The 116,236-nt window shown below is 50.6% G+C and overlaps 3 protein-coding genes and 2 long non-coding RNA genes across 5 annotated transcripts; 2 read left to right on the top strand and 3 right to left on the bottom strand.

Moving 5' to 3' along the window:
* Positions 1 to 3,153: 3,153 nt before the first annotated feature.
* On the top strand, positions 3,154 to 7,244 carry LOC309341193 (uncharacterized protein C11orf42). The gene is made up of 3 exons (XM_081860718.1): positions 3,154 to 3,381; positions 5,169 to 5,883; positions 7,073 to 7,244. The coding sequence occupies exons 1-3, from the start codon at positions 3,313 to 3,315 to the stop codon at positions 7,201 to 7,203; spliced, it is 915 nt and encodes a 304-aa protein (XP_081716844.1). The 5' UTR covers positions 3,154 to 3,312; the 3' UTR covers positions 7,204 to 7,244.
* A 2,007-nt stretch (positions 7,245 to 9,251) lies between these two features.
* Positions 9,252 to 42,478, bottom strand: FHIP1B (FHF complex subunit HOOK interacting protein 1B). The gene is made up of 13 exons (XM_081860166.1): positions 42,381 to 42,478; positions 41,612 to 41,656; positions 25,881 to 26,215; positions 24,687 to 25,316; positions 22,819 to 22,977; positions 20,597 to 20,683; positions 20,050 to 20,217; positions 19,606 to 19,685; positions 18,542 to 18,711; positions 17,095 to 17,994; positions 14,647 to 14,825; positions 12,346 to 12,508; positions 9,252 to 9,883 (listed from the first exon to the last, which is right to left on the bottom strand). Exons 3-13 carry the CDS (start codon positions 26,022 to 26,024, stop codon positions 9,564 to 9,566), a joined length of 3,000 nt encoding a protein of 999 aa, XP_081716292.1. The 5' UTR covers positions 26,025 to 26,215; positions 41,612 to 41,656; positions 42,381 to 42,478; the 3' UTR covers positions 9,252 to 9,563.
* A 3,688-nt stretch (positions 42,479 to 46,166) lies between these two features.
* Positions 46,167 to 63,261, top strand: CNGA4 (cyclic nucleotide gated channel subunit alpha 4). Its single transcript, XM_081860476.1, has 5 exons — positions 46,167 to 46,315; positions 54,032 to 54,136; positions 55,326 to 55,432; positions 58,066 to 59,061; positions 62,664 to 63,261. Exons 1-5 carry the CDS (start codon positions 46,215 to 46,217, stop codon positions 63,053 to 63,055), a joined length of 1,701 nt encoding a protein of 566 aa, XP_081716602.1. The 5' UTR covers positions 46,167 to 46,214; the 3' UTR covers positions 63,056 to 63,261.
* Positions 63,262 to 68,393: 5,132 nt separating this feature from the next.
* Positions 68,394 to 69,619, bottom strand: LOC309340667. Its single transcript, XR_014156064.1, has 2 exons — positions 69,459 to 69,619; positions 68,394 to 68,722 (listed from the first exon to the last, which is right to left on the bottom strand). It is a non-coding gene; the product is annotated as an uncharacterized lncRNA (long non-coding RNA).
* Positions 69,620 to 107,945: 38,326 nt separating this feature from the next.
* LOC309341303 lies at positions 107,946 to 110,530 on the bottom strand. The gene is made up of 2 exons (XR_014156186.1): positions 110,334 to 110,530; positions 107,946 to 110,089 (listed from the first exon to the last, which is right to left on the bottom strand). It is a non-coding gene; the product is annotated as an uncharacterized lncRNA (long non-coding RNA).
* Positions 110,531 to 116,236: the final 5,706 nt, after the last annotated feature.

Raw genomic sequence — 116,236 nt, 5'->3', positions numbered from 1 at the left:
CTTTAAATCGGAAGGTTCATTATTGTTCCACAAGATATGTATTTCTTTAAGGGCCAGAGCAAATAACATGACCTGGTTTTACAGCTGTGAAGCAGTATAGCAGCTGCTGTTAAGTTATGTTAATTAAGCTGTTGGGTATGGTATATAAAGAGCATCATGTCGCTCTCTCAGTACCCTGGTGGATGGGTCATGCTTATTGATTTATGGTAAAAGGAGTTTTTGTTATTAGCAAAAGTTATTTTTGCATTCCTTGTAATGTGTGGTCTCCCCAGCACGCCTTCTGCAGCACAACTAATCTGCAAATAGCCAACAAGTTCAGGTCCCAGTGGACATCGCAGAAGGATCCCCTCTGCCAACTGGAAGCCAGAGCTGCGCTTCAAGGCTCTTCAGACAGGCCCTGATAACAGAAAGCGGCAGTTCTTGCTCTCATGAAGAAAACAGACGTTTAGCAAAAATTTAAAAATCCGCCCGGAAGACATGTCCACGGGAAACAGGACATCTGGCAGAGGTTTTCAACCTTCTTGGGTCCACAGCTCCCTTGACCAACTCCCTTCTTTCTGCGGCCCCCCTGTGGGGCTCAGGAGCCCAGTTGTGCCACCCCTTGCCTGCAGAGCTGGCAGCCTCTCACCCTTTTGGAACCCCCTCCCTTGTGGAGTGTTCCCTCAGCCCCCACCGCCCCTGGTCTCTGAGCCACCCCCCACAATCCAAGTCCCCCACCGCCCCTGGTCTCTGAGCCACCCCCCACAATCCAAGCTTCCTCACACTGCCCCACAAGGGCCTTAGTGGCCCATTGGAGACAGGCCAAAGCTGAACGGGAGGCAGCAGTGGCAGCGGCAAACACAAGAAAGGCCAGCGCAGCGCATGTGAAATATACTCGGAGTCGAGAGTGGATTTCATGCTCTTTATTCAGCTCATAGTGGTGAGGCGGAATGCAAGTTCCCCTAAAATATCTGCTTTATATTCATTATTTACTCAATGGGCTGCATGTGATTGGCTAATTCCGGGATTCTCCTGTAGGCCAATCAGGTTGTGGATTCACTTCCACCTGGAGCTGGATTGGGTGGCCCCTGCAGACCAATCATACTGCTGCATTGTTCCTAGGACCAATCAGACTGCTGCATTTTGGATCCTATTCAACTCAGCATATAGCAGCCTGCCTGGCTGGCCTCCCCCTTGTCTGTCCATTCCCAGCAACATGGGCTGGCGGGGTGGGCTCCTTCACCCACTTCAGCTCCTGGCAACCAGCACCCCCTGACCAACCCCAGGAACACCATTCACCTGTAGCCATGCAAGCCTTTGGGAGGCAGAGATGTGAGGGGCCATCAGAAGAGGAAGGGAAGGAAAGAGAGGCAGAGGCCAGGGTTGCCCACGGCACCCCAACCATCATTCAGGGCACCCAAGGTGCCATGGCACATGGGTTGAAAACCACTGCCATAAAGCATTTTGTCTTCTTTTTTTGGGATGAAGTACCAACTGCTAGAGGGGCAGCTCTGTTACTTGGCAGAGTGAAGAGACCTTGGATAGGTGGGGAGGAGAGACTCACGACCCCCTGGCAGTTCCTTCCTCCTGCCCCTGAAACAAAAAAGAAATATACCGTACTTTTCGCTCCATAAGATGCACTTTTTCTTCCTAAAAAGTAAGGGGAAATGTCTGTGCGTCTTATGGAGCGAATGTGTGGTCCCTGGAGCCGAATTGCCCAGGGGCAGAAAGCAGATCATGTTTTTGTTTTTGTTTTGAAAGAGGCAAGTGGGTGTTGAAACAAAGCCGCTGATCGTTTGCCGATCAGGGAGAGAGATAAGGGACACTAGAGATAAAGGAGGCTGCCTGGGAGCGGGGAGGTAAAGACAGCAAACTTGCAAAAGGGGGAAATAGGAAGACTAAAGCAATAAGGAGAGAAATTAGAAGAAAAGGAGGAGCAAAAAACTGCTCCAGCTGAGGAAAAGACATTAAGGCAAACAAGAGGGTAGGGAGTGTTGAAAGGAAACAGCTGATCAGTGGGATCGGGAGAGAGATAAGGGACTCTAGTGGAGGCTGTCTGGGAGGGGGGAGGTAAAAGCCCATGGATCCTCAGGATTTTTGCACTGGGTCACCCCAAATTCACCATCAGATCACATGTCTGTGGCCACAGCAGGAACCACAAAAATCATACACCCACTGTTTCAATCAGAATATTTTTTTTTCTTGTTTTCCTCCTCTAAAAAACTAGATGCGTCTTATGGTCAGGTGCATCTTATGGAGTGAAAAATACGGTATATTATTCTCTGTTGGAGGCCGAAGCTGAGAGTGGCAGGCCTCCTGGCCCTGTGGCAGAGGATGGGGGGGGCGCAAGGTCCAGCTGCCAGGCCCATTGGCTCCCGGGTGTGTGGGGGGGGGGATGGTGGGCAAAATCTTATCCCATGTCCTGGGACAGCTCTGCCTCCTTAGCGTCTGAATCTTCTGCCCATCCATTTCTTGGGCTATTCTGAATTGAGATCGCACAAGGAAATTGCAAGGTAAGTGGGGGGGGGCTGATGCCCTCTGCTCCCCCCTCACTCACCTCAGGCCTCCTCAGCTGCTCCACTTCCTGATGGGAGCAAGGGGGGGGTGTCTTCGTCTTGGGCCTCCCAGTACGATGCTTTTCTAGATGCTTCTCAAATATATGTTGCCCAAGAAACCGCTTTTGCAGCCAGGCTTGCCATAAGAGCACTGGAAAGAGCTGCTGGATCCTGTCCAGCCCCCTGATCTCACAGCGGCCAACCAGAGGCCCACGTGGAACCCACCCCCCAGCAGGATTCCAGCACAAGAGCTGCCCCCCATCTCCTGCGGCTTCCAGCAATGGGTCTCCGAAAGCCTTGCTGCCATCAACAGATCTCTTCTCCTGCATGAATTTGCCTAATCCTCTTTTCGAGCCATCCAAGCTGTCTCCTGTGGCAGGGAGTTCCAGAGGTTAACGATGCGCTGCATGAAGCAGGACTTGCTCTTCTCGGTCCTGAACCTTCCAGCATTCAGTTTAAATCTTTCCTCTGCCCACCCTCCTTTCTCATCTGCAAAGGTGGCACCAAACGTCCCCCCCCCCGCCTTGCCGAGGGCTGTCTCCCCCTCCCTCTGGGCTGCTCAGATGCAGCCCCCTAGGGTGATGGCGGCAGAGGGCCCTTTGTGACCTCACAGGCCAGCCCTGCCTTCTGCTGCTCCAGCTCCAAGCCTGCCCACCTTCCCAGCCGCTGAACAGCCCCTCCATGCCCGGCCCCATGCCCTTGGCCTTACCCATGCCCATGCCCACGCTCTCTTGCCACCCTCCCGGACCCCTCTAGGCCTTGTCCAGTTGCTTGCAAGATGGACGGCGGGGTCCAAACCCTGCAGATTGGGGAGGCGGATGCCAATTGGGAGCTGATCCGGGACAAGGTGAGGAGGAGGAGGAGGGGAGCTGGCCTGGCGAGGGGCACCCTGGGAAGGAGGGGCGAGTCTGCAGCATGGGCTTCCTGGCTGCCCCTCACACCAAGACCCCCAGCGTGGTATCGGGGGGCCCTACCCCACCTCCTCAGGTGGAGAGAGGGATGCCTCTGAATGCCAGGGGTCGGAGACCCCAGGAGGGGAGAGATGCTCTGGGACTCAGATCCTGCGTGCAAGTTTCTCATTGGGGCATATGTCTGGCCCCTGTGAGAGCAGGGCCTGATCCTGCAGGCACTTCCCTGGAGTGGGGCAGCAGAGCTAACCTGACCTGGGGGCTCTCATGTGACGCCTTGTGGGGTCCTCAGTTTAAGGAGGAATATGGCTCATCCTGGTCCCCCTCCTCTGCCCACCTTCCAGCTTGTCAAACATCCTCCTTAAATTGTGGTGCCCAGAAGTGGACGCAGGACTCCAGGTGTGGTCTGACCAAAACAGAATACAGTGGTACCTCTGGTTATATACTTAATTCATTCTGGAGGTCCGTTCTTAACCTGAAACTGTTCTTAATCTGAGGTACCACTTTAGCTAACGGGGCCTCCTGCTGCTGCCACACGATTTCTGTTCTCACCCTGAAGCAAAGTTCTTAACTCAAGGTACTATTTCTGGGTTAGCGGAGTCTGTAACCTGAAGCGTATGTAACCCGAGGTACCACTGTAATAGAGTGGGACGATGACTCCCCTGGATGCAGCCTAGAAAAGCATTCGCTTCTTTTGCTGCAGCATCACGCTGTGGACTCATGTTCAGCTGTTCAGCTTGTGGTCCCCCAAGACCCCGAGATCCTTTTCACATGCACTGCTAGTAAGCCAGGTCTCCCCCATCTTATATTTGTGCATCTGGTTCTTCCTGCCTAAATGCACAACTTTACTTTTGAAACAATTTTTTTAAAAAATAAAATAAAAGAATTCCTCCCAGTAGTACATTAGAGACCAACTAAGTTAGTTCTTGGTATGAGCTTTTGTGTGCATGCACACTTTTTCAGATACACTGAAAGAGAAGTCACCAGACTAACTAACTTAGATGGTCTCTAAGGTGCTACTGGAAGCAGTGGCGTAGCATGGGGGGTGCAGGGGGGGCCGGCCGCACCGGGCGCAACATCTGGGGGGGGGCCGCGCTCGCCGCCTCCGGAGTCGCCGAAGAGTCTTGGCACAGGCTGTAGCAGAACACCATGTCTCGCGGAACCGACGAGCTGTGCGCGCGTCCGGGCTGAAGGCTGGGCCATGTTGCATTTTCCTCGCCTCTCTGCCCTCCTCCTCCTCCTCCGGGCAAGCGGCGTCGTTTGGGCGGCAGCGCCAGCGGCAACTTGCCTCAGATCACCTGACACGGACCCGCCGCCGCCGCCGTGGCTACCTTACCGTAAATACCCCAGCCCAGGCAGCAGCAAGAAGAAGCTGGCAGCGGCGGCAGGTTAGGGGTTAGGGGCGCAAATTACTTGCCTTGCCCCGGGTGCTGACAACCCACGCTACGCCGCTGACTGGAAGGAATATTTTAATTTAATTCAATTTGTTTTGTTTTGTTTCGACTACGGCAGAGCAACAGGGCTACCTACCTGTAGCTAGAACCTTACTTTTGTCCCCAGTGAAATTCATTTTGTTAGCTAGCACCGGCTTCTCCAATCTGACAAGGTCATTTTGAATTCAGATTCCGTCCTCAGTCTCTCTCCAGCTGTGATCCCGGGAGGGTTGCCCTAGATGCCCCTCGGGTGCTGCCCATCCTGACCCCCCCCCCCCCGTCTCTCTGGGCAGGTGGTGGAGGAGCGCTTCGGCCCCACGGTGGTCCCGGTGCCCTTCCTGGAAGACGCCGCCTCCTACGACCTGCTGACGGTGCTGATCAAGAAGGCCCCCCTGGGCCATGGTCTCCTCTCCCGCCAGCGCTGCCTGGTGCCCGTGGGGCCCCTGGAGAACCTGCTGCAGGAGGGCACCCCCGCCCGGGAGCTGACCCACTGCACGCGCGAGTACAACGCCCGGGTGCGCGGCGAGTCGCGCTACGAGGAGACGCGGCTGGTGGCGGGCGCACTGCGCCACCTGCGCCTGACCATGTCGGGGGTCCACAAGAAGGTGGCCTTCCTGGTCCTGCGCCCCGGGACCGTGGCCCTGCGCCCGGACCTGCCCTGGCTGCGCTCGCAGAGCAGCGTCTACGTGGTCTACGAGGTCTTCTACTGCGCCAGCCTGGCCCTGGCCGTCACGCAGGGTGCCGAGCGCAGCATCTTCCACCGCGAGCAGCCGCTGCCCGTCGCCTTCTCCTGCCTCAAGTTCGCCCTCGGACCCAAAGGGGTGCTGGGCTCCCAGAAGCCCACCGGACACAGCTTGCCTGCCAGGGCCGCCTGGGTCCGCATGGCGGTGCTCGAGCCCCCCACGACCCCGGCGCCCCCCCTGGAGAGCCCCCTGCCCAAGGAGGAGGGCAAGGCTGCCCGCAAGCGCTGGACACCCCTCAGCAGCAAGTCCACGAGGACCCTGGCAGGTGAGGCAGACGGGGGCGCGCCGCGGGGGGAGGGCTCCCTACGAGGAAGCCCCCCGTTTCGCTGCCGACTTGGCTGGTCATCGGTCAGGGATGCTTGAGCCGAGATTCCTGCATTGCAGGGGGTGGGAATGGATGACCTCGGGGGTCCCCTCCGACTCTGAGAGAGGGCTCTCCGCAGCCACTAGGCAGGGCGGCTGCGCTCTGCCTCTACAGCTGGAGGAAGTTTTTTTCAATGCCCTGGGTGGCCCCCTCTGACCCAGAGGAAAACCTCTTCTTCTCTTCGTAGGTTTGCAGCTGTGCCTTCAAGTGGGGGTAAAAATAAGGTCCATATTTTTGGCATCTGGTAACCTACGAGCCCCTCTGGTTTCAGACAGCACATGGGAAGAAGAGTCTAAAGAAGCCCAGGACACAAATTTCTGGTGGCCTTCTAGTGGCTAAATGCCTCTTTCTCAATTTGCTGGCATCTAGATCCCGCCCCCCGGTCATTTCTCAAGGGCAACCCCCCCCCCCCACTGCCGCCTGGCACCCCCTTCCAGCGACTTGGCTCCCTGCATTGCAGGGAATTGGACTAGAATTCGGGGTTCCCCACCTGTGAGTCCCCAGAAGTTGTTGGACTACAACTCCCATAATCCCTGAGCTCTGGGCCTTGCTAGAAAGGGGTGATGGGAGTTGTAGTCCAACAACATCTGGGGACCCACAGATTGAGAAAGGCTGGCTAGATGATTCCAAATTGTGTGGGTGGGTGGGGGGTGCCATTGCTTGGCCTGCTCAGAATTGCCCCCCCCCCCAATGATACAAGGTCCACCTGCCTTAGCTGCGATTCCTGCAACGCAGCGGGTTGGACTAGATGATCCTTGGAGGGCCCTCCCAACTCTACGATTCTCTGCTTTTCCCATGAGGGGAGAAGCACTTTGGGGAGAGGGCTGCTCTTGCCCCCAGCCAGGCCCCCACTGGCAAGAGCCCCACATTAGCCCCTACAGAGGCCTCTGCCGGGCTTCTCCCCCTAGGCCCCAGCTAGTGGGGCTGAAATGTGGGGGGAGGTGGTGGTTTGGGAATGCCCAGCGGACATCAGGGCACCTTCTGGGAGGGTCTAGGAAGCCGGGGTTCCTGCGCCACAGGGGGCTGGACTAGATGCCCTTGGGGAGCACCACCCAACTCTTTTATGCTGCGATTCTTCTGGTCCCCGCAGGAAAATGGCCCTTCCGGCGCCACCGCCCCAAGTCCGGCCCGTCCACTGCCAGCCTGGCCGACGCTGAGAGGCACTCCATGTCACTGCCCCTCCTGCAGAGCGCCACGGCCGAGAGCGACACCGAAGAGTGAGCCCAGAGACGCCGCCAATAAAGAGCCCTTTGCACCCAGAACCATTCGTGTGGCCCCGATTGGAAGGGGAGGGCAGGCGCAGGAAGCCGGGGGGGGGGGGAGCAAGCCAAGAGAGAGAACCTGCAGTGGGGGGGGGGCAAGTCCCAGAGGAGGAGCTACCTCATGCTCTGGGGGGCACCCAGAGGCCATCTAGTAGTTTAGAAGTCCCGAGCCCTAAGGAAGTCAAGACTATCCTCCCCCAGGGCCAGGGCCTTCTCAGTGGTGGCTCCAACCTGGTGGAATGCTCTGTCCCAGGAGACCAAGACCCTTCAGGATTTCACTTCCTTCCGCAGGGCCTGTAAGACAGAGCTATTCCGCCTGGCTTTCCATTTGAACTCAGCCTGATCTTTTATTTCCCTCCTCTTCCCTCCCCCTCCCCTTTTATGAAGATTCCCCGCTCTGAGACCCCACAGCTAATTCTCCCCTGGTCTCCTCGCTGGCCCAAATGGGACTAACTTAGCCAGCTAGCCCTGGGGATCATCTCATGTTTATTGGATGGATTTCCCCCCAAATCAATTTTTGAATTCTGAATTCATTGCTATTCACATTTAATACTGTATTTTATGCTGTTTTTTGTTGCATCAATTAAGTGTTTTAGATTTGTTGCTAGCCACCCTGAGCCCGGTTTTCTGAACTGGGAAGGGCGGGGTATAAATAAAAATTTTATTATTATTTATTATTAGTAGGAACACACTTGGCTGAGGCTCCTTCCACCACCACCCATTGGTCGGAGCAGCTGAGAGCCGGGGGGGGGGGGGCTGTGTGTGCGAAGTCCCACACTGAGCAAAAAGCTGAACTTTAGAAGATTCAGGGCAGACAAAAGCCCTTTGCGCAGCACAGAGGCGGACACTGGAACTCCCTTCCACAAGAGGCAGTGCTGGTCACCAACTTGGAAGGCTTTAAAAGGGGATTAGACAAATTCAAAGAGGGCTGTCAAAGGCAACTTGGCAGTTTGGGGCAGTGTAGGAGTGCAAATATCCAGAGTGTGGGGATCAGCTGGGATTACTATGAGAAATTATACAAGATACATCAAGCCATTTTGCCCGCTATGAAAGCATGGCGTTGACTGGGTTCCATTCATTGACAATCATTTCTGATTAAATCCCACAAGCCTCTGCATTTCTGGCTATTTTCTCTACTGTTCATTTTCTACGACTGACAGGCACCTATAAGCATTCTAAAACACAGGCCAGTTGCTTCACTGGGCATACATAAAGTACATAAAGATAATAGGCAGTTTCTTTGATGTAGCCTTCCTTGGTTTTCTTCATCTTAGGGCCTGGAAATAGTTTCACATAAAGGTGAGAAAGATACCTATCTCCTTGCCATCCTTCCTCTCGCGTTTATTGCTGTTTATGACCTCCGGAGTTTCCTAAAAGCTTTCCTCTACCCTGTTTTATTTATGCATACTCAGAGTTGTCTCTGTAGTTACTTTGTCCCCACGTGGGGTTTTTTGAAATGCTCAGAGGAAATCTGATTGGTTCTTACGAACACTGTGTAAAAAGTTCCTTTGTGAATAAAACGACCTGGGCCGGAGGGTGGACAGGAATTATTATTATACGCACCCCTCCCAGAGTCCTGCTGGTCAAGCCTCTGTGTGCATTTTATCAGAGTCCAATCCTTCCTTTGCTTTGGGAACGCCACAGGGCAGCCCTGCGTCCAAATACCAGCCACTGGAAAGGGCAGGAGGCGAGAGCAGCTCTCGCACTCGGGTCCTGCTTGTGAGAAGAGGCTGGACCAGATGAGCCCCCTTGATCCAGCTGGGCTCCTCTCAGCTCCCCCAATTCTCTGCCCTTGGTTGGGGGCAGAAGACCGAGAAGGGAGTTTGGGGGCTGGGTGCCCGACTGCCAGCGATGCTTCAGCGGCGGTTCCTGCATCGCAAAGGACTGGGCTAGAGGACCTCTGGAGGGCCCTTGCAACCCTGCAATTCCACAGCGGGCACAAAGGGCAAGTGATGGGCCCCCCTGCCCTCTCCCCCCCAATGCAAAATCACCCAGGCCACATCCAGCACTGAGAGAGAGCTTCTTTTATACATATTGCAACGAATTCTCCAGAAAAAACACATTCATTCCCAATAAATTAAAAAGGTCCTTGTCCTGGTACGGAGTTTTTTTAAAAAGGTGCCCCCCACCCGCCCCACGGGGTGCCCCCCACAGGCTCCCCGATTAGTGCAGACCCAGCCAGGGCTGAGCCGGGGGGTGAGGGAGAGTCGGCAGGAGATTCCAGTTAAGAGTCCCGGACGAGGGTGGGGGGGCATGGAGTGGAGTGTTCGGGAGGGGGAGCAGGCGGGCAGTGGAGGGAGGGGGGTGTCCCGGCCGCGCTCACTCCGGCCCCCCCGCCTCGGCCTTCTCCTCGGGGGGCTCCAGCAGGAAGGGCGAGGTGACGGCGTGTGCCTGGGCGATGGCGGCCAGCTCCTTCAGGAACTCGGCGAAGATGACGGCACAGTAGACGGCGTTCTTGACCCTCAGCGCCTCGCTCTGCTTCTCGGCCGAGGTGCGGAAGAGGGAGCCCCCCGCCAGCGCGTGCATCATCGGCCCCTCGCGCATGTGCTGCAGAGCCAGCTGGGCTGCCTGCCGCGCCCGCGTGGGGCTGTTGGTGTGGCGCATTATCAGCTCCCCGATGGACGGCTTGCGGCTCTTCACTGCGGGGGGGGGGGAGAGAAAAGGGGAGGGGGTCAGCGCCAGGCAGAGTTTGGAGAGGGAGAAGAGCCCCCTGGCAAAATCCCCCCCCCAAAAAAAAACACCGTGGGGAAAATCTGATTTTCCCAGTTCGCACATTTCAAGAAAGAAAAGCCCTGGAACGGCAGCTGCAAAACTCCTCAAAAACAGAACAGGCAACGTTAAACTGCGGAATTGCCTGCCACAGGAATCAGTGGGGGCCTGGCTGGCTCTCAAAGGAGACCAGGCCAATTCATGGAGGGGGAGAGAAGGTTCTGCTCCACCCTCCGCAGTCGGAGGCAGAGATGCTTCTGGGTACCGGGGGCTGGGGGGATCTCGTGTTCAAATCCTGCTTGGGGGTTTTCCCTTGGGGCATCTGGTGTGGGAAGTGGTCCCCCTTTGGCCTGACCCAGCAGCCTCTGTGGATTTCCTTGTGGCACCTCCAGGCCCAGAAGCAGTCTACCTGCACTGCCAGGTTCAGGGGAGTATTTGGCCTCTGTGAGAAGAACAGGGCTCTGGACATAGCTGGTTAAGCGTCGCAATTCGCATCTCCAAAGAAGTGGCTTTGTGCTCTCAGATGAGCCTGTGGTCGGGAGCGAGGGCGGCAGGCCAGGAGACCCCCCCCCAACCCCTCCCGCAAGACAGCTCCCCTATAGCCACACACCGTAAATACTCCATAGGTCAGCAGCTGGGGGGGGGTGATCCAGCCCTATCGCCCCACAGCTGGGCCTGATCCAGCAGGGTCTCTTTGCATGGTCTGGTGGAGCCTCCAGGCCCAGAGGCAGCCTACCTGGAGTCTTAGGCTGCTGGGGCCCTTTGGCCACTGCGAGGAGAGCAGGATGCTGGGCCGGATGGGGCCCCCTGGGCTTGATCCTGCGGTCTCCTTTCCCAATCAGAACCACGATAATCAGCCGCCCAGAGTGGCTGGGGCAACCCAGTCAGATGGGCGGCATATTATTATTATTATTATTATTATTATTATTATTATTATTATTACTTCTTCAGTGGTGCCTTGGTTCTCAAATGCTGAAAACCCGCAAGTGCGTGTTCCAGTTTCCGAACGTTTTTCGGAAGCCGAACATCTGACGCGGATGTCGGCTATCGTTTCTGCGGCGCCTGCACCAATCAGAAGCTTGGTTTTCAAACATTTTGGAAGTCAAACAGACTTCCGGAATGGATTAAGTTTGGCGCTTTTGTTTTTGCTATTTATTTCACGTTTTTGCTTCTGAGGCTTTTTTGGTTCATTTCTTTTCCTGACTGCGTGGAACCCAGTTCAGCTACTGATTGAGTGATTGACTGACTGTCTGACTGTGGAAATGGATCCAAGCCCCCCATCCAAACAATGACTATCATCAGTGCGGGTAAGAAAAAATAATAATTTTAATTTTCATCAGCTGCAGTACTGTATTATTTATTTGATAGTATGGTACATTGATGATTGATTTCATTTTATGGACCAATGGTCTCGGATAGTAAAATTCATGTTGAATTGCTGTTTAAGGGGTTGTTTTTAAAAGTCTGGAACGGATTAATCCGCTTTGCATTCCTTTCTATGGGAAAGCGTGCCTGGGTTTTGGGACGCTTTGGTTTTGGAATGGACTTCCAGAACGGATTAGTTTTGAGAACCAAGGTAACACTGTATTATTACAGTCATACCTCATGTTACGGCTGTTTCATGTTATGTTCTTTCAGGTTATGTCCTGTGGCGACCCGGAAGTACCAGAAAGGGTTACTTCCAGGTTTTGCTGCTCATGCATGCGCAGAAGCACAAAATGACGTCATGCGCATGTGCAGAAGCGGCGAATCGCAACCCGTGCACACGCAGACATGTGGTTGGGAATGGGTTGCATTCTTTTCAGGTTGCAAACGGGCCTCCAAAACAGATCCCGTTCACAACCAGAGGTAAAGGTAAAGGAACCCCTGACCATTAGGTCCAGTCGTGGACGATTCTGGGGTTGCGCCGCTCATCTTGCTCTATAGGCCAAGGGAGCCAGCATTTGTCTGCAGACAGTTTTTCCAGGTCATGTGGTCATGTGGCGAACCAGAGCAGCGCACGGAAACGCCGTTTATCTTCCCACCGGAGCGGTATCTATTTATCTACTTGCACTTTGACGTGCTTACGAACTGCTAGGTTGGCAGGAGCAGGGACCGAGCAACAGGAGCTCACCCCGTTGCGGGGATTCGAACCGCCAACCTTCTGATTGGCAAGCCCTAGGCTCTGTGGTTTAACCCACAGCGCCACCCGCTTTTAACCAGAGGTAGCACTGTATAATTATTATTATTCAATAGCAGGCTTCCACGGACTCTTGTTAGAGAGTCATCTCTAACAAGAGATGGGGACCTCTGGGGCATGAGGACCTCTCTCTGACCCCTAGCCGTCCTCCGAGCCCCCACAGCACCCAGACAGCCACCTCCCGGGCCCCCCGCTCCGCGCCCTCCTCCTCACCCAGAGTCTCCGAGCGGCGCAGGGCGGGTGCGGCGTTCTGGGTGTCTGACCAGTCCAGCTTCCCTCTGGCCACCAGGTACTTCTTGGCTTTGGAGAGGAGGGAGGGAAAGTCTTCCTGGGAGGCGGCAAAGCTCTCAATCTTGTTTTTGACTGAGCCCAGGACCTGCCGGGGGGAAGAGGGAGGGAGGGTGAGGGGCGCTGCCAGGAAAGGGGTCTGCCCCCCAGGAGGGTCTCCCCCCCCCGGGCTCCTGCGAGTGTCCATTGCATCTGCTAGCTCTCGCCCAGCACAACTTTTTAGAATAATTAGGTCAATAACGTCCTTAGGACAACCAAATTTAAGCACAAATTTGACCCACAGCTGTGAGGCATTCATGAGCTTTTTTGCAGAGAAAGTCCTGTTGCTCCGCCGTGACCTCCCTGCCAATTTAGATACAGCGACTGAACTAGAGGCCCCTCGACTGACTTTGGGTCCAGTGTTGGACCATTTCGAACGAATACTCCCTGCTGATGTGGATAGATTCCTCCAAGTTGGTAGGCCCACCACCTGCCTCCTTGATCCGTGCCCGTCTTGGCTGATTAGGGAGTGTCCAGATGTTGCGCGGACCCCCCTGGTTGAAATTATCAATTTGTCCCTTGACACGGGGACATTCCCAGGGGAACTGAAGGAAGCAGTGGTGTGTCCACTCTTAAAAAAAACTTCATTAGATCCCTTAGACCTATCCAATTACCGCCCAGTTTCAAATCTTCCGTATCTGGGTAAGGTAATTGAGAGAGCGGTTGCTGAACAGCTTGGTAGGTTTCTGGAGGAAACATCGGCTTTAGATCCATTTCAGTCTGGCTTCCGTCCTGGTTTTGGGACGGAGATGGCTCTGGTTGCCCTAACAGATGATCTCCGTAGACAACTGGATCGAGGCGGGTCAGGACTGCTGATCCTTTTAGATTTGTCAGCAGCCTTTGACATGGTCGATCATGATCTTCTGGACCACCGCCTCGCAGACGTGGGGATACAGGGCATAGCCCGTAACTGGCTGTGCTCTTTTATCTCTGGTCGGGGACAGAGGGTGGCACTAGGGAGGGAAATGTCGTCGCGCCACTCCTTGGTGTGTGGAGTGCCGCAGGGCGCAATTCTCTCCCCGATGCTTTTTAACATCTTTATGCGCCCCCTTGCCCAGATTATCCAGAGCTTTGGGCTGGGCTGTCACCAATATGCTGATGACACTCAGCTCTATCTGCTGATGGATGGCCACACCGACTCGGCCCCGAACACACTGACCAGATGCTTGGAAGCTGTGGCTGGATGGTTTCGTGGGAGCCGATTGAAACTAAATCCTTGGAAGACAGAGGTCCTCTGGCTAGGTCGGGATGGCATGGGGATGAGGGACCAACTCCCTTCTCTTGCGGGGGCCCAATTAGTGCCATTGCCTTCTGTTAAGAGTTTGGGTGTAATCCTTGAAGCCTCTCTTTCCATTGAGGCGCAGGTTACAGCAACAGCCAAGGCGACATTTTTCCACCTTCGCCGCATCAAGTAGCTGGTCCCTTACCTTTCCCGCCCCGACCTGGCCACAGTGATCCATGCGACGGTCATCTCCAGGCTTGACTACTGTAATTCGCTCTACGCGGGGCTGCCCTTGAAGTTGTCCCAGAAACTCCAGCGGGTGCAGAATGCTGCAGCGAGGCTCCTCACGGGGTCTCTGCCATGGGAGCATATTCACCCAGTGCTTTTCCAGCTGCACTGGCTCCCGGTGGAGTACAGGGTCAGATTTAAGGTGCTGCTTTTGACCTTTAAAGCCCTTCACGGCCTAGGACCCTCGTACCTACAGGACCGCCTCTCCCAGTATGCCCCACGGAGAGCCTCAAGGTCCATAAATAGCAACACCCTAGTGGTCCCGGGCCCTAAGGAAGTCAGATTGGCCTCAACCAGAGCCAGGGCCTTTTCAACACTGGCCCCGGCCTGGTGGAACGCTCTGTCTCATGAGACCAGGGCCCTGCAGGATCTGATTTCTTTCCGCAGGGCCTGTAAGACAGAGTTGTTCTGCCTGGCCTTTGGCTTGGAGCCAATTTGATTCCCTCCCTCTCTTTCTTTTTTCTTTTCCTTCTCCTTCTGCGATGAGGCTACATTTTAATATTTTAATGTTTCAATATTTTAATGTTGTATTTTTTAATTTTGTTTGTAAGTTGTAATCATTTAACTTGTTTTTATTATTGCTTGTAAGCCGCTCTGAGCCCGGCCTTGGCTGGGTAGGGCGGGGCATAAATAAAAATTATTATTATTATTATTATTATTATTATTATTATTATTACCTGGATGAGGGACTTGACGCTGGGCTGGAAGACCATGTTGGTGTTGAGGAGGAAGGAGCGCAGGAGCGGCTGAGGGTGGGCGGCCAGCTGGGCGATGAGCCCCGTCAGGAGGAAGTTGACATAGAGGGAGTTCTGCAGCATATTCTCCAGCTTGGCCAGCAGCACCGCCACAAAGGGCCCTGCGAGGGAGGACAGCAGGGGGTCAGCCCAGGGGAGTCCCCCCCCGCCCCCGCAGAGCCACTTCCAAGGGAACCCGGTTACCTTCTTCTCGAAAATAATTTCTGCTAAATTTTCTGCTTCGCAATTTCGACAAAATATCAACGGCTTCCCTCCTCCTCCTCTTTCCATGGTTCCTTTTGCATATCACAAATCCCTGCATATTTTACAAAAGCTTTACCATTCAGCCAGTCTGATGCGGCCCTTGGCTCCTGGAGGGAATGGGGCCCTTTATGTGTCCAGCTCTCCTTTGTCAACAACAAATTGCCGCTGCTTTTAGTGTTGAATACCGTATTTTTTTGCTGTATAAGACTCACTTTTTCCCTCCTAAAAAGTAAGGGGAAATGTGTGTGTGTCTTATGGAGTGAATGCAGGCTGCGCAGCTATCCCAGAAGCCAGAACAGCAAGAGGGATCGCTGTGCAGCGAAAATGTTTTATGTCTTGTTTTCCTCCTCCAGAAACTAGGTGCGTCCTATGGTCTGGTGCGTCTTATAGAGCGAAAAATACGGCATATGCTAGATGGTAATTGATGGAGCTAAGAGGTATCTCAAGCCATTTGCACATCACAGAAGATGTATTTTATCAAAGTAATTGCTGAACTGGAATACAATTAAGAAGTAGTTTATCTTATAGTTTGGAAATGTACATCCAGTTTTTCCCCCTAACCCTAACCCTAACCCTAAGAGAGTGGGGCCCTAAGCTATAGCTTGTTTAGCTTATATGTAAATCGGGCAATATTCCCTTATTGCATCCATCAAAACTGTTGAATTGATCTTAATGCTGCCCACCTTTTCAGCTGTACACAATTCCCCCCCCCCATATATACAATAAACGTTTTCCACTCTTCTCTAAACATGTGTCCTTCTTGTTCTCTTATTCTGTATGTCTGCAAGCTGCACATATTCCGTCAGCTTAAGTTGCCGTTCTTCTTTGGATGGGACCTCGCTCGTTTTCCGTTTTTGGGCTAACAAAACACGGGCCGAAGTATTGGCATATATAAATAACCTTTTTTGACACCTGGGTATTTCAGTCTGAATTATCCCCAGCAGAAAGGACTCTGGGATTTTTTTTGGGGCGGGGGGTTAATTTTTAAACATTTTTTCCTTCCTTGCAGCCTTTAAAGCAGGTTTTGTGATTCTGTGAGCCCACTGAGCCACTTGGTGCAAACAGGGCCAAAGACCCGACAGGGGATTGCAGAGATGTAGACGCTCCCGCCAAGGATCATTTAGGTTCCTCCCACCCACCCGCAATGCATATGCCCAAGTGGCCGAGGTCTCCTTGGCATGCAAAAAGGCACCTGCAGCTTCAAGAAAAGGGCCAGAGCTCTCTCTCTGCCCAAGAGCCTCCGGGGACACTGGGGGCTGGATGTCCCAATGGGCGGAGACGGGATGGGGCATGTTGCTCTGCAGGGGAAAGGGCCCCCCCCTCCCAGATGGGGTCATGCCAAGGGAGATGAGGCCCCCGGGTGACACCAGCGCTGCCCCTTGGCAGCCTCTGGCTCCTGGGGGTGGGAGCCCCATCGGACCCAGACCAGCCTTGCCTGCACTGGAGAGATGCTGGGGGGCGAGGGCGGGGGGAGGGCAGGCGGAGAAAAGGCAGGAGGAGGAAAGGAGCAGCAGCAGCAACAACAACGCACACAGACCCGGTGGGGGGGGGGTCTGAAGGAAGGAAGGAAAGGAAAGATGGAAGGAAAGGAAAGGAAAGGAAAGGAAGGAAGGAGATGAAGAAAGGAAGGAAAAGAAAGATGGAAGGAACGAGAAGAAAGAAGGAGAGGAACGATAGATGGATGGATGGGGAAAAAGAAAAGCAGACAGGAAAAGGAAGAAACAATAGGAGGAAAAAGGACAAAGAAAGGGGGAGCAGAGGAGAAGACGGACGAAACTGGAAGCAGAGAAAGAGAAGGGAGTCACTTGCCTTTGTGAATGGAGCCCAAGGCTGGGCGGGCGAGGTGGGCAGCGGGCAGAGTGCCCATGCACCCCGACTCCTTCTGAAGGGAACTAGGACCCCCCTCCCACCCACTGGGCCCCAACCATCTGCTGCCCCGGTCTGACCCCTCTGATCCCCTCCAGAGGTTCCTCTGGGGAAGCCCCGCTCCGGCTAAACTCCCACCCTTGCACAGCAGACTTAGCCTTGGGAGGCAAGGGGGGCCCCTGGAGAGTGGGGGGCCTCCAGGAGCAGGAGGGGCCAGAGACACCTCCAAGGAAGAGGGTGGGGGTGCCCCCAATGACTCACCTGTGAACGGCTGGCTGGGGAGGGCCCCCGGGGTGGGTGGGGGGCTGCCGACAATCTGCGCCAGGGGGTCGGCCAAGCGGGTGGGCCCCAGGCTGCCCTCGGGGGGAGCGGCGAAGCTGCGATAGGCCTCCTCTTCCTCGGGGCTGAGGGGGTCCGCCTGGGGGGGCTCCTCCTCCTCCCCCCGGCCCCCGTTCGCCATCTCATCCTCCAGGCGCCGCAGCTCTGCCGCAAACCTCTCCACGGGGTGGGCGCCCCCGTTCTCGGCCGGCGCCAGCGACTCGTCCGGGCCGGGGGTCTCAGGGAGGCCCCCGTTCTCCACCACGGCTCCCTCCTGCGGGCACCGGCGGACCTTCTTGATCAGCGCGGGCTCCGAGTGCGCCCCATTCAGCAGGGGCCCCGGGTCCTCACTGCCGGGGGAGGCGGCAGGGGGCGAGGTGCCAGCGTCCGGGGTTCCCTTGGGGGCGGCCCCCTCCTCAGGTGGAGCGCCCCGCTTCTTAGTCCGAGGGGAGGCAGGCCCCGGGTGCCCGCCAGGCTGGAAGGAGGTGTAGGCGAGGGGGTCGCCCTGGCGGGGCAGGGAGGGGTCCAGGCTGGCGGGAGGGGGCCGCTCTCCATCGTAGGGGGCCGACCAGACGCGACAGGCCCAGACGCAGCGGTCGACGTTCAGGCGGGCGTCACGCAGGTATTCCAAGTAGTTGCCCTCCAACTCGCAGGCCTCCTCCCAGCGAGGGGGGGTCCGGTGGGAGGGGCTGCTGACGGGGGTCCCCGGGGAGCGGGGGGAGGCGGGGCCGGCGGGATCGGGACCAAAGCTGGGCTGGCGCATGAAGAAGGAGAGGCGCGAGGGCGTGGAGGGCTTGGGCACCGTCACCACCGAGGAGGAGTCCACACTGGGGCTGCCGTGACCTGGGGGGGGGGAGAGAGGAGGGGGGGTCACCAAATCGTGGAGTTGGAAGGGATCCCGAGGGTCATCTAGTCCAATGTGGGACCCACAACCCTGAGATTATTCCTGGCGGACCCACAACCCTGAGATTATTCCTGGCGCCCCCCACTGGGGCTCCTGGAAGACCTGCCCTTTGTGCCTGGCCAGCAAGGGAGACCCACCCCATCTGTTTAGCTGTGGGGGTGGACTAGATGAGTTTTGGGGATCCCGTCATAATCTGCAGTTCTGCGGTTCAGTTAACTCCTGCTCAACACAAACAGGGAGTAGAGGAGGCTTTGCGACCCCCCAGCGGGAGAATCCTGCCCTCTCCCCCCACCCAAGGAGGCGTGGGTCCAGCACCCACTGCGAAAGCCCTCCAGGCTCCACTGCCCCAGACCCCCAGCCAGGATATCACTCCCGCCCCCCCAGCATGCATACTGGGAGGAGGCAGAGAGGAGCCCCACCAATGTCATCATTGCCAAGGCCCCCCTTGCCCATTCCACCCCCTGCCCCTCCCACCCGGCCGCTCACCCTTGGACCAGGTGGCATGCTCCTCCTCTCGCTCGGGGGGCGGGGGGCTCTCTGGGCGGCAGCACTGGGGGACGAGCGAGAGGAACTTGCTGGCCGCCTTGCCGTAGAGGTCCAGCTCCTTCACCGCCCGCCTCTGGCTCAGCATGACGTGGCTGCAGGGGATCAGGTACCTGCCGCGGAAAAGCAGAGCTGCGGAGGGGAACCCAAAGGCCATCCAGCCCACCCTGGCGGGGCAGGAAGCGCAGGCGGAGAACCACGGCAGCCACAGAATCGTAGCGTTGGAAGGAACCCCTGAAAACAGCGGGGAGGACACCCTATGGTTCCCAGACATCCCTGTTTCCTGGGGACAGTCCCTGGATTCACACATTTGTCCCCGGATTTCATTTAATGTCCCCAGATTTATATTTTAAGTGCTGTAGATTTATTAGTAGGGAATGAATGTTGTGTGTTTGGTTCAATGGCATAAGACACATCCAGCGAGGCAAAATAGCGGGCTCCACTGCCAAGGGGGAACCGGGGGCGCCTGGCGGGTCAACTGGGGGAACTGCTGACCCCCCTCCCTGCAACCCAAATGGAGCTGCGAGCGAGAGAAACCAGCCGCCAGTCTGACTGCCCAGCGGCACTCCAGGGCCATGAAAACCCCGGAGCCAACGCAGGGAGAAGGAGGAGAGGAGGAGGAGGAAGAGAGAGAAAGCGGAAGGAGAAAAAAAGAGGGGAGCTCTCTTTTTTAAAATAACCTTTTTCTCTTTTCAAAAAAGAAGTGTCTCTGGATTCAATGAAAAAAATCTGGTAACCTTAGGTTACCTGGAAGAGGAGGCTGATGGGTGAAGAGGGCCAATGGTGCCACCAGGGGGAGCCCCCGCACTAGGGAAGTCTCTGGGAGCAGGTACAGGGAGCCCAGGGCTCTGTTGGCGAGAACGGGAGGATGCTAAGGTTGCGGGTTCGATCCCCGACGGCGGCATGTTCCTGCCTCGCAGGGGGCTGGACTAGATGACCCTTGGGGGTCCCTTCCGACGATCACATGAGCCAGAGAGCCAAGGGTTCGGGAGAGGGGGGGGGGCTACCTGAGCACCAGCTGCAGCAAGACGTCTTCACAGTGCAGGTTGAGCAGAGTCCGGAAGAGGCTGAGCGAGACCATGCAGAGCTGGGGGGGGGGGAGAAAGAGAGGAATGAAGGGGGCAGTGGGGCAGAAGGCTCCCCCCACTCCAGCCCCCACCAGCAACACCTCCCCAAGCCAACACCTGGGCAACGAGAAGAATCAAATTCTCTTTTTGTGGGAGGGAGGATGTCTTCCTGCCCACCCCCCCCCACCCCCCGGGATAGGGATGAGCCCACACTTGCCCACCCTGATCCCAGGACCCCTTTGTGTGGGACAGGGCAGGAGCAAAGAGCGGCCACACCAGCCCTGCAAGGTAGGACACTGTGCTTCTGGCACACGGCTGACTCCAACCCCACTGCCCCGTCCCCTTGGCGTCTTCCCCACGTGTGCAGCCCCCCCCAAGACACACCCGGGAGTTGCTGGCGATGCGGGAGACCAGCGTGTCGAGGATGGTGCTGTTGTCGTAGCGATGGAGGAGGAGGAAACGCAGGAAGGTCTTCAGGAGGGCAGCCTCGCTGATGCTGCGCAGGAAAAGGTCCAGGTAGGCTGTGCTGGCAATCATCTCTTCAATGGAGGTCTGGGGGGGCAGGGAGGGGGGAATCAGGGGGGCTGTCACACCCCAGAATTGACCAGCCAGATGGTACCCTGAAGGTCATCCAGGGGGGCAGAAGTCGGACCGGTCCTGGTGGGGCTCATGCCTCCCCCCTGCTTCAGTCCCACACATCTTCTCGGCCCCTCTTTGCCCTCGCTCCCCACTGGCTTGGCAGTGAGAAGCAAAGCCAGTTCCGAGCCAGGCGTGCTGCAGCAACAGGACTGATCTGGCGGGAGAAGGCTTGCTATTCAGCTGCCCCAAAGGCAGCTCCGGGAAGCTTGGGGGGTGGAGGGAGCGGACGGTAGGGGGGGTCCTCCCTGGCCAGGCCACACAATCCCCCACCCCAGCCCAAGCGTGAACTGACCTTGTGCAAGGCAGGGCCCAGGACCGGCACCAGGAACCCGTTGTGGATGTAATCCACCAGCTGCTTCTGGACCAGCGGATGAGCCACCTGGGGGGTGGGGGTGGGGGAGGAGAGAAGAAGGTGAGTAGCGCCCCCAGGATCAGGCCAGGGGCCCAGCCAAGCTAGCGGCCTGCTCTCACAGGGGCTATCAGACGCCCCACGGGGAAACTCGCAAGCGGGACCCGAGTGCGAGAGCTCCCCTCCCCTCTGCTGGCTTCCAGCAACCGGAAGGCAAAACAGTGTCTAAATAAAGTGTGTCACCAACACGAAAAGGTTAGAAAGCTCTGGGTGCGAGTGTTGGACCTGGACCTCACAGACCAGGGTTCAAACCAAGCGTTGACGGAAGGCAACCCTGAGCCTGCCTTCTCCCAGCCTATCCTACCTGGCAGGGTCGTCGTTGCTAAACTGCAACCTCTGACTGCCAACAAGTAGCCGTGGGCAGCCCTCTCCTCCTTCAGGGATCTGCCCAATTCTCTTTTAAGGAAAAGACAAAACATTAAACAAAGCCACAAAGACTTGCGAACTACCCAGCCTAAAATGAACTAATAACGTCTGGTTTCAATAGATTCAGCAAATCAGTCTCTTAAGCTTAAGCCAAGAAAGAGTATTCTCTATAAGACTGAATATCAATATATTCATCAAGACTTTGAGATTAGACCACTGAAGAAGCCCAGAAAACCACCTTGGGAGTGTGTCACCTGCAAGCCCCAGTTAAAGGGCCCCATTGGGGCGAACCCCCTTCATGGATCACTGCCTTGCCGTGGTGAAGGGGCTTGAATAACTCAGAGAAGCTATGAGCTATGCCATGCAGGGCCACCCAAGATGGACAGGTCATAGTGGAGAGTTTTGACCAAACGTGATCCACCTGGAGGAGGAACCGGCAAGCAGAGACATCACCTTGCCAACAAAGGTCCGTATATTTCAAGCTCTGGTTTTTCCAGTAGTGATGTATGGAAGTGAAAGCTGGACCATAAAGAAGGCTAATAGCCAAAGAATTGATGCTTTTGAATTATGGTGCTGGAGGAGACTCTTGAGAGTCCCATGGACTGCAAGAAGATCAAACCTCTCCATTCTGAAGGAAATCAGCCCTGAGTGCTCACTGGAAGGACAGATCCTGAGGCTGAGGCTCCAAGACTTTGGCCACCTCATGAGAAGAGAAGACTCCCAGGAAAAGACCCTGATGCTGGGAAAGGTGGAGGGCACAAGGAGAAGGGGACGACAGAGGACGAGATGGTGGGACAGTGTTCTCGAAGCTACCAGCATGAGTCTGACCAAACTTCGGAGGCAGTGGAAGACAGGAGTGCCTGGCGTGCTCTGGTTCAGGGGGTCACGAAGAGGCGGACATGACTAAACAACAACAAATCGGGGCGAACAGCGGCCTTTTAATTACTTGGACTGCCAGGGCGAAACAGGTGCAAAACGCCAGCACCCTGACGTCTACAACTTCATTGTCTACAACTTCATTAACATCTATCCACAACTCCACTAGCATCTTTCAGTATTGTGAATATCACTGAACTTACTTTTTGTTGGTATGTTCATGAACTTATCTAAAAGACTGAGTTAAGCATTTGGAAAATCTATTGAAACCAGACATTATAAGTTCATTTTAGGCTGGGTAGTTCACAGGTCTTTGTGGCTTTGTTTAATGTGTTGTATTTTTCTCAGAAGGCTGATAAAGTATGTACAATTATTGTTCTGTGCATATTAATTGCCAACATGTTGCATGAGTTGCACTGAGGCTGCATTGTTCTAGCAATTCTCTTTTAAGCCATCCAGGAGGGCGGCTGGCCCTGCGTCCTGCAGCAGGGAGTTCCACAGTTTAACTCTGTGCAGCCTCCTCAAGTGCTGCCAAGAGAGCCCAAAAATCACCCAACCTTGGATTTTCCTGGTCTCTGCACCTGGCGAAACCTGCGGTGCAACTCCATACAACCCGGCAGCCTGGGTCTGCCCGCTAGTCAACGGACTGTAGCACTACAGAGTTGGCAGGGACCCCCAGGGGTCATCCAGGCCAACCCCCTGCCATGCAGGATATGCAACCAAACCCCTCTGCGCGTGGCTTTCTGTCCCAGAAAGGGCCCAGCTGCTGCCAGAGCTGTGGTTGGGGGTGTGAGGAGGCCGGCCAGCCAGCCAGCCAGCCAGCCCGCCCGCCCCTGCCCCTCCCCCCCCCAAGGCGGACTCACCTGGATGACGGCATTGCAGAACTCCAGCGAGTTCATGAAGAGGACCAGCGAGGGAACACCCACCCAGTCCTCCCGCCGCAAGAAGTGCCAGTCGTCCCCCCGGACCTCCAGCTTGCGGGGCAGCGAGGAGTACAGGGCACTCAGGCCAGTAGCCAGCACCTGGGGGAGGGGGCGAGGAGAGAGAAGGCGTTGGGGAAAAGAGGGGGGTTCAGGATTTATCAGGTGCAAAACTGCCTGGCTCTTCTGAAAGAGCCTGGGCTTTCCAAACCAGAAAATAAACTCTGGCTTCCTGGAAGAAGGAGAAGACTCCCCAGGAAGCCTGGACACCCACACCCACACCCACACCCACCCACGGGATGAGGGGCTGTGCAAAGAGCATGGGACACCCATGAAGGCAGCCCTGTTGAGGGAGGTTTGTTAATGTTTAATGCTGTATTGTGTTTTTAATATTCTATTGGGAGCTGCCTAGAGTTGCTGGGGGGGCCTGGCCAGATGGGAAAAGTATAAATAATAATACTAATAGTTATTATTATAAAGAACAGGGGGTGGGGTGGGGGTCTCCTTCCCTGGAGGCTTTTAAGCAGAGGCTGGATGGTCGTCTGACACGGATGATGCAGCTGAGATTCCTGCCTTGCAAGGGGCTGGACTAGATGTCCCTTGGGGGTCCCCTTCCAGCTCTACAATCCTAGGATCTTTTTAAGTGGCCTGGGGGTCGGGGACTCTGCAGATTGAGGTTGAATCGTGACAAGACAGAAGTACTGTTTTGGGGGGACAGGGGGTGGGCAGGGGTGGGGGACTCCCTGGTCCTGAATGGGGTAACTATGCCCCCCGAAGGACAGGTGTGCAGCCTGGGAGTCATTCTGGACTCACAGCTGTCCATGGAGCGTCTCCACCACCATCGTTCTGCCTGGACATTGAGGTCCAGCTCCGAGGGCCTTCTGGCGGTTCCCTCAGTGCAAGAAGCCAAGTTACAGGGAACCAGGCAGAGGCGCCCTCCCATCAGATGTCAGGGAAATAAACTGAGTTGTAGAAGACATGTGAAGGCAGCCCTGTTTAGGAAAGCTTTTACTCTTTGTTCTTTTATTGTGCTTTAATATTCTGTTGGAAGCCGCCCAGAGTGGCTGGGGAGGGCCGGCCAGATGGGCAGTGTACAGTGGTGCCCCGCAAGACGAACGCCTCGCAAGACGGAAAACCCGCTAGACGAAAGGGTTTTCCGTTTTGGAGGCGCTTCGCAAGACGAATTTCCCTATAGGCTTGCTTCGCAAGACGAAAACGTCTTGCGATTTTTTTTTCCGATTCCCCCCCCTTTGTCTTAGCCGCTAAGCCGCTAACAGCCTTTTAGCCGCTAAGCCACTAATAGCCGCTAATAGCCGTTAAGGCGCTAATAGGGTTGCTTCGCAAGACGAAAAAACCGCTAGACGAAGAGACTTGTGGAACGGATTCTTTTCGTCTTGCGAGGCACCACTGTATAAGTAATAAATTTTATTATCATCATCATCATTACTTTTACTATTATTACTTCTTCAATCTACACAGGATTGTATCTGGGGCAGGACCAAATCTGGGGAGGCTGGAACAGAAGCCTTGGCATGTAGGATTCCAATTGAAAGGTTGTACAAATCTTTTGCTGCTTGCATATTGTCGCTCCATGTGCCTAGTCCTCATGGGGGGACCCTGGAACCTCTCAGGCCGGGGCACCCGTGCTCTGCGGTGCCCAGAGCGCCCTCCGCGCTCCTGCTGCCCCAGGCACTCACAGGGGACTCCAGACGTCATCTAGTCCAACCCCCGCAACGCAGGAGCCGCAGCTGATTCGGGACAAGGCTTCTGCCCCCCGCCTCCCCCCCCCCCGCTGCTGCCCCCTTCCTTACCGGGCAGAAGAAGGAGTTGTCGGTGATGTAGCGGGCGACGGTGTGGCTCCCGGCGGAGAGGGCCATGAGGAGGAGGAGGGCGTCTCTGGCCTGCTGCCCCACCAGCCCCTCACGGTGGATGAAGGGCACCAGCAGGGAGAAGACCAGCAGGTTGGCGGGGCCCGGCTCGCCTGCCGCGGGGGGGCTGTGGAAGAAGAGCTCCAGCAGGGGGGGCTCCCGGGCGGCCGAGACGCAGAGCTGGTGCAGGAGGAGCACCAGGCTGCCCTCCAGGGCCGGAGAGGCCGGGCCGGCGCACAGGCCCAGCAGGCGCAGGAGGGGCCCCAGGACGGGCCGGTGGCGCAGGAGGGGCTGGTGCGCCTGGCCCAGGAGCACCTCGTAGAGCTTGAGCAGCTCGGCCTTGCGCTCCTCGGGGAGCTCCCCCCGCCGCAGGTGCCAGGCCAGCAGGCGGCCCAGGACGTTCTCGGCCAGCGCCAGCTCCAGGATGGGGCCCGGGGAGCCGTCCGCCCGGGGGTGCTCCTCCGCCAGCAGCGTCAGCATCTGCAGCGTGTGGTTGCGCACGGCACTCAGGTCGTCCGCCGCACCCCCCTGCGCCCCCCGCGAGGCCGGGCTCTTCTCCAGGATGCGCAGCACCTGCAGAGCGGGGGGGGGGGGGGGAGAGAGTCAGAGGGAAACCAAGGTAGACTGCCTCTGGGGCTGGAGGCTCCGCAAGAGGAGCCTCTACTCTCACAGATGCCCCCAAACTCTCCTGTAGTGTTCCCAAAGCAAGGAAGGATTGGACTCTGATTAACAGAATACACACGAAGCTTGACCAGCAAGACTCTGGGAGGAGTGCCAGAAAAAGGTGCGTCTTATGAAGCGAAAAATACAGTGATTTGTATAATTTTTGATATTATATTGAGAGAGAAAACACACACACTCACACACAAAAACATTTCTCTTCCTGTGGTTCCCAACACCCAGGATGCAGAACGTTGCTGCCCCTGTTTTGGGGGGCAGAGCAGATCCCCTGTGGCTGCTAGCCCTCGATAGCCCTCTCCTCCTCCTCCATGAATTCCTCTGATCCTCTTAAAGCGGCCATCAGTCTCCAGTGGTAGTGAGTTCCACAGCTGTCTATGCACGCCCCCCCCACCCCAAAGCCTCTCTTGGGGGGAACGTCCCCTCTCCCCCCCAACCCCCTCCCTGCCAGCCACTCACCTGGACCCAGTGATTCTTGAAGACCATGAGGCAGGTTTCGGGGTCGGCCGCCATGGGGCTCTGCAGGCTGGCGCCACGGGTTCCCCGGTGTCCCCCGGCCCCCGCCCGGGGGTTCAGCTTGCTCAGCCAGCTCATCCTCTCCATCGGGAAGGGCAGTGCTGCGGGGGGGGGTCACGGGGGGGAGAGGCTGTGGCGGGCGGTCAGGGGTCACAGGCGGCCGTGCACTGGACTGGCTCCTCCGAGGACGGCTGCTGGGCACGGGGCGGGCAAGGAGGGGGGGCGGGAGGCCCTTGTGGCCAGGGGGGGCGCCATTCTGCTTTGGAGGAAGCCCCGGCCTGCGGAAACAGAACGTGGGGAGGAAAGAGTGAGCGGGAGCCGTGACCTCAAACTGGGGTGTATTTTTTTAATAATCTTTATTAATTTTAATTACACACTTATACAAAGAATTTACAATTTCATACTACAAAAAGAAAATTAAAGAAAAAACAATTAAGAAAAAACAGAAGAAGAAACAGCAAATTTACGTACGTAAAGAAAACACTTATCCTTCCTAATTAATACTAAATTAAGCACTTAAATAAAAAAGACTTCTGACAAAACGAGACTTCCAATCATTCTCATTGTACTGCATATACTGTCGTTTCCCCCCGCACAGTTTTATATTCTTTCATATTGTTCCCGTCTACTCCACAAACGGTCTTTGTTGTGTTTACAAGTGTCACTCATGTTCTGCTAATATGGTGTGGTTGGTACAATATGATCTTATGTAATCCTTAAATATTCTCCATTCTCCAAATATTTTCTGGTTCAATACTCCTCTAACTCCTCCCATCAGTTTTTCTAGTTGTAAATATTCTAACATGAGTATCTGCCAATCTGCGATTGTCGGTACGGTTTCCTTCTTCCACTTCCTCGCCACAAGAATTCCTACTGCTGTGGTGGCATACATGGTCTTATGTCTTTTTCAATTTCGAATGGTAAAATGCCTAAAAGAAAGATCTCTGGGGTTTTTTTAAAGGTAAGTCTGAATAATTTCTTGAATTCATTATAGTTATTATCCCAGAATTCCCTAATGATTGCCTAATGGTTGGAGGATGGATGGCGGCTAACAGATTGAGGTTGAATCCTGACAAGACAGAAGTACTGTTTCTGGGGGACAGGAGGTGGGCAGGTATGGAAGACTCCCTGTCCTGAAGGGGGTAACTGTGCCCCTGAAGGACCAGGTGCGCAGCCTGGGAGTCATTTTGGACTCACAGCTGTCCCTGGAGGCACAGGTCAAATCTGTATCCAGGGCAGCTGTTTACCAGCTCCATCTGGTACGCAGGCTGAGACCCTATCTGCCTGCGGACTGTCTCGCCAGAGTGGTGCATGCTCTGGTTATCTCCCGCTTGGACTACTGCAATGCGCTCTACGTGGGGCTACCTTTGAAGGTGACTCGGAAACTACAACTAATCCAGAATGCGGCAGCTAGACTGGTGACTTGGAGCGGCCGCTGAGACCACATAACACCGGTCTTGAAAGACCTACATTGGCTCCCAGTATGTTTCCGAGCACAATTCAAAGTGTTGGTGCTGACCTTTAAAGCCCTAAACGGCCTCGGTCCAGTATACCTGAAGGAGCGTCTCCACCCCCATCGTTCTACCCGGACACTGAGGTCCAGCGCCGAGGGCCTTCTGGCGGTTCCCTCATTGCGAGAAGCAAAGCTACAGGGAACCAGGCATAGGGCCTTCTCGGTAGTGGCGCCCACCCTGTGGAACGCCCTTCCAGCAGATGTCAAAGCGATAAACAACTACCTGACATTCAGAAGACATCTTAAGGCAGCCCTGTTCAGGGAAGTTTTTAATCTGTGATATTTTACTGTATTTTTGGTTTTTATGGAAGCCGCCCAGAGTGGCTGGGGAGGCCCAGCCAGATGGGCGGGGTATAAATAATAAATTATTATTATTATTATTATTATTATTATTATTATTATTATTATTAAGTATATGACCCCACATCTATTTTACATCTCCAGCAAGTCGGTGACCCCCCCTTTATACATTTTCGCTAGTTTCAAGGGGGTACAATGCCATCTATATAACATCTTCATGATGTTCTCCCTAAGTATGCTGCAAATTTAATATCTACCTTCCACAATCTCTCCTATTGATCCGTGTGTGTGTGTGTGTGTGTGTGTGTGTTGTATTCCAAACTCTTTCAAAAGAATTGCAAAATTGTAGGGTCGGAAGGGACCCCGTAGGTCATCCAGCCGAACCCCAGCAATGCAGGAAGCCCCGCTAAGGAACCCCCAACAGACGGCCACCCAAACTCTGCTTGAAAACCTCCAAGGAATAATAGAATCATATAGCCAGAAGGCACACCAAGGGTCATCCAGTCCACCCCCTCCAATGTTGAGCAACTTTTTTTTCTTTTATTTAACATAATTATTACCAAACACAAGCAAAATACCTACAAATACATACATATATTTTTTCAGATAAGCAGATAGGAAGTGCAGTGTAAGCGATGGAAGTCAATCAATGAAGTTTTATTATTGAGATATTTGCAGAATAAATCTGGAAGAAATTCTTCCAATTTTTCTTCTTTTTTTTTCTTTTTCTTTTTTTCTTTTTTATATATGTGTGCTTATCTGAAAAGTATATGTTGAGCAACTTTTCAAACAAAAGAAACAGCATTCCCCCCCCCGCCGCCACCCCCCCCCGACATGATGGGCAAGGGCCACCTCCAGCTAGTTCTGAAACACTCCATAATCCAGCCTTTGCCACTGGTAGACTGCGCCTGAGAAGGAAGCTCTGCTTGGGGCAGAAAGTCAGGCAGATACTGCCGCTGTTTCAAGCCAGCTGAGTTGTAAGGCTGCCTGCCTGGGATTCTTCTGCTGTGATTCCTACAATTCCCTGACCTCCTGCTCAGCCCAGCGAGGGCTCCCTCCTTGCCCTGAAAGGCTCTGCAGAAGCAAAATAAAGGCAAAGAGCAACCGGCTCTTTGGAGGAGTGTTAAGCCAAGATACGACCCGCTACGAAAACCTCACTCCTTCCTTCTCTCCCCACCAACAGAGGTCTGAGGCGCCCGCCCCAGAGATGCCCCACAGATATGTCACCATCTCTCCCCCCCACTCATCCGGGGATCATTTTCAGAAGCCGTTTCTCAGACGTCCAGGACAAATCCCTCCTGGCAGCCAGCATTCAGAGATCCTAAACGCCAGGTATCTTAAATGAGACTGTGTGGCACAGTGGTTAGAGAGGCAGACTAGGGACCTGCGAGAGACCAGGGTTAAAATCCCCACTCGGCACCCATGAGATTCCTTTGGGGGACCTGGGCGGCCTCTCAGGAACTTGGCCCACTTCGCAGGGTCCAGAATGCTAATCCAAAATGCGGCAGCCGAATATCCAAAGACCGAATATCAGATCTAACAACATTAGAAACGTGTTACAGATCATCAATGATAAAAACATAAAACAAAGCATACCGACAGGCAGCCTAATAGTAAAATGATCGTCGTAAAAAAGTCCTCTCTGCCTCACTTTCACAGGCCATCGATTATTTAATGGCCAAAGGGCCATGTTTCTTCCTGGCGCCCAAAGGCATTCCAGGATGGCACCAGGCGAGCCTCTCCAGGGAGAGTGCCCCACAACCGGGGAGCCACCACAGAAAAGGCCTCTTCTCCGGACCTCTCTGGGAGGGGGGCACCCAGAGAAGGGCCTCGGGGAGAAGCGGAATGTCTGGGTCGGTGGGTCCTGAAGGTCTGGAGGCCCTGAGCCATGTAGGAGCCACAAATCTCCAGAAATGGATTTATCTCATCCTCTCTCTCAAGGCCATTTGAGTTCTTGGCCATCCCCGCCGCCTGCAGCAGGGAGTCCCCCAGTTTAACCCTGCGCTACATGTAAAAGGACTTTCTTTTATTCCCTCTGAATCCTCCAACATTTGGCTTCCCAGGAGTTCTCGTGTCGGGCCTCTTTTCCCGCTGGTCCTCTTGGGAACAGGGTGGGGGCCAAGCTGCAGATGAATGCTGAATTTTGCTAGCTCTGCTCTGAAGGCCCCTCGGCCAACGGCCATTGCGAAACATTGATGTCTTCCAGGGAAACGGCTGCATTATGCAAAGCCCTGCAAGAGCCACTTACTCTCATGTAGACCTGCCAGGGCTTTGGCAACAAGCAAGTGCAGGGGATCCAGCTCCTGAGCCCAAGGGGGAAGGGTCTTTTGGGGGGGCAGCCCTCCCCTTGGCCTTCTCTCTGAGCCCCTCTGACCTAGAGATCAAGGATTTATTGCAGGAGACACTTAATTCCCCCCACTTCTGAACACAGCCCCTCTGCCTGGCATCTCCTTCCCCCGCCAAGGGGAGGCTGAGCTGGGGGGGGGGGTGTGAGGCAGAATGCCAGGCGACCCACGGCTGCAGAGCCAACTTCTCACCTTACAAACAAGCAGGAGGAACGCAGTGCCAAGGAGGAGCCTGGGTCGTGCCCCCCCGGGGGGGTTCCTCTTGGCAACGGAGAAGCAGCCGCAGCAGCTGCCGCCCTTGGCAGCAGCAGCAGGATCAGGGCCTGCCCTCACCCACAAGCCCTCCCTCCCTCCCTCCCGCTGCTGGCAAGGGTGGGGCTCTTTGGCGCAAGTTAGAGGCCTGGGAAAGGCGTTTCCACGTATCCCAAACACGTCCTTCCTGGCCAGATGAAATAAACCGGGGGAAATTCCTTCCGCCTCAAGGCCAGGGAAAGTCTAAAGTCCGCCCAAGAGAAGCTGCCGCCTTCCGTGCTAGCAAGAGAGGGAGAGGTGGAGGTCTCTGGGTTGCAACAGGCTGGGCTCAGATCCTGGCTGCCACGAGGGCTCCTGCCTGGCGGGTCCGGCATAGGTAGCAGAGTCTCAGAAGAGCCGGCTGGATCAGGCCAGGGGGGGGGGCCCCCAAGCCCACCACCCTGTTCTCACAGGGGCCAGCCAATGTGCCCGTGGGGTGCCCCTAAAAGGACATGGGCAAAGCAACAGCCCCCTCCTGCCCACCCCAGCAACTGGGGGATTGCAGGTGCCCATTGCGGAGGCAGAGAAGAGCTGGGGGGAAGATCTCGTTTCCAATACAGTGGTACCTCTGGTTGCGAACGGGATCCGTTCTGGAGGCCCGTTCACAACATCAAAAGAGTGCAACCCGCAGCAGCGCGTCTGTGCATGCGCGGGTTGCAATTCGCTGCTTCTGCACATGCATGTGACGTTATTTTGCACTTCTGCGCATGGGCGAGTGGTGAAACCCGGAAGGAAGGAAGTCCTTTTTGGGACTTCCGGTTCGCTGCGGGACGTAACCTGAAAGGACGTAACATGAAGCAGATGTAACATGAGGTATGACTGTATTGTGATTGATCACCAGCTAAACATCGCGATATACCGGTATCTCATCACGATGTCTGAAATAAGGATGGAGCTACGAAGAGGCACCGGCTGGTTTCCCAGCTTCCCCTGCACGGTGATTTTTGCATAGCACACAAGCTTACACCATGATTCGTGATATATTGCCAGGTCCAAAATTATGAAATCGTTATCACAATATGGATCTCAAACCAGATTTGGACGATACATCAATGGATGGCCCAGCCCTGTTATTTGCCATGGATGGCCCTTTCCTCCTCCATGAACTGGCCTGCTCCTCCTTTAAAGCCCTCCAAGTGGGTGGCCCTCATGGCCTCCTGTGGCAGGGAGTTCCACAGTTCAACTCTGCATGAAGAAGGGTCTTCTTTTCTCTGCCCCGAATCTCCCAACTTCTGGCTTCACTGGATGCCCAGAAGTCTCAGCGTTGGAAGGAAAGGGGGGAATTTTCCCCCTCTAGCCCCTTTCTCCAGCCCAGGCATCATTTTATAAGCTTCTAGCTTGCCCCATTTCCCCCGGCCTTCCGCTGAGCTATAAGCCCTTGGGCAATCACTGCAACCCCTGATCAATTGGGGGGGGGCTCTTTTCTGAACCTTTTCCAATCCTACAACATCCTTCTTGAGGTGAGGCAACCAGAACTGAGCAGAGGATTTTAGGTTACCAGACGTCCCCATTTCCCGGGGACAGTCCCCAGATTTACAAATCTGTCCCCGGACAAAATCCGTCCCCGGATTTCATTTGAAGTCCCCGGATTTATATTTTAAGTGTTGTAGATTTATTAGTAGGGAATGAATGCTGCATGTTTGGTTCAACGGCACAAGACACATCGTATGGGGACTTAGAGTGAGGCAATGTGGCGGGCGCCACGGCAGCAAGCAGCTCCTGAAGCTACCAGGCTGGCTCTGGGCTGATGAGACTGCCGCTGTCGCTGCCACTACTGAAGGGGAACCAGGGACACCTGGTGCATCAACTGGGGGAGCCACTGACACTGACACACACACACACACACACACACCCCATGACCCAAATCGAGCTGGGAGCAAGAGCGCCCAGCCACCTGCCCAGCGGCGCTCCGGGGCCAGGAAAACCCCGGAACCAATGCAAAAGGAAAGGGGAGAGGAGAAGAACGAGGAGAAAGAAAGAAGGAGAAAAAAGAAAGAAGTTTCGATCTTTCTGTGCCGCCGCGGAGGAGAGGTAGGAGAGCACCGGGAGGGCAAGGACACACGGCCGGGGCCCAGAAGAAGGCCGTGCGACAGAGGAGACCACAGAAGAGAAGATTTTACTACTTCTTCTTTTTTTAATAACTTCTCTCTCTCTCTCTTTAAAGTGTCCCCAGGTTCATTGAAAAAAATCTGGTAACCTTAGAGTATTCCAAATGCGGTCGCAACATAGATTTGTACAACAGCACCACAAAGTTAGGAGCTTTATGTTGGGTTCCTTTCTGAATGATCCCTACATGGAATCTGGTCAAACGGAACGGCCTTTGCCATTTGGAGAGAGGTCCTTCTGGAACGCCTTGCAATCTCTTTTGGCCCTGGACAATTTGGTGCCCTTGACAAATGTGCCCCCCCCCAGGGTCATGTAGTCTACCCCCTGCAAAGCAGGAATCTCAACGAAAGCATTCATATAGTTCTTGACACTCTCAAAGAACTCCCAAAAGTTTTAGTTTCAGGTAGGTAGCCGTGTTGGTCTGCCGTAGTCGAAACAAAATAATAATAAAAATTCCTTCCAGTAGCACCTTAGAGACCAGCTGAATTTGTTCTTGGTATGAGCTTTCGTGTGCACGCACACTTCTTCAGATACCAGCTCCTACCAACAACAAACATAGTTGGTCTCTAAGGTGCTACTGGAAGGAATTATTTTATAATCTTTTATAAAAACTGGTGTTACGTGGGCTACTCTCCAGTCCTCAGGTATGGAGTCTGATCCGAGGGACAAGTTATTAATTTTTGTTTGACCAGCAATTTCCCGTTTCTTTGAGAACTTGCAGGAATGCCATCCGGACAATTTCTAGTCTTTCTCTACCAGCCAAGAATTCCTCCCTCCTCCCCACTGTCTGCCTCGGTTTCTCAGACAGATGCACAGAATTGCTTTGGCTTCTCTGCAATTTCCTTCTCCTCCTTTAGCCCTCCTTGGTCTCCCCGTCACCCAAGGGTCCAAGAGTCTCCCTGGACAGCCCCTGGCTTTCAGAAGGCCTTGTGAGCAAGTTACTCCAAGGCCCTTAAGATCAGCCTCTGAGCCCCTCCACACATCCCTCAAAGGGCAGCCCCATTAAACTGGCGGGGGCCAGAGGCAGGACCTTTTGGGGGGCAGCCCCACATCCTTGCCCCCTCTCTCTCCAGGCATGCCTTCCCACATGGGCTCCGGGGGCCAATCAGCTGTTCCTTAATACTTTGGCTGCTTTCGGGGTAAACTTCTGTTTAAAACTCAGTTTCTGCTCATCGCTTGTATTTTACAGCTGCTATTTTCAGAAGCATTGGTGTTTTCTAGAGTATGGTTTGCAATTCCACGCAAAACAGATTTTGCATTTCTAACTATGCCGCCTCGGGTGGGTCAGTCCCCAAAAAGGTGACCGGTAGCATCAACACGGATCAAATCCCAACACTTCCGGCGAGGAGGTGAGCCTTAATCTCAGAGTCCCAACCCAACTGCAGCTACCGGCCAGGGCTGGAGACGGGCCAAAATCCACAACCAGAACAGAGATTGGACCAGAGGAGCCGGGGTGGGGCGGGGTCCCTTCCCACCCCACAGCTTTGCAATTCCATGAACAGCCCCGGCTGCTGCTGCTGCTGCACTGCTTCACTGGGGGCCCCCAAAGTCGTGCTCTCTGGGTCAAGGGCAGACTTCCTGCCCCCTCCATCTTAACCAGGCCAAAGCTGGATCCTGCCGTGGGGGCAGGCGTGCCCCCTTTAAGGCCCAAGGTGAAGGGGAACCGGGCAGAGCAGCTACCTGTCCGCCCCGTCCTCCATCTCCTGGCTGGCTGAATTCCCAGGTAGGTCACAATCCCCGCTCAGCAGGTGAACCTCCGCCCTCCGTGCCGTCCGCCCAAAGCTCAGAGCCCCACGGCACACACCTGCCCCCCACCCCACCTGACACACAGAGAAGGAGCCCCAGCCCCAGTGTGGAGGAGCACCGCAGAGCTGCCCCTTCCCCAGAGACGCTACTCACCGGTAGCCCAAAGAGAGAGAGGGAGGGAGCAAAGGTGGAAGAGAAGCTCAGCCGCTGCCCCACACCCCGGCGTGGACTCTGCCCCTTATTAGGGCAGGGCAGGGCAAAGCCAGAAGGAGGCAGCCTCGTCCGGATGCCCCACAGCCGCGGGGACAGCCCAGGATCTATGGGGCGACTGCACTGGGTGGGAGCCCTGCGTTGGACAACTCAATGCAAAAAGGAGATTGCAGAGCAGAAGAAGTTCAGAAAATAGCAATCAAGATGATCGAAGCGACTCCTGCGAGGAAAGTGTGGGGCGTTTGGGAGTCCTTAGCTTGGAGAAAGGGAGAGCCAACGGGACAGACACTTGTCGCATTTGATTGACGTTGGAGTGAGACTGAGTTGAGAAATAAGACTAGGAGCACAGATTGATATGGGAATGTATTAGATAAAATATGCAATAATAAGAGTACATTCACTTGTAAAAGAGGAATATACAACGGGATAGACAGGAGGTTTAGTGTGTTGGTATGTGTATGATTTTTTTGGGGGGGTGGGAGAATTGTTTTTTTTCTTCTCTTTTTTTTGTTTATTTCATTTTCTTTCTAGGTATATAAAATTTGCATATAAGTTTTGTATACATGTTGTACATGTTATAGTAAGTCCTGTAACGTAATATGACAACATTTACTGATGTAATATGAGAATGCTAGCAAACAAATAAATAAAATGAAGGGGGGTAAAGGTTAGATACTTGTCAACTTAGGTACTTGTTGTACTTATTCACGGCAAGGAGAACTCGCAGACCTCCAGCTGAACGTGGGGAGGCTCAGGACAGACCAGAGGAAGTGGGACTGTGGAACTCCCTCCCACAGGAAGCCCCCAGCCCAGATGGCTTTAAAAGAGCTTCCAACCCACTGAGGGAGGAGGAGAGGACCATCGAGGGCGAGTAGCCAGGCTGGCTCTGTTTTTCTCCCTCTCTCCTAATTCCAGAAGTTGTGGAGATCCAAGAAAGCTGAAGGTTGGAGGGTGTGGGGCAGATGGAAGGAAGGCCTTCCTCCCGCCCCGTCCGCCAGCCGGGAGCCAGACCCAAGAGGATCGTGTTCCTGCCTTTCCTCCAGGAATAGAAGGAGCCCAGACGGCAGCGAAATCCCAGGCAGGCTGCCCAGGAGCAGAGGCAGCAGGTGGGGGGAGAAGGTGGCCCAGATTCACCTGTCTGCCGAGGATGGGAGTCCTTCCTTTTACCTGCCCCCAATCTCCCAGAAATCACCTTATTCATTTCCACCGTGTCGCCCCTTCCTGGCCTTTTCTCCAAACTAAAAAGCCCCCAGCGCTTCAGCCTCCCTTCTCAGTCGCTCCATCTCTGGCTCAGTTTCCGAACATTTTCAAACTCTGCCATCTCCTCTTTGGGGATTATTTATTAGGAGCAAGTCGGGTTTTAAGAGGCGCAAAGGGAGGCCTTGGGAGATCCGAATCTCTCCCCCCCCCCAACTCTGCCAGAAGCCAAGTGTGTTTTGCAAGGGGGGAGGGAATGACGGAAAGAGGTTGCTAAGATCCACTCCAGGCACCAGATCCCTCAGGATCAGCAGTCCCACAGGCTTTGCAGGTTGCTTTCTCTTTTGCAACAGCAGCAAGAGCTCTGGGGCTGGGAGGGTCCAGATCAGGAAGGGGAGGGGGAGGGGGAGACACCCACCCCATAGCGCTGCTCCTCGGGGTTCCGTTCCCCCATCCCCCCTCCTCCATAGGCCCCCCAGCTGCTCTGAACTCCAAAACCTCCTACAGATGATCCGGTGGCTTCTCCTCATTCAGGACCTGGTTCTAAAACCGGGCAGGGAGCCCACGGCCGCTGGCTCCCAGGGGGCAGCAGAAGGCCCCCCACGGGCAGGGCCAGGAGAGAGGGAAGGGACCCCCAGGGTCATCTCAGCCACCCCCCAGGCAGGTGGCCACCCCACCTCTGCTGAAACATCTCCCAGGAAGGAGTATTGGACATTGTGGGGCAGGAGCTGTGGCTGCCGAAGGGAGGAAGGAGGGAAGGAAGGAAGGAGGGAAGGAAGGAAGGAAGGAAGGAAGGGGAGGGAGGGAGGGAGGGAGGGAGGGAAGAAGGAAGGAAGGAAGGAAGGAAGGGAGGAAGGAAGGAAGGTGGCCTCCTGGTCCGAATGTCAGACAAGAAGACTCCCTTCAGGCACAGAAGCAGGGGGCTGGGGAGGACCCAACAGTGACCTTCTCCAAGCCACACAAACCCCCGGCCTCCACCAGACTCACGAGGACGTCAGAAGGGCCTGAGCCGCCTGTTCTCACAGCAGCCGAATGCCCCTATCAAGCCAGGAATCCAGAGAGACTGTCCCTGGGCCAGGAGGCTCCATAGAAGAGCCCGCTGGATCAGGCCAGGGGCCCACCTGGTCCAGTCTCCCGGGCATGTGCCCGAAGGGAACCTGCAAGCAGCATTTAAGCACAAGGGCAACACTATCCCCTCCTGGGGCTTCTGGCAGTGAAGTCAGAGCCCAGCTAGCCTGGCTAGGAGCCACGGAGAGCCCCCCCCCCGTGTGGTGTAGAGGTTCAGAGCAGTAGATTTGTAATCTGGGGAACCGGGTTCGCGTCTCCGCTCCTCCACCTGCAGCTGCTGGGTGACCTTGGGCCAGTCACACTTCTCTGAAGTCTCTCAGCCCCACTCACCTCGCAGAGTGTTTGTTGTGGGGGAGGAAGGGAAAGGAGATTGTTAGCCGCTTTGAGACTCCTTAGGGTAGCAAGAAATAATAATAATTTAAATATTAATATTAATAATAATAATAATAATAATAATAATAATAATAATAATAATAATAATTTATTTATACCCTGCCCTTCCCGGGCTCAGGGCGGCTAACAATAAATTTAAAACAATTGATGCAACAAAAAAAGAGCATAAAATACAGTATAAACATGAATTTTCAATAAATTCAGAATTCAAAAATCAATTTAGGGGGGAAATCCATCCAATAAACATTAGATGATCACCAGGGCTAGCTGGCTTAATTAGTCCTATTTGGGCCAGGGAGGAGACCAGGGGAGAATTTGCTGTGGGATCCCAGAGCGGGGAATCTTCATAAAGGGGGAAGGGGAATAAAAGATCAGGCTGAATTCAGATTGAAAGCCAGGCGGAATAGCTCTGTCTTACAGGCCTGACGGAAGGAGGTTAAATCCTGCAGGGCCCTGGTCTCCTGGGGCAGAGCATTCCACCACGTTGGAGCCAGCACTGAGAAGGCCCTGTCCCTGGGGGAGGATTGTCTGACTTCCTTAGGCCCCGGGACCTCTAAACTATGGCTATTCATGGACCTTAAGGTCCTCTGCGGGGCAGACCAGGAGAGGCAGACCCTTAAAGCGGGATATCAAACCCAATCTCTTCCCCTCCTCCTCCTCTGCGAATTGGTGTGGTCCTCTTTCGAAGCCCCCCAAGCCAAGCCAGGAGGCCAAGCAGGACCACCAGCCCCCTTGCATTGCAGCGGGTTGGGCTGGATGACCTTCAGGGGACCCTTCCCCCTCTGCACTGCTATGAAGGACTCCAGGCAGGGGCGCCTTAATCCTCATTTCACTTGGGAGAGCCGCACGTGTGACTTCAAGATGAAGGGGGGTGATGGAAACATGAGCATTGCAAGCCAGGACTCCTGGGTCCCAGCGGAGCAGCCCTCCCCCACCTCCTCCAAAGACACCCACACCCACACACACCCACACACACCCACCCCCTCGGAAGAAGAGGCGAGGGCGAACTCTGACACAGGATGAGCCTGCCCAGCCCACAGGAATTGCAGCACATTCCACAGGGCGCTGGCCTGGGCTGGGGGCCAAGGAGGCTGGGGGGGGGGAGGCTGGAGTCTTGAGAAGAGAGAGAGGGAGAGAGCCATGCCCTCTGGCCCAGACAGGCCGGGAGTGGCTCAGGGGAGAGCAGAGGGCACTCTGCGCGCGTGCAGAGGCACTCCCTCCTTGTGGGCATTCATGCCCGCTCTGGCCCGGCCCCCCTGCAGAATGAGGCCCCAGGAGTCTGGCTAAGGAAACTGGGAGGCGCCCCAGAACTAATAATAACTAATAATAATAAATTTTATTTATACCCCGCCCTCCCCAGGCTCAGGGTGGCTAACAGCAACAACACTTCCTCCCCTGCCCTCTGGCCCAGCAGGTGAGCTAAAGGCTGCCACCCACTGCTGGGGGGGGCACACACTAAATCTAGCCCACACTGGACCCTTCCTTGGGGTCAGAGGGGGGGGCGAAGGTGGCATTCTGAGAGCCCCACCCAACCCACATAACCTTCTGCCACAGAGGCAGAGCTAAGCAGAGGGCGGTGAGAAACAGCAGGAATCTTCCCCCCCCCCAAAAAGGGCATGCTGTATTTGGATCTCAGAGGCGCCAACCGACTCCCCCTGCCCCCCCCCCGCCCCGGAGCTGTGAGTCAGGCCAGCCAGAAATAACCCTTTGCAGCAGGAGGAGCATGCTGGGAAGGGAAGAGGGAGGGGGCTCAGCCTAGCCCAGGACCCCCTTTTTTTGCAATATTGACTTGCCAAATGGTGGGGTTTTGCCCGTTTTGAATTTCTGAGTGTGATCAATCAATCAATCCCACTCCCTCCCCAAAGGCATGGGGGGCAGCTGGCCCAGGAGGCAAGGAATTTGGGGGTCGCCTGCCCCCCGCGTTTGCCAGCCTGGTGTGGGCACAGCGCTTTGGGGGAGAGCCCAGTCCCAACCGGGGCCCAGAGGGGAGCAGGGCCAGGGGGTCTCTGCAAGGAGCTCCCCCCCCCACACCCCTCCCTGCCCCACATATTAACCCCCCTGCTGAAGACCCATTGGTGACCCTCTCCCTCTCTCCTGGCGCTCCTATGAAACTGCACCAGTTGCCTCCTGAAAACATCCCTGTTTACACAACCCAGTATAGATGCTTAGGAAGCGGAAGGAATTCTAATCCGTTTTGGTAGTTTTCTCTGCTCTGAAGCCCGGTCACAATTATTCCTGGGTTGTCTTATCTTTTTGTAAACCGCTCAATCCTAATCGATACTGTTTTTATACCCTGCCCATCCGGCCGGAGGGCCTTGAGGTTTGGTTTTGTTTATCAATCAAGCAGTGTATAAACCTCACGAAATAAACAAATGAACCTCAGGGCTGGAAGGATTCAGAGAAAAGACAGCGCAGAGTTGGGCTGGGGAACTCCCCGCCACAGGAGTCAGCGAGAGCCACACAATCCAGGCAGCCCTTTCAGAGAAGGCTGGGCAAATTCCCGGGGGAGAACAAGGCTCCTGAGTGCCAGCAGGACAAGTGGGGAAGGGGCCCTGGTGCCCAGCAGGAAGGAGCCCATGCCAGGCGGGCAAGGCGGTGGGTGGCTGGCAGGGCAAAGCGGGCCTCCCACGTGGGGTGACTTGGAGGGGCAGCCAAGAGGCCTCGGGATCAAAGCCCTGCTTAAACCTGCCCAGCGGGCGGCTGCCCCGGTGCCGGGCCCCATGCCCAGGGAGGGAGCTGCCAACGGGCGGTGCCAGGCCAGGACGCCTTCCAAGAGGCTGCCTCTCCTCCTCCCTGCCAGGCCAGGGTGACGAGGGCCGGCTCGCCACACCCTCGCGGCTAAATTTAGCCTGGAAGAGGCTCTTCAGGGGCCGGGATGTCCTTGAGAACAGCTCTGGAATCAGAGGGCTGGAGCGATGGAAGGGACCCCAAGGGTCATCCAGACCAACCCCCACAAGGCAGGAATCTCTCACAGTTGGCAGGGCTGCTGGAGTCCGAGGGGGTGACAGGGAGGGGGGCACAACAGCCTGGCAGGGCGGGCCAGGGCAGGAAAACGCTTTCAGCTGAGCCAGACCATTGGCTCCATCTAGCTCCATACTGCCCACACGGACTGGCAGCGGCCATCCAGGGTTTCAGGCAGGTGTGTCTCTCCCAACCTGGGGATTGAATCTTCTACATTCCAAGCACCTGCTCTGTCCCTGAGACTGAGGAAGGCAGAAAGCTGCCATGCCGGGGGAAGAAATGCACTCTGCACGTGGCCAGGTGCCCTTTCCACCCACGGATAAGGTGGCAGCTGGGAATGCAGAGGGCAGGGCTGGCACAGGTGTGCGTAAACACCCATTCAGGCAGGTGCCCCCTCCGAGGGCGGACCCCCCTCCCCAAGAACCCCCCTCTGTCTGGGCACGTTGTGCAGGCGGCTGTGTCCCAAGGTGACCCCGGCAGCTCGGCTCACTCGCCAGGGAACATCTGGAAAAATGACGGAGGAGGAGGAGGAGGAGGAGGAGAGGCAGAGCAGAATTGGCCCCTTCCACTGCCCACAACGCAGCTGGCAGGAGGCAGGGAAAAGGCAGGGACTCCCCCTTCCAGCACCCCAAAACCAAGGCGCAGGATCTGAGCCCCAGAGCCCCTCCCAGAATGCAACTGGTCTTTGTCTCCACCTAGGAGCCCCGTCCAGCCCTCTCCTCCTCCTCCACGAACCCGCCCAATCCTCTTTCAAGTCCACCTCTGCCTCCTGTGGCAGGGAGTTCCACAGATTAATCTTTTTAAAAAACTTTTTTTGAGAAAGATCGGCTGATCAGCTACTGATTGACTTCTTAGGGCAACCCAGAGCAGCCAGCCTCCCCCACCCCACGGGGCACCCACAAGAAAACGGGGCCCCCTCACCACACACACAACAGAAAAGAGGTTCCGTGGACCCTTTGATGCGCCTGGTGTCAGGCCCACAAGGATTATATCGCAGCCCCACACTTAGGGGCTCCATCAAGGGCTGCCCACCCCACACAAAAGAGGGAGAATGCAGGGGGTCTGCAGCCCCCCACCCACCAAGAAACGCCACAAGTCCTTTGCCAGGAAAAGCCTCTTTTTCAGGCGACAGCACCCCCCAAGTCACCAAGTGGGGATTTGAACCTTGCTCAACAAGAGGCTAGTCCTCATTTTATCGCCGCAACAACCACCACCAGTGCCTGGCTCCCAAGGTCACATCCAATGAGCTTGGAAGTGGGGGGGGGGTGGAGCCCTGGTCCCCCCCCCAGATCGTAGTCACGTGACACTCTAACCACTTTGCCACGCTGCCATGAGCTGCCCTCAATCCAGTTGGCACCACCCCACTCCGCACAAAACTCACCTTAGCTGGCTTCTGGGGGGTGGCCTCCTGGTCCTAACCCCCTTCTTTCTTTTCAGGGGGGCCGCCAAGCAGGGCCGCTCCCCCCCACAATCCAAGAGGCCTCGGCGCCGACCCCCCCCACCCACAAACACCCCCCCCCACCGGGAAGCCCTCTGACGCTCACCTTGCAGTGTAGGCTCCTAGGGTTCGGGTCCCATCCACACAGCAGCTATGGGGGGAAGCAGGTGGGGGGTCAGGGTGGAATCCCCTTTACTGGCGCCCCCCCCAGTCCTCTTCCAGGGATGCACCCAAAGCCCCCCCTTCCGCCCTAGAGGGGTCCCACGAAGCACCCCCCCACCAGGTAAGCCAGCACGGAGATGCCCCCCTATTGCAGGAGGGGGAGGCCCACGGGGGGGGGCAGCCAGGCCAGCCTGCTCTTTCCTTCCAGGGAGGCGGGGGGGAGGGCGACCCTTGGCCCTAAGGACCCCCCCCCACCGGGTGTCCGCCTGCAGGCCAGGGATGCCCCCCCCACCTGAGGGACGGAGCAGCCCCCCCCCCAGAAGCTTTGCCCCAGGACCCTCCTCGGGGGGGGGGGAAGGGAAGGCATCCCTCTCCCTCCGCTTACGCATCTGGGGGGGAGGGAGGGAGGGAGGGGGCTCCGCTCCACAAATAGACAGACCCCCCCCAGGACACGCGGGGGAGGGGAGGGGACTCTGCCCCCCAGGGTGGGGCCTCGTGGCAGGAGGGGGGGAGATGGGGAGGGGGCTCCGAGGCCCAGCAGCAGCCCCCCCCCACCCCACGGAGAGAGACTCTGCCCCCCTTGGAAGGAGGGGCTGGAGGGGGGGCGCGAGAGGGAGCCCCCCTCCCCTCCCCTCCCCTCCCCCCGGGGGCCCCGATCCTGCCCGCAGTGGGGCCCCCCTCCCCCCGGGTGATGCCCCCCCCCCGCCGGGCACCTGAGTGTCGCCGCCTCCGCTGCCGCCGCCGAGCCGCCATTTTCCTTCCTCCGCCGCCGCCGCCGCCCGGCCAGGCCACGCCCAGGGGGCGGGCCCCCTGGCGCCGCAGTCTCCGCCCCCACCTGCCAGCCCCGCCCCCGGCGCCTCCCAGGTGCGGCCAGGGGCCTCTCGGCGCATGCGCGGGGAGCAGGGCGCCTCTGGGCATGGGCAGAGGGCGCCGGGGAGCAGCTGGCGGGCCAGGACCCCCCCCCCAAAGGAGGAGCGCCTCCTGGGGGTCTCGGGGGCAGGACAGCTGCGCAGGAGTCCAGATCCGCTCCTTTCCCCAGGGACTTGGGGGGCTGCGAGGCTTTTCAGGCTCTCGGTTCTTAGCCTTCCTTACTGGGATGCTGTGAACCTTATGCAAATTTAATTAATAATAACAACAATTAATAATCATCACATCACATCGCCTTGCCAACAAAGGTCCGTCTAGTTCAAGCTATGGTTTTCCCAGTAGTGATGGATGGAAGTGAGAGCTGGACCATAAAGAAGGCTGATCGCCAAAGAATTGATGCTTTTGAATTCTGGTGCTGGAGGAGACTCTTGAGAGTCCCATGGACTGCAAGAAGATCAAACCTCTCCATACTGAAGGAAATCAGCCCTGAGTGCTCACTGGAAGGACAGATCCTGAAGCTGAGGCTCCAAGACTTTGGCCACCTCATGAGAAGAGAAGACTCCCTGGAAAAGACCCTGATGTTGGGAAAGATGGAGGGCACAAGGAGAAGGGGATGACAGAGGACGAGATGGTGGGACAGTGTTCTCGAAGCTACCAGCATGAGGGAGGCAGTGGAAGACAGGAGGGCCTGGCGTGCTCTGGTCCAGGGGGTCACGAAGAGTCGGACACGACTAAACGACGACGACAACAACAATAATCAGTGCTTTTTTTCTATATAAGAAAAGTATAGGGGCACTCTCATTTTGACTCAAGAAAATCACAATTTTGTAGTTCGAATCAGGGTAAAATAAATACAGTCATACCTCATGTTACGTTTGCTTCAGGTTACGTCCCGCGGTGACCCGGAAGTACCAGAAAGGGTTACTTCCAGGTTTCTCTGCTCGCGCATGCGCAGGCACACCAAATGACATCATGCGCATACACAGAAGCAGTGAATCGCAACTCATGCATGCACAGACGCAGGTTTCATTCTGCTCATGTTGCGAATGGGCTTCCAGAACGGATCCTGTTTGCAACCAGAGGTACCACTGTACAATAAATGGACAAAAGTGCAAAGATGCACAAAATGTTTGGGGGTATGCATACAATAATAACAAATTATTGGGGGGGGGGGGTGCGAGTTTGGCCCGGGTTCTCAAGCATTTTCCAGCACAGCATCTTGAGTCAAACTACATTCGGTTCCAAAGGTTTGCTTCACCTTGACATACCTGAGATGATAGTCTCTGCAGATTTCCAAAATATTTGAGCTTGGGGGCAATTCCAGAGAAACGCAGCCTGCTTCAAGGGAGCCGCCTGTCCACCTTGGTCAGATCCAGGGCCGGATTTCGGTTTGATGTGGCCCTTGGCTCCTGAAGGGAACGGCGCCCTTTCCGTGTCCAGCTGTCCTTTGTCAACAACAAATTGTTGCTGCTTTTTGTGTTGAATATATGCTATGTGGGAATTTATGGACCTAATGGGTATATAAAGCCATTTGCACATCACAAAATATGTATTTTATCAAATTAACTGATGAACTGAAATACAATTAAGAAGTATATTAATAGGGAAATACAATTAAGAAGTATATTAATAGTGAAATAATTATTAAGCTCTAACTTAAAATGATTGGGGGCCTATTCCTTACATCACAGGAGCCTACACAACACAAAACACTGTTGCTGTATGTAGCTTTTATTTTATTTGTTTTTTATCTTATATTCTGGGAATGTACATCCAGGTTTCTTCCCTTTATTTTCTGGGGGGGGGCCCAAGAGAGTGGGGCCCTAAGCTATAACTTGTTTAGCTTATACGTAAATCTGGCGCTGGTCAGATCCAAGACTATATATTCAGGTTAGTCTACAGAGTGATAAAGGCCAGTGACAGAGAGTCTGAAAAGAATTTCCTCTTGCGCTCGGGTCTCTCTTGCTGGTTCCGTTTGGGGGAGCAGGCTGACCCCGGGGGAAAGAGGGTGCTGGCCCGGGGGGGCCTCTTGGGGCCCCTGACTCTGCCTGTGATGCCTGTATGTTCCTGATGTGGAGGAGAATGTCCCTATTTTCACTGGAGAAATGTGGGAGGGGATGGGTCTGTGGGACCCCCCTGGGCTGCCCTATAATAATAATACAATAATTTATTATTTATACCCGCCCATCTGGCTGAGTTTCCCCAGCCACTCTGGACAGCTCCCAATTGAATGTTAAAAACAATCCAGCATTAACTATTAAAAACTTCCCTAAACAGGGCTGCCTTCAGGTGTCTTCTAAATGTCAGATAGTTTTTTATTTCCTTGACATCTGGTGGGATGTCACAGGGTGGGCACCACCTCCGAGAAGACCCTCTGCCTGGTTCCCTGTAACCTCACTTCTCGCAGGGAGGGAACCCCCAGAAGGCCCTCGGATCTGGACCCTGGTGTCCAGGCTGAACTATGGGGTGGAGACGCTCCTTCAGGTCTACTGGACCAAGGCCATTTAGGGCTTTCAAGGTCAGCACCAACACTTTGAATTGTGCTCGGAAACGTACTAGGAGCCAATGTAGGTCTTTCAAGACCGGTGTTATGTGGTCCTGGAGGCCGCTTCCAGTCACCAGTCTAACTGCCACATTCTGGATTAGTTGCAGTTTCTGTGTCACATTCAGGGGTAGCCCCACGGAGAGCGCATTGCAGTAGTTCAAGTGGGAGATAACCAGAGCATGCACCACTCTGGCGAGACAGTCCACAGGCAGATAGGGTCTCATCCTGCGTGCCAGATGGAGCTGGTAGACAGCTGCCCTGGACACAGAATTGACCTGTGCCTCCATGGACAGCTGTGGGCCAAAATGACTCCCAGGCTGCGCACCTGGTCCTTCGGGGGCACAGTTGCCCCATTCAGGACCAGGGAGTCCCCCACACCTGCCCGCCGTCTGTCCCCCAAAAGAGTACTGTATTTTTCGCTCTATAAGACGCACCAGACCTTAAGACGCACCTAGTTTTTGGAGGAGGAAAACAAGAAAAAAAATATTCTGAATTTCAGAAGTCAGAACAACAAGAGGGATCGCTGCGCAGCGAAAGCAGCAATCCCTCTTGCTGTTCTGGCTTCTGGGATAGCTGCGCAGCCTGCATTCGCTCCACAAGACGCACACACATTGCCCCTTACTTTTTAGGAGGGAAAAAGTGAGTCTTATAGAGCAAAAAATACGGTACTTCTGTCTTGTCAGGATTCAACCTCAATCCATTACCCGCCATCCATCCTCCAACCGCCTCCAGACACTCACACAGGACCTTCACCGCCTTCACTGGTTCTGATTTAAAGGAGAGGTAGAGCTGGAGGGGGGGGCAAGGCCTGCACAGCTTGGTCTGGTCCCCATCCCCCTGCCTGCTTGCCTCGCCCTGCCCTGGCAGCCGCCTGCCCCCCTGCTCTCCCCAGGGTCCTCATCAGCGCCGCTCCCTCCCTGATTGGGCCCTTTAGGGTTGCACCTGCCAGCTCAGGTGTGTGGCTGAGCCCCAGGGGGGGCAGACGGGAGGGGGGAGCCCTGCTGCGTTGCTAGGCACCTGTGCGCCTGGATGCAGAACGCCAGCTGGAGAAGGAGAGAGAGGCTCTGCTGTGGGGCAGAGAGGGGGCTTTGCCCTCGCTTGGACCAGGAGCCTGCAGCTGCCAGCCTGTGCCAAGATGAATAGGCTGACCAGGGTCTTCCGAGGCAAGGACAGGGAGGGGGAGGCGAAGCTCATCAAGACGGAGGAGAGCACCCCTGGAGCAGCCCCCAAACCGCGGTGAGTGGGGACCAGCCCAGGGCGGGGGGGGTGAGTAAAGGCAAGTATTGGGGGGCAGGCCCCATGGCAGCAGATATGGCAGGCACTCTGCAGGGCACAGGTTGGGCAAAGGGGTGGCGTGGGGAGAGGAGTCGGGGAAGAATAGGACTAAAAAACTGGCAGGGACCCCAAGAGTTTTCCATTAATTTTTGTCTTTGCTCCGATTTTTTTTGGCCTTTCCAGTTTGAGGCTGTTAAAATTACTGCGGCCACTCTAGCATGTAAAAATAATTCCCTTACATTCTTTGGTATGTCAGAGCCTAATATTCCAAGAAGGAAAGCCTGTGGGGGTTTTTTTTTATATAAACGAGATCTTTTAAACATTTTTTAAAAGTTCCATATAGATTTCATCTCAGAACTCCTTAATTTTTTTTATTTTTTATTTTTGCATATCCACCACATGTGCTTCTTCACATCTCCAACGCTTGTTTGATACATTTTGGGTAATTTTAATGGAGTCAAGTACCAACAACACTGCATTTTCAAAAAAAAATTTCTCTCGGTGTGTAACAAGCAGTGAATTTCATATTGATTTCCCAGAGGTTTCCCCAATCTTACATTAAGATATTATATCCAAAGTCCTGTGCCCATTTTAGCATAACAGATTTCTCCTCCTCCTCCTCCTCGACTTCCCAATCAAGGAGGAGTCAGTACATTTTAGAAAGAGTTTTCGCTTTTGAGTTAATCAGGTCATGCTCTATAATAATAATAATTTATTATTTGTACTCCGCCCATCTGGCTGAGTTTCCCCAGCCACTCTGGGCGGCTCCCAACAAAGATGAAAAATACATTAAAATGTCAAGCATTAAAAACTTCCCTGAACAGGGCTGCCTTCAGATGTCTTGTAAATGTCAGGTAGTTGTTTATTTCCTTGACATCTGATGGGAGGGCGTTCCACAGGGCGGGTACCACCACCGAGAAGGCCCTCTGCCTGGTTCCCTGTAGCTTTGCTTCTCGCAGTGAGGGAACTGCCAGAAGGCCCTCGGAGCTGGACCTCAGTGTCCAGGCAGAACGATGGGGGTGGAGACGCTCCTTCAGGTCTACTGGCCACCCATATTCACCCTAGATGGCCACCCATCTTAAAAACCTCTGGTGAAGGTCCACCACCTTCTGAGGGATCATTGGTCCTGCTATCTGGACCCGCAGAAAACAAACTTGTTCGCTCTCCCAGGTGGCAGCCCTGGAGAGATTTGAAGATGGCTCCCACATCTCCTATCTTCTATTTTTCCAGGCGAAACAAACCCAACTCCCTCAACCGTTCCTCACAAAGAAGGCTTGGTTTCCAGACCCTGGATCATCTTGGTCTCCCTCCTCTGCCCCTGTTCCAGCTTGTCCACATCCGTCTTCAATGGGGATGCCCTGAACCGCCACTGGGCAGAGGCCCCAACTGCTCTCTGTGTGATCTGCAGCCCCTCTCCCTGTGCCCCCCCTCCAGTCTTGGGCACACCTGGGCACACCAGGCCTTGCCCACCTGGTGCCTTCTCCCATCACCCACACTCTTCACCGCCTCCATTGCATCTGCAGAAAACAGCAGCAGGAGACTTTTTCAGGTGGTTCGCAATCTATCAGAACCACCTGTACCACCGGGGCCTGGTAGGGACCCCAAGATCTCCTGCAATGCTTTTGCAAAGTTTTTTGCAGATAAAATCGCTCAGATTCAGAAGGAGGTAGACTCCACCGTGGGAGCAGGGCCAGGGCGGGAGAGTGCTAGAGTTCTGTCTGGTCCTGTTACATGGGATCAATTCCAATCTGTTACCTCCGAGGATGTGGACAGGCTGCTTGGACGAGTGAAACCGACCACCTGTCTCTTTGATCCTTGCCCATCCTGGCTGATAAAAGCGAGCCGGGAAGGGCTGGGCGATGGGATCTGCGGGGTGGTGAATGCTTCCCTCTGTGAGGGAGCCTTCCCAGACCCGCTGAAAGAGGCGGTCATTAAACCGCTTCTTAAAAAAACATCTTCAGACCCGGCCAATTTGGCCAACTATCGCCCAGTCTCAAATCTGCCATTCTTGGGCAAGGTGATTGAGCGGGTGGTTGCTGAACAACTCCAAGCACGCCTGGAGGAAACGGACCATTTGGATCCCTTCCAATCGGGATTCAGGCCTCATCACGGGACTGAAACTGCCTTGGTCACACTGGTTGATGATCTCCGGTGGGCTAGGGACAAAGGTGAGAGCTGTTTCCTAGTTCTGCTGGATCTCTCAGCGGCCTTTGATACCATCGACCATGACATCCTTCTGGACCGTCTTGAGGGGCTGGGAGCTGGGGGCACTGTTATACAGTGGTTCCGCTCCTTCCTCCTGGGCCGTGTCCAGAAGGTGGTGGGGGGGTGAGTGTTCAGACCCCTGGGCTCTCACTTGTGGGGTGCCTCAGGGTTCTGTCCTCTCCCCCATGCTTTTTAATATCTATATGAAGCCGCTGGGAGAGATCATCAGGGGGTTTGGGCTGGGTGTTCATCAGTATGCGGATGATACCCAGCTCTACCTCTCCTTTAAATCAGAACCAGTGAAGGCGGTGAAGGTCCTGTGTGAGTGCCTGGAGGCGGTTGGAGGTTGGATGGCGGCTAACAGATTGAGGTTGAATCCTGACAAGACAGAAGTACTGTTTTGGGGGGACAGGAGGCAGGCAGGTGTGGAGGATTCCCTGGTCCTGAATGGGGTAACTGTGCCCCTGAAGGACCAGGTGCGCAGCCTGGGAATCATTTTGGACTCACAGCTGTCCATGGAGGCGCAGATTAACTCTGTGTCCAGGGCAGCTGTCTACCAGCTCCACCTGGTACGCAGGCTAAGACCCTACCTCCCCGCGGACTGTCTCGCCAGAGTGGTGCATGCTCTAGTTATCTCACGCTTGGACTACTGCAATGCGCTCTACGTGGGGCTACCTTTGAAGGTGACCCGGAAACTGCAATTAATCCAGAATGCGGCAGCTAGACTGGTGACTGGGAGTGGCCGCCGGGACCACATAACACCGGTTCTGAGAGATCTGCATTGGCTCCCAGTACGTTTCCGAGCACGATTCAAAGTGTTGGTGCTGACCTTTAAAGCCCTAAACGGCCTCGGTCCTGTATACCTGAAGGAGCGTCTCCACCCCCATCGTTCAGCCAGGACACTGAGATCCAGCGCCAAGGGCCTTCTGGCGGTTCCCTCATTGCGAGAAGTGAGGCTACAGGGAACCAGACAGAGGGCCTTCTCGGTAGTGGCGCCCGCCCTGTGGAACGCCCTCCCATCAGATGTCAAAGAGATAAAGAATTACCTGACGTTCAGAAGACATCTTAAGGCAGCCCTGTTCAGGGATGTTTTTAATATGTAATGCTGTATTGTTTTTAATACTGATTGGGAGCCGCCCAGAGTGGCTGGGGAAACTCAGCCAGATGGGCGGGGTATAAATAATAAATTATTATTATTATTATCCCAGACACAGCTGTGTTGCAGGCCCAAACCTAGGGAACTCCCTGCCACAGGGATAGCCCCTGATTCGGAAGGACTGGACAAATCCTGCAAAGCTGGAGAGGGCTCCTTCCAAGGGCTCCAGGCCCCAGCGGCCGTTCTCTGCCCTCCACCCCCAGAGGCAGCCATGCTGGAATATGCAGGAGCAGAGAGGGCTCTGGAACTCGGATCCTTCTCTGGCTGGCCCCCGTGAGAAGAGGATGCCGGAGTTGAGGGGCGCCCCATGGCCCGATCCGGCAGGCTCTTCTTAGGAGGTTCTTAGGGGATGGCGAAGAGGGAGAGGCTTCCTTCAATCCTGCAGCTTTTCAAACATTAAAGTACAAGGTTCTTTGGAACCTTCAGGCCTCCTTCTCTCCCTCCGTAGATTCTATGTTTACGTTTAGTTTGCCTCATCTTTTACCATTATCCACCTGTTGTGTATCCCTAATTGTCAGAGATAATTCCACATTGCAAGTGCCATTACATCCCTGCCAGTGATTTTAACTGTTTACAGTGGTCTTTTAAATAAGTTACAAATTTGCTCTGGTCTTTAGAAAATACTGTATTTTTTGCCCCATAAGACGCACCTAGTTTTTAGAGGAGGAAAACAAGGGGGGAAAGTATTCTGAACGAAACAGTGGATGTATCACTTTTGTGGTTCATGCTGTGGCCACAGACATGTGATTTGACGGGGAGTTTGGGGTAGCCCAATGCAAAAATCCTGAGGATCCATGTGGATCCATGCTTTGTAACCTTGTTTTTGCACCATTGCAGCCCCAAGAAACAGTGGATGCGTGATTTTTTTGGTGCAGGCTGTGGCCATGGACATGCTATGTGATCTGATGGTGAATTTGGGGTGACCCACTGCAAAAATCCTGAGGATCCATGGGCTTTTACCTCCCCACTCCCAGACAGCCTCCGCTAGTGTCCGTTATCTCTCTTCTGATCCCACCAATCAGCTGCTTCCTGTCAACACTCCCTTCCCTCTTGTTTGCCTTAATTTCTTTTCCTCAGCTGGAGCAGTTTTTTGCTCCTCCTTTTCTTCTAATTTCTCTCCTTATTGCTTTAGCCTTCCTGTTTCCCCCCTTTGCAAGTTTGCTGTCTTTACCTCCCCCCTCCCAGGCAGCCTCCTTTATCTCTAGCGTCCCTTATCTTGCTCCCGATCGCTTGCCAATCAGCGGCTTTGTTTCAACACCCACTTCCCTCTTTCAAAAAAAAAGCATGATCTGCTTTTCTCCCCTGGGCAACTCAGCTCCAGGGACCACGCATTTGCTCCATAAGACACACAGACATTTCCCCTTACTTTTTAGGAAGAAAAAAGTGCGTCTTATGGAGCGAAAATACGGTACTTGTTCTTCCTGGTTTCGGATCTTCCCCGTCAGTCTCACCATCTCCGCATACTCCATCAGATGCGTCGGCCATTCTTCTTTTGTTGCTACTTCTCCTTCCTTCCATCTCTGGGCTAGTAGCATTCTCACTTCCATCGCTGCGTAAATAAAAATTCTTTTATCTTCTCCTGGTAGCCACTCACCTATTATACCTGTTACGGTAAAAATCTGGGTGCGAGGCTGCCCTGCCACCCAGCTCGTCGGACTAAGTCCGCGGGTTCCTGCGGAGGAAAATGAGCTCAGCCGGAGACAGGAGCAAGCTGCAGAAGATCCACATTTATTGCGCAACAGGTTCAAGGCGAGATTGAACAGCTAGAAAGGGGTGACATAAACTTTTGAAACTTCCCTCCATGTCCCAGAATACAGTGCAAAATACATCCCAGTTACATCATGAATACATTAAAGAGAGGTTGGGTTACACAGATTACATCATGAATATATTAAGAAGAGGTTGGGTTACACAGGATTCACATATGGAGGAGGGAGGAGGGAATATGCAGAGCTGGAGATATGCGCAGATAAGCACATCCTGATGAGAAGACAATGGTCCATGTACTGGCATTTCCTGGAGGAAAGGCTTGGCAGAGTGATTTGACAGGATTAGGGTCTTGACACCTTGCTTGAGGGATTATGGAGGACAGGGGAGGTGTCATGGAGTCCTAGAGAAATTGAGCAAATTGACTTCCGGGTTGGCGCCATCGCCGAATGGCGGGCTCCCTCCGTGCTCCGGAGGGAGCCGGCTCGGCAGGGGCTGGGTTCTACCGCGCCGGCGACGCGGGGACCCGCAAAAACCATGGGCACGGAGCCCCATGGACATGGTGACTCGGCTGGCACCTTTGAGCCCCCCCCGGCCCGCAAAAGAGCCTTTTTAAAGGCTGGAGAGCGGGCGCCTGGGGGGGGGGTGCTTTGAGTCCGCCGCTTCCCCTGCCGAGCGAAGCCGCATGCCATTCGGTGGAGAGCGCTGGCTTCTTCCATTGAAAATTTGGATCCAAAAGAACAACCCGTGAGTAATTGGAATATGGATTAAAAAGAGGGATAAATTTTTAAAATCTGGAGCGAGCGGGGGGGGGGGGTATAAAAAGGAAGTCATCCCCCCCCAACTGTAGAAGAGCCAAAACAAAGGACTTAACAACTAAGATCGAGAGTGACCTTATCTTGATGAATTAGTGACTTCGCGAGGGAAAAATATAAGATTGAGCTGGAGGAGAAAAGTGGAATTTGAACTAAAAAGCAACCCCCCCCCCCGGAACCCCGGGAGCGACCGGTGAAAATGCCTGGGGAAGAGAAACGGAGGTTTTGACAGCTGTCAAAGAGCTGTCAAAACGGAAGAACAAAACAGAGACTTTGTTATGAGGACTTTGCCGGTTACATTGGTTATAAATTGGATATAAAATGTTTCAAATAAGGATCAACAAGCTACTTGGATTGGTGGATGTGATCTGGAAGGGAACTCAGTTATTGAAATCCATCTAGAGGAGCTGAGGGATATTGCAAGTGTTTTTGACTGGAAATTTGAACAGTTGAACAGAACTTTTTATCTCCTGGGAAACTGCAGAAATGGAACATTATTTTGTCTACAGAGGTCTACACACTACAGAAAACAATGGATGTAAATGAAAGGGACATGACGCAATGTTTTGCTCCTGAATAACAAGCCTCTGCAGAGAAACTAGAAACTTTTGGAAATAGAACATTTCGGCAGAAGAGCAGGGAAAAAGTAAAGAAGAAGAAGAAGAAGAGTTTGGATTTGATATCCCGCCTTTCACTCCCTTTAAGGAGTCTCAAAGCGGCTAACATTCTCCTTTCCCTTCCTCCCCCACAACAATCACTCTCTGAGGTGAGTGAGGCTGAGAGACTTCAGAGAAGTGTGACTGGCCCAAGGTCACCCAGCAGCTGCAGGTGGAGGAGCGGAGACGCGAACCCGGTTCCCCAGATTACGAGACTACCGCTCTTAACCACTACACCACACTGGCTCCCAAAAAATAAAAAGGAGGAGTGTGATTAATAAGAATAATGAAATAACAAGATCTGGACAGAACTGGAAGTGGGAACATTTGGGACATTCAGATTTGACAAGCTTACAGAAATAAAATTGGAGTTTTTGCTCCTGGATATAAAAATCTGGATAGAAGAAATGGGCCCCTTTTTGAGATAGACTCCTTCTATGATTGGACACTCGAATTTAAAAATGACTGGTAAAGGACTAGAGAGGTCTGGGTTTAGTGAGATGTGGGAACCCCAGGAAGATATTAGATGTCGAGGGATATTGGGAACGCAACCGGGAAAGGGGGGAGGGAAATCTGGACTCCAAAGGGTGCAAAACTATTTTTTATCTTGTTTATTTTTATCTGCATTATTTTTGAAGGGGGGGAACTCGTGGAAGGGAATTAGGTCGATCTTAGGGGATGGGAATTTTCGAAAAATTGGGTTATTGACGATAAGTGTAATTTGGGGATAAGAATTTGTTGAATTGATTTGTTAAATTGGAAGACAAGAGGGGGAGGGGAGGGGAAGTCCTGGTTATTGGAAAAAGATTATAAATTGGATTTAATTTGTTTTAAATTGGAAAACTTTAATAAAAATTATTTTTTTAAAAAATAGAGAAATTGAGCAAATTGGCACATTGATTTTCTATGAATTTTATAGATTTTAGTCCCTTTTGACATTGACAATTGGAAATAAATTAATATATTGTAGCGAAGAAGAAGGTGAAGAAGACATGCCCCCCCTTCCGTATCATACCTAAGAGAAAGGCTTCTGTGTTTTTTAACAAATGCATTTTTAAACATTTTCTTTAGTTCATTATATATCATTTCCCAGAAGGCCTTTACCAATGTCCTCCTCACTCCTCTGCTCTGCTCTCAGCCAGGAGAAGAAACGGATCCTGGACCCATCGGGGGACTATTATTACTGGTGGCTGGTCACCATGGTGTTCCCCATCATGTACAACTGGATCATCCTCATCTGCAGGTGGGTGGAGGTGGGCTGGGCTGGATCCGCCTGTGGGGAGGGGACCGGGGGCTCAGGGAAGCCACGGAGGGGTCCCAGCACTGGGCCCAAGGCTCTCCGGCCGGGAGCATCAGCAGAAGCACAACTGTTGCCCAAGGAGGGAGGAGAGAAGGAAAGCGACAGAGACCCCTTTTGGATTCCTTCCTTCCTTCCTTCCTTCCTTCCTTCCTTCCTTCCTTCCTTCCTCCCTCCCTCCCTCCCTCCCTCCCTCCCTTCCTTCCTTCCTTCCCTCTTCCTCCCTCCCTCCCTCCCTCCTTCCTTCCTTCCTTCCTTCCTTCCTCCCTCCCTCCCTCCCTCCCTCCCTCCCTCCCTCCCTCCCTCCTTCCTTCCTCCTTCCTTCCTTCCTTCCTTCTTCCCTCCCTCCTTCCTTCCCTCCTTCCTTCCTTCCTTCCTTCCTTCCTTCCTTCCTTCCTTCCCTCCTTCAAACAAGATGCCTGGGAAGCAGACTCCAACATTCCAGCCAGGGTGGGGGGCAAATATTCAGCGAAAAGAAATTTGGGTGAAGTCATGGAAACAGAGAAATGTAGGGCTGGAAGGGACCCCTGAGGGTCATCGGATAATAAAAATAATAATTTTATACCATGTCCATCTGCCTGGGTTTCCCCAGCCACTCAGAAAAATATCAAAAATAATAAAGTGCCAGACATTAAAAACTCCCATTAAAAACTTTCCAACCACTACACCTTCTGTACTCCAAGCCCCCTGATTCAGGAATCCCAGCTAAAGAATTATTGACAGGTGACCATCAAACCTCAATTGAAGGAGAGCTCACCATCTTTGAAGGTCTTCTGTGCCGCTGTCAAAGGGCTCTTGATGCCCGGAAGTTCCTCCTAAAGTTTCTTTGCAATTTCCTTCCTTTTCTTTTGAATCCAGGGGTTCGGGTCCTGGCAAAACAAGAATGCAGTTCTGGAGGGGGGTCCTTTTAGGAAGTGAGGGAGTTTCAGAGCAAACTGCCCCCCATTAACATTTTGGGGATATTCCTGGGGGGAAGGGGAGAGCTGAGTGGGGGTCTGCGTGGGGGGGGGTGGAGCAAGGAACAAGGAGAGAGCTTGGAGGGGCCTGCCTGGCTTTGGGGGCAGCTGCTGCTGCAGTGGGCAGGTTGTGGGTTCGGATGCTGCCACCTGTCTCTCTCTCCTTCCCTCCTGCGCAGGTCCTGCTTCCCTGAGCTGCAGCGCAAATACCTCTTCCTCTGGCTGGCCCTGGACTACCTCTGCGACCTGCTGTACCTGCTGGACATCGGGGTCCACTTCTACACGGGTCAGTGGCCTTTCAGCCTCGGGGCCTCACTCCTCGCCCCTCCCCTTACTCCCCCCCTGCACCCCACCTGGCGAATGCTTCTCCCCCTTCATCCAATGAAGCTGAACGTTGAGAGATTCAGGACAGAGAGAAGAAAGTCTTTCGTCCCGTAACGCGTCGTTGTAAGGGACTTCAAAATGCAGACCAGAAATGAAAAGACAGGCAGCAATATTTTTAAAGAAAAGTTTTTTATATTCAATTTGGTTTTTGTACAAAAAGCAAATGGGTGCATTCAGGAAGAAATGAGAGAATGCCCCCGAACACCAGGCACAGACAATTTTTATATCCTCAGGCAAAGCAACAGTTCAGCCCCTTAGCAATCCCTTTAGCCAATGATTGACAATTTCCTATGGTCTTTGATGCATATTCATTAAAAGCTCTACCAATGAAAAAATTGGTGGTGGCCTTTCGGTTCCAAGCTGCCTTATCCACTAGATGGTGCTGCTGGCTTATTATTGAAAGAGAAACTATTTGACACCTCATGGATTCCAGTAAACACCCTTCTGACCACCTGTTTCTGGGAATATGTACCGAGGCGAGTCTGTGGTTTAACAGCTTCTAAATAGCTCTTGCATCTGCAGTCTTGTGGTTGGCACACATCCTGTGTTTATCGGAATCTGGGGCAGCGTCAGGGACTCGTTTCTTAGAAATCACCTCTTTGATGCAAACTGCCCTAACCACAATCTTGCAACTTGTTGCATTTGCAAAATCCCCTAACCACAATTGCTTTTGCATTGCTTCTGCAAACAGGAGAAAGAGAAAACTAGTCTTTTAGCTTTTAGTTTGCTCTCTAAGATGGCTTTCAGCTTATAAAATGGCTTCAGCCTGGCTCTATAAAAATGACTTTTAGCCTGGCTCTCCCAGTATTCCAAGGTGGCCCCTTCATCGTTAGACCGTGGAACTCCCTCCCACAGTACGCAGGGATGTCCACCAGCCTAGATGGCTTTAGAAAAGATTGGACCAATTCCTGGAGAAGGAGAAAGATATCAAGGGCTCCTGGCCAGGATATCTTTGTTCTGCCTCCACAGTCAGGGGCAGCAATGCTTCTGGATCCCAGTCACTGGAAACATCCAGAAGGGAAGAGAGCAAACCTCTGACGGGGGCTTCTGATTGGAGCTTCCTGCAGCCAATCAGAATCCGTGCTTTGGTTTCTGAATGTTTTGGAAGTCTAACGGACATCTGGATTGGAATCTGTCTGACTTCCAAGGTACGACTGTACATATTTAAAAGCTGACTTCCCGCCCTTCTTCCATGATAATAATTGGAAATTATAAACAGAGAAATATATAATGTGGGAACAAAAACACTAGGAAACATAAGATCTTTTCAGGGCTGGATTTAGGTTTGATGTGGCCCTCAGCTACTGAAGGTAATGAGGCCCTTTATATGTCCAGCTGTCCTCTGTCAACAACAAATAGTCGCTGTTTTTGTGTTGAATATATGCTAGATGGTAATTGATGGACCTGATAGGTATCTCAGGCCATTTGCACATGTTGCCCTGCAACCAGTCCATGCAGAATGTCGGCACCCTAGATATAGAAAGGAGCAAACCAGGGGTATTTTAGGGGGCAGGCTAGCAGGCGGGGGCCATGACTTACATCATAGCAGCCTACACAACACAAAACACTGTTGCTGTATGTAGGTTTTATTTGTTTTTTATCTTATATTTTGGAAATGTACATCCAGGTTTTTTTCCCTTAATTTTTTGGGGGGGGGCCCAAGAGCGTGGGGCCCTAAGCTATAGCTTGTTTAGCTTATACATAAATCCGGCACTGGATCTGCTGAAATAGTTGGCCTCTTCCTTCGAAGAGCAGGTTCCAGCTGACCAGGCCCTGGTGCTGACAGAGAGAGAAGCAATTCTGGCAGCTTTCCTATCAAGAGGGTCTCTCTGACACCTACATTCCCCACCTTTGAAGGGTGAGGGGACCGGATGGGACCCTGTGGCTCAATCCAGTAGGCCCTTCTTAGGTTGTTCCGTTTGTTGGAGAGGAGTGGAGATAATAATAATAATAAATTTTTATTTTTACCCCGCCCTTCCCAGTTCAGGAAACCAGGCTCAGGGTGGCTAACAACAAATTTAAAACACTTAATTGATGCTACAAAAACACCAGCATAAAATACAGTATAAAGCGTAAATAACAATAAAATCAAGAATCAAATATTAATTTAGGGGGGAAATCCATCCAATAAACATGAGATGATCCCCAGGGCTAGCTGGCTAAGTTAGTCCTATTTGGGCCAGCGAGGAGACCAGGGGAGAATTAGCTGTGGGATCCCAGAGCGGGGAATCTTCACAAAAAGGGGAGGAAGGGGAATAAAAGATCAGGTGAAGTTCAAATGGAAAGCCAGGCGGAATAGCTCTGTCTTACAGGCCCTGAGGAAGGAAATGAAATCCTGCAGGGCCCTGGTCTCCTGGGACAGAGCATTCCACCAGGTCGGAGCCACCACTGAGAAGGCCCTGGCCCTGAGGGAGGATAGTCTGACTTCCTTAGGGCCCGGGACCTCTAAACTATGGTTATTCATGAACCTTAAGGTCCTCTGCCCGGGGCCGAGGGTCTCCTCTGACCCATCTCCTTCCCCCCTCCGTACCCCAGGCTTCCTGGAGCAAGGCATCCTCATTCAGGACCGCTCCAAGATCTCGCGCCACTACACCTGCTCCTCCACCTTCCTGCTGGACCTCCTCTCGGTGCTGCCCACCGACCTCCTCTACCTGCGCCTGGGCCTGGCCACCCCCGCCGTGCGGGCCAACCGCTTCCTGCGCAGCCCCCGCCTCTTCGAGGCCTTTGACCGCATCGAGACGCGCACGGCGCACCCCAACTCCTTCCGCATCTCCAAGCTGATGCTCTACGTCTTCGTCACCATCCACTGGAACGCCTGCGTCTACTTCGCCCTCTCGGGCTACGTGGGCTACGGGGCGGATGAGTGGGTCTACCCCAACGTCAGCATCCCCGGCTTCGAGCGCCTGCTCCGCCAGTACCTCTACAGCTTCTACTTCTCCACGCTCATCCTCACCACGGTGGGCGACACGCCCATGCCCCACCGCGAGGAGGAGTTCCTCTTCATGGCGGCCGACTTCCTGCTGGCCGTCATGGGCTTCGCCACCATCATGGGGAGCATGACCTCGGTCATCTCCAACATGAACCAGGCGGACGACGCCTTCGTCCCCAACTCGGACCTGGTCAAGGGCTACCTGCGCACCCACTGCCCCAACCGGCGCCTCCAGAACCGCGTGGTGGAGTGGTACCAGCACCTGCAGATGGAGAAGAAGATGACCAACGAGCTGCAGATCCTGCGGCACCTCCCCGAGCGCCTGCGGGCCGAGGTGGCCGTCAGCGTCCACCTGCCCACCCTCCGCAAGGTGCAGATCTTCCAGAGCTGCGAGCAGAGCCTCCTGGAGGAGCTGGTCCTCAAGCTCAAGCCCCAGGTCTACAGCCCCGGGGAGTACGTCTGCAAGAAGGGCGACGTGGGCCGGGAGATGTACTTCATCCGGGAGGGGAAGCTGGCCGTGGTGGCCGACGACGGGGTCACCCAGTACGCCGTGCTGGGAGAGGGGCTCTACTTTGGGGAGATCAGCATCATCAACATCAAAGGTGAGCTGGGGGGGGGGAAGAGGGAGGAGGCGGGGGTGTCGTGTGTGGAGGAAAAACTGAAGCACATTGCAGAGTCCCCCCCAAAATAGACCAGAGGCAATTTCATCCAGCAGAGCTTTACTGCCACTTAAGGCAAATGACCACAATGGTCAGAAATTCAAAATCCGCATTTGAAGAAGTGTGCATACATATGAAAGCTCATACCAATAAGTTGGTCTCTAAGGTGCTACTGGAAGGAGTTTTTTTATTTTGTTTCGACTATGGCAGACCAGCACAGCTACCTAAAGGGTAAAGGTAAAGGGACCCCTGACCATTAGGTCCAGTCGCAGACGACTCTGGGGTTGCGGCGCTCATCTCGCTTTACTGTCCGAGGGAGCCGGCGTACAGCTTCTGGGTCATGTGGCCAGCAGGACTAAGTCACTTCTGGTGAACTAGAGCAGCGCATGGAAATGCCGTTTACCTCCCCGCCAGAGCGGTACTATTTATCTACTTGTACTTGCTTTCGAACTGCTAGGTGGGCAGGAGCAGGGACCGAGCAAGGGGAGCTCACCATGTCATGGGGATTCAAACTGCTGACCTTCTGATCGGCAAGCCCAAGAGGCTCAGTGGTTTAACCCACAGCGCCACCCGTAAACAAATCCGAAACATTCAGGATTGGCCCTGTCCATCAGGAATCCAGTTGCAGCAGACTTAACTTAAACTTAACAATAACTTATAATCAGTGCTTTTTTTTCTATGAAAAAAATGTTTAGGGGTACTCACCTTTCCCTACTCATATTGAAATCCTGCCCCTCAGTGAGGCCAAACTTAGATTCACAAAATGTTTAGGAAAAAAATAAATAAAAAATCCTTCCAGTAGCACCTTAGGGACCAACTAAGTTTGTTACTGGTAGGAGGATTTTTTTTATTTTGTTTCGACTACGGCAGACCAACATGGCTACCTACCTGTAACTAAATTGTTTAGGGGTATGCATACCCCTGCGTCACCCCAGGAAAAAAAGCACTGCTTATAATAAGACTAAACCTTAAGGCTAAGCATACAGAACAGAACACCACAGCCAGAACAAAGGCTCCTCCTGGCCTGACTATTATAGTCAGCACGATCTTGACAAAAAGGATAACAGGAGCACTTTAACCCAGCTGTACTCAGCTTCCCAGAAGGAATAACCCAAACATCAGGAACCTTCCTTCTGCCTCTTTCTTTACATAGAAAGAAAGTTCCCAGAACCCTCCTGAACTACCGTATTTTTCACCCTATAGGATGCACTTTTCCCCCTCCAAAAATGAAGGGGGAATGTGTGTGCGTCCTATGGGGCGAATGCAGGCTTCAGGAAGCTATCCCACCAGCCCCACAAGCTCCCAGAGCGATGCCGAAGCTGCGCGCAGAACGGGACCCGTTCTGGGGGCTGGGGTCAGGGGAAGCCCGCGCCTGGGGGGGGGATAATTTTTTCCCTTTTATTCCCCCCCCCATCTAGGTGCGTCCTATGGGCTGGTGCGTCCTATAGGGCAAAAAATACAGTCATCAGGACAGGAAAGGTCTCTACACATCCAATCCATACTTCCCGTACTAAGAAATGCAAACTGACAGGGGGCTCCTCTCAACCACACGCCACCTTTGCAAGAACCTAAGAAGAGCCTCCTGAGTGAGGCAGGGGACCCACCTGGGCCAGCATCCTCTTCTTGCAGTGGCCGAAAATCAGCAAGCAGGACTCAAGGAACCAGAGCAGGACCCCTTTCCCGAGGTTTCCTGCACAGCTGCCTCCCACTGGGACGGCAGAATAGGGTCATTCTGGCTAGTAGCCTTTGATAGCCCTCTCCTCTTCCTCTTCCTCTTCCTCTTCCTCTTCCTCCTCTGTGCATTGGCCTAATCCTCTTTGCAAGCCACCCAAATCAGCAGCTCTCACCGCCTCTTTTGTGCCAGGAGCCAGCCAGCAGTAAATCACACCGTGCAAGTTGGAGTTAACTCCTTGTCAGCAAAAACAGGACCGACACAGGAGTGTCAGGCCCAGTGAGCACAGTGGTTATTTTATTTATACCCCACTCATCTGCCTTGGTCACTGAAAAGCCAATAAATGCCACAGACCAGGCACCCCCAAACTCGGCCTTCCAGATGTTTTGGGACTACAACTCCCATTATCCCTAGCTAACAGGACCAGTGGTCAGGGATGATGGGAGTTGTAGTCCCAAAACATCTGGAGGGCTGAGTTTGGGGATGCTGCCACAGACAGAGGGGATTCCCACAATCACTCATTTATTCAGCTGAGTAAAACAGAGCGGACAAGCCACACTCACCAGCGTGATGGTGAAGCCGCGCCAAATAGCCTTTGTTCATGCTTTTTATAGGCCTCCCCCCTCCCTCCCCCACCTCGAGGTTCCTTGCACTGATGGAAACAGGACACCCTGCCTGGAGACCTTGACGGGGAGAGTTGCCTGGCAGAGGGAGGTTTTCCTGAAATCGCCTAGCAACGTTATCTGGTCTTCGCATGAGTGTGGCTCACCCTCCTAAATTCTAAAGGAGGCAGTTGTTTACAGAAGCAAAATCAGTTAGGCTAACCAAAAAACAGGACAAGAACAGGCCTCTGTGGCTTTTCCTGAGACCCCACAATAGTAATAATAATAATAATTTTATTATTTATCCCCTGGCTCATATGATAAAACATCAAACGTTAAAAACTTCCCTAAGCAGGACTGCCTTCACATGTCTTCTGAAAGTCAGATAGTTGCTTCTTGCCTTGACATCTGGTGGGAGGGCGTTCCACAGGACGGGCGCCACTACTGAGAAGGCCCTCTGCCTGGTTCCCTGTAGCTTTGCTTCTCGCAGCGAGGGAACTGCCAGAAGGCCCTCGGAGCTGGACCTCAGCGTCCGGGCAGAACGATGGGGGTGGAGATGCTCCTTCAGGTATAGTGGGCCGAGGCCATTTAGGGCTTTAAAGGTCAGCACCAACACTTTGAATTGTGCTCGGAAACGTACTGGGAGGCAGTGCAGGTCTCTCAGGACTGGTGTTATATGGTCTCAGTAATACTTTATTTTACAGAAAGGTTCAATCTCACTGGCATCCTCTTCATATTCACCCGCAGAGGAAGGTTTCCTTTTGGGAAGAATGAAATCCTTTTTTTTTTACAGAAAGGTTCAGCCTCGCCAGCATCCTCTTAATACACTTTGAATTGTGCTCGGAAATGTACTGGGAGCCAGTGTAGGTCTTTCAAGACCAGTGTTATATGGTCTCGGCGGCCGCTCCCAGTCACCAGTCTAGCAACACATAAACATCTTGTCTCCGGTGGGTCTTGCCCCCGTGACGGAAGGCCCCACCCCCCCGCCGCTGCCTCAGCCCCCTCCTCTCCAAGGTTTCTCCCAAGGAATTCCAGACGGTATCTGTGTGTCCCCAACATCTCCTCCGCCATTTCCATGCCTCTTCTGGAGACTGAGGGGGGAGGGGAGCTTGTCTCATCAGGAGGGGGAGACCCCCCTGGCTTCTTCACTAGCCGGACTCCTCTCTACCTCTTGGCCTCTTCCTCCCACCCCAGGGGCCTGATCCTGCATGTTCTGCTTATGTTCTCGGTGCCCCCGCTGACCCCATTGCACCCCTTCTCCCCCCACCCAGGGAACAAGTCCGGGAACCGCCGCACGGCCAACATCAAGAGCATCGGCTTCTCGGACCTCTTCTGCCTGTCGAAGGAGGACCTGACGGAGGTGCTGGCCGAGTTCCCCAGCGCCAAGACCATGCTGGAGGCCAAGGGCAGGGAGATCCTGCTCAAGATGGACAAGCTGGACGTCAACGCCGAGGCGGCCGAGATCGCCCAGCTGCAGGAGGAGGAGCGCCGGACGGCCGCCCTGGAAGAGGGCCTGGACGCCCTGCAGACCAAGCTGGCCAGAATCCTGGCGGGACTCGAATCCAGCGCCTTTAAGGTGGCTCTGCGCCTGGAGCGGCTGGAGTGGCAGATGCGGGAGTGGGGGGCCGAGGAGGAGGCGGAGAGGGAGGGGGCCGAGCCTTAGCCACCCCCCCACCCCACCTGAGCCAGTGAGGAGGCTGCCCACCCCACAGTTACTGCTGCCAGGCTGAGTCCCCCGGCCTACGATGCACATGGCCTCTGGGGCAGCCTGGGAGCTGGTGTGGGGGGTGGGATTCCCGCCTTGCAGTCTAGATGAGCCTCGGGGGTCCCTTCCAGCTCTACAATTCTGGGATTCGCTTCGGGCTTCAGAGCCGAGGCTGGACAGCTGTCCATCAGGGATTCTGGAGCTGTGATTCCTGCGTTGCATCTCTGCCCACCTAATTACACAGAACAAATGGAATACCGTGGAAATCCCTGAAAGGAGAAGTAATCGACAAGAAATGTGATCTTACAGAAATAAATTAAATAATAAAAATCAAAAAGTTTAAGGGAAAAATAGTGTAGCAGAAACCCCCCCCCCCCAATCATTCAGTTTGTACAAACTTCACACACATTCACACTCACACATTCCATACGCTACGCTTCTGTTATAAATTCATAGAAAATCAACCATACATCTGATTTGCACTGTTCCACTTTTATTTTACTCCATGAAGGAAGGACTACAAAATGGGGAAGGTTTGATACAGGGCAGCATAATCCCTTCACCATCCCAGCACATCCACAGGAGCCCTGCCCAGTTGCTATGCCAACCCTGATGGTCCCAGACAGAAGACAATGAAGATCACAAAGAACTTGCATATGGGAGTGGATTCAGCATGGACTGGAACAAAGGATAATAATCAGATCTTCCCTCTGGGGGCAGGAAACTGCAAAGTCCCCTCTGTCACCTGGAAAATGACTCATAGGGAGGGGGGGAGAAGGAAACCAGCCAGGTGACAGGACCCTCAGGTTACCACCACAACTCCTCCCTCAACCCCTCCTTTCTGTAATGTATGCAGGATGTTTCTGGGGGTGGGCTTGATCTACAGGGTGGGAATTTCAAAAGTCTTTATAAGGCCTTGCACGCCATTTTTCTGGGTCCTTTCTCTCTCCTGCAAGTGAGGGGAGCACCCTGTTGCAACAGATCAATAAAGGCCAAGCCTACAGGCTGCTGATTTGCTCCAATTTACTCTGGTTGGTGTCTTTACTTTTTGTCCAAGGGAACCCTCGGATTTTTCCGGTAACAATAGGAAAACCTAGAATTATATAAAGCCTTAATGGGATGCCATAATTCTGGGTTTTCCTATTTCTGGGTTTTGAGGTACAGAGGGAGGGAGGGAGAGAGCCGCCCCCCCCCCCCCCGCTGAGCTCCGGCCCCTGAGTGGAGACTGATCCCTCCCTCCTGGCAGGAGGCAGTTAAGGGCTCTCTCGCTTTTTGCTTCCTAAGCACCAGTGATGGGCGTTGCTAGGCAACCTCCTCCCGCTCAGCCAATGCTTGGCTAGTTCTGGCCCTGTGGTCCAGATAAATGTCCCCTTTATGTGGGGCATCTTCCTGGCTTCTAACTCTCCCCCCCCCCAGCTTGCCTGCAGTGCCCCCCCTTGTGGACAAATGCAGGTTTTTCTGCCAGCCCAGGATCAGGGCCTTTAAGCTTTGGGGTGGGGGTGGCACAGGGAGGGCTGGGGTCCAGGTGCAGGCTGGCATCCCTCAGGAGAGCAGAGACCTGGGCAGCTGCATCAGGGCCTGGGAGGGGCAGGGATGCCCCCCTGCCCCCCCCAAGTTGGGTCTGACTCTGACATGCCTGAAAGGGAGGCGGAGCTGGATGGATCATCCATAATACTAATCTGGTGTGTGTGTGTGTGTGGAGATGATGCAAAGCTTTGAGCAATAGACTGGCTCTTTTTGTGGCCCCCCCTTCCCCAGGCGGGGGCAAGCGCTTTCCAGGTGAAGGCAGCCCAGAGCTTCCTTGAGGAGGACAGAGCCACGGGGTTGTCGAGTTGGAAGGGACCCAGAGAGTCATCTAGTCCAACCATAGCTGTCAACTTACAGATTTGAAAGTAAGGGACCAGCAGCCTCGAAAATAAGGGATCAGCAGCCAAAATAAGGGATTTTGCTTTTGTAAAGAGTTACATACATTGGTAGGATTGACAGATGCTGTCAATCTGGCATGAGGCGGTTGCGGTGGCGGTGCGGCCGCTGAAGTGCCGCCCTTCTGCGTCCCTCCCCATCCCCTCCTCTTCCTCCTCCCTCAGGCCGCCACCTCCGCTGCCACCACTGCTGCCGCCTCCGGGCTTGTGGGTGGCGTGGGTGAGAGTCTCTCTCCCTCCCCCCCCTCTCTCTCGGGCGGGGAAGGGCCAATGGAACTCCTCGCACCAGGACGATGGCGCCAGAAATTTAAGGGACATCATCAATAAGGGACAGAAGTGGGACAAGGCGCTGGGACAAGGGAGTTTCCCACCAAATAAGGGACAGTTGACAGCTATGAGTCCAACCCCCAGCAGGAAATGAATTTCACAGTCTTCCCTTCCTGCCTCTTTGTTAATGGTTGCTGGAGGTCCCTCAGTGGCCTGACAGGTCTGCTATGGGCCTGGGGGGGGGGCAGCGGGGATCTGTCTCTGGGGGGTCTTGCAAGCCTGGCTCTTCTCTTGCCCCAGCCCAACTGTTGAATATATGTGTGAATCGAGAGCCTTGCTGAGATCTGGGCTGGGCTGTATGTGTGTATGGAGGTTCTCCAGATTGTCCTGGGCTCCAAAACGTTAGGAGACCCAGAGCTGCTCTTCCTGCAGCCTTGACCCAGGCTCAGTTCCCTTTGGGAAAAGGTGGCTGAAGTCTTTAGGAGCACTTTGTGTTCACCAGGGCCAGGGCCTTCTCAGTGGTGGCTCCGACCTGGTGGAATGCTCTGCTCCAGGAGACCAGGGTCCTGCAGGATTTAACCTCCTTCCATCAGACCTGTAAGACAGAGCTCTTCCACCTGGCTTTCAATCTGAATTCAGCCTGATCTTTTATTCCCCTTCCTCCCCTTTTCATGAAGATTCCCCACTCTGGGATCCCACAGCTAATTCTCCCCTGGTCTCCTCCCTGGCCCAAATAGGACTAACTTAGCCAGCTAGCCCTGGTGACCATCCAATGTTTATTGGATGGAGTTCCCCCCCAAAATCGATTTTTGATTTTACTGTTTACGCTTTATATTGTAGCATTATATTTGTAGCATCAATTAAGTGTTTTAAATTTGTTGTTAGCCGCCCTGAGCCCGGTTCCCTGAACCAGGAGGGCAGGGTAAAAATAAAAATTTATTATTATTTATTATTTACTGTTGGAGCACAGATGGAGGGGCACAGCAAAAGCTGCTGTGTATCAGATCCCATGGGGACACCTAGAGCCATCTATCCGCCAGGGATTCTTTTGCTGTGATTCCTGTCTCGTAGGGGGCTGGACTAGATGACCCCTGGGCTCCGTCCCAACTCTGCAATCCTGTGATTCTGTCTGACTCTCTGACTCTCTCTCCCCCCCAAACTGAATTGAATTTTATTATTACAGTCACAGACTTACAATATCAGGAAAATCATAAAGCACAACAGGAATACACTGAATTGCAATTGGGTATAACAGAGACAATTCAGATATAGTGGCAGTTAAAAATATATATTAAATATTGATCACTAAAATATAACCTAAAATTGGGGTCTGGCAATCATCATCCCAATATACAAGAAAGGGAGCAGATCGGACCCTGCTAATTACAGACCAATTAGTCTCCTAAGCATTATCAGTAAACTATGGTATATGCTGCCTAGTGACGTGGGGGGCACTGTGGGTTAAACCACAGAGCCTAGGGGTTGCTGATCAGAAGGTCGCCGGTTCGAATCCCTGTGACGGGGTGAGCTCCCGTTGCTCGGTCCCTGCTCCTGCCCACTTAGCAGTTTGAAAGCACATCAAAGTTCAAGTAGATAAATAGGTACCACTCCGGCGGGAAGGTAAACGGCGTTTCCGTGCGCTGCTCTGATTTCACCAGAAGCGGCTTAGTCCTGCTGGCCACATGACCCGGAAGCTGTACACCGGCTCCCTCAGCCAGTAAAGCGAGATGAGCACCGCAACCCCAGAGTCGGCCACGACTGGACCTAATGGTCAGGGGTCCATTTACCTTTATATGCCGCCCACTTATGTAATAAACTTGAGAATTGGATGGAGCGAGAACATGTCCTTATAGAAGCACAAGCTGGTTTCTGGGCAAACGTCAACTTTAGACAAGGCCTAGTACTCCAACATCTTGTGGAAAAATATATCTCAAGAAACGGAGGATCCCTCTACGCAGCTTTCATAGATTTTAAATCTGCCTTTGATTTAGTATCACGAGACAGGCTTTGAGAAAAACTAAGCACCTCAAACATAAACAGACGTCTACTATGTCTTATCCTCCCCAAACTGTCTCATGTGGAGACTTGTTCCAAAGTGGCAGAAGGCCAGCAAGGGTCCCATCTTGATGCCTCTAACCACTGAGCAGGCTGGCCATTGAGAGCCAAAGTGGGCCTGCCAAACTAGGCCAGAGATGAGGACCCCCCAAAAAAGAATTTATCTATCATAATCTTAGCAGCATTTATAAGGTTGATCACTATTTGCCAGACTTTTTTCGAGATAACATCCCAATAGAACCAAGCAGAAATATTGTAGGTTCCAACAGTATGTGATATTCTAATGTATCCGAGATACCAACCTGAACACATTTCCAAAATATTTGTATTCGAGAGCAGTTCCAAAAGACATGTTTGTGAGGAGATTTCACCCCTCCCATATCCAAGAATCTGCTGATGAGTCTGGTGATTCTCCAGAGAGGAGGGGCAGTGTTCTGCTCTCTACTTATTCTGCTCCAGCACCACATCAAAGAGTCAGTCAGTCAGTGTGTCGGAGAGAGAGAGACTGAGTGTTAGAGATCGTGTGTAGAGATAAGGTTGCTGCTAAGAGCAGCTGCAGACACTCATTGCAGTTCAGCATTCATTTATGCTTAGACCTCATTTAGCTCTGTTTGTATAGTTTGTATAGTTGTAGATAGAATAAAAGAAGATATTCTACAGAGCTGCTCTCCAAGTCGTTTATATGCTCTGCTATGCTCTGCTGTGCAACGACTGTCTTCTTGTTGGAGTGAATCCGGTGCTCACAACTCTAAGCTGTGAGTCCACAGCACTTTGACCTGTTCCTGTGCAGAAGGTGGTCTCTGGCAGTGCTACCCAGCTCGCCTGGCCCAGTCGGGGCTGAAGTGCATGAGTCCAGTTGGTGGCACTGGCTCAAGGGCGATGCTGACAGTTTGGGATCTCCAGGCTTTGTCTGATCTCAGCATATATATTAAGTTTCATTTGCAAAGTGTTAAGTACAGCTCATACTTAATGTCTAAAACCATTTTTTCCAAAACACTTAACAGCTTATTATAAAATGAAACTAAGAGTGCTAATCATGTTCCAACATCATGTTTTTGTTTGCAGTGCTTCACCGATATCAATTTTATTTTTTATTTTTCCAAGTGATCCTATAGCACATTTCCCCATCAGAATCCAATTAATGGATGGAAGTTCTTTTGTGCTGTACTTATAGATGGAACAAAGCAGAACTCGGCTGCCTGGAATGTTGCAAAGATTTTCCTTCATCTGCTGTGTTAATTTTTCCATCCAAGTGATTGTCCGAATTTGTTGCTCCCATCCATTCATTAGCTGCCACCCAACTTCTTCCACCATCTGGCTATGGTCAAGATCACTGCTATTCATTTTTTTAAAAATGCAGTAAGTCTTTTAATGATGTGTCCTTTCCCTTATTCTGAATAGGATTCCTCACAAGAAAAGGCAAAAGTTGACAGCTATGTTCCCACCTCCTGCCGTTTCCATCAGCTGGGATTCTGAATCATGGCTGCCCTTGATAGCCCCCTCCTCCATTGGGAGGGGGTCCCAGTAACTCTGGGCTGCATGAACCTTTTATACATCCCGAATCTCCCCACATTCAGCTTCATGGGGCTTCTAGTGTTAGGAGAGAGGGAGAAAAACTTTCCTGTGTGCTAGCCCTGGGATGGTCAACTGAGCTTTCTTAGTTGTTTAATGCTTTTTTCTTACCCTTTTAATGATTTCCTTTAAGTTGTTGCCCCACAAATAACCCAGAGATGCATTTTAAATAAAAGGACACATTCTACTACTCACATAAAAACACTCTGATTCCCAGACCGTCCGTGGGCCAGATTTAGAAGGCAATTGGGCCCCTGGGCCTTAGTTTGCCTACCTGTGATGTAAGCCATGCATAAAGGATAAATGACAGCAAATGTGGGGCTGGGGCTGCTTGCTGTTCTTCCCCCCAAACACCACTTTGGACTGTTAAAACCAGGAAGGGGGGCTGTTAAACGACTCTCCCCAAATCCCAAGTCCCCACCAGAGCCTCTAACTAAGGCCAGGACAATGACGGTTGACACAGGCACCAGACACCCACAACAACAAAGGATCTCAGAAAAGCAGTCTATAAAATTGTAGCAATTAGGGGATTCCATGTATCTTGCTGTTTCCTCTGACTATCCAATACAGAATCAAATAATCGCCAAAATTCCATGGTTTGACCCATTTCCTTGGTTCCAAGGGCTGATGACTCCTCTGGAAGAGGGGAATCCAGGTTTCCCTGCATCCATAATCCCTGAGGCATGCAGTCCCATACACAGCACCCCTCCCTGAGGCCGGGTGTTCCCAGAGCCCATCCTTGGGAAGGCTGGAGGGAAAGGACATGCACAGATAGCTTTCTTCTTCTTTGGGTGGCGGGTGCTTAAGGTTGTTGTTGTTTAGTTGTTTCGTCGTGTCCGACTCTTCTTGACCCCCTGGACCAGAGCACAGCAGGCCCTCCTGTCTTCCACTGCCTCCCGCAGTTTGGTCAAACTCATGCTGGTAGCTTCGAGAACACTGTCCCACCATCTCGTCCTCTGTCGCCCCCTTCTCCTTCTGCCCTCCATCTTTCCCAACATCAGGGTCTTTTCCAGGGAGTCTTCTCTTCTCATGAGGGGGCCAAAGTCTCGGAGCCTCAGCTTCAGGATCTGTCCTTCCAGTGAGCACTCAGGGCTGATTTCCTTCAGAATGGAGAGGTTTGTTCTTCTTGCAGTCCATGGGACTCTCAAGAGTCTCCTCCAGCACCAGAATTCAAAAGCATCCATTCTTCGGCGATCAGCCTTCTTTATGGTCCAGCTCTCACTTCCATACATCACTACTGGGAAAACCATGGCTTTAACTATACGGACCTTTGTTGGCGAGGTGATGTCTCTGCTTTTTAAGATGCTGTCTAGGTTTGTCATTGCTTTTCTCCCAAGAAGCAGGCGGAGCTTAAGGTGCCTGGGACTAAATCTGAGAAGCAGAGCAAGTTGATGAACTTGGGAAACCTCAAGATTCCCCTTCCCTCTTTATGACCTGTTGATGATGTATCATCATCTGGAAAGGTATTACGGTGGGAGGGGGAGGTCTTAAAAGAGTGTGTCACCTATGTTCAGGGTTATTAATCTGTGTGGGGACCTGTTGTGCAACAATCAAGATTGTGGTCTACTGACTGCTGTTTTGCTCCAAATTCCTTGGCTAGAACTTCCTTCTTGTACTGACCGTGTTTGCACCCCGAGGAGCTGGGCTGTTAAGAAGTCTCTCACCCCGGATTTTTTCCTTATCAGGACTGAGAGACTTTTCTCCCTCCAGCTCTAAATCTGGGGCCAAACCGTGACCGCGGATCGGAGCCCTCTCCAAACACTTTGTGATCAAGGCACTGAAAGAGTTCTTCCTCTTCCTTTCCTGAAGCACTTAGGCAAAGGCTGATTTATCTTGTCATGAAAATTGACATTTTAAGATGACAATGCGTGGACAGGGGACCCGCAGGAGCAGGAGAAATGAAGCCATCGAAAGGGGGACGAGGTGGGTGGGGGTGAGCAGAACCAGGGACGCCCCCCCCAGCTTGGCTCCGGCTGTTGTCTGTGGGGGCGGAGGAGGGGGGCACGACTCGCCCCCTGTTTGTGCCAACCACAGATGCCCAGAATGCCTCTGTCAGAGGAGATCTGGCCTGGCACATCAGAAACTGCTTTTCTCCCTCCTGGGCTGAATGCCCTTCGCCCCTGGGGCCCTGAGAGAGCTGGCCCAGTAGGCGCCTCGCCCATGAGCTGTGGGGCTGGCCCTCTGGGGGCCTCCGATGGTCGCTGGTGCCCATGTCAGAAACACTTAAGGAACCTCTGAGCGCCAGGAGTGCCTCTGCCAGCCTCTTGCCTGTCTGCATCAGGATGTCAAGACCCGGCATGTGGCGGCTGCGAAAGAGGCAAATGCTACGCTAGGGGTCCTTAGCAAAGGAATTGAGCAGAAAACTGCCAGGGCCATGATGCCATCATCAAACGCTAAGGATGGCGGCTAACAGATTGAGGCTGAATCCTGACATGACAGAAGTACTGTTCTTGGGGGACAGAGGACGGGCAGGTGTGGGGGACTCCCTGGTCCTGAATGGGGTAACTGTGCCCCTGAAGGACCAGGTGCGCAGCCTGGGAGTCATTTTGGACTCACAGCTGTCCATGGAGGCGCAGGTCAAATCCGTGTCCAGGGCAGCTGTTTATCAGCTCCATCTGGTCCACAGGCTGAGACCCTCCCTGCTCGCAGACTGTCTGGCCAGAGTGGTGCATGCTCTGGTTATCTTTATATATATATATATATATATATATATATATATATATATATATATATATATGCTTTCGTAGATTTTCACGGGTACAGGAATGCAGGTTTTGGTGTCCTCGGGTGTCTTCCCGTGTAAAAGTTGGGGTGTCTAGGCGACGTTTCGACGAGGTCTCGTCATCTTCAGGCTGGTGCTTTCGGCTTCTTGTTACTGGAACAGAGCAGGATCTCAGTGTTTGAGTTCCTATAAATACTGTAGAGGGGGTGTGGTGTATAGCCTCCAATGTTCTGGGCAGAGAGGAAGTTCCCAGGCTAGTGTGCCTTTTCTTCTTTTGTTCCTTAATTACTTGAGAGATATCTTGAGTGATTTCTTGAGTGATATCCTGAGTACCACTTAGGTGGGTCATTAGGTGTGGATTAGTTGTTAAAGTCTTTGTGTCTTGACCTCTTGAACTTTGTGAAGAGTTTTCCTGAGAAGATGGCTGTACTGTACTTAGTTGTGCTCTGGCTTGGCTTCGTGTATAGGGGCGAGCTGTGGTTTTGTGGCTTGTGTCAGCCAGATCTGTGTAGGGATTGCAGGGGGGTGCAGCATCCGGAGGTGCCACCATGGATTGGCTACTGGATGGTGTCTGTAATTCATCTGTGGAGAGGGTCTGGGTTTGGGTCTGGTGTGGTTGATTGGTGTTGGCGTTCTGTGTGCCTCTGGATCTGGTGTCAGTTTTTGTGGGGAGGGCTAATTTCCAGATGTCTGGCAAGCGGGATGTGTCGTCACGCTTGTTCATGTTGTGAGGGTGTTTCTCTATCTCGATGGCTTCCATGATTATTCTCTTGTGGTGATGTTCCGTGTTAAAGAGCAATTTGGAATCTGCAAAATTAATTTCGTGTCCTGTTTCTTTCATGTGTTGGAAAAGAGAGGAAGTTTTTTCTTCTTTTTTGACGGCATTCTTGTGTTCTGCGATACGTGCATTTATTCGTCTGTTTGTTTGTCCAATGTACGTGGCTGGGCAGACTTTGCAGGGTATTTCATAGATCCCTTGGTTTTCCAACTGGATTTTATCCTTCAGAAACCCCAAGGATAAAATCCAGTTGGAAAACCAAGGGATCTATGAAATACCCTGCAAAGTCTGCCCAGCCACGTACATTGGACAAACAAACAGACGAATAAATGCACGTATCGCAGAACACAAGAATGCCGTCAAAAAAGAAGAAAAAACTTCCTCTCTTTTCCAACACATGAAAGAAACAGGACACGAAATTAATTTTGCAGATTCCAAATTGCTCTTTAACACGGAACATCACCACAAGAGAATAATCATGGAAGCCATCGAGATAGAGAAACACCCTCACAACATGAACAAGCGTGACGACACATCCCGCTTGCCAGACATCTGGAAATTAGCCCTCCCCACAAAAACTGACACCAGATCCAGAGGCACACAGAACGCCAACACCAATCAACCACACCAGACCCAAACCCAGACCCTCTCCACAGATGAATTACAGACACCATCCAGTAGCCAATCCATGGTGGCACCTCCGGATGCTGCACCCCCCTGCAATCCCTACACAGATCTGGCTGACACAAGCCACAAAACCACAGCTCGCCCCTATACACGAAGCCAAGCCAGAGCACAACTAAGTACAGTACAGCCATCTTCTCAGGAAAACTCTTCACAAAGTTCAAGAGGTCAAGACACAAAGACTTTAACAACTAATCCACACCTAATGACCCACCTAAGTGGTACTCAGGATATCACTCAAGAAATCACTCAAGATATCTCTCAAGTAATTAAGGAACAAAAGAAGAAAAGGCACACTAGCCTGGGAACTTCCTCTCTGCCCAGAACATTGGAGGCTATACACCACACCCCCTCTACAGTATTTATAGGAACTCAAACACTGAGATCCTGCTCTGTTCCAGTAACAAGAAGCCGAAAGCACCAGCCTGAAGATGACGAGTGAGACCTCGTCGAAACGTCGCCTAGACACCCCAACTTTTACACGGGAAGACACCCGAGGACACCAAAACCTGCATATATATATATATATATATATATATATATATATATATATATAATATTTATTCCGGTTTTAAAAATTACAAAAGAAAACACTAGATTAAGCAAGAAAAAACGAGACCATGAATACAGACAAGCAAAAATAAAAACCCAGAAAAATACAAGCAATTAAGAAAAAAAAGAAAAGGAAAAAACAAACAAATCAAACCTTCCCATAACTTATTTTCCATTTGCTTATTTCCCTGACCTCCTCACACCTCCCTTTTTTGTATTCTAGTTCAATTAGATATTTCAGCAAATCCTTTCCATCTTTGTTTTTATCCCAATAATTTATCTTAACATACTGTAATTTTACACTCTCTTCTTTCACCAACTAACAAACCATTTTTACTTTATTTAATCTTATTTCTCATTAAAATTAATATATTTGAGCTTGATCTCTTAAAAACATTACCCCATGGGTCATAAAATTTCATTCCACGATTTTTCCATCCCTCATTAAGTTTTTAAAGTCTCCTTATAAACACTTTAAATTCCCAGTCTTCTTCCACCGTCTCCTCTCCCTGGTCTCGGCCCCTGCCATCACTTCCATCAACCCCCAACAGTCCATCAACCTGGAGATCTTATATCCGAGGCTCTTAACTCTTCTTCACGTCCCTTCTGCCGGTCTTCTTGATGATTTTTGATACTAACAAGCAGATCTCGGGGATGCTCAAACCCAACAATACTTTTATTCCTTCTTAATAAGTCGGCCAGGTCTCCATGGTTAAAACTAGGGCCCATAAAGCATTCCAAATCTTGTTTCACAATTCCTCCAAATCCAAAGGCCCCAAAGGCTCCAATCTTCTCCTGGCCCAAGTCCATATCCCAGAAGTCAATTGATCCCTGAATAAGGGAATCTCTCCAACTTTCCATTTCCAGATCAGGCCAGGCTCCCATCTTTATAATCTGGCTTTTTCTAGTTACAGTCATATAGGGCCTCAACTTGTAATCCTCCATTTGCATCTGTAAGGTTGAGGCTCCCCCTTGTATTGCTTTATATTCAACAACAACAACTTTCTCCTTCTCCGATTCATCCATTTGTTCAATTAGAATAGATTCCTGTGCCAGATCAACTTCTGTGCTGATGCCCACTTTTGTTCCCAAGATATCAATATTAGTGGCCCTGACATCTATCTGTTTAGGCAGCTTTCCCAACAGATAAATTGTCTTATTCAATACAGACACTACATCTTCCTTAGCTGACATTCTTGAGATGTTCAGAGTCAAAACCTGGTTTCCCACAATCTTTATCTTAAAGCCAAATTCTCCAGCTGCACTTTTGTAGCAATGTCCCAACACTCCCTCTAGAGGAAGACAGTCTCCATTTGTATCAATCCTTTCCAGCACAATTCCAAAGGTAAAATAGTAACAATTTTCAGTTACCTTTTCTTCTTTTTAAGCGCAGAAGCAGACGATGGAAACAATGTCTGTCTTTTATGGCTAACTGTCAAATTTATCCTGTTCACTGTCAAAGGACTTTTTGCAAACCGTTCCCAGGTTCAGAGACGCGGTGATTCAGTTTTTGATTTTTCACTTTCTCCTGCAGAATCACTTGGTCAAAATTCCCCCCCTCTTCTCCTACTTCCAAGGGGGTTAAGTAGTTTCAATCAGTGGAGTTTTAATCCTTTACATGAGACTTTCCAAGACCTTAGTTAACGACTACTTTGCCTCAGTCTGTTTACAGAAAGGGAAGGTGGACTTCCTGTTTGAACCTTCCCGTTTCAGTGCCAAATTAAATTATTTTAAAAGTCCAATTTTCCGTTCTACTCACGGGTTGTTGTTTAAAATCCAATTACCCACAGGAAAAAAGTCAGCGCTCTCCGACAGCAGCAATGCAGCTTCACTCCGTGAAAGAAGCGGTCGATTCAAAGCACCGCACCGCTCACCCCACGTCGCTCCGGATTCCCAATACCGGGTCTCCCTGCGAGTAGGGGGGGCGCAAAAGGTGCCAGCCAAATCCCAAGTTCACAGGCTTCTCCACCTGTGATTTCTGAGGGTCTCCGCCTTCACCGTGGCGGTCAGACCCTATTTTTCACGGAGCAAGTTCCTCTCGAACGGAGGAGTTCCGCCATTGCCGGAGGCGCCAACCCAGTTATCTCCTGCTCTAGTTATCTCCCGCTTGGACTACTGCCATGCGCTCTACATGGGAATACCTTTGAAGGAGACCCAGAAACTACAACTAATGCAGAATGCGGCAGCTAGACTGATGACTGGGAGCGGCCGCCAAGACCACATAACACCAGTCCTGAAAGACCAACATCGACTCTCAGTACGTTTCTGAGCACAATTCAAAGTGTTGGTGCTGACCTTTAAAGCCCTAAACAGCTTCAGTCCAGTATACTCTGAAGGAGCGTCTCCATCCCCATCGTTCTACCTGAACACTGAGGTCCAGCTCCAAGGGCCTTCTGGTGGATCCCTCACTGTGCAAAGTGAGGTTTCAGAGAACCAGGCAGAGGGCCTTCTCGGTGATGGCGCCCGCCCTGTAGAACGGCCTCGCATCAGATGTCAAGGAAATAAACAACTGTCTGACTTTTAGAAGACATCTGAAGGCAGCCCTGTTTAGGGAAGTTTTTAATGTTTTATTCAGTTTTTAGTGTTCTGTTGGGAGCCACCCAGAGTGGATGGGTAAACCCAGCCAGATGGGTGGGGTATAAATGATTAATAATAATAACTATGAAGTCTCCCACGATGATCATACTGTCATGACTGTATTCTAATAAGTTATTTTATTGGGTGTTTTTTTTGAAGAAGTTTGTTTTATTTCCATTTGGTGCATATATCCAGGGCCGTCTTTACCAGGCGGTGCAAGTGGCCCGTTGCGCCAGGGCTCCAAGCTCCGGAGGGCACCTAGTTGGGAGTCCGGGCCGAGTTGGAGTCGTCTGGGACTCTGGGAAGAGCCAAGAGCCGAACAGAGCACAGCTCTTCTGCTGAAGCATTGTGTTGACTGGGTTTGAGACATTTTGATATGATTTCTGCTCAATCCACGCCTCTGCTTCCCTGTCCTCTTACTCTCGCTTGACAAGACACGAACACAGCCCAGTTGCCAGTTGCTTCGCTGGGCATCGTCAGTACACGAAGATAGCAGGTTACTTTGATGTAGTTTAATCTTTAGAGAGATCTTAGGGGCCACGAAGAGAGTTCACAAGGAGATGGTAAATCCTGCCTCTCCTGTTTAGGACTGTTTAGGACTGTCAGATGGCCGTTGCGGTTCCTCGAGAGTAACCAGGGAGGACTCCAACCTGTCTTTGACAGGCTTTATTTTGGTGCAAACTATTTACAGTGAAGAGCCCCAAAGCTCACGTCTGCCTCAATTGCTAGCAGAATCTGGGAGTGGTCTTTTTTTGGACCTCCCCCAACACAAGAGTTTCATTACCCCCAGCCTTCGCCTTCCCTCTTTGCTCCTTAGACTACTGCGCAGGATGGGCGAGGACAAGGGGGTGTTTCCCACTGTGATAGGAATTTTATGGCCTGAGATATATGGTAATGTTCATAAGTGTACCAACCAAGCACATACATAGATCAGCACAGGAAGGCCAACCGGGAACCATTTTGATTCCTAATCTGAGCAAATCTTTTCTCTGCAAGGTCAAAATGTAAAAGCCTCCCCATCTTCTTTTCCTTCACAAATCCTGTCTTAAGGGAATGTCTGTGTTTGAATAGGGTGTGAGCCTGTGACCAGGGCCAGGAACTAAGTATTTCACCACTACAAATGAATGGTCAGGCTCCCCAGGAAATCCAATCAAGTAACCTGCCAGACAGGAGATAAACAAGGACAAGAGAAAAACAATATTAAAATTTCTGTTTTAGACCACCTTTACTGTGATGTAGGTGTGATGTATCTGAGGGGTGGTCTTAGGTTACACCCCTTCTGTGATGTATGTATGATGTTTTTGGGGGTGGGCTTGATCTACAGGGTGGCAATTTCAAAAGTCTTTATAAGGCCTTGCACACCATTTTTCTGGGTCCTTCCTCTCTCCTGCAAGTGAGGGGAGCACCCTGTTGCAAGAGATCAATAAAGGCCAAGCCTACAGGCTGCTGATTTGCTCCAAGTTATCCTGCTTGGTGTCTTTGTTTTTTGTCCAAGGGAGCCCTCAGATTTCTCCGTTAACACCTCCTGTCCGGCTTGCCTGGGAGTGGTGTTAAGGCTCCCTCCAGCATCCTCTGGTCCTTGCACCTCTTCCCCATGGGAGGTGGGGCGTTCCTCCTCCCCAGAAGAGGAACTGCTTCGCAAGATTTTCGGAGGCTGCTTGTAACACAACTGCCCTTCTATTTCTCGCCTCTGAGCCGATGGCAGTTCCCTGACAATGACCTTCCTAAAAGCATTCCTCTTCGCTTCCTCTTTTATTTACTCTGAATTGCATATGCATGCTCAAGTAGGAAATTAGCTCTTTGTAGTTTTAACTTTAACTTTGCCCCCACGTGGGTTTTGGTTTTTTGAAATGCTCAGAGGAAATCCGATTGGTTCTTACATACACTGTGCAAAAAGTTCTTTTGTGAATAAAACGACCTGGGCCGAGGGGTGGACAGGAATTATTATTATATGCACTCCTCCCAGAGTCTTGCTGGTTCAAGCCTCTGTGTGTTATTAATCAGAGTCTGATCCTTCCTTTGCTTTGGGAACGCCCCATCATGGAAGGTTTGCTGGCTTCCTGAGTGAGTAGCTGGAGGGACGCAAGAGCCCCGACTCGACAGAGGGCTTTCCTCCCTGCCCCTTTGAGCCACTGGGAGCCAGCTGGGGTGGGTGTATGATGGGCGCTCCTAGCTGGCTCCTAGTGGCTCAAAGGGGCAGGGAAACCTGGTATATACCAGCTCCACGCATCAGCCTTCAGGGGTTGTTGAGCTACAACTCCCATCATCCCTGACCACTGGTCCTAGTAGCTAGGGACAATGGGAGTTGTAGTGCAACAACATCTGGGGATTCAACTTTGAGAAAGGCACACATCTGTATATGCACACACAAACATATATTCACAGTTCTCTTTTCTGCCCGTTTAAAAACATTCTTCTTTAGCCAAACCTACCCAGATGCTGGGACATGGGTGGTGCTGTGGGTTAAACCACAGAGCCTAGGACTTGCCGATCAGAAGGTCGGCAGTTCAAATCCCTGCGACAGGGTGAGCTCCTGTTGCTCGGTCCCTGCTCCTGCCCACCTAGCAGTTCTAAAGCACGTCAAATGCAAGTAGATAAATAGGTACCGCTCTGGCGGGAGGGTAAATGGCGTTTCCGTGAGCTGCTCTGGTTCGCCAGAAGCGGCTTAGTCATGCTGGCCACATGACCCGGAAGCTGTACGCTGGCTCCCTCGGCCAGTAAAGCGAGATGAGTGCCGTAACCCCAGAGTCGGTAACAACTGGACTTAATGGTCAGGGGTCCCTTTACCTTTACCCAGATGCTTAGGAAGTTGAGGTCATTTTAATCAGTTTCAGTATTTTTACTTGTGTACATTTTAAAGTAGGGTTGTAATTTTTTCTTGCTTTTACTGGCTTGTGTTTTGTAAACCACTTTGGGGATTTTTACAATCAAGCGGTGTGTAAATTTTATAAAATAAACACACACACACACGTAGTGTAGTATTTCATCATATCATAGAATGGTAGAGTTGGGAGGAATCCTGAAGGTCATCTGGTCCAGCCTCCTGCAAGGGGGGTATGTGTGGGGAGAGAGAGAAAAAAACAACACAGTATTTCATCATAGATGCCTATTGTTCAACTATATAATTGTTAACTGGATTTGAGTAAACCTTACTCAGCCACATAAGTCGGAATGCCAAGCGGAAGCTAACAAGTATTATTCTTAATGATGTTTGAATGAACGAGCTCATTTTTAATCTAGAATAGAATACCTTATAGTCAATCCATTCACTAATAGTACGAATGGGGGGGGGCTGGGGGGGGAGAGAAAGAGACCAAAACAACTTCCCAACCAAGTGGATGTCAAGCCTGTTTCAACCTTTTAACTCCCCTAATATTTCGTTCCTTTGTTTTTATTTGATAGAATATGCGTCACCCAAAGAGCGCTTTTTACAAAAAGAAAGGAAGGACGAATACCAAGTTGTTTCATAGAAGAATACCAAGTCATTTCATAGAATACCAAGTCATTTCTTCAGCCATGTGAGGCCGAAGCACTCTTATGTAGGGTCAAGTCACCCTAACTGGCGTGCTCCTTCTTGGTAGTATGCTTCTGAAGATCAGCTGCTGGAAATTGCAGGAGGGCAGCTTGGCCACTGGAAGACCAGGAGCCTGGACTCGTGGATCACTGGCCTGGTGCAACAGGGTTTGCTTAAGTTATTTTGTACATGGTGCAACTCAGGAATGGGTGAAGTCCCATTGAGTCTTGGGGGAGTAAGGCAGGACTGGGCCTTCTTAGAATGTGGGTGTCAGGGTTTCTGGGAGAAGTGAGGAGATGGCAGAGGAGACGGAAAGCGAGTGGGAGGAGGGAGAGAGAGACGAGGAAGAAGATGACGGAATTCGAAGGGAATCTATGAGCCTAAGCAGTGAGTCAGAGGATTCCCAAAAGGGAGCTAGCATGATCAGGCGAAAAGCAGGAGAAGAGAGAAGCTGTGAAAAGTCAGGGAAGGAGGGGAGAAAGCCCAGTGAAGCACAGACGCTGTCAGAGGGGTCTCAGCCGGAACGGAGTAAAGGGGGTGGAGTTGTCAGCCTCTCGGAGGGAGGAGGAACAGGAGAAAACAGAGAGAGGGGGTTGGAGCAAGGTGTTCAGCCGGAAAGGGTAGAGAGTGGAACAGGGGGCAGTATAGAGGACGAAGGAAAGGTCAAAAGCAACGTACGCGCGCCAAGTTCAAACATAGAGGCGCGCGGAAGTGGGGAAAGCTCAGAGGAGGAGCCCGGCCCCAAAGCCAGAAGGAGGGGGCAGGAGGTGGCAGAGGATTCAGCCTCAGGCGAATCCCGGAAAGAGAGAACCCAGGGGGGCAGAAAGACCCTGCGGAAAAGAAAGGAGAGGAAGAGGTGGTCTAGAGCCAGGCTATTAAGTTGGTGTGGAGGAGGGGAGGAGTCAGAGGGGGACTTCAGCGGTCTAACGTGACAGACGTACAGCCACAATGCTGAACTGTGAAAGAAGCAACTATCTTCAATAAACTTTTCCTGTAAGTAAACTATAATGGAGTAAGGTCTCTCGTGAGCTGGGACCCACCTGGGTGGCTGTGACAGAAAGTCCCCCTCCCTCTGAAAGCAAAAATTTTTTTTTGCGAAGCTCACGAACGGGGCAGCCATGAGTGCTGAGGAACAGCTGGCTGCACTCCGGGATCAAATTACCACTCTCACAACGGCAGTCATTGCTTCGCAGAAGAAGAATGCTGACTTGGAGAAAGCGTGCCAGGATTTGCAAGCAAGGTGGGAAAATGCGGACAAGGCGGGGACCCCGGGCTCCAGAGCGGAGGGCATTGCGCTTGGAAGGAGGGGGGGTGCCCTAGTTTCGCATTTTAATGGCAACTTGCAAGACTATCCCAACTTCAGGGCAGATGTCGTGTATGCACTGCATTTACTCCGTCATGATTTTAGAGATGAGGAGGAGAGAGTGGGATTTATTGTTTCGCACCTGCATGGGGAGGCCAGGGCTTGGCTACGCAATCTGTGGCGCGAAGATGGACCAGCCCGTCGCAATGCAGATGCGTTTATCAAGGCAATGGATGCTTGTTTTCAATCCTCTGTGGATAAGGACATTGCGCGCCGGCAGATGCACGGGCTGAGGCAGGGGAAAGCCACTGTACGCCAATATCATTCTAAATTTTTTGCATTGCTCACCGCCTTAGATTGGCCGAAGGACAGTCTACCGGTCAGGGATCTTTTTTGGGAGGGATTGAGCCCCTCCGTCAAGGATGAGATCGCAAGGGGGGACAGACCCCAGACCCTGGAAGACGTGGTGCAACGGGCTTTGGCTATAGGAATTCGACATGAGGGACGTCCGTGGCACGAGGAGGGGGGGCCCCAAGCGCGCGCGCAAGCAAAAACTCTCCCTTTTGTGCACAGGGATTTCAGCCGTGCGCACCCCTCACCACTGGGGACGGAAGCCGAAGAGCCAATGGAGATTGGTGGTGCTAGGGCTCAAAAGCCATCCCAGAGCCCCATCCCTGCTGCAGCCAAAGCGAAGCCTCCTAGAGGGACCAGGAAGTGTTACATCTGCGACAGTGCACACCATATGGCGAAAGAGTGCCCCCAGAGGCTCCAGAAGCACACTGCAGCACTGGCAACTGTGACAGCAGAGGTGCAATCAGAGGAGCAGCTTCAGGGAAACTGCAGTGCCTGGCTGGAAGCAGAGCTACTGGGGCTCAGCCAGGCGGATCTGTAGAGAAGTCCCCAGCATCCTTGCAGCGCATGGACCCTTTACCTCCCAAACCAGCAGTTTTACTCACAGCAACACTCCAGCTGCCTGATGGGCGACTTCTCGAGGTTCCAACAACCATCGATTCGGGAAGCAACGCCGATTTCGTGGGATTACAGTTCGTCAAACAGCATAACATAGCGCTCCTGCCTGCAACGACGCCTCTGAACGTGGTCACGGTAGACGGCAGGAAGTTGCTGGGGGGGCAAGTGGTGCAGCAAACCCCTCCCATGATGATGCAAATTGGAGACCATCGAGAGCTTATTAGTTTCAATGTCACCCACTTATCGGACACGCCCATCGTGTTGGGCATGAGTTGGCTGGACAGGCACAGTCCCGCGGTTGCTTGGTACCAGAGGCAGATCACCTTTTGTTCATCGTATTGCGCCCAGAATTGCATCCAAACCGATCAAGGAGGAGAAGCCGAACAGCAGCTGCATCTGAGTATGGTGCAAGCGGTTCCTCACAAGTACGCGGAGTTCTTGGAGGTTTTCTGCGAAAAGGAAGCTGACAAATTGCCGCCTCACAGACCTTACGACTGCGCGATTGACTTAGTGCCAGGCGCGCAGTTGCCAACTGCCAAGCTGTACTCCATGTCGGAAGACGAGCTGCAAGAGCTTCGGGAGTTCATAGAACACAACCTCAAGCGCGGATTCATCCAGGAATCTAAAGCAGCGGGAGGCAGTCCTGTTTTCTTTGTGAAAAAGAAAGACACGCCCCAGAAGAGGCTCATTGTGGACTACCGGTTCATAAACAGACTAACTAAGCCCAAGGCCTTCCCCATGCCCAAAATTGACGACCTTTTGGCTACAGTCAGGAGGGGGAAGATTTTTACCAAGCTGGATTTACGTGGAGCTTACAACCTCATCCGCATCAGGAAGGGCGACGAGTGGAAGACGGCCATGTTCACTCCTTTGGGCACGTACGAATACAGAGTTATGCCCTTCGGTCTACAAAATGGCAGCCATGTTTTCCAAGCATTCATGCATCACGTCCTGGCAGGTCTCCTCTACAAGAAGTGTGTCTGTTTTCTCGACGATATCCTGATTTTCTCGGAATCGCCAGAGGATCACGATAAGGACGTGAAGGAAGTTCTGCAGAGGCTGAAGGAACACAGGCTGTACGCCAAGTTGGAGAAGTGCCAGTTTGATGTGAGAGAGGTAGATTTCCTTGGCTACAAGCTGTCCGACGAGGGACTGGCCATGGACAAGACTAAAGTCCAAGCGCTGTTGGACTGGAAAAGCCCTCGAAATCGGAAGGAGGTCCAGAGGTTCATCGGCTTTGCCAATTTTTATCGCAAGTTTATTAAAGGTTTTGCAAACGCGACGGCGGCAATCACTGACACCCTCAGTTCCAAGAAGAAGAAGTTCGTCTGGACCGAACAAGCAGAGCGATCCTTTCGGAAGCTTAAAAGCCTTTTCGCCTCCGAGGAGCAGCTGCTGCACGTGAATCCTGGCAGGCCCATGCGGGTAGAGACAGATGCATCAGACAGAGCAGTTGGGGCCGTCCTCTTGCAAGAGGATTCGCAAGGCAACTGGAAACCGGGTGCATTCTACTCCCGGAAGCTCAGCAAGACGGAGCGCAACTACACCATATGGGACAGGGAGTTGTTGGCCATTCATGCAGCTTTCAAAGCGTGGCGACACTTCTTGATAGGAGCCAAGCACACGGTGCAGGTCCGCACGGATCACAAGAACTTGGAGTATTGGCGGACGGCTAAATTGCAAACCCAACGACACATGCGCTGGGCGGAATTCTTTGCGGATTTCGATTTCAAAATAGAATACATCCCTGGAGACTCCAATGTTATAGCAGACGCGCTGTCCCGAAAGCCTCAATACCTGGAGGAAGTAGCTCCAATCGCAGCAAAGTACATTTTCGCACCGCAGGCGTGGACGTGCGCTACCATCGCAGTCGACCTGGACGCGGTGCGACGCGCGCTGCAAGAGGATCAGTTTGCACAATCCAAGATGGAGGAGCTCCGCAGAGGGTCGCCTGACAACAATGAGTTTCAGTTGCAGGATGGACTTTTGACTCGCAAGGGCGCCCTTTACGTGCCCACCGACGAGCTTCGCGCCACGGTTTTGCAACAATTGCACGATGCCCCGAGTGCGGGCCATTTCGGCAAAGAGAAGACTATGGAGTTGGTGGCAAGGGACTTTTGGTGGCCCCAGATGAGAGGAGAGGTGGCGGACTACGTAGCCAGGTGCGATATCTGCCAGAGGTCCAAACCAGTGCATCAGAAGCAGGCGGGATTGTTAGAACCGCTGGAGACACCGCAGCAACCGTGGGAGAGGGTAGCGTTGGACTTTGTTACAGACCTGCCCAGCTCCAGAGGTAAGACGGCGGTGTTAGTGGTTGTGGACTTGTTCACCAAGATGGCGCACTTCATTCCTTGTGCCAAGGTGGCGACGGCAGAACAGACCGCAAAGCTCTTCATCGATCACGTCTTCAGAGTGCATGGACTACCGCAGTCCGTCTTGTCCGACAGGGGGCGCCAATTTGTTTCCACTTTCTGGCGGAAGCTTCTGGGTATCTTGCACGTCAAGATCAACCTGACGTCGGCGAGGCATCCACAGACCAACGGTCAAGCGGAGAGGGTCAACGCGATCATGCAGCAGTACCTACGGTGTTACGCCAACCAGCGACCCGCGGCGTGGGTGGACTACCTGCCGATGGCTGAGTTCGCCTACAACAACACGAAGCACGCATCCACCGGGGTGACGCCTTTCTTCGCGAACTATGGACGTCATCCCAGAACCTTCCCGAGCTTTACAGCACCTGAAGGGGGGGGACCTCAAAATGCCGACCAGTTTGCAGCAGAGTTGCAAGAGGTGCACGAGGAGCTGCGGAGACATTTGGAGCTGGCAAAGCAGGCGTATAAGGTGCAAGCCGATAAACACCGAAGGGCGGGGGAAGACATTCAGGTTGGGGACTGGGTATGGTTAGCAGCCCACGCGATGCCGGCCAGGTCGTTGGCCAAAAAGAAGTTAGAACACAGGCAGCTAGGACCATATCAAGTTGAGGCTAAGATCAATCCGGTGGCTTTTCGCCTAGCCCTTCCGGAGGGCTCCAGGGTGCACCCGGTCTTTCATAGGTCGGTGCTCACTCCCTACAAAGCCCCACACAGGTTTCAAGAGTCAGGAGCACCTCCAGAGCCACGTAGACGGGCGCCTGAGAGAGGGGAGTCGCCAAGACCAGAACCTCTTAATGAGGTCACAGAGATACTGGATTCACGATGGGGGGAGGAGGGAGTTGAATATTTTCTCGCCAGGGAAGGCACTCCAGTCTCTGCAAATAGCTGGGTGCCGGGTTACGCTTTGGACGAACCCCTGTTGAAGGAGGAGTTTCATGCAATTTTTCCGCACAAACCCATGCCCGAGGAGTATTTTGATGATTGGCTTTTCACGCCCACTTTGTCGGGCAGCACGTTCGGGGGTTTCTCCTCGCCCGAGGGCTCTACGCCCAAAACAAGCCCGACCAGGGATCCCCGCCTGGGGGGGGGAGAGACAAACCCTTATTGGTGGGTGGATCAGCCAAGGGAGGTATGGAGTCAGAGGTGGATGATAGGTCCTTGGCAGGCAGCGCCAGGAGAAGCAGTGAGGGAGGAAGAGACTGTGATGCCTTCAGGGGGGGAACCCGAGTTCGAACACACGTATACGGAGCTGCCAGAGGAGAAGATTGACGTGGACACCCGGTATCCTGAACCGACCCAGGAAGAACCACATTTCCCTCAACCTGCACCCAGCGACCGGGAGGGGGGAAGGGGGGGCTTCGAGGGGGGGATGGATGTCAGGGTTTCTGGGAGAAGTGAGGAGATGGCAGAGGAGACGGAAAGCGAGTGGGAGGAGGGAGAGAGAGACGAGGAAGAAGATGACGGAATTCGAAGGGAATCTATGAGCCTAAGCAGTGAGTCAGAGGATTCCCAAAAGGGAGCTAGCATGATCAGGCGAAAAGCAGGAGAAGAGAGAAGCTGTGAAAAGTCAGGGAAGGAGGGGAGAAAGCCCAGTGAAGCACAGACGCTGTCAGAGGGGTCTCAGCCGGAACGGAGTAAAGGGGGTGGAGTTGTCAGCCTCTCGGAGGGAGGAGGAACAGGAGAAAACAGAGAGAGGGGGTTGGAGCAAGGTGTTCAGCCGGAAAGGGTAGAGAGTGGAACAGGGGGCAGTATAGAGGACGAAGGAAAGGTCAAAAGCAACGTACGCGCGCCAAGTTCAAACATAGAGGCGCGCGGAAGTGGGGAAAGCTCAGAGGAGGAGCCCGGCCCCAAAGCCAGAAGGAGGGGGCAGGAGGTGGCAGAGGATTCAGCCTCAGGCGAATCCCGGAAAGAGAGAACCCAGGGGGGCAGAAAGACCCTGCGGAAAAGAAAGGAGAGGAAGAGGTGGTCTAGAGCCAGGCTATTAAGTTGGTGTGGAGGAGGGGAGGAGTCAGAGGGGGACTTCAGCGGTCTAACGTGACAGACGTACAGCCACAATGCTGAACTGTGAAAGAAGCAACTATCTTCAATAAACTTTTCCTGTAAGTAAACTATAATGGAGTAAGGTCTCTCGTGAGCTGGGACCCACCTGGGTGGCTGTGACAGTGGGATTGAAAGATGATGTGTTATATTTTTACCAAGTAATTGGTTCTAAAAAATCAATCTCCAAATAATCAGCTTAATCTAAATAATCCGTTGAGAGCCTGTTTGGCAGAAAAGTATGGTGAAAATGGGGAAAAAAATCTGTCAGTAGTTTGTTGTTTAACTCTTGAAGCACATCTGCTTTCATGGGAATAAACTCTGAATAAACAACCTCTGAACTTGAAAATTTTGCTCTCCTTTCTTCTTGATTACTAGTGTTCGTGGCCAAAAAAAAAAAAAAGCACATACCTGTAATGGGATGATGAGCTGCTTGTGCGTAAAGTTTAGTCCCTCAGAGTTTGGACTGATTATCAAAGCTCTGTCTACAGCGGAGCCCCTTAAGCATGACTTCCTCAATCGCTGGCAGAATCTACTCCAGCATAAAACTCCGTTTACGGAATCTACTCCAGCATAAAAGCTCCTTCACGGAAACGCGTCGTCGGGATTCTCGGCGCGACAGTTTCCGGCGAGGAGTGGGCGTACCTATAGGAGGTCCTGAGACTTCTCCACTGTTTTCGCTGGAAGACTCCCTGAGCCATCCCTGCGACTCACTTTCTCTCTCATCTCCCTCTCTCCCTCTGCTGGTGCCTTCCTCCGCTGCTGAGTCTCTCCTAGCCTCCGAGAGCCCCTCCACCACCTGTCTTTCCGATGGCAGTTCCCTGACAATACCTAAAGCAATTTCTGCTATTTCACGTTGTTGTTGTTGTTGTTGTTGTTGTTGTTGTTATACTCATCATCATTAATTACACACCCTTTACCAACATGTCCCAGACTGGGTTACAATTCAAAATTCAAAAAAGTTAAACAATCAAAGGAATAGAGGGGGTCCTGAGAACACAGATAATAATAATAATAATAATAATAATAATAATAATAATAATAATAATAATAATTTATTATTTATACCCCGCCCATCTGGCTGGGCTTCCCCAGCCACTCTGGGCGGCTTCCAAAGAATATTAAAATACTATAATACATCAAACATTAAAAGCTTCCCGAAACAGGGCTGCCTTCAGATGTCTTCTAAAAGTTTGGTAGTTGTTGTTCTCTTTGACATCTGGTGGGAGGGCGTTCCACAGGGAGGGCGCCACTACCGAGAAGGCCCTCTGCCTGGTTCCCTGTAGCTTTGCTTCTCGCAGTGAGGGAACCACCAGAAGGCCCTCAGCGCTGGACCTCAGTGTCCGGGTAGAATGATGGGGGAAGAGACGCTCCTTCAGATATACTGGACCGAGGCCGTTTAGGGCTTTAAAGGTCAGCACCAACACTTTGAATTGTGCTCGGAAACATACTGGGAGCCAATGTAGGTCTTTCAAGACCGGTGTTATGTGGTCTCTGCGGCCGCTCCCAGATCTCAAAGGTGGAGAGGTTCATCTTCCTCTTTTGCCCAAAGCATAACTGTGAGGAGAGAATTCCACAATTTAGGGGATTCCACAGAGAATACTATCTTCTGGGACACCCCCCCCCAAATTCCAAGGGCTGTGAAATTCCCCCAGAGCTTCCCCTCTGCTGATCTTCCCACCTGTGAGGTTCTGCACCTGTGAGGTCTTTCAGCCATGTGAGGCCGAAGTTATTTAGGGCTTAAAACACTAAAGTGAGTTCTAGAAAGTGAGTACAATAAAATGCAGCTGGTGAAGGAATATGTTTATGACTGGATGCACTATTTCCAAATGAATGAGGTGTTTAAGAAAGACAGTAAAGAACGAGGTTTCATGGATAAGGATTCCTTATCATGGATAAGGAATCGTTATTTCAAAGCGAGGTTATAGGCAATGATACGAAAAATTTATCAAAAATGTATAAACTGTTATTGGATTGGAATCTGGTAGATGAAGAAGTCAAGTCGGTAATGATTAGTTGGGCAAAGGATGTGGGCCACAATATACAATTTGAGGAATGGGAAAAATTATGGAAGGAGGGCTTAAAATTCACTGCATGTATGACGTTAAAAGAGAATACGATGAAGATGTTCTATAGATGGTATATGACACCGGTGAAATTGGCGAAGATGTATAAGACATGCAATAGATGCTGGAAGTGTAAGGATAAGGAGGGCACTTTCTATCACATGTGGTGGGGCTGTGGGAAGGTGAAAGACTTCTGGGAGAAAATATACAATGAGTTAAAGAAGATCTTAAAGTATACGTTTAGAAAGGAGCCAGAAGTCTTTTTATTAGGACTAATAGGAAAGGAAATAAAAAGGGAAGACTGCAAATTCTTTAGATATGCAATCACAGCCGCAAGAGTGGTATTGGCCCAGAGATGGAGACAGCAGGAAATACCGACCATAGAGGATTGGAGAACAAAATTGTTAGAATACGCAGAGTTAGATAAATTGACAGGAAAGATTAGATACTTAAGAGACCAAAAATTCATCGGGGACTGGGAGAAATATGTAGAGTATCTGGAATGTTTAAGTAAAGGAAAGATGACGCTTAAGGGATTTAAAGAAGCACTGTAAAAAAGTAATAAGTATTGATTAAAGGGAATAAGAGGAAAAGAGATAAATAATGTCAATACAAGTCTGAGGAATGCGTAATGAAAGTGACGAATACGGATGATTTACGGGACAGCTGAGGGAAGTACGAAAGAAAAAGAAGTGATGAAAATGATGTGAAACTATTGTGTATATATATATTATTTTTCGTTGTTGTTGTCGTTTGTCTTGTTTTATGTTTAATAATAAAAATTATATGGAAAAAAAAAAACAATAAAATGCAGCTCTTAGAACGGGGCCTATGTGAAGGCCAGAAAAAATGGAGGAAAAGCAGGTTTCCCCCCAAAGCAGTTTTTAGAAGGCCACGAGAAAAATGACAAAAAGGAAGAGGAAGAGAAAATGGAAAATGATAGCAGTAGTTCAGAAAATGAGATAGAATAAACTGCATGTACATGTTGTTCCTTCTGTTTCCTTTTTTTAAAAAGCACTACTCAAAGGGTAGACCTTCTAAGGAGCTTAAATATTGAGGTGGACCTTTGCTTTATTTGCTGTTGGTGCTAAGGGGCAAATCTGATTATTTTTTATCTTGATGGTTTCTTGCCTTTTGCTCTCCTGGGCAGCCCCGTTGCCACTGCGGAGCGCTCCTTCGGCTCACCGGGTCTCGCCTGGTGAATGGGGCTTGGGCTACAGGGTGGTTTGGCAGGGCACATCCCATCCCACGAGTATTTTAACCATAGGACCACAGAACGGGATGGTTGGAAGGGACCCTCGAGGGTCCTCTAGACCAACCCCTCCAGTGCAGGAATCACAGCACAAGCATCTCTCCATCTTCCCTGTGAACAGCCCTTCAGATACAACAGAATAGCAGAACCCTTCACAGAGATGGAAGGGAACCAGCAGGGCCATCTAGTCCAGCCCAAGATTGAAACCACAACCTGGAGATTAAGAGTCTCATGCTTTACTGACTGAGGTATATCGAAACTCAGCATTTTTTCCTCATTTTTGTGCCAGGTTATGCTTGTAAGGATATTGTTCCATTCCACCTTACAAGGGTACAGGCATGACGTTTGTGTGTCACATGCCTGTTTACTCCCAGCACTGCTGGGAACTTCCGTCCTATGTAGCTTCTGTGTCACGGCTTTTTCGCTGGACACAAAGGCAAGCAGTCATGGTTTCCTTTGTTCCTGGACTAAGCTGAATAAATGCTGTACATTTTTGCTTGCACATATTCCTCTGTCCGCCTCTTTCGTTGTGGATGATTTATACACTCTGCTGACAGAGTGTGCACAGGTCTTGGGACATAACTGAGGCTCGTGTTGCTAACTGATTGATGCTGTTCCATGGGAGACCGGTGATCGTCCGGAGTAAGCTGGGGGCCTGCCTGATCCCCCATCTCCCCGGCAGTATCCCAACAAAGCTAGGCCATTTTGCTTGGACAATTTAAGACCAGGAGTGACTTGTCAGATTTTAGCTGGCCCACATGCATCTGAGACTACAGAACATGGAGGCTGTCTTGAACCCCATATATATGTCAGCATCGCCCTTGAGCCAGTGTACCAACTGGACTCATGCACTACAGCCCCGACTGGGCCAGGCGAGCTGGGTAGCACTGCCAGAGACCTCCTTTCCCACAGGAACAGGTCACAGTGCTGTGGACTCACAGCTTGGAGCTGAGAGCACCGGATTCACTGTCACAATAATACAGTCGTTGCGCAGCAGCCTTTTGCAGAGTCTTGCAGAGTATAAACCACTCGGAGAGCAGCTCTGTAGAGTATCTTCCTTTTATTCTGTAACTACAACTATGATACAAAACTATATACAGAGCTAAATATTCTGAGCATAAATCAATACTATACTCTGAGTGCCTGCAGCTGCTCTTAGCAGCAATCTTATCTATAAACACGATCTCTTGCACTCTCTCTCCGACACACTGACTGACTCTCTCTCTCACACACAGAGACACTCACTTGACTAATTAAGTAGAGAGCAGTACATTGCTCCTCCTCTCTGTAGAGTCAGCAGAGACCTCAGGAGATCATCAGGAGATTCTTGGGTATGGGAGGGGTGAAATCTCCTCATCCTCCCCCATTTCATCCGACCATTCAAGAATTTTTAACATAACTGCAATTTGCACACACACTCTAAAAGTTGTTCTCTGCTTACAACCTTGGTTACATATTTGCAGGTATCTCTCTCCCCCTTTATCTAAGACACTTTATCAATACCATTATAGTTATTACAACCACTCTGTGTCTATTAGGAAAGAGTTAAAGCAAAAATCTCAACCTGTAGTTTACACAAAATACACATTGTGAACACACAAATGAATAAGCAGCTTCTAGAAAAATTTTCATACACATTTCTTCCTCTCAGATACAAATTGACATCACTAATTAGGCAGATTTGAACAAACCACTTTAAATACATGCTTTCTCCTTCAATCCTGATCCTTCAAATTGTCAGCATCGCCCTTGAGCCAGTGTACCAACTGGACTCATGCACTACAGCCCCGACTGGGCCAGGCGAGCTGGGTAGCACTGCCAGAGACCTCCTTTCTCACAGGAACAGGTCACAGTGCTGTGGACTCACAGCTTGGAGCTGAGAGCACCGGATTCACTGTCTCAATGATACAGTCGTTGCACAGCAGCGTTTTGCAGAGTCTTGCAGAGTATAAACCACTCGGAGAGCAGCTCTGTAAAGTATCTTCCTTTTATTCTGTAACTACAACTATGATACAAAACTATATACAGAGCTAAATATTCTGAGCATAAATCAATGCTACTTTGAGTGCCTGCAGCTGCTCTTAGCAGCAACCTTATCTCTAAACACGATCTCTTGCACTCACTCTCTCTCCAACACACTGACTGACTCTCTCTCACACAGACTGATTCACTCACTTGACTAATTAAGTAGAGAGCAGTACATTGCTCCTCCTCTCTGTAGAATCAGCAGAGACCTCAGGATATTCTTGGGTATGGGAGGGGTGAAATCTCCTCATCCTCCCCCATTTCATCCGACCATTTCAAGAATCTTTAACATAACTGCAATTTGCACACACACTCCAGAAGTTGTTCTCTGCTTACAACCTTGGTTAACATATCTGCAGGTATCTCTTTACCCGGCATATAACACACTTTTACAATACCATTTTGAATACACTCTCTAGCTCGATGGAGCTTGATTAGCAGATATTTTGTCCTTTGTTTACATCCCTCTGAGTGGAGCAAAGTTATAGACGCTTTATTATCCTGATAAACCTGAACAGGAAAAGCAACCTTCACTTTTATGTCATTAAACAGTTGCTGCAACCACTCTATATCCATCAGGGAAAGAGTTAAAGCATTAAGCTCTGCCTCGCAGGAACTTAAGCTTACTGTTGCCTGCTTTCTGCAACACCAATCAAAAAGACATTGATTGTACAAATAACACACTCCTGATGTGCTTTTGCCATCCATTGTGTCACTTCCGTTAGCATAGATCTTGAGACCTCCAGACTTTTGATTTGTAAGTCTCAATCTGTAATCCACAGTTCCTTTTAAATATCTTGCTATCCGTTTTAGCGCTTTCCAATCCTGAACTGTGGGTTGATTGGCATACCTGCTGATTAAATTCACACTCACTGCAATGTCTGGCCTTGAGCATCTTGCTATGAAATTAAGTTTTCCCAACACACTTCTGAAAAGTGTTGCATCAGGAAAAACCTCAGCATTTGTGTCATGCTGATAACCTGCGACCATAGGGGTATCCACAGGATTTGCATCAGTCAGGTTCAGCTTCTCTATTACATCAGTGATCTTACGTGACTGATGCACCAAAACATCACCCTGAGCATTTCTCTCAATCTCAAGAGAGAGATAATTGCTAACTTCTCCTAGGTCTTTTAAATCAAAATGCTTTTGCAACTTTGCCAAAGTGCTTTTGTAGATGTTTTCATCCTTCCACACAAATAATATGTCATCTACAAAATAGATGCAATAAAGCTTATGCTGATTGGACTCTTTAACAAAAACACGTGAATCAGCCTTTCCTTGCACAAAACCTAAGGAGAACAGCACTTCAGTTAGCTTGGTGTGCCAGCACCGTGCACTCTGTTTCAAACCATACAGGGATTTTTTCAACTTGCAAACCATTCCCTTTTTTACCTGCACGCCATCTGGGGGTGACATATAGATATTCTCATTTAGAACCCCATACAAAAACGCAGTATTAACGTCATGATGGGAAATCGTCATACCCTCTTCGGCAGCTATCTTCAACAACAGTCTAACACTTTCAAATCTTACTGTTGGAGAATACGTTTCATGGTAGTCCTGATCAGGTGTCTGAGAAAAACCACGCGCCACTAGTCTGGCTTTATATCTGACTACTTTTCCACTCTGATCAGTTTTTACTTTGTAGACCCACCTACTGTCTACACACTTCATACCTGGTTCAGCTGGAACCAATTCCCAAGTATTGTTCTGTTTCAGGGAACTCAACTCAGCTCTCATGGCATTCAGCCAAGGTTCTGCATCTTTTGCAGACAGATTTTTAACTTCTCTATAATTGACTGGTTCAAACACCACACCAGAGTTGCTTGTGACCGCAGCGTTAGCAAACTCTTTAGAAAACCCTTTTGGTGGTACACCCTGAATACATTGGTCATGCATCTTCTCATTCTTATCAACAGACAAATTGCAACACTCTTTCTTAGTTGCTTCTGCAGTACCTGTACCTGAAACAAAAGGCAATTGATACAGACCATTAACACATTTTGCATATAGAATGAGCTTGCCATCTCGACGAATTTCACAGCGAGATTTAGCAAACACCACCTTAAAACCCTGATGATCAAGCTGGGAAACACTCGAACAAATTGTCCTGAATATCAGGCGCATACAGGACATTCTTAATAGTTGCATTCAGGCTCTTTAAGAACACAGTTCCCTTAGCCAAACTTGTGAGAACTGTCCCATCTGCTTGAGAATTTCTTTCTCTTGCTTCTCAAGCTGAACAAAGAGATCCTTATCTTTGGCTACGTGGTTGGAACAGCCAGAGTCGATCACGAAGAAACTCCGCCCACGTTGATTGGAGCAGCGAGAGATCAAGGCCTTTGAAGTAGCAGATGCTTGGGGATTTCGTCCTTCTCCCCCTCTGCCTCTGAAGTTTCCCTTCTTCTTTGAAGATTTCTTGCAGCAGTGGAAACTCAAATGGCCTTGTGCTCCACACGAAAAGCACCGCTTCAACTTTAGTGCTTTAACAGCAGCAGTTTCACTTTCACCTTCCCCTGCTGAAAACTCAGGCACATTTTCAAGCACATTTTTAGCAGCACAGTCCCGGCTTTCTTTAACAGCCTGTCTGCGATCCCATTCATTCAAGAGCACGCTAGACACATAATCTTCTGTTAGCCGGTCAGCAGGCAATGTAGAAATCTGGGCAGCTACTCCATCGTAAGAATCATCTAGGCTATTTATCATCAGCATTGCAAACACAGCCTCTGAAATAGCCAGGTCTCGCTGAACAAGGTCCTGTCTGAGACGCTTTAACTGAGATAGATGGCTAGGCAAAACACCACCTTTCTGCAACTGCAACCTGCACAGCTTCTTGAAGAAAATCACACTGGAACCAGCATTTTGTCTCAGATGCATATCTCTCAACTTATGCCAAACAGCTTGTGCAGTCTCTTGACCCTCTAAGTTTACCAGCAAGTGGTCTGAAACACTCAAAACAATTGTCCCTCGGGCTTTCATATCTGCAGCATGCCACTCAGCCCAATCATCATCATCCTTATCTGGAGGGTCATTTTCTATGGTGTGAAATAGCTTTTCCCTCTGCAAAAGCGCTTTCATCTTAACTTGCCAAACTGCATAGTTTTCAGGCGTGAGGAGGGGAAAGGACATAGCCATCTGGCCAGAATGTGCACAGGCCATGTCTGCTATTACTTAGAGCAAGACACTTCCCTCGTGCAAACACAGATAAAGCCTTGGACTTCTTCAGCCACTCTCTCTCCCACTCAGAGCGCAATTAACAGGCAAACAGGGATGCTATCTTCTTTCTTTGGCAGTCAGCAACATACCTCAAGCAGCAGCAACAGCAACAACAGCGGCAGCTTGAGCACTCTGCTCCAACACAGCTCTGCTTCTAGGCACCACAAATCAGTCCAGCATGCAGCCTCCGTTCCGCCGTCCAGCGATCAGCAACAGACACCTCTGGCGACTGGGACGACTGGGATGACTGGAACAACGACTGGTCAGCCGACTGGGCCCATAACCGATGTCAGCATCACCCTTGAGCCAGTGTACCAACTGGACTCATGCACTACAGCCCCGACTGGGCCAGGCGAGCTGGGTAGCACTGCCAGAGACCTTCTTTCCCACCGGAACAGGTCACAGTGCTGTGGACTCACAGCTTGGAGCTGAGAGCACCGGATTCACTGTCTCAATAATACAGTCATTGCGCAGCAGCGTTTTGCAGAGTCTTGCAGAGTATAAACCACTCGGAGAGCAGCTCTGTAGAGTATCTTCCTTTTATTCTGTAACTACAACTATGATACAAAACTATATACAGAGCTAAATATTCTGAGCATAAATCAATGCTACTTTGAGTGCCTGCAGCTGCTCTTAGCAGCAACCTTATCTCTAAACACGATCTCTTGCACTCACTCTCTCTCCAACACACTGACTGACTCTCTCACACACAGACTGATTCACTCACTTGACTAATTAAGTAGAGAGCAGTACATTGCTCCTCCTCTCTGTAGAATCAGCAGAGACCTCAGGAGATTCTTGGGTATGGGAGGGGTGAAATCTCCTCACAAATGTCAGGTAAGGAAATAAATGCAGCGTTTTGTGCCACTACTCTCAGCACACTTCATGCTAGGTTTAAAAATCCCACCAGAGTTGCATGTGACCGCAGCCTTAGCAAACTCTTCAGAAAACCTTTTCGGTGGTACACCCTTGGTGGTTCTCTCGGATCTGCACAAAACTCTTTGATCCTCTTGTTCTGGTGCTTCCTCCTCTTTGGGAGAATGGGGAGCTAAAGTATATGAAGCTGCTAAGTCTGAGTCAGCGTCAGACTCACCTGAGGCTTTTGGGCTCTGATAATCTGTGCCATCATCTGGATCTACATTGGCATCAGAATTATCGCCAACTACAACAGAACTTGCCTCCCTCTTAACTTTCTTTGCCCCTTTTGCACCATCATCACAAATGGGATGGCACTGAAAAATGCCAACTCTGTCCCATTGTGGATTGTCGTCAATACTCCTGGTCAGCCTTATAGTTTTCGTGTCTGTGATCAGGACACGATAAGACCCTTTCTCATATCCTAGGAAAACACCATGTTCTCCACACTTGCTCAGTTTGTCACCCTGCGAGGTGTGCACCCAAACCTCCGAACCAAAAATTTTAAAGTGCTTCACACATGGCTTCCTTCCGTGAAGCTTCTCATATGGGGTGCAATTTACACTAGACTGGTACCTCCTGTTATACACGTAACAGAAAAACGAAAGAGCTTCAGCCCAAAAAGGATTGGGCAGCCCTGAATCATGTAACAGTGTTCTGATTCCTTGCTGCAGGGTCTGGTTCATTCTCTCACATAAACAATTCTGCCAGGGCGATCTGGGCGTGGCGGTCCTATGCTCAATGCCCTGTTCAGAAAGAAAAGCCTCAAACTCTTCTGAACAAAACTCTCCACCCCTGTCAGTGAAAAAACAATGTACATTCTCATTATGCACATTCCTGAGCCATTTACAAAACTGACGAAACTTGGTAAAGGCTTCAGACTTTTTCTGCAGCAAATAGACCCAAACATATTTCGAATAGGAGTCTATCAAAACCATGAAAAACCTTGAATTGCATCTAGAGAGCGCTAGAGGCCCCACTAAGTCTGCATGAATGACTTCGTATGGTTTCTTGGCCTCTCTCCCAGACTCTGTACCTTTGGGAGCTTGCTTTGCCTTACTCTCAGCACAAGAAACACATTTCATGTGGTAGGGACATTCTTTCAATTTCATACCCTGAACCATATCAGGCATTTTTGCCACAGCCTGGAAATTCAAATGACCATAAACACGGTGGTAATAATGAATACATTGATCATGCAACTTCTCATTCTTATCAATAGACAAATTGCAACACTCTTTCTCAGTTGCTTCTGCAGTACCTGTACCTGAAACAAAAGGCAATTGATACAGACCATTTACACATTTTGCATATAGAATGAGCTTGCCATCTCGACGAATTTCACAGCGAGATTTAGCAAACACCACCTTAAAACCCTGATGATCAAGCTGGGAAACACTCAACAAATTGTCCTGAATATCAGGCGCATACAGGACATTCTTAATAGTTGCATTCAGGCTCTTTAAGAACACAGTTCCCTTAGCCTCACTCGTGAGAACTGTCCCGTCTGCTTGATGAATTTCTTTCTCTTGCTTCTCAAGCTGAACAAAGAGATCCTTATCTTTGGCTACGTGGTTGGAACAGCCAGAGTCGATCACGAAGAAACTCCGTCCACGTTGACTGGAACAGCGAGAGATCAAGACTTTTGAAGTAGCAGGTACTTGGGGATTTCGTCCTCCTCCCCCTCTGCCTCTGAAGTTTCCCTTCTTCTTGCAGCACTGGAAACTCAAATGGCCTTGTGCCCCACACGAAAAGCACCGCTTCAATTTCAAAGCTTTAACAACAGCAGTTTCACTTTCACTTTCCCCTGCTGAAGACTCAGGCACATTTTCAAGCACATTTTTAGCAGCACAGTCCCGGCTTTCTTTAACAGCCTGTCTGCGATCCCACTCATTCAGGAGCACGCTAGACACATAATCTTCTGTTAGCCGGTCAGAAGGCATTGTAGAAATCTGGGCAGCTGCTCCATCATAAGACTCATCTAGCCTATTTATCATCAGCATTGCAAACACAGCCTCTGAAATAGCCAGGTCTCGCTGAACAAGGTCCTGTCTGAGACGCTTTAACTGAGATAGATGGCTAGGCAAATCACCACCTTTCTCCAACTGTAACCTGCACAGCTTCTTGAAGAAAATCACACTGGAACCAGCATTTTGTCTCAGATGCATATCTCTCAACTTATGCCAAACAGCTTGTGCAGTCTCTTGACCCTCTAAGTGTGAGAGTTCAGAACTTAACTGGTTAAGTGTTCTGAGGTTTGCGTCACTTTCTGACGTCAGCTGTCGAAGCTGGGAGGAGTCTGGGAGGAGACTGTACGTTCTTGTTGTTCTCTCTGTGTCTTGAGAGAGACGGACATGTTTTCTCTCTGTGTTTGAGAGAGAGAGAGATGGCTGCAAGCAGTGATGGACAAATGTTCCAATAAAGAGCTGTAAATAGACAAACCTGTCTGTGTATGCTTGCATGGAGAAAAAGGAGAAAAAGACTGTTTTACACCGCTGTATGCTACTCTGCTAAGCCGTGGCTAAAGAGACAGCAGAATTTGTTGCGCAGCTGAGGAGGAAGCGTGCCGGACGCTGCAAATGACTGATTGGGATCGTAAAGCTATCAGAGGCCACGGCTCAACGGTCAAGCTCCAAAGATCGTTATCTCTGACAGGTTATGGAGGTCAGTAAACGCTCGTAAAACAGTCGGCTTTGAGCCACTGGAATGCTTTGAAGTCGGCACGGAAGCTAGCCGGAGGTTGGAAGCTGCATTCCATGAGTCTAGCCTGGTGCCGGGAAGCAGAGGAAGTGTTTGCCTGCTTCTGAGAGGCAAGAGAGCTGCTGAGAGACAGAGCTAAACGCTAATAGCAGCTGAAATCGTTCCTCCACGGAAGGCTGAGCCGGAGCAGCTGAGCCGTTTCTCCACGTACAGGAGCCGGAATCAGCTGGTACTGAGTAAGTACAGCTTGTGGGGCACCTTGGGAGAACGGGAGAAAATGGCAGAGAGCCAGGATATGCCAGTGGAAAAGCTCACTTTAAAAAGTTGGGCAACCTGGAGCAGAAGAGTAAGGGGCTGGTTCCTGGTCCATGGGCTTTGGGAAGGAAGCCAGAGGGAGCCAAAAGCACCACCCCTTAGCTGGGACGATGGCCAGCAGAAAACGCAACAAGAGCTGGATATGCTCAGAGCATGCATTCATGCATCGCTGAAGCCTCATTTGGAGGGTGTACAGTCAGCAAGGGCTGCCTGGGATGTGCTGAAGGGCTTGTGTGAAACTTCAGCAGAAGGCCAGAGCCCTGGAGACGCTGGACTGGCAGGCCCATTTCCCGATGTATCGGCCTCTAGGAGCGCTGGTGAGCAGATCGGGGGGGCGAAGAGTTCCAAAGGCAAGTTTAAGAAACTTTCCACAGGAAGTGCTGAGGCGAAGAGCAGCTTCAGGGGGGGCGAGGCTGGTGGGAGGCACCGTTCCAGGAGAAGGAAGGCCAGGCCAGCTGGGAGGAGCCCCGGGCAGTGTTTTTCCACTGGAGTTCAACATCTGCGTCGCAATTGCCCCCACCGGAGCACACAGGCACAGCAGGATGTTTTCAAGGACACTTCTCATGGGAACCAGGCGGGTTTCCATGGCAACAAGCCCGCAAAGGCAGGCAGGCGTGGGATTGAGTCCGGCGGTCGTGGTGAACAACAGGAAGAGTCTTATCAAGTCACTGCTAGCATGGCTTTGTTTGAAGACAGCCGTGTGGAGCTTAGCTTTGTCATCGACTCTGCAGCTAACCGCAACATGGTTCCAGAGACCCCTGCAGTCGAGATGTGGAATTGCACGGCAGTTCCAAAAGGACAGGGACAGACTGCTAAATTTGCTAATGTTTATCTTTCTGTTTTGCAGGAAAGGATGGATTTTTGTATTGTCCCAGAGGTGCATCATTGTTTGTTATCTGTGCCTTATTTGTTGAAAAAAGGGTTTCAGGTTTGTTTTCAGGATGATGTCTGCACAATCTCCAAAGGGGAGAGAGTACTTGCCAAGGTTAAGAAGGGGCAGAATGATCTTTTCATTCTTAAAACGTCTCTTGGGGGTGAGGGGAAGGTTGAGAGAGCACAGGTGCAGCGTGCTACAGTTCCCACTCATGTCCAATGTGCTTGTGCATGGCATCAGAGGACCAATCATAGTCCTGTAGAGGATTTGCAGGTTTTACCTGAGGTTACCAGAGGGTGTAAAATTAGAGATTGTGGACGTGCCATTAGTTGCGCCACTTGCAAGCAGGCGAAGAAGAAAGGGTGCAGTTACCCAAAGGTGGAACGGGTAACCACTAAACCTTTTCAGTTGGTACACATAGATCTGTTCAATCCTGTCAGGGAACAGAGTCTAGGGGGGGCCAGGTATCTGCTAACGTTTCAGGATGATTTTTCGCAGAGTACCTGGACTCACGGTCTCAAATCCAGGGAGGATGCAGCACAGCTGATCAAGAGCTGGATTGAGGGGGTGGAACTAAGGTTCTCCACCAAGGTGAAAGCAATCGTCAGTGACAGAAATGCTAGGTACACTGGTTCTGCTTTGCAGCAGTTCTTTCACAAAAGAGGGATAAGTTACACAGTTACTTCACCCAGTAAGAGGGGGGTGGCAGAGCTGAGGAGTGAAGCTCTGGTTAAGGCTGCACAGGTAATGCTAACGGAAGCTAGGTTACCTCCAAAGTTTTGGCTGGAGGCAATCCGTTGTGTGTCTTTCACCTGGAATCGTGTCTACAACTCACTGGTAGGTGACACACCGTACTCTTTGTTGAATGGCAGAAAACCCCAGGTTCACTTTCTGCGCAAATTTGGATCTCCTGTGGTTGTCCCTGTGCCTAAGGCTTTGCAAGGGCCAGATGGAGCCAAAGTCCAGAAAATGATCTTCTGTGGGTATGAGCCAGACGCTCGTGCATGGAGATTTGCTTACCCGTCAGGTGATCAGAGTAAGGTGCTGATCAGTAAACACGCTGAATTCTTTGAGCAGGATGAAAGGCCAAAGATTTCTGCACAGCGTGATGTTCTTTCAGAATGTCTCTCTGATCCAGAGGACAGTTCTGTTGAGGAGGAAGAAGAGGCTGAGTCTGCTGATGACGACCAGGTCACTGACCAGGGTCAGGAGCAGGGTGGGGCGTCTCCACAAGTTGTTAGAAAAGGACAGCCCAAGAGTGAGCCTAGTTCTCCTGTGAGTGTAATGGAGAGGATTCGAAGACGCTTTAAGTCAGAGGGGGAATCCTGTGATGCAGAGGACACACCTGCTGGTGACAGTGAGCCAGAGGAAACACCAGAGTTTGTGCCTAGGCGATCCAGTCGCACAACCAAGGGTATTCCACCTGAGAGGTACCAGTCCACAGGTGCGTGGGTAAGTTTCGCACAGTGCGATTCTGAGAGTTGTGAGGTGATTCCACAGATGCCAAACAGGTACGCCAAGGTAGGGCGCAAGGCATTGGGGAAGGGATTGATCTCACAGGGTGTTGCTGAAAATGTTACACAGGTCTTGTCAGAAAGCAACGCAAGGGGGTGTGTGAGAGTTCAGAACTTAACTGGTTAAGTGTTCTGAGGTTTGCGTCACTTTCTGACGTCAGCTGTCGAAGCTGGGAGGAGTCTGGGAGGAGACTGTACGTTCTTGTTGTTCTCTCTGTGTCTTGAGAGAGACGGATATGTTTTCTCTCTGTGTTTGAGAGAGAGAGAGATGGCTGCAAGCAGTGATGGACAAATGTTCCAATAAAGAGCTGTAAATAGACAAACCTGTCTGTGTATGCTTGCATGGAGAAAAAGGAGAAAAAGACTGTTTTACACCGCTGTATGCTACTCTGCTAAGCCGTGGCTAAAGAGACAGCAGAATTTGTTGCGCAGCTGAGGAGGAAGCGTGCCGGACGCTGCAAATGACTGATTGGGATCGTAAAGCTATCAGAGGCCACGGCTCAACGGTCAAGCTCCAAAGATCGTTATCTCTGACACTAAGTTCACCAGCAAGTGGTCTGAAACACTCAAAACAATTGTCCCTCGGGCTTTCATATCTGCAGCATGCCACTCAGCCCAATCATCATCATCCTTATCTGGAGGGTCATCTTCTATCGTGTGAAATAGCTTTTCCCTCTGCAAAAGCGCTTTCATCTTAACTTGCCAAACTGCATAGTTTTCAGGCGTGAGGAGAGGAAAGGACATAGCCATCTGGCCAGAATGTGCACAGGCCATGTCTGCTATTACTTAGAGCAAGACACTTCCCTCGTGCAAACACAGATAAAGCCTTGGACTTCTTCAGCCACTCTCTCTCCCACTCAGAGCGCAATTAACAGGCAAACAGGGATGCTATCTTCTTTCTTTGGCAGTCAGCAACATACCTCAAGCAGCAGCAACAGCAACAGCAGCAGCTTGAGCACTCTGTTCCAACACAGCTCTGCTTCTAGGCACCACAAATCAGTCCAGCATGCAGCCTCCGTTCCGCCGTCCAGCAATCAGCAACAGACACCTCTGGCGACTGGGACGACTGGGATGACTGGAACAACGACTGGTCAGCCGACTGGGCCCATAACCGATGTCAGCATCGCCCTTGAGCCAGTGTACCAACTGGACTCATGCACTACAGCCCCGACTGGGCTAGGCGAGCTGGGTAGCACTGCCAGAGACCTCCTTTCCCACAGGAACAGGTCACAGTGCTGTGGACTCACAGCTTGGAGCTGAGAGCACCGGATTCACTGTCTCAATGATACAGTCGTTGCGCAGCAGCCTTTTGCAGAGTCTTGCAGAGTATAAACCACTCGGAGAGCAGCTCTGTAGAATATCTTCCTTTTATTCTATTGCTACAGCTATAATACAAAACTATATACAGAGCTACAAATTCTAAGCATAAATCAATACTATACTCTGAGTGCCTGCAGCTGCTCTTAGCAGCAATCTTATCTATAAACACAATCTCTTGCACTCTCTCTCCGACACACTGACTCTCTCTCTCACACAGAGAGACACTCACTTGACTAATTAAGTAGAGAGCAGTACATTGCTCCTCCTCTCTGTAGAGTCAGCAGAGACCTCAGGAGATCATCAGGAGATTCTTGGGTATGGGAGGGGTGAAATCTCCTCATCCTATATATATATATATTTCCATGTAGTGTGAGCGCTGCTGCTTTGCATGCAGTAGATCGATCCCTGGTTCAATCCTCAATATCTTCAGGTAGAGCTGGGAATGTCCCCTGTCTGAAACCCTCACCACTGCCGGTCACTGTAGAAAATAAACTCAGCTTCCTGTGTTCCATAAGCCACTACTAGTATATCCTATCAGGTGCTTTAACAGAGAACTATCTCAGATAATTTACCGTATTTTTCCTTCTATAACACGCAGATTTTTTCTCCTAAAAAGGAAGGGGAAATGTCTCTGCGTGTTATTGAGCGAATGTGTGGTCCCTGGAGCCAAATGGCGCGAGGGGAGGCAGGCAAAAATCAAATCGTGCTTCACGGAGAAGGGAAACCTGAAAAGAGGAAGCGTTCTGCCTCAGGGTCTTACTGCCCACCCTCCTCTGTTTCCTTGCTGTGTTTGCTCAAAGGGAACAAAGAGCAGGGAAAGCCCCTCCCCTCCAGGCAAGCCGAGGGGAAAGCAGAGTGTCGCCTCTGTGCTCCGGTGCTGCTGGGGGAGAGGGAGAGAGGGGGGAGGGGGAGAGAGAGAGAGAGAGAGAGAGCGCTAGCTGGCTGGCTTGGGTGGGTAGGTGAGGGAAAACTTTTGCCTTCCTTTCCTCCCTCCCAGTTATACCCCTCTCCTGCATTCTTAGCCAGCTGCTTCTCTGCACACCCCTCTCGTGCTCCTTGTCCCTTCTGTGTTTTTCCTTCCCTCCCCACTTAAAATGTGGTTAAAAAGCATGGATCCACATGGATCCTCAGGATCTTTGCATTGGGTCACCCCAAATTCACCATCAGATCACATAGCATGTCCATGGCTACAGCCTGCCCCCCCAAAATCACGCACCCACTGTTGCCTGGGGCTGCAATGGTGCAAAAACGTGGTTAAAACGCATGGATCTACATGGATCCTCAGGATCTTTGCATTTGGTCACCCCAAATTCACCATCAGATCACATAGCATGTCCATGGCTACAGCCTGCACCAAAAAAATCACGCACCCACTGTTGCCTGGGGCTGCAATGGTGCAAAAACGTGGTTAAAAAGCATGGATCCGCATGGATTAGATTAGATAAATTTATTGTCATTGTCCATATATACACAGTATACACAACAACGAAAATCAAACACCCAAGACCGGATTCACATACACATTTGCACGTATCTCCAACACTCTCATCCTATTCAGACATAATCTATTAAAACATACATAATCCAGAATATAACACAACCTATTAGAAGCATAGCATAACCTAAACCCTATCTCATTCCTTACTACTCACTGCTTGCTATTTCTTACAACTGGCCCTGAGATCATTATTTAGTGCAATCAGAGCTCTTGGATAGAAACTATTCAGAAGGCGTGTGGTTCGTGTTTTCATTGTCCTGTATCTTCTGCCCGAAGGCAACAGTTCAAAGAGGTTGTGAGCAGGATGGGTGGGATCTCTCAGGATATTGTGTGACTTCTTCAAGCTGCGAGACGTGAAGATCTCATCCAGGGTTGGTAGTTGGAGCCCAATAACATTCTGGGCAATTTTAATTATTCTCTGTAAAGCTTTTTTATCCATTCCAGAGCTGCTCCCATACCACGATAATATACTATAGGTTAAGACACTCTCAATGGTACTATGATAATAGGACAGAAGTAGGTGCTGAGATAGATTCAATCCTCTGAGCATTCTCAGGAAATACAACCTCCCCTGCACCTTCCTCACAACCATATTAATATTTGCAGTCCATGAGAGGTCCTCAGAGATGTAAGTGCCCAGGTATTTAAAACTACCAACCCTCTCCACCTCCTCGCCATTTATGTGCAATGGTAAAAATACACTTTTCTTTCTCCTAAAATCAATTATGAGTTCTTTGTTTTTTTTGGTGTTAAGCATAAGATTATTTTCTTTACACCATTGAATTAACCCCTGTACTTCTTTCCTATAAGCAGCCTCATCGTTCTCACTAATGAGCCCCACCACTGTTGTATCATCCGCAAATTTGATGATTGTGTTGGACTTATACAGTGGGGTGCAGTCAAATGTGTACAGGGAATAGAGAAAGGGGCTTAACACACACCCCTGAGGGGCTCCTGTGCTTAATACTAGAGTAGAAGAATAGTAAGGTCCCATTCTCACTGTCTGCGGCCTATCGGTCAGGAAATTCCTTACCCACAAACAGATCTTCTGATGTATACCCAAATTGGTCATTTTAAGGAATAACCTGTCTGGTAGAATTGTATTAAAAGCAGAACTGTAGTCCACAAACAACAGCCTTGCGTAGGTTCCCTGTCGTTCTAGATGACTCAGTACAGTATGGACAGCGATGGAAATAGCATCATCAGTAGATCTATTTCTTCTGTATGCAAACTGGAACGGGTCTAGAGTGGATGGAAGACCAGCCTTAATATAATCTAGCACCAATCTCTCAAAGCATTTCATAATGACAGATGTTAGGGCTATTGGTCTGTAGTCATTGAGAGATACCACCACTGACTGTTTAGGGACTGGCACTATAATCGATGTCTTCAGGCAGGTAGGGACAGAACCCTGCAACAGGGATAGATTAAAAATGTCCGTAAATACACCAGCTAATTCTGCAGCACAGTCCCTAATAACTCGTCCCATAATTCCATCCGGTCCAGCTGCCTTCCTAATATTAATGCTCCGAAAAGCACGTTGTACGTCGGAGGTCTGTAATAAAAGTGGTTGTTTATCAGTAATAGTTCCTGATGATGTGCTGGTAGCCAATGCTGTAGTGACGGTGGTTCCAGTTCCCACCTCAAAACAACTGAAGAATTGATTCAGCTAATCAGCCAGGTGCGCACTGCTGTTAGCCAGTTCGTTTTTAATATTTTGCCCTGTAATTTGTCGCAGGCCTTGCCATACACGACGAGGGTCGGAGCTCTCAAAATGCTTTTCGATCCTCCGGCAGTACATAGCTTTGGCATCCCTAATGCCCTTTTTCAGTTTGGCTCTAGCTTCTCTATACTGTTGCGCATTGCCAGAGTGAAAAGCAGCATTCCTTGCCTTTAACAGAAGATACACATCCCTGTTTAGCCAGGGCTTGTTGTTAGGAAACACCCGTATTTGTTTGGTGGTAGTAACGACATCAATGCAGCTTTTGACATAGAACAGTACTATTGAAGCGTATGTGTCCACATTATTCTCCACAAAAAGTGACCATTCAGTGTTCCAAAAGCAATCTTGAAGTTGCTCGGGTGCACCTGCTGGCCACACTCGTATCTCTCTAGTTGATGGTCTAATTCTGCGTACGAGAGGTCTATATGATGGTATCATAAGTAAGGATATGTGGTCTGACTGTCCCAAATTGGGCAAGGGCTTGGTCTTGTATCCATGCATGATGTTGCTATATCCTCAGGATCTTTGCATTCGGTCACCCCAAATTCACCATCAGAGCACATAGCATGTCCATGGCTACAGCCTGCCCCCCAAAAATCACGCACCCACTGTTGCCTGGGGCTGCAATGGTGCAAAAACGTGGTTACAAAACATGGATCCGCATGGATCCTCAGGATCTTTGCATTGGGTCAGCCCAAATTCACCATCAGATCACATGTTTGTGGCCACAGCATGAAGCACAAAAATGATACATCCACTGTCTCATTCAGAATGTTTTTTCCCTTGTTTTCCTCCTCTAAAAACGATGTGCGTGTTATGGTCAGGTGCGTGTTATAGAGCGAAAAATACGGTATGTAAGATGATCCTTCCCCCCTGTGTTTATTTTCCTTTAATCTCTTGTGAAAGGAAAGCACCTCTGTACAATAATATGCTTTCCCTTGGATATGTTCCAGCTAGTTCTGCAATCTGATATTGAGTGTGTACTTTAGAATTATTGTGGGTCAAAGGAACACAAGCAAGATTGGCTTGGATCACAATGGGCAGTGCAACAAAAGCCCTGCTAGTGCTTAGAATGCAAAAGTCACACTGATCTGTCCTCTTTGTGCCAAAAAATGGCCTGAAGTGTTGCACTGCTATACCAGCTGACAATTCCTTCTGGATCTTTGGCTTTTGTTTAAAACAATGATGCTTCCTAATTCTGTTGTTTTCTGTGCAGATCACACTAGCTAGTTCTTGCTGCATAGCATCACTTGCTCATAGATTTCTTTCTCTTTTACACATGCATACATTAACACACACACCAGGTTAAGGGGGGGGACCCCTTCCTGTCTGTTGCCAGATTTAGGCTTTATCTATAATTTCTGGCTCTGCTGTGAGCCTCTTGGATGGTTTTTAATTTTTGCAGTCATTTAGGGTTGTTTTTTTTTTTAAAAAAAAATCTGAATTTAAAAAGAAATCAACATTGCTAAAAACAAGGTGTTACATTAAGATAATTTGTCTTAAAAAAAACAAAAAACAAAACGTGGTGTTGTATATATAAGTGCATTGTTAATTAATGAGCAACTAAAGAAGTTTATGTTTCCTGTTTTCCTTTCCCAAGCAGAGATAAGGTGTAAGTGTGGTGTCAGCTCCCTAAAAAAAAGGGAGAACCTTTCCTTAAAAAGTCAACAACTTTGGGGTTCCCTCCCCCTTAAAAAAGGTCATGAACTCTGGGAAACGGGGGGAGGGGCGCCGGAGGGATCTTTGCACCATGGCACCAGATTTGCTTAAGACGGCCCTGCGTATACCCCCACCCAAAATTATTTCTTCTCTGCCTTTTGTCAATTGTATTCCTAATATTCTTCCTTCGTCATCCTTAGATAGGATTTTTGCATCTATCTTTTGGTGTATATATATATATATATAATTATTCCCCTTTTTTGGGAAACATCTGAAGCTATGTATTCTGTTCCTAATTTCTTATCTATCAAAACTCTGTCATGTTTCTTTGCTATATGTGTTTCCTGGAGACCAATGACGTCCCAGTTTTTCTTTCTTAAGATACGCTCAGTTTTCTTCCTTTTTACCTTATTGTTCAAACCATTGATGTTCCACAATATAACATTCAAATTCATTAATTTTTATTAGACACAAAGTCAAATATCAACATCAAATATGGAACTGCACTTAAGTACAATAATATAGTTGTGGGAAACTCTGCTTCTTTTCTTATCCTCCTGGACGTTCCTGTCCTTGTTCTCTTTCTTCTCTTTCTCCCCCCCCCCCCAAATTTTGTATTGGTTTTCACATTTATCACATAAAAAAGAAAAAAGAAAAACATTACAATACACAAAAACAAAGAAAAACACATAAAGAAGAATTTCTACTTCCAAATCCTAGTTTCATTTCATTGATAACTGACTTCCTCAAATTCCCTCTACCTGAATTTCATTATATCACCCGTTTAGCAGTTCTCCAAATTCATATTTCTAATAATATTAACTTCTTTCATTTACTAACAACTTCTCCTTTATTAATATTCTAATCCTTAATGTTTATTAACAACATATACTTATTCTACTCCTAAACCTAATTATTACTTCCAAAAAATTTCTCTTTATCTTATATTACAATATTTAGCTAAATATTCTTTAAATTTCTTCCAGTCCTCTTGTGTCTCCTTTCTGGTCACGGATTCTTCCAGTCAGGTCGGCCAGCTCCAAAAAGTTCAACATCTTCATCTGCCATTCTTCTATTGTTGGTATCTCTTGCGATTTCCAATTTTTGGCTAATAAAAGTCTTGCCACTGTAGTGGCATACAAAAACCAGTCTAACATCTTTTTTGGGCAATTCCAGTCCTATTATTCCAAGTAGAAAGGCTTCTGGTTTTTTAATAAATGTATTTCTCAACATTTTTTTAACTCATTATATATCTTTTCCAAGAAGTCTTTCACCTTAGGACACGTCCACCACATATGATGGAAAGTACCTCCTTTTCCTTTGCATTTCCAACACAAGTTATCATTTGTATGATACATCTTTGCTAATTTCACTCGGGTTAAGTACCATCTATACAGCATTTTCATAATATTTTCTTTTAATACAGTACATGCAGTAAACTTAACCCCTTTCTTCCACAGCCTTTCCCAATCTGCCAGCATTATATTGTGTCCATCTCTTGCCCAATCTATCATCACAGATTTAACTTGTTCGTCCTTTGTATGCCATTCTAACAACAAATTATACATTTTAGAGATATTTTTAACATTGGTATCTAACAATTCCGTTTCCAATTTAGATTTTTCTGTTGCAAAACCATTTTTCTTATCAAGTTTATATAGTTCATTAATCTGATAACATTGTAACCATCCATCCAATTTATCTTTAATTTTATTAAATGGTCTTAATTTAAATTCTTCGTTATCTTTCACTAGTAAATCAGCATATTTCAACCATTTACTCTCCATATTCAACTTTTTCTGTGCGTTTGCTTCCATTGGTGAAAACCATCTGGGTGTTTTCCTTTCCAAGAGAGCTTTATATCTTATCCATACATTATATAAAGATTTTCTAATTACATGATTTTTAAAACCTTTATGAGCCAATATCTTGTCATCCCATAAGTATGCATGCCAACCAAATACATTGTCAAATCCTTCCAAATCTAACACATCAGCATTATCTATTTGAATCCATTCCTTAATCCAGCAGAAAGCTGCTGCCTCAAAATAAATCTTCAAATCTTGCAGGGAAAATCCCCCACTCTCTTTTGCATCTGTTAATATTTTATATTTAATTCTGGGGTTTTTCCCCTGCCGGATAAATTTAGACAATGCTTTCTGCCATTCTTTAAAACGTCTAACACTGTCAATGATTGGTAAAGCTTGGAATAAAAACATCTTTGGCAATACGTTCATCTTAACCACTGATATTCGGCCCATTAATGACAATTTTAAATTTGACCAGATCTCAAGTTCTCTCTTAATTTCATTCCATAGTTTCTCATAATTATCTTTATATAAATTCAAATTTTTCACTGATGAATTCACACCCAAATATTTCACTTTCTTCACAAAAACAAGGCCTATCTTTCCTGAAGGATTTTTCTCTCCTCATTATCTAAGTTTTCCCCCCAACACTTTGGTTTTGCTCTTATTTAACTTGAATTCTGCTACTTGTCCGAACTCCTGAATCAGCTCCAGTGCTTTCACTGCACTGGAGTCTGGGTCTTCTAAAGTTAACACCAGATCATCAGCAAAGGCTTTTAACTTACAGTGGTACCTCGGGTTACATATGCTTCAGGTTACATTCGCTTCAGGTTACAGACTCCACCAACCCAGAAATAGTGCTTCAGGTTAAGAACTTTGCTTCAGGATGAGAACAGAAATTGTGCTCCGGCAGCGTGGCAGCAGCAGGAGGCTCCATTAGCTAAAGTGGTGCTTCAGGTTAAGAACAATTTCAGATTAAGTACGGACCTCTGGAACGAATTAAGTACTTAACCCGAGGTACCACTATATATTGTTTAGAGCCTACTGTTATTCCTTTAACCTCCTCCTCTTTTCTTAGCATATTTCGCAAAACCTTCAGGACCGAAATAAAAAGCAGAAGGGAAAGTGGGCACTCTTGCCTGGTTCCTTTCTCAATTCTAATTTCTTCTGAAACCACATTATTAACTATAATTTTAGCTTTTTGTTCAAAATAGATCGCATTAATACTGTAATGAGTCTGGGTGGGTTACTTGTGCGTAAGTTGCCTCTGGTTGTGTCTGATTGTTTGCTCTGCCGGGTTTAGGGTTAGCGCTAGCCCTCCGTGACCTACTAGTCACTTGCAGAGTCCGTCAGTGGGCGTTTCTTGAATCTCTTCCAGCATAAAAGCTGTTTGACTCCAAGTCTCCGCCTATGTACCCTGCGCGGAACGTGTCTGCGCAGGTAAGGGGAAGGCAGGGGCGTGCCCGTGCTCTCTCCACTGGTTTCAGTTGAAGGGTCTTGGAGCCCTGACACCGACTCCTCCATCTCCCTTTCCTCCCTATTGGTGCCACGCTCAAATCCTTCCCCCCTGCTGGTTCCCTCCCCGGCATCGCTCTGGAGCCCTACCTCCGCTTCCTGCTCTGATGTCAGTCTCCTGACAAATACCATTTAAAAATTCTTGTCCAACCTCAATACTTTCTAAATTCCTTTTCATAAAACTCCATGAAACATTATCAAAGGCCTTCTCAGAATAAACATTAGCATCGCTTTAGAGTTTTTTTTTTAACATCCAACCTTTCTAACACATCGATTATATTCCTAATATTATCTTTCATATGTCTCCCAGGCAGAAATCCTGCCTGATCCTTGTGAATATAATCTGTTAGCACCTTCTTCAACCTATTGGCCAAAAGGTTAGCAAAAATTTTGTAATCCACTTTGAGTAGTGAGATTGGTCTATAATTTTTCACGTTGGACCTATCTTGATCTGGTTTTGGCATCAGGGTTATAAAAGCTTCTTTCCAGGTTTCAGGTGCTTTGTCCCCTCTTAATATCTTGTTGCATACGTCCATCATTGGCTGAATAAGCCAATCTTTCAGGGTCTTATAGTACGTTCTTGACAAACCATCTGGCCCTGGTGATTTGCCTAGCTGCATCTCATTTATTGCATTCTCAACCTCTTGTCTTGTAATCAATCCATTAAGCAGGATCTTTTTATTTTAGGGAATTTTTTGCAATCCATTTAAATTGCTCAATTTTATCTTTATCTTCTTTTCCACTTTTATACAGATGTTTATAATACTTCTGAAAGCATCCTCTTATCTCTGCAGGGCTCTCCACAGACTTTCCTTCTGATACAATATTAGTAGTAGTACTTTGTTTCTGTCTCTTTTTTAACTGCCAAGCAAGCAGTTTTCCACATGTATTTGCAGATTCAAAATTCCTTTGTCTCATCATCCTTATTTTCCATTCTATTTCCTGGTTTATATTCTGGGAATACTGAATCTGTAAAGCTTTAATTTCCTTTTGGATCTGCAGGTTCTTTGGGTTACAACTCAAATTCTGCTATCTTTTAATTGAGACAAAATATTGTCTATTTTCTTATTCCGTATCTCAAAGTAATCTTTAAGAGTCTTTTGGGCTTTCCCAGTTGTCTGTTCATTCCTCAACAAATCATCATTCATTCTCCATCTGAAGGATCCCTGCAGAAATATTTTCATTTCCAAAAACAGCATTATGATCAGAGCAAGTCTTTGGGCATATTTCAACTTTGTTACTCTGGGAACAATGTCTCTGGGAATTTCTTGAGAATGATTGATTTGCATTGGAATAGAATATGAAGGCTTTTTCTGTTGGATTTCTCTCTCTCCATATGTCTGACAGATCAAATTTGTCCACCATTTCAAAAAAGACCTTCGGTAGTCTGCCAGAATTCATAACTTTCTGTCTCTGTGTTCTATCCATAAGCGTTGATGCGACACCATTCAAATCTCCCATCAAAATCAATTTGTAATCCATATAATCCAGAAATCTTGTTTCCAGATTCTTAAAAAATTCCGCTTTGCCATCATTTGGTGCATAAATTCCCAAGAGCAAATATTTCTCACCTTGTGCCGTGTCTTCTATTGCAATATATCTTCCCTCCTCATCTTTAAACATTTTAGGATTCCATTTTACTTTAATAGAAGACCACTCCTCTTTTCTTCACTTTGTCTGATGAAATGAATTCCTGTCCAAGTCTTTTATTCTGAAGTACTTTTCTATGTAATCTGGTGACATGAGTTTCTTGCAGACAAATTATATCCAAATTCTGTTTTGCTAACACATGATACACTTGGTTCCTTTTTTGTCGTGAGTTCAAGCCGTTAACATTCCAAGAGTAAATTTTCAGTGCCATCTTGTGATATTAGGGAGCCCCCGCACCTGCCCCCGATGCCTGTGGACTTTCCAATCCAAGTTCCTCAATGTTTTTTCCCCAAAAAAACTCATTTTTCCCCCAACGGTCTTAATTCTTTGTTCCCTTCCTTGAAATTTGAAGAAGAGGACCTCTGGGAACTCCCACCTGAAGAAGATATTCTTCCTCCTCAGAGCTCCAGCCAGGTCCGCGTAATTGTTCCTTAAATTCAAAAAGTGTTTGGGAATCTCCTTGAACAAAACAATTGGTTTATTTTTTATCTTCAGACTTTTTTTGTAATGTAGGCTCAAAATCTTGTCTCTCTGTTCCTTTGTCTTGAAAACCAGTATACAGTCATATACCACTTTTGAATCTTTCTTAGGCCCAAACCTATAGGCCATCTCAATCCAGGAACTTAACTCGTCTTTTTCCAGATCCCACCAGGCTGCAAACTCCTCAATTAGCCAATCCTTAAGATTATCTTGTTCCAATTGAGGTGTGCCTCTCACTCTCAGTTGGTTCTCACGTTCCTTCATCTGTAAGAAGGCAATTGCATTAAGCGCCTCCTGTTGGGTCCTCTCCACATCAAGTACTCTCACTGTTTCCAATACCATCAGTCTTTTTTTCGTGACCAGCAACTTCTTCCCTGACCTCTTGAAAACTGATTTCAAGTCAGTAAATTCTTGTTTTAGCTCCTGTACATTCTGCTGGGTTCCTTTAGCATCTGTTCTTATTTCTGTTAACTTATACATCACTGACTCTTCAAAAGTTGGTCTTTGGAGCCTCTTTTGTCTTTAACTTTGCTTTTCTCAGGTTTATCTACCCCATTAGCCGTAACTATTCCACAGTGTCAAGGTCAAGTCACCCAGTCACAGTCCACAAAATTTTTAGTACACAGGCAGCAGCAGGCAGCTCCCCCCTTTCAAAGTCTTATTCTTTTTACTCTGCTTATTCTTTTTTTAAAACCACCACAATAAGCTCAAACACAACGGAGCGGCATCTTGCCATTAAAGTAAGGAGTGTTGGGTTTGGCTGTCCTTTCTTGGTATTAGTTGACATTTTTATTTCTTCTCTATATAAACACTGATGTCAGGATACAGGAAGCTTCTGATTCTAAGCAGCTGCCAGGGTTGGAAGATGGCCCAGAGCAAAGAGAGGGGGGTTGTAATGGAAACACTCTCCCAGAATGTAGGTGAAAGGCCGAACTCCACATACCCTCTCAGAAATGGCTGGCCAGCCTTTGAGTATTCAAGAGCATGGGGGGGGTACAGGAAAAAGGACGCGATTCGTCACAGAGTACGAAGAGAAGTTTCCTCCCACGTTGCATTTGTAGGATGAAACGTGACACTGAGAACTTAGTTGAGTCATCATCGTAATGGCAACCAGCTTGCGGGAGAGGAGCTCCTGGTAATCTGTTCTTTTCTTGGAATAAAACCAACTTTATAAATGAACTGCACTCGTGCGCGACTCACTGCCATCACAACTTACTATCCCTATATATAGACAGTGGTTCTCTCTAGGTACACACAGGGCTGGTGTGTTCTTCAAGCTATCCTATTTGTCGATCCCGCCCACAGAGGTATTTTCACTCTGAGAGATCGGGGGGTAGGTAGTGCTTAAGCGCCCCATATTTAATGTTTAATAACAATTACTGAGTGCTGAGTGGATTCCTACAACAGTATTAAAAATACATGTATTCAATATACATTGGCCACATGTTATAAAAGGAATATGGATTGTGTTTCCCCACCTTTTCATTTCTCCAGGCAACCAATATTTAAGATACTTAACTTGTGGTGCCCAGAATTGAACACAGTATTCTAGGTGGGGCCTGACCAAGGCAGAATAAAGTGGTACTATTCCTGCCCTTGATCTGATTCTGCCTTCTGCCACATTGGCCTCCGCTCCCCATTTGGTGTCGTCTGCAAATGTGATGAGCACCCCCTCAGTTCCTTCATCCAAGTCATTTATAAAGACGTTGAACAACATCAGGCCCAGGACAGAACCCTGCAGCACCCCTCTTGTCACTTTTCCCAGGATGATGAGGAACCATGAAGGAAGACTGTTCGGGTTTGGTCAGTCAAATCCACCTAACAGTTACCTCGTTCAGCTCACATATTACCAGCTTCCAAGTAAATATTTCATGGGGGCACTTTGTCAAAAGCCTTACTGAAATCAAGATGCACTATTTCCACAGCTCTCCCCTGATCAACAAAGTTTGTAACTCCATCCAAAAAAAGGGGAGGCTTTACTTGTTTTTGAGAAAGCCATGTGTAATGGTTGTAGGGGTTGCTCGTGCATAAGTTGCCGCCACTCCTGGCTGGGTTACCTGGTTGAACCCTTTCTGTCTGGACAGCCTCAAGTTTTGTGGCTGTCTCAGTCGCTGGCATAATCTGTCAGTGGGTGTTTCTTGAACCTTTTCCAGCATAAAAGCTGTTTGACGCCAAGTCTCCTCCTTCTCTCCCTGCGCGGAAGTCTCCTGCACAGGGAGGGTGTGGGCAGCGGAGTACTCTCTCCGCTGGTCTCTGGTGAGGAGTCCTGGAGCCTCCCCTCCAATTCCCCCATCTGCCCCCCTTCTCCACTGGTGTTACGCTGATTTTCTTCCCCCGTGGATGGGCTGCCTCTCTCCCTACTAGGACCCTCTCCGGCATCCCTCTGGAGCCTTCCCTCCACCTCTAGCTCCGATGGCAGTTCCCTGACACCATGCTTTCATCTTGTATGTTTATATTGTGAAATCTTCAGATGAAGGGCACATACCGTATTTTTCGCTCGATAACACGCACCTGATCATAACACGCACATAGTTTTTAGAGGAGGAAAACAAGAAAAAAAATTCTGAATGAAACAGTGGATGTATCATTTTTGTGCTTCATGCTGTGGCCACAGACATGTGATTTGATAGTGAGTTTGGGGTAGCCCAATGCAAAAATCCTGAGAATCCATGTGGATCTGTGCTTTGTAACCATGTTTTTGCACCATTGCAGCCCCAGGCAACAGTGGGTGCGTGATTTTTATGGTGCAGGCTGTAGCCATGGACATGCTATGTGATCTGATGCTGAATTTGGGGTGACCCAATGCAAAGATCCTCAGGATCCATGTGGATCCGTGCTTTGTAACCACGTTTTTGCACCATTGCAGCCCTGTTTTTGCATCAGATCATTGCTATGTGATCTGATGGTGAATTTGGGGTGACCCAATGCAAAGATCCTGAGGATCCATGTGGATCCGTGCTTTGTAACCACGTTTTAAGTGGGGAGGGAAGGAAAAACATAGAAGGGACAAGGAGCACCGAGAGGGGTGTGCGGAGAAGCAGCTGGCTAAGAATGCAGGAGAGGGGTTTTACCGGAGGGAGGAAAGAAAGGCAAAAGTCCCCCCCCAAGCCAGCCAGTCAGCCAGCTCTCTCTCTCCCCCCCCCGCCCCCCCGGCATGTTGCCTGCGAGTCCCTAGACGCAGCAGCAGCAGCACCGGAGCACGGAGAAGAATTAGAAGGAAGGACGCTCTGCTTTCCCCTCTGCTTGCCTGGAGGGGGGGGGTTTCTCTGCTCTTTGTTCCGT

The sequence above is a fragment of the Podarcis erhardii genome, assembly GCF_964252035.2.
Source record: "Podarcis erhardii genome assembly, chromosome: 4".
NCBI classification, from domain to species: Eukaryota; Metazoa; Chordata; class Lepidosauria; order Squamata; family Lacertidae; genus Podarcis; species Podarcis erhardii.
The sequence above is the reverse complement of the archived record's forward strand: the minus strand, read 5'-3'. Positions and strand labels throughout refer to the sequence as shown.

Excerpts from the sequence above, each read along its gene's own strand:
- LOC309341193 (XM_081860718.1), top strand. The coding sequence starts at position 3,313 with ATGGACGGCGGGGTCCAAACCCTGCAGATTGGGGAGGCGGATGCCAAT. Across the intron at positions 3,382-5,168 it reads GGGAGCTGATCCGGGACAAG|GTGGTGGAGGAGCGCTTCGG; the intron begins GTGAGGAGGAGG and ends CTCTCTGGGCAG. Across the intron at positions 5,884-7,072 it reads GTCCACGAGGACCCTGGCAG|GAAAATGGCCCTTCCGGCGC; the intron begins GTGAGGCAGACG and ends TGGTCCCCGCAG.
- FHIP1B (XM_081860166.1), bottom strand. The coding sequence starts at position 26,024 with ATGGAGAGGATGAGCTGGCTGAGCAAGCTGAACCCCCGGGCGGGGGCC. Across the intron at positions 20,684-22,818 it reads TCTGCAATGCCGTCATCCAG|GTGGCTCATCCGCTGGTCCA; the intron begins GTGAGTCCGCCT and ends CCCACCCCCCAG. Across the intron at positions 19,686-20,049 it reads GCATCGCCAGCAACTCCCGG|CTCTGCATGGTCTCGCTCAG; the intron begins GTGTGTCTTGGG and ends CCCCCCCCCCAG.
- CNGA4 (XM_081860476.1), top strand. The coding sequence starts at position 46,215 with ATGAATAGGCTGACCAGGGTCTTCCGAGGCAAGGACAGGGAGGGGGAG. Across the intron at positions 54,137-55,325 it reads TGGATCATCCTCATCTGCAG|GTCCTGCTTCCCTGAGCTGC; the intron begins GTGGGTGGAGGT and ends CCTCCTGCGCAG. Across the intron at positions 55,433-58,065 it reads CGGGGTCCACTTCTACACGG|GCTTCCTGGAGCAAGGCATC; the intron begins GTCAGTGGCCTT and ends TCCGTACCCCAG.